At 38.2% G+C, this 116,611-nt stretch overlaps 19 protein-coding genes and 2 non-coding genes across 45 annotated transcripts; 11 read left to right on the forward strand and 10 right to left on the reverse strand.

Annotated features, from left to right (window-relative positions):
• The first annotated feature begins 23,151 nt into the window (after positions 1 to 23,151).
• LOC119985222 (leucine-rich repeat receptor protein kinase EMS1-like) lies at positions 23,152 to 27,615 on the forward strand. The gene has a single exon (XM_038829450.1). It carries the CDS (start codon positions 23,583 to 23,585, stop codon positions 27,480 to 27,482), a length of 3,900 nt encoding a protein of 1,299 aa, XP_038685378.1. The 5' UTR covers positions 23,152 to 23,582; the 3' UTR covers positions 27,483 to 27,615.
• Positions 27,616 to 29,931: 2,316 nt separating this feature from the next.
• Positions 29,932 to 31,285, reverse strand: LOC119986024. Its single transcript, XM_038830553.1, has 3 exons — positions 30,898 to 31,285; positions 30,487 to 30,590; positions 29,932 to 30,265 (listed from the first exon to the last, which is right to left on the reverse strand). Exons 1-3 carry the CDS (start codon positions 31,220 to 31,222, stop codon positions 30,224 to 30,226), a joined length of 471 nt encoding a protein of 156 aa, XP_038686481.1. The 5' UTR covers positions 31,223 to 31,285; the 3' UTR covers positions 29,932 to 30,223.
• Positions 31,286 to 32,182: 897 nt separating this feature from the next.
• Positions 32,183 to 36,707, forward strand: LOC119986280. Of its 4 annotated transcripts, none has more exons than XM_038830857.1 (4): positions 32,183 to 32,314; positions 32,419 to 32,643; positions 33,333 to 33,414; positions 36,331 to 36,625. In XM_038830857.1, the coding sequence occupies exons 2-4, from the start codon at positions 32,462 to 32,464 to the stop codon at positions 36,427 to 36,429; spliced, it is 363 nt and encodes a 120-aa protein (XP_038686785.1). In that variant the 5' UTR covers positions 32,183 to 32,314; positions 32,419 to 32,461; the 3' UTR covers positions 36,430 to 36,625. The 4 variants fall into 4 exon arrangements, 2 of the variants coding, with proteins under 2 accessions (XP_038686785.1, XP_038686784.1); XR_005465223.1 differs by adding an exon at positions 33,113 to 33,223 and having other exon boundaries at positions 32,208 to 32,643; positions 36,331 to 36,707; XM_038830856.1 differs by having other exon boundaries at positions 32,208 to 32,643; positions 36,331 to 36,619.
• A 998-nt stretch (positions 36,708 to 37,705) lies between these two features.
• Positions 37,706 to 42,342, reverse strand: LOC119985798 (3-hexulose-6-phosphate isomerase). 4 transcript variants are annotated; one of them, XM_038830189.1, is made up of 4 exons: positions 40,963 to 42,342; positions 40,818 to 40,887; positions 38,487 to 38,888; positions 37,706 to 38,270 (listed from the first exon to the last, which is right to left on the reverse strand). In XM_038830189.1, exon 1 carries the CDS (start codon positions 42,316 to 42,318, stop codon positions 41,476 to 41,478), a length of 843 nt encoding a protein of 280 aa, XP_038686117.1. In that variant the 5' UTR covers positions 42,319 to 42,342; the 3' UTR covers positions 37,706 to 38,270; positions 38,487 to 38,888; positions 40,818 to 40,887; positions 40,963 to 41,475. The 4 variants fall into 4 exon arrangements, with proteins under 4 accessions (XP_038686117.1, XP_038686115.1, XP_038686116.1 ...); XM_038830187.1 differs by having other exon boundaries at positions 38,487 to 39,907; XM_038830188.1 differs by having other exon boundaries at positions 39,707 to 40,887.
• Positions 42,338 to 45,975, reverse strand: LOC119985800 (protein phosphatase inhibitor 2-like). 4 transcript variants are annotated; one of them, XM_038830190.1, is made up of 5 exons: positions 45,904 to 45,975; positions 44,443 to 44,511; positions 43,573 to 43,688; positions 43,212 to 43,385; positions 42,338 to 42,811 (listed from the first exon to the last, which is right to left on the reverse strand). In XM_038830190.1, exons 2-5 carry the CDS (start codon positions 44,445 to 44,447, stop codon positions 42,585 to 42,587), a joined length of 522 nt encoding a protein of 173 aa, XP_038686118.1. In that variant the 5' UTR covers positions 44,448 to 44,511; positions 45,904 to 45,975; the 3' UTR covers positions 42,338 to 42,584. The 4 variants fall into 4 exon arrangements, with proteins under 4 accessions (XP_038686118.1, XP_038686121.1, XP_038686120.1 ...); XM_038830193.1 differs by having other exon boundaries at positions 43,573 to 43,685; positions 45,904 to 45,951; XM_038830192.1 differs by lacking the exon at positions 45,904 to 45,975 and adding an exon at positions 45,777 to 45,865 and having other exon boundaries at positions 43,573 to 43,685.
• A 203-nt stretch (positions 45,976 to 46,178) lies between these two features.
• On the forward strand, positions 46,179 to 49,490 carry LOC119985743 (ADP-ribosylation factor-related protein 1-like). Of its 7 annotated transcripts, none has more exons than XM_038830116.1 (8): positions 46,179 to 46,234; positions 46,636 to 46,866; positions 47,694 to 47,894; positions 48,066 to 48,206; positions 48,438 to 48,546; positions 48,682 to 48,743; positions 48,967 to 49,070; positions 49,205 to 49,490. In XM_038830116.1, exons 3-8 carry the CDS (start codon positions 47,802 to 47,804, stop codon positions 49,311 to 49,313), a joined length of 618 nt encoding a protein of 205 aa, XP_038686044.1. In that variant the 5' UTR covers positions 46,179 to 46,234; positions 46,636 to 46,866; positions 47,694 to 47,801; the 3' UTR covers positions 49,314 to 49,490. The 7 variants fall into 7 exon arrangements, with proteins under 7 accessions (XP_038686044.1, XP_038686043.1, XP_038686048.1 ...); XM_038830115.1 differs by having other exon boundaries at positions 46,724 to 46,866; XM_038830114.1 differs by having other exon boundaries at positions 46,185 to 46,336.
• Positions 49,491 to 49,723: 233 nt separating this feature from the next.
• Positions 49,724 to 55,504, reverse strand: LOC119985741 (methyl-CpG-binding domain-containing protein 13-like). Its single transcript, XM_038830112.1, is given in 8 exon segments — positions 49,724 to 50,172; positions 50,175 to 51,248; positions 51,373 to 51,477; positions 51,731 to 51,902; positions 53,406 to 53,552; positions 53,800 to 53,895; positions 53,999 to 54,124; positions 55,291 to 55,504. Coding segments are annotated over 8 exon segments (1,977 nt in total). The 5' UTR covers positions 55,375 to 55,504; the 3' UTR covers positions 49,724 to 49,999.
• An 898-nt stretch (positions 55,505 to 56,402) lies between these two features.
• LOC119985092 (membrane steroid-binding protein 2-like) lies at positions 56,403 to 58,480 on the reverse strand. The gene is made up of 2 exons (XM_038829262.1): positions 58,071 to 58,480; positions 56,403 to 57,055 (listed from the first exon to the last, which is right to left on the reverse strand). Exons 1-2 carry the CDS (start codon positions 58,379 to 58,381, stop codon positions 56,686 to 56,688), a joined length of 681 nt encoding a protein of 226 aa, XP_038685190.1. The 5' UTR covers positions 58,382 to 58,480; the 3' UTR covers positions 56,403 to 56,685.
• Positions 58,481 to 59,198: 718 nt separating this feature from the next.
• Positions 59,199 to 64,355, forward strand: LOC119986027 (WD repeat-containing protein RUP2-like). 2 transcript variants are annotated; one of them, XM_038830558.1, is made up of 2 exons: positions 59,199 to 59,704; positions 63,346 to 64,355. In XM_038830558.1, the coding sequence occupies exons 1-2, from the start codon at positions 59,341 to 59,343 to the stop codon at positions 64,260 to 64,262; spliced, it is 1,281 nt and encodes a 426-aa protein (XP_038686486.1). In that variant the 5' UTR covers positions 59,199 to 59,340; the 3' UTR covers positions 64,263 to 64,355. The 2 variants fall into 2 exon arrangements, with proteins under 2 accessions (XP_038686486.1, XP_038686485.1); XM_038830557.1 differs by having other exon boundaries at positions 59,199 to 59,674; positions 63,334 to 64,355.
• Positions 64,356 to 64,475: 120 nt separating this feature from the next.
• LOC119986028 (pre-mRNA cleavage factor Im 25 kDa subunit 2-like) lies at positions 64,476 to 68,401 on the reverse strand. The gene is made up of 7 exons (XM_038830560.1): positions 67,961 to 68,401; positions 67,752 to 67,797; positions 66,386 to 66,479; positions 66,183 to 66,256; positions 65,708 to 65,794; positions 65,462 to 65,572; positions 64,476 to 65,136 (listed from the first exon to the last, which is right to left on the reverse strand). The coding sequence occupies exons 1-7, from the start codon at positions 68,077 to 68,079 to the stop codon at positions 65,065 to 65,067; spliced, it is 603 nt and encodes a 200-aa protein (XP_038686488.1). The 5' UTR covers positions 68,080 to 68,401; the 3' UTR covers positions 64,476 to 65,064.
• A 5,901-nt stretch (positions 68,402 to 74,302) lies between these two features.
• On the forward strand, positions 74,303 to 76,083 carry LOC119985038 (transcription factor LAF1-like). 2 transcript variants are annotated; one of them, XM_038829197.1, is made up of 3 exons: positions 74,303 to 74,575; positions 75,093 to 75,214; positions 75,429 to 76,083. In XM_038829197.1, exons 1-3 carry the CDS (start codon positions 74,318 to 74,320, stop codon positions 76,030 to 76,032), a joined length of 984 nt encoding a protein of 327 aa, XP_038685125.1. In that variant the 5' UTR covers positions 74,303 to 74,317; the 3' UTR covers positions 76,033 to 76,083. The 2 variants fall into 2 exon arrangements, with proteins under 2 accessions (XP_038685125.1, XP_038685126.1); XM_038829198.1 differs by having other exon boundaries at positions 74,321 to 74,575; positions 75,085 to 75,214.
• Positions 76,084 to 80,025: 3,942 nt separating this feature from the next.
• Positions 80,026 to 82,403, forward strand: LOC119985039 (transcription factor MYB17-like). Its single transcript, XM_038829199.1, has 3 exons — positions 80,026 to 80,529; positions 80,634 to 80,763; positions 81,479 to 82,403. Exons 1-3 carry the CDS (start codon positions 80,397 to 80,399, stop codon positions 82,128 to 82,130), a joined length of 915 nt encoding a protein of 304 aa, XP_038685127.1. The 5' UTR covers positions 80,026 to 80,396; the 3' UTR covers positions 82,131 to 82,403.
• Positions 82,404 to 82,687: 284 nt separating this feature from the next.
• On the reverse strand, positions 82,688 to 84,894 carry LOC119985040 (remorin-like). Its single transcript, XM_038829200.1, has 5 exons — positions 84,491 to 84,894; positions 83,848 to 83,898; positions 83,677 to 83,764; positions 83,283 to 83,364; positions 82,688 to 83,175 (listed from the first exon to the last, which is right to left on the reverse strand). Exons 1-5 carry the CDS (start codon positions 84,726 to 84,728, stop codon positions 82,978 to 82,980), a joined length of 657 nt encoding a protein of 218 aa, XP_038685128.1. The 5' UTR covers positions 84,729 to 84,894; the 3' UTR covers positions 82,688 to 82,977.
• A 2,470-nt stretch (positions 84,895 to 87,364) lies between these two features.
• On the reverse strand, positions 87,365 to 92,852 carry LOC119986275. Of its 5 annotated transcripts, XR_005465217.1 has the most exons (6): positions 92,164 to 92,852; positions 91,162 to 91,507; positions 89,554 to 91,065; positions 89,233 to 89,370; positions 89,054 to 89,169; positions 87,365 to 88,379 (listed from the first exon to the last, which is right to left on the reverse strand). XR_005465217.1 is itself a non-coding variant. In XM_038830850.1 (2 exons), the coding sequence occupies exons 1-2, from the start codon at positions 92,485 to 92,487 to the stop codon at positions 91,327 to 91,329; spliced, it is 417 nt and encodes a 138-aa protein (XP_038686778.1). In that variant the 5' UTR covers positions 92,488 to 92,852; the 3' UTR covers positions 90,547 to 91,326. The 5 variants fall into 5 exon arrangements, 1 of the variants encoding a protein (XP_038686778.1); XR_005465220.1 differs by having other exon boundaries at positions 89,301 to 89,370; positions 89,554 to 91,507; XR_005465216.1 differs by having other exon boundaries at positions 89,554 to 91,507.
• Positions 92,853 to 93,090: 238 nt separating this feature from the next.
• On the forward strand, positions 93,091 to 97,683 carry LOC119986210 (rRNA 2'-O-methyltransferase fibrillarin 1). Of its 3 annotated transcripts, none has more exons than XM_038830773.1 (8): positions 93,092 to 93,226; positions 93,743 to 93,784; positions 93,815 to 94,068; positions 94,516 to 94,611; positions 94,694 to 94,771; positions 94,856 to 95,032; positions 96,896 to 96,964; positions 97,183 to 97,668. In XM_038830773.1, the coding sequence occupies exons 1-8, from the start codon at positions 93,211 to 93,213 to the stop codon at positions 97,357 to 97,359; spliced, it is 909 nt and encodes a 302-aa protein (XP_038686701.1). In that variant the 5' UTR covers positions 93,092 to 93,210; the 3' UTR covers positions 97,360 to 97,668. The 3 variants fall into 3 exon arrangements, with proteins under 3 accessions (XP_038686700.1, XP_038686701.1, XP_038686702.1); XM_038830774.1 differs by having other exon boundaries at positions 93,158 to 93,226; positions 93,743 to 93,754; positions 93,785 to 94,068; XM_038830772.1 differs by having other exon boundaries at positions 93,091 to 93,226; positions 93,743 to 94,068; positions 97,183 to 97,683.
• On the forward strand, positions 95,526 to 95,598 carry LOC119986366. Its single transcript, XR_005465254.1, has one exon. It is a non-coding gene; the product is annotated as a small nucleolar RNA snoR60 (small nucleolar RNA).
• Positions 95,667 to 95,737, forward strand: LOC119986365. The gene has a single exon (XR_005465253.1). It is a non-coding gene; the product is annotated as a small nucleolar RNA snoR60 (small nucleolar RNA).
• A 316-nt stretch (positions 97,684 to 97,999) lies between the features above and the next one.
• Positions 98,000 to 100,471, forward strand: LOC119985262. Its single transcript, XM_038829502.1, has 5 exons — positions 98,000 to 98,202; positions 98,951 to 99,042; positions 99,130 to 99,597; positions 99,681 to 99,742; positions 99,939 to 100,471. The coding sequence occupies exons 2-5, from the start codon at positions 98,985 to 98,987 to the stop codon at positions 100,128 to 100,130; spliced, it is 780 nt and encodes a 259-aa protein (XP_038685430.1). The 5' UTR covers positions 98,000 to 98,202; positions 98,951 to 98,984; the 3' UTR covers positions 100,131 to 100,471.
• A 254-nt stretch (positions 100,472 to 100,725) lies between these two features.
• LOC119985253 (pentatricopeptide repeat-containing protein At1g55630-like) lies at positions 100,726 to 104,703 on the forward strand. The gene is made up of 2 exons (XM_038829491.1): positions 100,726 to 102,786; positions 103,453 to 104,703. The coding sequence occupies exon 1, from the start codon at positions 101,211 to 101,213 to the stop codon at positions 102,669 to 102,671; it is 1,461 nt and encodes a 486-aa protein (XP_038685419.1). The 5' UTR covers positions 100,726 to 101,210; the 3' UTR covers positions 102,672 to 102,786; positions 103,453 to 104,703.
• Positions 104,704 to 105,095: 392 nt separating this feature from the next.
• On the reverse strand, positions 105,096 to 105,966 carry LOC119986047 (heavy metal-associated isoprenylated plant protein 39). Of its 2 annotated transcripts, none has more exons than XM_038830582.1 (3): positions 105,844 to 105,966; positions 105,649 to 105,727; positions 105,096 to 105,497 (listed from the first exon to the last, which is right to left on the reverse strand). In XM_038830582.1, exons 1-3 carry the CDS (start codon positions 105,850 to 105,852, stop codon positions 105,286 to 105,288), a joined length of 300 nt encoding a protein of 99 aa, XP_038686510.1. In that variant the 5' UTR covers positions 105,853 to 105,966; the 3' UTR covers positions 105,096 to 105,285. The 2 variants fall into 2 exon arrangements, with proteins under 2 accessions (XP_038686510.1, XP_038686508.1); XM_038830580.1 differs by having other exon boundaries at positions 105,096 to 105,515.
• A 979-nt stretch (positions 105,967 to 106,945) lies between these two features.
• Positions 106,946 to 110,508, reverse strand: LOC119985312 (receptor-like protein EIX1). Its single transcript, XM_038829572.1, is given in 2 exon segments — positions 106,946 to 109,838; positions 109,840 to 110,508. Coding segments are annotated over 2 exon segments (3,207 nt in total). The 5' UTR covers positions 110,395 to 110,508; the 3' UTR covers positions 106,946 to 107,186.
• Between the last annotated feature and the right edge of the window lie 6,103 nt (positions 110,509 to 116,611).

The following is a 116,611-nucleotide window of genomic DNA, read 5'->3' on the forward strand; positions in this document are numbered from 1 at the left end:
CTGTGTTCCCTCATGGTGCATTAGAGTTAAAACATCAAGATTCTGATCACACGTTTAAGGTTAATGGCCATCGAGTGAAGCCTTATTGGGAGAATGTACAAGTTACTGTGGATGAAGTGGTATATCTCCACTCTATTGATGTCTGACCGAATCTAAGGCTATGTCCGGCTGAAGACAATAAATTTAGCACTTCATGGGAGGTAACCCATGTGGAAGAGAAGCATATTTTTGACAACTTAAATCAGCTAAGTCTCTCTTCCTTTTCCTTCATTTATTTGTGTTCGTTGGTTTCGTCATTGCAAAATTTCTGTTTGTTTTTCTTTTTAAACATTGAGGACAATGTCAATTTCAAGTTTGGGGGAGAGGGAATTTGCTTTTGCCGAAAAGTTTTGAAAAAAAAGAAAAAAAATTAGTGTTTTTAGAAGAGAATTGGCATACTTGTGCTTAATTGTTATGAAGTGCTTTTGAGACTGATGGTGTGAGTATTTGCATGACCTTTTGCAATGAATGTCTGCTTAGTTTACACATTATTTACAGCACCAATTAGCTTGTGAGGAGCCTTCAGAAAATTTTGTGTGCTATGAATTTCATGACTTTGTATAGCTAGAACTTGCATTAGACCATCTGAAGTAAATACTATGTTTTTGTTCTTTGAAAGTGATGAAGGCATTCTTTGTTAATTTTTGGCCTACCTTGAACCCAGCTGTTGCTTCCAATCCTTTCATTGAATTTCTCTGCTCTTGTGATAAACCTTCCCATCTATGTGATGTGTTATGCCTGTGTCATAAGTCATAAAATAGTATCCATCATGAGGCTATGGTCAAGGTGTTTGGAAGGTTATGAGGAGTCTAAGTGTGGTGTTGAATGGAGAAATCTGAACAGTGGAGAGAAGTGTATAAGTAGAGTGCTGGGGACTTTGTAGCCTTTGTGCAGCCTAAGTGTGGCCTGAAGTGTATACAATTAAGCGGTGACCCATGCCAATTCAAAAAAAAAAAAAAAAAAAAAAAAAAAAAAAAAAAGAAGAAGATAAATATATATATGGAGTAGGGTTGGTGCCAGGCCCTACAGCCGCCGCAACCCCTAATTTTCTCTTCTACCTCTTGCACCTAAAGACAGGGGAGATTACCTTTCTAAAAAGAAAAAAAATTGGGTTAATTCTCTCAATTTTGGATTGTCATTGAAGTTAATAAACTCTTTGGTTTACAACCAATTTCCCTTAGTGGATTCCGAGTTTGTTCTTGAGGATTTACGCTTATATTTCAGTTGATCGTTTCTTACTGCGTCACATGGACAAGTGTGGACAACGTAAGTTGGGGAGGATAGACATTGACTGTATAAGAATTGGTGATAGAGCCAAACAAAGTCGTTTGGATATGATGAAATCGGTGAGGGAGGAGAATATTGAGTTGTAGTTAATTTGTGTGTAAACTTAACAAACTCATTCTTAATATTGTACAAAACAAGGGTCTTTTCGTATATTTATCAAAATTTTATGTGTAAACTTAGGGCTTGCCCGTTTGAGGTGTTCAGGAGTGTTGGTTGGGAGGTGTTGGGTTGGGAGGGGTTGGGATTTTTATATATAGCCTTATAGAGAGATTTTGTCTCAACAATCTCAAACGTCTGAAACAGTCAAGGGTTGAAAGGTGTTCGTCCCGAATACCTCTCAACCCAACACCCCTGAACACCTCAAACGGGCAAGCCCTTAAAATTTTTTTGTGTAAACTTATAATGTTTAAAAAGTGGAATAAATATAGTAGATTAGTGACGTGTAGATAGAATTTCTCAAACCACTCACTGGTCTGGGCCATTTAAACAAGAGGGGCATTGACTTGAACCTTTTCATATTTGGACCCAGCCAGGCTTCAAGTCCATGTTAAAAATTATCGAGAACGGGCCGTTAGTTTTGGGTGCAAGCTTTGAGCAGAATATTGGGCCGAGCCAGTTAACAAAGAAGCCCAAAGACTGGGCATCTCAGAGTCAGCGGCCCAAATTTCATACTTGGATAAAACCCAACTTCAAGCCCTCAATACAGGGAGACAATTACTATTATGAACTTAAAGATTACAGGGTTCCAGACAAAAAAATAAATAAAGATTACAGGGTTCTTTTTAACGGGAAGATGATTAAATGGTCACAATTGTACTCATATCCAAATATGATTGAAGAAATAAATTAAAAAAAACAATAATATAAATTTTCTCGCTTGACCAATCTCACAACTCTGGATAATATTTCACATCGAATTGACATCACTCAATCGAGTAATAGATAAGTGAAAGTCTTGCAACGCGTACAAAGAATCAATGACGATGGTTTATAAAGAATAAATATGTGTGAAGAGTGATTTAAAATGAATAATGTTGGGTGTAAAATACACCTACTTTTACGGGCTTAAAATTACTATTTTTCTATGTTGTTTAGTGCAAAATACTACCCACATTGGTGTTTTTATGCACAGGTACTGCGGGAGAATAAATTCATTACTGGACAGAATTTGTAACCTGTTTTGCAACTTGTCGCGGCCGCAGAACGTGGGAACCAGACTTGTGTTAATTAAGTTGCTGACGTGGCAAGGACAATTGGGCCAGTTTAGGGCTTGCTAAAGACTATATAAGGCGTGTTAAGCTGAGAAAAAAGGGAGACTTTTACCTTGCGCAGCCGAAGACCAAAGATTGAGGAAGTGGGTGTCGGCAGGAAGGAGGAGAAGCAACATCAAAGCTGGGCACATCAATTCTTCAGCAAATTTCTACTCTTCCATTGATTTGAACATTGTCTATGAGTATTTATATGGTTTTAATTTTAAGCATGTGTAGCTAAACTCTTTTCTAGCTAGGGTTTGGTAATACTTCTACCATAAACCTTGTGCACATATTTAATTGACAATCAGACTAAGTTTAATTCTTTGTTCTCTGGATTAATTGTTTATTTCCTATTGTTATGCATGCCTGATCAACATCATAATTTTAGGAATTGTTAGTTAAACATATTCGGCTGACCATGACCCGGTGTTTGACGAAGTAACAAGAACTTGCGTAAGATCCAAGTTTTGGGAACATAGGACATAATTGATTGGGTAATAGACCATTATCCTAGATTGTGCAACTGTCGATTTCCTAGTGCTTATGCTTGTCTTAGGAAACTCTTAGGATAGACCAACCAAGACTCCTTTGATAAGAAAAGATCTTGCAACTGGACCAAAGTCAGGATCGTTGTTTAGGGAAATCTAATTGACTGCAGCTGGACCAAGGCCTTTCAATTGACATTGTTAGACTTTTAAATTGTGTGATTGCATATTAATCTGTGTGCACAGGTGGAGGTAGTTGGCAAGCCAAACCCAAGCTAGTTTTTCATCCATTGATATTTATCTAAATTTTATTGCTAGTTAATATTAGAAGCATCCGAATTTAATTTGCACTATTGTTAGTAGTTATAGTTGGTAATTAATACAGTCCTCGTGGATTCGACCCCTTTCACTATTATACTGTCAGTTGGCACGTACACTTGCGATTGGGATAAACCCGTCGGTATTGAGTTGCAAGTATTTCTTGCAATAAAAAGTATCGATCAAGTTTTTGGCGCCGTTGCCGGGGACTGTTAAGTTTATTATCAGTTGTTTCTTACGGCAATAGTGTGTAGTTAAGTATTTAGTTGATTTATCCTACTGAAACTTACTTTAAAAAAAAAAAAAAAAAAAAAATTTCTTGTGCAGGTCCAGAATTGTCTCTTACATTGTATGGTCAACACTCGTTCTCAACATCAACCATTAGAAGAATTTGACCCAGAAATTGAGAGAACAACTAGAGCTTTGAGACAAAGAAACATGGCTGAAAACCCACACAATCATGAGATTCAAATTGCTGGTGGTGCTGGGAATGCAGCGGGTAATGCAAGGATACCCATGATGAACAGATACATCCCGCAGAACATTACCCAGCCATCATGTATTACATATCAACCTACGGGAGCTGCTAATGTCAGCCTGTCACCTCAATTGCTGAACTCTGTACCACATTATGAGGGGCGGTTTGATGAAGATCCACACCAACATCTGAAGGATTTTACTGATCTTTGTCGTACTCAACACATGACAGGGATATCTACTGATAATCTGAAATTGGTGCTCTTTCCATTCACTCTTAGAGGAGGAGCCAAGATGTGGTACAACTCTATTGAAGCAGGTACTATTGGCACGTGGGAGCAGATGGCAACTAAGTTTTTAAGGGAATTTTTCCCAGCCCATAGAACCAAGCAGCTGGTGCGAGAAATTCAAAATTTTCAGCAAAAAGAAGGTGATTTATTCTATGAGGCTTGGAAAGATTTCAAGAGCCGCTTAACTCGTTGCCCAACTCATAATCTGCATAAGGATGATGTTGTGCTGCACTTTTATGAAGGGTTGAATGAAATTAATAGGATGAAGGTTGACTCAGCTTGTAATGGAGTGTTGATGCGAAAAAGTAGTGAGGAAGCGATGGAGCTATTCGAAGAATTGAGTGAAGATTCTCAACAATTTTCTACACGGGGTAGAAGCTCAACAAGGAAGCAAGGCATGTACGAAGTAAGTGCTGACACTATGGTACAAGCTGAGATGGGAAATATCAATAGAAAAATTGACATGATTGTGGAAGCCATGAAGGGAATGAATATGAAAACTTCGGTGCCAGCAAAGCCAGTTATTGTGTGTGCTATTTGTTCAAATAATGACCATGTGACTGAAGCATGTCCATTGACTTCTATGACGGACCAAGAACAAGCCAATTACTTGGGGCAAGGAAATTTCAACATGAGAAATCAATCTTACCCATGGCGAAATCACCCAAATTTCTCGTGGAGGAATGAACAGAATTCTACTGAAACAACAGCTCCTGCACAGCAAACATCAAAGAGGAGTGACTTGGAGACCACAATGATGCAATTCATGCAGCAAACAACTCAAGCCATCCAAAAATTGGAGACTCAAGTGGGACAAATGGCTAAGGAGATGAGTGAACGAAAGAAGGGAGAATTACCTTCGCAGCCCTTGAATAACCCAGCTGGGCAACCAGAACAATTGAAAGCTATCACAACTCTCAGAAGTGGCAAGCAAATCAACAAGACAGAGCAGTTGAAAACAGAGTCTACAAATTGCAGTAAAGCTACAGACAGGGTACAAATGGGCCGCAAAACTGCACCAGTGGAGACACAGGAATGGGAAAGAGATCCTCCACCTTTCCCGCAAAGGTTTGCCAAAAAGAACACTGATTCTAAAGCAGTTGATATTTTTGAGAATTTGCGGAAGGTTGAAATTAATATTCCATTGCTTGATGCTATTAAACAAATTCCATCTTACGCTAAATTTCTTAAAGAATGTTGTACTAAAAAGAGAAAATTTGCTACTCATGAAAAAATTGCTTTGAAAGAAGAGGTCAGTGCTGTGTTGTTAAACAAACTCCCACCAAAACTCAAAGATCCTGGTAGTTTTACCATCCCATGTAAAGTGGGAAATCAATTTTTTGAAAAGGCATTATTAGACTTAGGAGCAAGTATTAATTTGTTACCTTACTCTGTCTATGAAAAACTTGGGTTGGGAGAGCTTCAAGAGACTTCTATAACACTGCAACTAGCTGACCGTAGTGTTAAAAGACCCAAGGGAATTTTAGAGGATGTTCTGGTGACTGTAAATGACTTGATCTTGCCTGCTGATTTTGTTGTGTTGGATATGGAGGATAGTCCTAGATCAGCATCTTTGCCTATCATACTTGGACGACCTTTTATGGTTACTGCTGACATGAATATTAATGTGAAAAAAGGGACTGTAACTATGCAAGTAAATGACAAAGAATTGGAATTTCGTGTGTTTGATGCACTTAAATCTCATGATGATCATAGTGATTGTTTTAATGTTGACACTACACATGATCTTGTGAGTGAGGTTTTTCAGGTTACTAGAGTGGATCCAATTGAAGCAGTGGTGGCGTATGGTTTGAATGAGAAGACAATTTTGGAGGGAGAGTTGGAGGATGACCGTATAGAGGAGGCCATCCAAGCATTCCAGTTGGACCGGCCTTATGGTGGTAAGAATACGCCTCCATTTGAGCAACTGACACCTACTAATGCATCTCTGGTTCCTTCCACAGTTAAAGCACCCAAGTTGGAGCTGAAGCAGCTGCCAAGTCACTTGAAATACATCTACTTGGGTGAACATAGCACTTTACCAGTGATAGTGGCTGCAAATCTAAGTTTGGGGGAGGAGGGAAAGTTGATCCGAATTTTGAGACAGCACAAAACAGCTCTTGGTTGGACCATTGCGGACATAAAAGGCATCAGCCCGTCAAGATGTATGCATCAGATTTTTCTGGAAAATAATGCAAAGCCTACCCGAGAAGCACAAAGGAGGTTGAATCCACATATGAAGGAGGTTGTCAAAGCTGAAGTTCTAAAGCTACTTGATGTGGGGGTAATTTATCCGATTTCAGATAGCAAGTGGGTCAGTCCAATTCATGTAGTACCAAAGAAAAGTGGCATTACTGTAGTGAAGAATGAAAATAATGAATTGATACCTACACGAATGACCACGGGATGGAGAGTGTGTATTGATTATAGGAAGTTGAACAACGAAACTCGAAAAGACCACTTTCCGCTACCATTCATCGATCAGATGTTGGAGAGACTAGCTGGGCATAGTCATTATTGCTTTCTTGACGGCTATAGTGGATACAATCAGATTGCCATAGCACCTGAGGACCAAGAGAAGACTACGTTCACATGTCCATATGGCACTTTTGCATACCGAAGGATGCCGTTTGGGTTGTGCAACGCACCAGCTACATTCCAAAGATGTATGATGAGTATTTTCTCTGACATGGTAGAGAAGTTTATTGAAGTTTTCATGGATGATTTCAGTGTATTTGGAGCTGATTTTGATGAATGTCTTGAGCATTTGAGGTTGGTGTTAGAGAGGTGTGAAGAAACCAACCTTGTTTTGAATTGGGAAAAATGTCACTTCATGGTGCAAGAGGGAATTGTGTTGGGTCATTTGATTTCCAGCCGTGGCATTGAAGTGGACAAGGCGAAAATCGAAGTCATTTCAAAGCTGCCCCATCCTACAACAGTAAAAGGTGTGCGGAGTTTTCTTGGTCATGCGGGATTCTACCGGAGATTTATTAAAGACTTTTCCAAGATTTCCCAACCTTTGTGTGTATTGCTGACAAAGGATGCTGATTTTGTATGGACAAATGAGTGCAGAACAGCTTTTGACAAATTAAAGGAAGCACTCACCTCAGCTCCTATTATGCAAGTACCTGATTGGGAGTTTCCATTTGAGTTAATGTGCGATGCAAGCGATTACTCCTTGGGGGCTGTTCTGGGGCAGCGGAAAAATAAGACACCATATGCCATCTATTATGCTTCTCGCACCATGAATGATGCTCAGCTGAATTACTCAACAACGGAAAAAGAATTATTGGCGGTGATTTTTGCATTGGAAAAATTCAGATCTTACCTCATTGGCTCCCGAGTTATTGTGTATACGGACCATGCTGCGTTGAGGTATTTAATGACTAAAAAGGATGCCAAGCCTAGGTTAATACGCTGGGTACTTCTTTTGCAGGAGTTCGACTTGGAGATTAAAGATAAAAAGGGAAGTGAGAATGTAGTTGCCGATCATCTTTCTCGGCTGCTACCTGACAATGAACATGAAGAACTTCCTTTGGGTGACTCTTTCCCGGATGAACAGCTCCTGTCCATAAACACACTGCCATGGTATGCCGACATTGTGAATTATCTTGTTACTAATTCTTTTCCTACTGATTTGTCTTATCAGGAAAGGAAGCGGATAATTTCACGGGCTAGTTATTATATATGGGATGATCCTTACCTTTTCAAGATATGCCCGGATCAAATTATTCGTAGATGTGTAGCACAATGTGAACAACAAGAGATCTTGACTCATTGTCATGCCTATGCATGTGGAGGCCACTTTGGGCCTAAAAAGACTGCACTTAAGGTATTCCACGCTGGATTTTATTGGCCTACTATTTTTAAAGATGCTTGGAGTTTTTGTAAGACTTGTGACAGATGCCAAAGGACCGGTAACATAGCTGCCAGAGATCAAATGCCTTTAACAAGTATTCAAGTCCTTGAACTTTTTGATGTATGGGGAATTGACTTCATGGGCCCTTTTCCTAACTCTTTTGGCTTTGAATATATTTTAGTTGGTGTTGATTATGTGTCCAAATGGGTCGAGGCTGTCCCCTCAAGAACTAATGATCATCGAGTGGTTGTGAAGTTTTTGCAGGACAATATTTTCTCTCGTTTTGGGATGCCACGAGCAATCATTAGTGATGGTGGCAGGCACTTCAATAATTATGCATGTTCGGCCCTAATGAAGAAATATGGGATCACTCACCGTGTGGGAACCCCATATCATCCTCAGACGAGTGGGCAAGTGGAGATAAGCAATAGAGAAATCAAGGCCATTCTAGAGAAGACGGTGAATCCAAATAGAAAAGATTGGTCTCTTCGTTTGACTGATGCTTTGTGGGCCTACAGGACTGCATACAAAACACCCATTGGGATGTCTCCATTCCGGTTGGTTTATGGGAAAGAGTGTCACTTGCCAGTTGAATTAGAGCATCGAGCTTATTGGGCTATTAAAAAGCTAAATTTTGACATAAAGGCAGCTGGAGACAGGCGTCGTTTGCAACTGAACGAGCTTGAAGAATTACGGCATGAAGCCTATGAGAATGCCAAATTATACAAGGAGCGCGCGAAGCAGTACCATGACAAGAAGCTTGTACGGAAAATTTTTTCTGTAGGACAGAAGGTGCTGGTGTATAACTCTCGTTTGAAATTGTTTCCGGGAAAACTCAAATCAAAGTGGCATGGCCCATATGTGATACAAGCTGTGTTCCCTCATGGTGCATTAGAGTTAAAACATCAAGATTCTGATCACACGTTTAAGGTTAATGGCCATCGAGTGAAGCCTTATTGGGAGAATGTACAAGTTACTGTGGATGAAGTGGTATATCTCCACTCTATTGATGTCTGACCGAATCTAAGGCTATGTCCGGCTGAAGACAATAAATTTAGCACTTCATGGGAGGTAACCCATGTGGAAGAGAAGCATATTTTTGACAACTTAAATCAGCTAAGTCTCTCTTCCTTTTCCTTCATTTATTTGTGTTCGTTGGTTTCGTCATTGCAAAATTTCTGTTTGTTTTTCTTTTTAAACATTGAGGACAATGTCAATTTCAAGTTTGGGGGAGAGGGAATTTGCTTTTGCCGAAAAGTTTTGAAAAAAAAGAAAAAAAATTAGTGTTTTTAGAAGAGAATTGGCATACTTGTGCTTAATTGTTATGAAGTGCTTTTGAGACTGATGGTGTGAGTATTTGCATGACCTTTTGCAATGAATGTCTGCTTAGTTTACACATTATTTACAGCACCAATTAGCTTGTGAGGAGCCTTCAGAAAATTTTGTGTGCTATGAATTTCATGACTTTGTATAGCTAGAACTTGCATTAGACCATCTGAAGTAAATACTATGTTTTTGTTCTTTGAAAGTGATGAAGGCATTCTTTGTTAATTTTTGGCCTACCTTGAACCCAGCTGTTGCTTCCAATCCTTTCATTGAATTTCTCTGCTCTTGTGATAAACCTTCCCATCTATGTGATGTGTTATGCCTGTGTCATAAGTCATAAAATAGTATCCATCATGAGGCTATGGTCAAGGTGTTTGGAAGGTTATGAGGAGTCTAAGTGTGGTGTTGAATGGAGAAATCTGAACAGTGGAGAGAAGTGTATAAGTAGAGTGCTGGGGACTTTGTAGCCTTTGTGCAGCCTAAGTGTGGCCTGAAGTGTATACAATTAAGCGGTGACCCATGCCAATTCAAAAAAAAAAAAAAAAAAAAAAAAAAAAAAAAAGAAGAAGATAAATATATATATGGAGTAGGGTTGGTGCCAGGCCCTACAGCCGCCGCAACCCCTAATTTTCTCTTCTACCTCTTGCACCTAAAGACAGGGGAGATTACCTTTCTAAAAAGAAAAAAAATTGGGTTAATTCTCTCAATTTTGGATTGTCATTGAAGTTAATAAACTCTTTGGTTTACAACCAATTTCCCTTAGTGGATTCCGAGTTTGTTCTTGAGGATTTACGCTTATATTTCAGTTGATCGTTTCTTACTGCGTCACATGGACAAGTGTGGACAACGTAAGTTGGGGAGGATAGACATTGACTGTATAAGAATTGGTGATAGAGCCAAACAAAGTCGTTTGGATATGATGAAATCGGTGAGGGAGGAGAATATTGAGTTGTAGTTAATTTGTGTGTAAACTTAACAAACTCATTCTTAATATTGTACAAAACAAGGGTCTTTTCGTATATTTATCAAAATTTTATGTGTAAACTTAGGGCTTGCCCGTTTGAGGTGTTCAGGAGTGTTGGTTGGGAGGTGTTGGGTTGGGAGGGGTTGGGATTTTTATATATAGCCTTATAGAGAGATTTTGTCTCAACAATCTCAAACGTCTGAAACAGTCAAGGGTTGAAAGGTGTTCGTCCCGAATACCTCTCAACCCAACACCCCTGAACACCTCAAACGGGCAAGCCCTTAAAATTTTTTTGTGTAAACTTATAATGTTTAAAAAGTGGAATAAATATAGTAGATTAGTGACGTGTAGATAGAATTTCTCAAACCACTCACTGGTCTGGGCCATTTAAACAAGAGGGGCATTGACTTGAACCTTTTCATATTTGGACCCAGCCAGGCTTCAAGTCCATGTTAAAAATTATCGAGAACGGGCCGTTAGTTTTGGGTGCAAGCTTTGAGCAGAATATTGGGCCGAGCCAGTTAACAAAGAAGCCCAAAGACTGGGCATCTCAGAGTCAGCGGCCCAAATTTCATACTTGGATAAAACCCAACTTCAAGCCCTCAATACAGGGAGACAATTACTATTATGAACTTAAAGATTACAGGGTTCCAGACAAAAAAATAAATAAAGATTACAGGGTTCTTTTTAACGGGAAGATGATTAAATGGTCACAATTGTACTCATATCCAAATATGATTGAAGAAATAAATTAAAAAAAACAATAATATAAATTTTCTCGCTTGACCAATCTCACAACTCTGGATAATATTTCACATCGAATTGACATCACTCAATCGAGTAATAGATAAGTGAAAGTCTTGCAACGCGTACAAAGAATCAATGACGATGGTTTATAAAGAATAAATATGTGTGAAGAGTGATTTAAAATGAATAATGTTGGGTGTAAAATACACCTACTTTTACGGGCTTAAAATTACTATTTTTCTATGTTGTTTAGTGCAAAATACTACCCACATTGGTGTTTTTATGCACAGGTACTGCGGGAGAATAAATTCATTACTGGACAGAATTTGTAACCTGTTTTGCAACTTGTCGCGGCCGCAGAACGTGGGAACCAGACTTGTGTTAATTAAGTTGCTGACGTGGCAAGGACAATTGGGCCAGTTTAGGGCTTGCTAAAGACTATATAAGGCGTGTTAAGCTGAGAAAAAAGGGAGACTTTTACCTTGCGCAGCCGAAGACCAAAGATTGAGGAAGTGGGTGTCGGCAGGAAGGAGGAGAAGCAACATCAAAGCTGGGCACATCAATTCTTCAGCAAATTTCTACTCTTCCATTGATTTGAACATTGTCTATGAGTATTTATATGGTTTTAATTTTAAGCATGTGTAGCTAAACTCTTTTCTAGCTAGGGTTTGGTAATACTTCTACCATAAACCTTGTGCACATATTTAATTGACAATCAGACTAAGTTTAATTCTTTGTTCTCTGGATTAATTGTTTATTTCCTATTGTTATGCATGCCTGATCAACATCATAATTTTAGGAATTGTTAGTTAAACATATTCGGCTGACCATGACCCGGTGTTTGACGAAGTAACAAGAACTTGCGTAAGATCCAAGTTTTGGGAACATAGGACATAATTGATTGGGTAATAGACCATTATCCTAGATTGTGCAACTGTCGATTTCCTAGTGCTTATGCTTGTCTTAGGAAACTCTTAGGATAGACCAACCAAGACTCCTTTGATAAGAAAAGATCTTGCAACTGGACCAAAGTCAGGATCGTTGTTTAGGGAAATCTAATTGACTGCAGCTGGACCAAGGCCTTTCAATTGACATTGTTAGACTTTTAAATTGTGTGATTGCATATTAATCTGTGTGCACAGGTGGAGGTAGTTGGCAAGCCAAACCCAAGCTAGTTTTTCATCCATTGATATTTATCTAAATTTTATTGCTAGTTAATATTAGAAGCATCCGAATTTAATTTGCACTATTGTTAGTAGTTATAGTTGGTAATTAATACAGTCCTCGTGGATTCGACCCCTTTCACTATTATACTGTCAGTTGGCACGTACACTTGCGATTGGGATAAACCCGTCGGTATTGAGTTGCAAGTATTTCTTGCAATAAAAAGTATCGATCAAGTTTTTGGCGCCGTTGCCGGGGACTGTTAAGTTTATTATCAGTTGTTTCTTACGGCAATAGTGTGTAGTTAAGTATTTAGTTGATTTATCCTACTGAAACTTACTTTAAAAAAAAAAAAAAAAAAAAAATTTCTTGTGCAGGTCCAGAATTGTCTCTTACATTGTATGGTCAACACTCGTTCTCAACATCAACCATTAGAAGAATTTGACCCAGAAATTGAGAGAACAACTAGAGCTTTGAGACAAAGAAACATGGCTGAAAACCCACACAATCATGAGATTCAAATTGCTGGTGGTGCTGGGAATGCAGCGGGTAATGCAAGGATACCCATGATGAACAGATACATCCCGCAGAACATTACCCAGCCATCATGTATTACATATCAACCTACGGGAGCTGCTAATGTCAGCCTGTCACCTCAATTGCTGAACTCTGTACCACATTATGAGGGGCGGTTTGATGAAGATCCACACCAACATCTGAAGGATTTTACTGATCTTTGTCGTACTCAACACATGACAGGGATATCTACTGATAATCTGAAATTGGTGCTCTTTCCATTCACTCTTAGAGGAGGAGCCAAGATGTGGTACAACTCTATTGAAGCAGGTACTATTGGCACGTGGGAGCAGATGGCAACTAAGTTTTTAAGGGAATTTTTCCCAGCCCATAGAACCAAGCAGCTGGTGCGAGAAATTCAAAATTTTCAGCAAAAAGAAGGTGATTTATTCTATGAGGCTTGGAAAGATTTCAAGAGCCGCTTAACTCGTTGCCCAACTCATAATCTGCATAAGGATGATGTTGTGCTGCACTTTTATGAAGGGTTGAATGAAATTAATAGGATGAAGGTTGACTCAGCTTGTAATGGAGTGTTGATGCGAAAAAGTAGTGAGGAAGCGATGGAGCTATTCGAAGAATTGAGTGAAGATTCTCAACAATTTTCTACACGGGGTAGAAGCTCAACAAGGAAGCAAGGCATGTACGAAGTAAGTGCTGACACTATGGTACAAGCTGAGATGGGAAATATCAATAGAAAAATTGACATGATTGTGGAAGCCATGAAGGGAATGAATATGAAAACTTCGGTGCCAGCAAAGCCAGTTATTGTGTGTGCTATTTGTTCAAATAATGACCATGTGACTGAAGCATGTCCATTGACTTCTATGACGGACCAAGAACAAGCCAATTACTTGGGGCAAGGAAATTTCAACATGAGAAATCAATCTTACCCATGGCGAAATCACCCAAATTTCTCGTGGAGGAATGAACAGAATTCTACTGAAACAACAGCTCCTGCACAGCAAACATCAAAGAGGAGTGACTTGGAGACCACAATGATGCAATTCATGCAGCAAACAACTCAAGCCATCCAAAAATTGGAGACTCAAGTGGGACAAATGGCTAAGGAGATGAGTGAACGAAAGAAGGGAGAATTACCTTCGCAGCCCTTGAATAACCCAGCTGGGCAACCAGAACAATTGAAAGCTATCACAACTCTCAGAAGTGGCAAGCAAATCAACAAGACAGAGCAGTTGAAAACAGAGTCTACAAATTGCAGTAAAGCTACAGACAGGGTACAAATGGGCCGCAAAACTGCACCAGTGGAGACACAGGAATGGGAAAGAGATCCTCCACCTTTCCCGCAAAGGTTTGCCAAAAAGAACACTGATTCTAAAGCAGTTGATATTTTTGAGAATTTGCGGAAGGTTGAAATTAATATTCCATTGCTTGATGCTATTAAACAAATTCCATCTTACGCTAAATTTCTTAAAGAATGTTGTACTAAAAAGAGAAAATTTGCTACTCATGAAAAAATTGCTTTGAAAGAAGAGGTCAGTGCTGTGTTGTTAAACAAACTCCCACCAAAACTCAAAGATCCTGGTAGTTTTACCATCCCATGTAAAGTGGGAAATCAATTTTTTGAAAAGGCATTATTAGACTTAGGAGCAAGTATTAATTTGTTACCTTACTCTGTCTATGAAAAACTTGGGTTGGGAGAGCTTCAAGAGACTTCTATAACACTGCAACTAGCTGACCGTAGTGTTAAAAGACCCAAGGGAATTTTAGAGGATGTTCTGGTGACTGTAAATGACTTGATCTTGCCTGCTGATTTTGTTGTGTTGGATATGGAGGATAGTCCTAGATCAGCATCTTTGCCTATCATACTTGGACGACCTTTTATGGTTACTGCTGACATGAATATTAATGTGAAAAAAGGGACTGTAACTATGCAAGTAAATGACAAAGAATTGGAATTTCGTGTGTTTGATGCACTTAAATCTCATGATGATCATAGTGATTGTTTTAATGTTGACACTACACATGATCTTGTGAGTGAGGTTTTTCAGGTTACTAGAGTGGATCCAATTGAAGCAGTGGTGGCGTATGGTTTGAATGAGAAGACAATTTTGGAGGGAGAGTTGGAGGATGACCGTATAGAGGAGGCCATCCAAGCATTCCAGTTGGACCGGCCTTATGGTGGTAAGAATACGCCTCCATTTGAGCAACTGACACCTACTAATGCATCTCTGGTTCCTTCCACAGTTAAAGCACCCAAGTTGGAGCTGAAGCAGCTGCCAAGTCACTTGAAATACATCTACTTGGGTGAACATAGCACTTTACCAGTGATAGTGGCTGCAAATCTAAGTTTGGGGGAGGAGGGAAAGTTGATCCGAATTTTGAGACAGCACAAAACAGCTCTTGGTTGGACCATTGCGGACATAAAAGGCATCAGCCCGTCAAGATGTATGCATCAGATTTTTCTGGAAAATAATGCAAAGCCTACCCGAGAAGCACAAAGGAGGTTGAATCCACATATGAAGGAGGTTGTCAAAGCTGAAGTTCTAAAGCTACTTGATGTGGGGGTAATTTATCCGATTTCAGATAGCAAGTGGGTCAGTCCAATTCATGTAGTACCAAAGAAAAGTGGCATTACTGTAGTGAAGAATGAAAATAATGAATTGATACCTACACGAATGACCACGGGATGGAGAGTGTGTATTGATTATAGGAAGTTGAACAACGAAACTCGAAAAGACCACTTTCCGCTACCATTCATCGATCAGATGTTGGAGAGACTAGCTGGGCATAGTCATTATTGCTTTCTTGACGGCTATAGTGGATACAATCAGATTGCCATAGCACCTGAGGACCAAGAGAAGACTACGTTCACATGTCCATATGGCACTTTTGCATACCGAAGGATGCCGTTTGGGTTGTGCAACGCACCAGCTACATTCCAAAGATGTATGATGAGTATTTTCTCTGACATGGTAGAGAAGTTTATTGAAGTTTTCATGGATGATTTCAGTGTATTTGGAGCTGATTTTGATGAATGTCTTGAGCATTTGAGGTTGGTGTTAGAGAGGTGTGAAGAAACCAACCTTGTTTTGAATTGGGAAAAATGTCACTTCATGGTGCAAGAGGGAATTGTGTTGGGTCATTTGATTTCCAGCCGTGGCATTGAAGTGGACAAGGCGAAAATCGAAGTCATTTCAAAGCTGCCCCATCCTACAACAGTAAAAGGTGTGCGGAGTTTTCTTGGTCATGCGGGATTCTACCGGAGATTTATTAAAGACTTTTCCAAGATTTCCCAACCTTTGTGTGTATTGCTGACAAAGGATGCTGATTTTGTATGGACAAATGAGTGCAGAACAGCTTTTGACAAATTAAAGGAAGCACTCACCTCAGCTCCTATTATGCAAGTACCTGATTGGGAGTTTCCATTTGAGTTAATGTGCGATGCAAGCGATTACTCCTTGGGGGCTGTTCTGGGGCAGCGGAAAAATAAGACACCATATGCCATCTATTATGCTTCTCGCACCATGAATGATGCTCAGCTGAATTACTCAACAACGGAAAAAGAATTATTGGCGGTGATTTTTGCATTGGAAAAATTCAGATCTTACCTCATTGGCTCCCGAGTTATTGTGTATACGGACCATGCTGCGTTGAGGTATTTAATGACTAAAAAGGATGCCAAGCCTAGGTTAATACGCTGGGTACTTCTTTTGCAGGAGTTCGACTTGGAGATTAAAGATAAAAAGGGAAGTGAGAATGTAGTTGCCGATCATCTTTCTCGGCTGCTACCTGACAATGAACATGAAGAACTTCCTTTGGGTGACTCTTTCCCGGATGAACAGCTCCTGTCCATAAACACACTGCCATGGTATGCCGACATTGTGAATTATCTTGTTACTAATTCTTTTCCTACTGATTTGTCTTATCAGGAAAGGAAGCGGATAATTTCACGGGCTAGTTATTATATATGGGATGATCCTTACCTTTTCAAGATATGCCCGGATCAAATTATTCGTAGATGTGTAGCACAATGTGAACAACAAGAGATCTTGACTCATTGTCATGCCTATGCATGTGGAGGCCACTTTGGGCCTAAAAAGACTGCACTTAAGGTATTCCACGCTGGATTTTATTGGCCTACTATTTTTAAAGATGCTTGGAGTTTTTGTAAGACTTGTGACAGATGCCAAAGGACCGGTAACATAGCTGCCAGAGATCAAATGCCTTTAACAAGTATTCAAGTCCTTGAACTTTTTGATGTATGGGGAATTGACTTCATGGGCCCTTTTCCTAACTCTTTTGGCTTTGAATATATTTTAGTTGGTGTTGATTATGTGTCCAAATGGGTCGAGGCTGTCCCCTCAAGAACTAATGATCATCGAGTGGTTGTGAAGTTTTTGCAGGACAATATTTTCTCTCGTTTTGGGATGCCACGAGCAATCATTAGTGATGGTGGCAGGCACTTCAATAATTATGCATGTTCGGCCCTAATGAAGAAATATGGGATCACTCACCGTGTGGGAACCCCATATCATCCTCAGACGAGTGGGCAAGTGGAGATAAGCAATAGAGAAATCAAGGCCATTCTAGAGAAGACGGTGAATCCAAATAGAAAAGATTGGTCTCTTCGTTTGACTGATGCTTTGTGGGCCTACAGGACTGCATACAAAACACCCATTGGGATGTCTCCATTCCGGTTGGTTTATGGGAAAGAGTGTCACTTGCCAGTTGAATTAGAGCATCGAGCTTATTGGGCTATTAAAAAGCTAAATTTTGACATAAAGGCAGCTGGAGACAGGCGTCGTTTGCAACTGAACGAGCTTGAAGAATTACGGCATGAAGCCTATGAGAATGCCAAATTATACAAGGAGCGCGCGAAGCAGTACCATGACAAGAAGCTTGTACGGAAAATTTTTTCTGTAGGACAGAAGGTGCTGGTGTATAACTCTCGTTTGAAATTGTTTCCGGGAAAACTCAAATCAAAGTGGCATGGCCCATATGTGATACAAGCTGTGTTCCCTCATGGTGCATTAGAGTTAAAACATCAAGATTCTGATCACACGTTTAAGGTTAATGGCCATCGAGTGAAGCCTTATTGGGAGAATGTACAAGTTACTGTGGATGAAGTGGTATATCTCCACTCTATTGATGTCTGACCGAATCTAAGGCTATGTCCGGCTGAAGACAATAAATTTAGCACTTCATGGGAGGTAACCCATGTGGAAGAGAAGCATATTTTTGACAACTTAAATCAGCTAAGTCTCTCTTCCTTTTCCTTCATTTATTTGTGTTCGTTGGTTTCGTCATTGCAAAATTTCTGTTTGTTTTTCTTTTTAAACATTGAGGACAATGTCAATTTCAAGTTTGGGGGAGAGGGAATTTGCTTTTGCCGAAAAGTTTTGAAAAAAAAGAAAAAAAATTAGTGTTTTTAGAAGAGAATTGGCATACTTGTGCTTAATTGTTATGAAGTGCTTTTGAGACTGATGGTGTGAGTATTTGCATGACCTTTTGCAATGAATGTCTGCTTAGTTTACACATTATTTACAGCACCAATTAGCTTGTGAGGAGCCTTCAGAAAATTTTGTGTGCTATGAATTTCATGACTTTGTATAGCTAGAACTTGCATTAGACCATCTGAAGTAAATACTATGTTTTTGTTCTTTGAAAGTGATGAAGGCATTCTTTGTTAATTTTTGGCCTACCTTGAACCCAGCTGTTGCTTCCAATCCTTTCATTGAATTTCTCTGCTCTTGTGATAAACCTTCCCATCTATGTGATGTGTTATGCCTGTGTCATAAGTCATAAAATAGTATCCATCATGAGGCTATGGTCAAGGTGTTTGGAAGGTTATGAGGAGTCTAAGTGTGGTGTTGAATGGAGAAATCTGAACAGTGGAGAGAAGTGTATAAGTAGAGTGCTGGGGACTTTGTAGCCTTTGTGCAGCCTAAGTGTGGCCTGAAGTGTATACAATTAAGCGGTGACCCATGCCAATTAAAAAAAAAAAAAAAAAAAAAAAAAAAAAAAAAGAAGAAGATAAATATATATATGGAGTAGGGTTGGTGCCAGGCCCTACAGCCGCCGCAACCCCTAATTTTCTCTTCTACCTCTTGCACCTAAAGACAGGGGAGATTACCTTTCTAAAAAGAAAAAAAATTGGGTTAATTCTCTCAATTTTGGATTGTCATTGAAGTTAATAAACTCTTTGGTTTACAACCAATTTCCCTTAGTGGATTCCGAGTTTGTTCTTGAGGATTTACGCTTATATTTCAGTTGATCGTTTCTTACTGCGTCACATGGACAAGTGTGGACAACGTAAGTTGGGGAGGATAGACATTGACTGTATAAGAATTGGTGATAGAGCCAAACAAAGTCGTTTGGATATGATGAAATCGGTGAGGGAGGAGAATATTGAGTTGTAGTTAATTTGTGTGTAAACTTAACAAACTCATTCTTAATATTGTACAAAACAAGGGTCTTTTCGTATATTTATCAAAATTTTATGTGTAAACTTAGGGCTTGCCCGTTTGAGGTGTTCAGGAGTGTTGGTTGGGAGGTGTTGGGTTGGGAGGGGTTGGGATTTTTATATATAGCCTTATAGAGAGATTTTGTCTCAACAATCTCAAACGTCTGAAACAGTCAAGGGTTGAAAGGTGTTCGTCCCGAATACCTCTCAACCCAACACCCCTGAACACCTCAAACGGGCAAGCCCTTAAAATTTTTTTGTGTAAACTTATAATGTTTAAAAAGTGGAATAAATATAGTAGATTAGTGACGTGTAGATAGAATTTCTCAAACCACTCACTGGTCTGGGCCATTTAAACAAGAGGGGCATTGACTTGAACCTTTTCATATTTGGACCCAGCCAGGCTTCAAGTCCATGTTAAAAATTATCGAGAACGGGCCGTTAGTTTTGGGTGCAAGCTTTGAGCAGAATATTGGGCCGAGCCAGTTAACAAAGAAGCCCAAAGACTGGGCATCTCAGAGTCAGCGGCCCAAATTTCATACTTGGATAAAACCCAACTTCAAGCCCTCAATACAGGGAGACAATTACTATTATGAACTTAAAGATTACAGGGTTCCAGACAAAAAAATAAATAAAGATTACAGGGTTCTTTTTAACGGGAAGATGATTAAATGGTCACAATTGTACTCATATCCAAATATGATTGAAGAAATAAATTAAAAAAAACAATAATATAAATTTTCTCGCTTGACCAATCTCACAACTCTGGATAATATTTCACATCGAATTGACATCACTCAATCGAGTAATAGATAAGTGAAAGTCTTGCAACGCGTACAAAGAATCAATGACGATGGTTTATAAAGAATAAATATGTGTGAAGAGTGATTTAAAATGAATAATGTTGGGTGTAAAATACACCTACTTTTACGGGCTTAAAATTACTATTTTTCTATGTTGTTTAGTGCAAAATACTACCCACATTGGTGTTTTTATGCACAGGTACTGCGGGAGAATAAATTCATTACTGGACAGAATTTGTAACCTGTTTTGCAACTTGTCGCGGCCGCAGAACGTGGGAACCAGACTTGTGTTAATTAAGTTGCTGACGTGGCAAGGACAATTGGGCCAGTTTAGGGCTTGCTAAAGACTATATAAGGCGTGTTAAGCTGAGAAAAAAGGGAGACTTTTACCTTGCGCAGCCGAAGACCAAAGATTGAGGAAGTGGGTGTCGGCAGGAAGGAGGAGAAGCAACATCAAAGCTGGGCACATCAATTCTTCAGCAAATTTCTACTCTTCCATTGATTTGAACATTGTCTATGAGTATTTATATGGTTTTAATTTTAAGCATGTGTAGCTAAACTCTTTTCTAGCTAGGGTTTGGTAATACTTCTACCATAAACCTTGTGCACATATTTAATTGACAATCAGACTAAGTTTAATTCTTTGTTCTCTGGATTAATTGTTTATTTCCTATTGTTATGCATGCCTGATCAACATCATAATTTTAGGAATTGTTAGTTAAACATATTCGGCTGACCATGACCCGGTGTTTGACGAAGTAACAAGAACTTGCGTAAGATCCAAGTTTTGGGAACATAGGACATAATTGATTGGGTAATAGACCATTATCCTAGATTGTGCAACTGTCGATTTCCTAGTGCTTATGCTTGTCTTAGGAAACTCTTAGGATAGACCAACCAAGACTCCTTTGATAAGAAAAGATCTTGCAACTGGACCAAAGTCAGGATCGTTGTTTAGGGAAATCTAATTGACTGCAGCTGGACCAAGGCCTTTCAATTGACATTGTTAGACTTTTAAATTGTGTGATTGCATATTAATCTGTGTGCACAGGTGGAGGTAGTTGGCAAGCCAAACCCAAGCTAGTTTTTCATCCATTGATATTTATCTAAATTTTATTGCTAGTTAATATTAGAAGCATCCGAATTTAATTTGCACTATTGTTAGTAGTTATAGTTGGTAATTAATACAGTCCTCGTGGATTCGACCCCTTTCACTATTATACTGTCAGTTGGCACGTACACTTGCGATTGGGATAAACCCGTCGGTATTGAGTTGCAAGTATTTCTTGCAATAAAAAGTATCGATCAAATAACATTGTTAATGTGTTTGAACTTGTAATGCAATCATTTTTTATGGTCATATCCAAATCCAAGGCAGGCACACTTATTTGGATACATCAAAATCCCATTAAGGCCCATCCCATGAACACACAGGGACAGAGTTCAGAGGAATCTCTCTCTCATTTCACTTTCAAGTAGGAATATCTCTCTCATTTCATTTTCAAGTCTCAACTGCCAGATACTTGCTACTTTAGCCACGCGGAGTCATTTCACAATCTCTCTCAATCTTCTATTTTTGGAATTTTATTCAACGTCGCCATCATAGAACATATTTATTTTCTTTTTTTTAAAAAAATTAATCTATATATGAGTATGCTGATCATCTCCGCTTGCGCTTATAGCCCGGTCTCAAACCTCAGTAAAAGAAGACCAAATGTATGAGTTTAAATGAGAATATCATTACGATACATATGATGAATTTTCGATAATGTCTCATAGACTTATGTAATTGACCTCAATTTTTTTAAGATAAACACTTCGTTGATTGATGATGATATGAGTATCCTAGTCCAATTTAGTCTTTATCTCAAAAACAGCATTTTTTAAGTCAATGATTTCTTTGCTTATTTAAGAAGCTCTCAAAGTAGAGCTTCTGCTGACCCCATTAAGAAAAGCACTTCATGCGGTTTTCATGCAAAATGACTCGCATCATTAAATTTAGAAATGTACTGGCTTGTTATATAGTAAATAAATAAAAACAAAAAAAAAGTCACATTAAGTGTGATTTTAGGGATTAATTTGCTGGCCCACACAACAGCACATGGGATGCTGATCTTCACTCTGAACTCTGTACTCTGTACTGTGGTGATAATGAGTAATCGTGTGGCAACTATTTTTTCTAAAAACCAGTGTCCTCGTAATAGAACAAGACAATTTTCGAAAGTACCCAAGACAACAAATTCAAATCAACTTTGACCTGTCCTCTGTTTAGGTTTAGGTTAATGTAATTATTATGGTTGTGATTAATTAATTAGCTGAAAATAATTAGGAAAAGGTTTAGGAGTTTTATGACAATAAAAGGAGCTTGTTTATTGACTATTGTGAATATAAATTTTTTATTAAATTTAATGCACAAAATGAAAATGAAAGGATTGGCATTAATGCTTCTGCATCTACACACAACACTACAGTACCAAAAATTCCCATTTTTGGTTTGCTTACTGCGAAGAGACGTACAGCTCTTCATCCTCTGTTGCCTTTTGGGTTGAGTAGGGCTTGAATTTGGTTATTCTCACGTCCCAGCCCAGCCTTGTCTTATCGCATCACAAGATGTTATGTTGATCTATAACACGTCAAAGGAGATTTTGAAAAGACGAAAAAACCCCTCAAGACTGCAAGAGAGACGCAGATTTGCAACTGAATGCATTCAATGGCATATGCACAGGAAATTCCACTTTTGTGTCATTGGGGTATTTTCATCAGACTTCCGGACAAAGCTTGAACAGTCTTAACCCAAATGATCCTGCTTCTCTGGGCCAGAAAAATACAGCTTTGTCATTATTATAACAAGGACACACACAGAATGTATTGAAAGTTTGAAACACTCCTCCTTGTAACCAATATCAACAAATAAGAATATAATTACAAAAAAAAAATAAAAAAAATATATATATACATATTACATATATATTAGTATAAATAGGTATGGTGTTATGAAATTTTCACATGAACTTCATTTGTTTACAACACTAGGAATGTTGATATCAATCAATGTGCAGGAAAAACTATAGCACTAGCTGATATCCATATCAAAGTTATTGCCATTCATAATGCAACTGCAACCATATGCGGTGCAAAAAATTCATTATGGAAAAGGCTTCGATGAATTCCACGAGAACAAAGATAAAAGGGTATCAAAAAGTAGAGAACGGAAGAGACAAAACCCGGATTCTCAGAAGTAGGGGTCCTTTTCCCACTTTATAGGTGCAAATTATAGATACTTGAAAAGCTAATGGGTCCTTTTATAGGGGTTTCTTTGCAAATTCCGCAATAGCTGAAACGAATCGCCGTTACAAAAAGAAGCCTTTCTAGAAAAGTCACGTGAGATACGTGCCGTTTCTCTTACATGCACTAATCTGCAACTTCTTTTCGTACACTCTCTTCCCCACAAATGGCCATGGCGTTCAAGCTTCTCTAAAATCTCCATTTCTTCGAAGCTCTCTCTTCGTCTCAAATGGGTTTTACGCTTAAGCTTCACTGAAAAAACCCACTCTATCTGTAATTTTTGTTATGGCTCTTAAGCTTCCATGTCTGTGCCTCTTCTTGTTTACCTCTCTCTGTATTTTGCTCTCCAACGTTGTTGCGGAGCAAGATGAGCAAAACCCAGATAGAGAAAGTCTCCTTTCTTTCAAAGCCGCGCTTGAAAACCCGCACATACTCTCTTCATGGAACCAGTCGACTCGTCATTGCAACTGGGTCGGGGTCTCTTGCCAACTCGGACGAGTCACGGAACTTGCTCTTCCAAATCAGCTTCTGAAAGGTCCTCTCTCGCCCTCGCTCTTCGGTATCTCCACACTCATCGTCCTTGATCTCTCGTCAAACCTCTTTAGCGGCGAAATTGCTCCTCAAATTGCCAACCTAAAGAGGTTGAGATCATTTTCTCTTGATGATAACCAGCTCTCTGGGGTGATTCCGGGTGAACTCGGTGAGTTGAACCGTCTCAAGACCCTAGAACTCGGTTCCAATCTTTTCACCGGAGAAATTCCTCCTGAACTCGGGAATTTAACCAACCTCATCACACTTGACCTATCCGGCAACTCGCTCACCGGGAACCTTCCGACCCAACTCAGCGGGTTGACCCAGATGCTGTACTTGGACTTGAGTGACAACCTTCTCTCAGGTTCTCTTCCTGAAACACTCTTCACCAATCTACAATCTCTATCATCTTTGGACATCTCGAACAACAGCTTCTCTGGTGCAATTCCACCCCAAATAGGCAACCTCAAGAACCTAACTGATCTTTATATTGGCATCAATGGTTTCTCCGGTCCGTTACCTCCTGAAATTGGAGGCCTTTTGCGACTTCAGAACTTCTTCTCTCCTTCTTGTTCCATAACTGGCCCCTTACCTGTGCAACTCTCGGACTTGCAATCACTGAACAAACTAGACCTCTCGTATAACCCGTTGAAGTGTTCGATCCCGAAATCCATAGGGAAATTGCGGAATTTGAGTATTTTGAACCTTGTTTATGCCGAGCTTAATGGGTCGATTCCAGTTGAGCTTGGAAACTGCAAGAATTTGAAAACTTTGATGCTTTCATTCAACTCGCTCTCTGGACCGTTGCCTGAGGAGCTTTCCAGGCTGCCAATGCTGACGTTTTCAGCTGAGAAGAACCAGCTCTCGGGGCCATTGCCGACCTGGATTGGGAGGTGGAGTCATGTTCAGTCAATTTTTCTCTCAAGTAACCGATTCTCAGGGAGTATTCCAGTGGAGATTGGGAATTGTAGCATGTTGGATCATATAAGTTTGAGCAATAACTTGTTGAGGGGCGTGATACCCAGAGAGTTGTGCAATGCGGTGTCACTTACTGAGATTGATCTTGATGGTAATTTCCTGTCGGGGACGATTGAGGATGTGTTCATCAAGTGCACGAATTTGACTCAGCTGACTTTGGTTAATAATCAGATAAATGGTTCCTTGCCGGGGTATCTTGCAGAGCTTCCATTGATGGTGCTTGACATTGATTCAAACAATTTTACAGGTATCATACCAATGAGTCTCTGGAATTCGGTAACTTTGATGGAGTTCTCTGCCGCAAATAATATCTTGGAAGGTACTCTTCCTGCGGAGATTGGCAATGCAATAGCTCTGGAGAGGCTAGTTCTTAGTAACAATTACTTGAAGGGGTCTATACCTAAGGAAATTGGCAATCTGACCAACCTTTGTGTGTTTAACTTGAACTCTAATCAGCTTGAAGGGAGCATACCAGATGAGCTTGGAGATTGTATTTCTCTTACCACTTTGGACCTTGGCAACAACTTTCTTATTGGCTCCATTCCTAAGCAACTCGCCGACCTAGCTGAACTACAATGCTTGGTCCTCTCTTACAATAGTTTGTCAGGGTCAATACCATGGAAGGCATCAGCCTATTTTCATCAGGCTAACATGCCTGATTTGACATTTGTGCAGCACCATGGAGTGTATGATCTGTCACATAATAATTTGTCTGGTTCGATACCTGAAGAATTGGGGAACTGTGTTGTCATTGTGGATCTTCTTCTTAGCAACAATATGCTTTCTGGTGAGATTCCGGGATCACTTTCTCGCTTGACCAATCTCACAACTCTGGATTTGTCTGGAAATGTTTTGACTGGTTCAATTCCACCTGCATTTGGTTACTCTCAAAAGCTTCAGGGCTTGTATTTAGGAAATAATCAGCTTACAGGGACCATCCCTGCAAGCTTAGGACGTTTGGGTAGTTTAGTTAAGCTGAATTTGACTGGAAATAAGCTATCTGGTTCAGTTCCCATTAGTTTTGGCTATCTGAGACAGCTTACCCACTTGGATGTGAGCAACAACAAGCTCAATGGTGTGCTTCCTTCCACTTTGACGCATGTGCTTAATCTTGTGGGACTTTATGTTCAGCAAAACAGGTTTTCTGGTTCAATCGATGAGTTTTTGTTGAATTCCTTAGCATGGAAGATTGAAACTATGAACTTGAGCAATAACTTCTTTGCGGGGGATCTGCCGCGATCATTGGGCAATCTTTCCTATGTGACATATTTGGATCTTCATGACAATAGGTTCACAGGAGAGATCCCTCCGGACCTTGGTAATTTGATGGAACTTCAATACTTTGACGTATCCGGAAACATGCTATCTGGCCTGATTCCGGAGAAACTATGCAGTCTGATTAATCTTCTTTACATTAATTTGGCTGGAAATAGATTGGAAGGGCCTGTACCCAGAAGTGGCGTTTGCTCAAACATGTCTACAATTTTTCTTGCTGGCAACAAAGATCTCTGTGGTGGAGTTGTGGGTGTAGATTGCAAGATTAAAAGATTTGCAAAGTCGGCCTTATTAAAAGCTTGGGGTTTTAGCGGGATTGCAGTTGGGATCTTGATTGTGTTTCTTGTTGTGGGCTTTGCTATTTGGAGATGTATCACTCGAGGGAGTAGTGGAGGAGATCCTGAGGCTATTGAGGAAAGCAAATTGAACAATTTTGTGGATCAGAATATGTATTTCTTAAGTAGCAGCAGGTCAAAGGAGCCTTTAAGCATTAATATAGCTATGTTTGAGCAGCCACTTTTGAAACTGTCCTTGGAAGATATTCTTGAAGCCACCAATAACTTCTGCAAGACGAACATAATTGGAGATGGAGGTTTCGGAACGGTTTATAGAGCTACTTTACCTGATGGAAGGACAGTTGCAGTCAAGAAACTTAGTGAAGCAAAGACACAAGGTAACCGAGAATTCATTGCTGAAATGGAAACTTTGGGCAAGGTAAAGCACCAAAACCTTGTTCCATTGCTTGGCTACTGCTCCTTTGGTGTGGAAAAGCTCCTTGTTTATGAGTACATGATAAATGGGAGCTTAGATCTTTGGCTGAGGAGTCGGACGGGCGCCCTTGATGTTCTGAACTGGCCCAAACGCTTCAAAATTGCTACTGGTGCTGCTAGAGGACTAGCATTCCTTCATCATGGGTTCATCCCCCACATTATCCACAGGGATATTAAAGCCAGCAATATCTTACTCAACGAAGACTTTGAGCCAAAAGTTGCAGATTTTGGGCTTGCAAGATTGATTAGTGCTTGTGAGACTCATGTTAGCACTGTCATCGCTGGAACATTTGGCTACATTCCACCTGAATATGGGCAGAGCGGGAGGTCAACTACAAGAGGAGATGTGTATAGTTTTGGTGTAATCCTGCTTCAATTGGTAACAGGGAAAGAGCCAACAGGACCTGATTTTAAAGAGGTTGAAGGGGGCAATTTGGTTGGTTGGGTGTTTCAGAAGATCAAGAAGAGGCAGGCTGCTGATGTTCTTGATCCGACTGTTCTCAACGCGGATTCGAAGCAGATGATGCTTCAAGTGCTGCAGGTTGCTGCTGTATGCTTGTCTGATAATCCAGCTAATAGGCCTACCATGCTTCAAGTGTTGAAGTTCTTGAAGAAGATCAACGATGACTAGATCTGGTTTACAAGTAGGTTATTGTCAAACTAAACCTTGTAAATTGTCTAGAAGAAGGGAGTATGAAAAAGTTTACCATTCCAGGGTAAAGGAAGGAATCGGAGTTCACGTAATGTGTCATTTTATATATGGATCATCAGAGATTTAAAATGGCTTCGCAGCTCACACTCCCCTCCTAAGGAACAAAAATTTACATGAGAGGAAAAGACGCACCGTGGACCTGATAGGGTTTCAATTGAAGCCCAACACAACTACACGGGCTTCAAAATACAAATCCAATAGTGCCACACCATATGGTAGTGGCCGATGAAGGCTCGTTAGATGGTGCCATGTCGATGTGGCAACTTTTTAAAATAAAATAAACTAAAACAAAAATAGATAAACTGACCTCTTAATTATTGTTATACCATGAAGACATGAAGGGATTGTTGCATTTTTTAAGTGGGAATGGGCACAAGAACTTGTATTGATGTAGCATATAGGTAAGGGTGTAAATTGTCCAAGTCGAGCCGAGCTTTGGCGTGCTAAAACCTCCGCACCCTTATTTTTGTCGAGTTTGAACTTTGTAGTATTTGAAAAAATTGAATTCGGTATCGACTCGTTAAAAAAAAATGTCAAAATTCGAACTCAACTCGTTAAAAACTTGTTTATGTCAAAAATTTAAACAATTTAATTAATATCAACAAGGTCAAATTCTAATTTCAAAGTATTTAAAATATTTTTAAAAGTTAATTTATATTAATATTATACATTGTATTAATATTTTATGTTAGATAAGTATTTAAGTTGACTCCTAACTAGACATTTGGTTCATAATTGCATAAGGTGAGCATGAGATGAGTGCGAAGTGAGTGTGACATGAATATGGGGTGAGCATAGTCATGTTTGGTATAAAATAAAGAGTGAGCATGAGTGAGAATATTAGTGGTACAAATTTCATATTACACTTTTTATATTTTTTGAAAATAAAATAATATTTTATAACAAGTGTAAAAGAGTCTTTTACACATCAAAAACTCATTATCCCTTGTGAAGAATAGTCATTCTCACCATTTTGGTGAGCTTGGCTATTCTCTACAAGGGAGAATAGAGGGTGAAATGAGTTTCAAATAAGAGAATATATTAATTTTACTCTCATTCTCCCTCAAAACACCAACAAAATGTCCTATAAATTTAATCCACGAGATTGAAAAAAAGCTCGAGCTCGAGCTCGAGCTCCACTCATTTATTAGGGCCAACGGGCTATCCTCGAATAGCTCGGCGCATTTACTCCGTGATGCTCTCAGTTAAGTAAGAGACCGTATCCAATTCAACAAAAGCATGTATCTACGTGACTGATTTGTTGATCTCAAGTCTTTCTTCCTACTTAATTAGTTGTTTTTTTTAAGATGAATTTAGGAACAGAAACCAATTTGTTTAGTAATAGTTAACTTAGTAATCACCAATAATGCTTTTGTAACAATGATTGATGCCGGTTCGTCATGTATGTATTTAGTCCTTGATTAAATGATTATAATATTTTTCCTAATGACAAGTGACAATGACCAAATTAATTTATTGAGCCAAATGCTAATATTAGTACCGGTAAGCTGGATATGATATTATTATTGGCCGACAGCTTTCATAATTGTGGCGGCATACAAAATTACATACAATACATTATTATTATATTATCTATGAAAAGTTTGATTAAACAACCTAGTCCATCAAACCTAGATTGCTAAAGATAAGGTTCAAGATCGAAGTCTCACGTATTATATATATTATTATCGTCCCTTGTCTAGCTGTCTCTATCCACTTTATCCCTTGCACCGATTTTTTTTAGGTAAAGTTATCATAAGAATCTAAAGGGTAGTGTGAAATGTATATCTAACAATTCATCGGACTTCATGGATAAAATATCTTTGAATTCACCTGTCAGCAACAGCATGATTGCTAGTACACAATTACCCATTGACAAACAAATCAATAGAGTTATATTCCACAACTACTTTGGATGTGATCATAATGAATAACGATACGTAACCAACCGCTTCTTCAATATAATTGTTTGATTAACCACGTCATGCTTAGAATATCTCCTGTGAGCATATTATGCTCGATAAGCCAATTAACCATGCTTAAACAAATCATATTAATCCCCATTAAACCATGATAAGTAATCAAATAACACTCATATGTATGATATTTTATAGAGATATTGAGTTCAAGCCTCCCTCCCCTTCTCCTATGCTCAAAAAAGTAGTGCCAGCTTCACACAATGATCATCACCATGACTTCTTGTTATAATATGAACAAATTGTGAAGGATGAGAAGAATTTGACGAGATTTTGACCCAATTCACTTGTAGAGACATTGTTCGTTTTGAGCTTTAAAATCCGTGTTGTTTTATCTTTTAAAAATATCATCTACGTTGGGAGGAGTTGAGCTCCTCAAATTCATAAACCACAAAGACACTCCCCTAATCAACGGGGAATATTTTTATTAACACTTCTCGCAAAACATGTACCCTAACAAACTATGAATGAAAAAAAATGGCCTAATTAAGTGAACTCATTAAATAAACCAAATTGAGTGAATTAAATAGTCTAATCTCAATATCTCATTGCAATCAACAAGACAAGGAAGTCAATCTTAGAAACGAATCCATTCTCTTTATTTTTCTTAAAAGTCAGAAGAAAAAAAAAAACTAGAAGAATCTCTCGGTTGGCAGATGACAAGAGGGCGGTAGATTAGTGGCTTTAATCTTGCTCATCCTCTCTGTTTCCAAGCTGTGGGACCACCTACAATGGCAGAGGTAAGATATAGTCAACAAACCATGACAACTATAGTAGAAGATATTTAAGAAATACCATTAATATTTTATTCAGTAATGGTAAAATATACCATTTATAGTCAAATACAATTAAGAACTTAACCACACTAGACATTTTACTCCACACAAGCGATCATGATTAGGGAAAAAAAAAATGTTGTTTTTAAAAGATCGGTTGTTAGCAACAACCTGATCTTGTGCTGAATTGCACGGCTGCGATCGTGATGATGGTCTCCTTGTTCTCTTGTCAACCTTACCACCAATTTTGGTTTTCGACCCAACAGCATGATCAACTGCCACCCAAACCAACAATAATACATAAAAGCGTCAAAAAGAGAACCGAGAAAACAAAAGGATCCATAAAGCGAAAACGACTAAGCCCCAAACAAATATCTCCAAAAGCATATTCGGCATTGTACGTATTATTAGGGCTGTGTTTGGACAAACGCACTTTCAACATTGACCATTAATCAGTCGTCACCTCAACAAATTTTAAGAAATTAAATTAACAGCTAAAGCAACATATGATCTCCATCGGATCCAAAAATCCTCACCCATTAGAGCAATCTAACTAAGAAAAGAAAGACACCATAAAATTACCTGAGAAAGCATGTTTTTTTCTTCTGTGGGTCTTCAAATCTAGGGTCGATTCGGAACTATCAGGCAAATAACGGTCGAGACGGAGGCGGTGAGCGTTAGTTTGGAGCATTTTGTGGACGAAAGAGGACTCCATCGCGTTCAAGAAGTGGAGGTGCTTCTCGTTGGTCCATGTCGACCCCGTTTGGGTGCTCAGCAAGTGCGAGTCCATGGCGAGGAAATACGGAGCTCGCCGGGAACTGTATAGCTTGATGGGGTTTGTGTTTCGTTGTTGTACCTGCGATATGTTTAGTGATCTTATGGTGTTTGTGAGTTGATCGATGTACATGGTTTTATACAGGATAAAACCAACCTTCAAAAGTCCTCCTGATATTTTTTTCCTTAATTAGAAGAAAGAATCCTAAACGTCATTTGACTCTTACCAATTCATACTCGCTCCTAGATTTTGACACGTATTTTCTTGTGTCTTAAGAAAAAAAAAATTGGGAAGATAAGGGAGCGAGAGTATGCCCCATTTTGTGTACTCGAGTGAGTACAATCAACTGACAAGAAAGGAAGAAAATATCTGAGGCGTTAGAAGTAAAATTGTTTATTGCAATTGAATAGAAGATATTTTGGGGATCCACAAAAAATCCTTCAGACAGTCAAAAGTAAAATAAATTATATGTGAAACCAAAAATATCTGGAGGTGCTGACTGTTTGTTTGATATTTTGTTGTGTTTGAGTACACGTCATTTCCAAAGTACTGTACTGCACAACGACAAACCGGTGCTTGCTTTTTGACCAAAAAAGGCAAGCTTCTTGAAAATCATCTTCTTTTCCCTTCTTAAGATGCTAGAAAATTATTATTATATTCAGTTGAACGATGGAAGTTTTGTACTTGGGCTCAGTCACAGCGTTTATCAATGGACAGCTTCAACGAATTGGTTCGATCGTGTTCTTGCTAATTGGTTGGAAAATCTTACGTGGAGTCATAAGAAATATGTCATGTGACTATTAAAAATACGTTTAATTGCGAAATTATGAAATACGATTCATTTTCTCCAAACAAACACTTTGTTAATGATAAAAAAGTGAATATATCTATATATGTTAACAGATTCAATAGATTACTCAATACACAGTCGAAATATAATACAACTACAAATTCTTATGGAAGAAAAACTTGTTGCCCATAAATCATAAATACAATAGTGGAACAGCGGAGCTTATTATTAAGAAAGCAAGCTGAACTATTTTCCCAGAGGGCCCATTGGCCCAAAGTCGAGAAGGGTTTGGGCTAGGCCCAGGGAAAACTGAAAAGCATTAGAAAATTTGAAAAATCGAGGGCATGTCGCGCAGCTCACCACTATGGGTGGAGCGCGTGCCTCTGCTTCAACTTCTGTATCTCCGTTCGGATGCAGAAACACGCAAATTTACGGTTTATATTCTCTCTCCCTAGCTCTGGCATATCCTTTTCTTCTCGATCTCTCGCTCTATTTATTCCGCCGATATTTCGTATCTTCTGCTCTCCCCTAATTTCAGGAGCGAAGACGACGATGCCTGAAGCACTGGAAAGTGTTATACCATGACCGCCTCTCACCTCCGTTGTAGAAATCTCCTCAAATTGTTCTATGCTTCTAGGGCCGCCGTTTTGCCAGAAGGGAGCGATTACGCTTTACGGATTTCACCACTTGAAGAATCTCCTAGGCTTTCACCACTTGGAGACACTCCTAGGGCTTTCAAGTACATCGACGACACCATTGAAAGGTACAAACAATTGTTTTACTAAGTAACTCGAAATTTAAGTTCATCTTCAACATTCGTTGATTTTATACCACTAAAGTAATTGTAATATGCTTATAATAGCCTAATCGGAATGAATTTCTGAACTCATGTTCTAATTGATGTTTTTATTTGTTTCCAATTTTCTTCATGCTTTAATCTAAAATTTGATTAGATCCGGCGGACTGGTTAATTAGATAAGTGGAACGTCTTAACGTGCTTCAGGATTATATTTGCGTTGTTCTGTTTGTAATTCTCGTTTTTCATTCGTTTTATGTTATTCCAATTTCATTAGTGACGGGATGATTGAGTATTTGTTTTGGTGGCTTGTTCTGATGTTGATTTGACGGAATTTTGTCGGCATACCTATCCAGGCAGTTTGATATTATTGTAGTAAGCTTTGAAGTTATATAGACGAAAACCTTACTTGGAACGATCTCTGTGTCATTGCTAGGTATTGTGCATGGGACTTATGTGTCTTCAAGTTTCAACTGGTGAAATAATACCTGACAAATTGAAGTTGATGTTAGGTGCTAGGTTTGCATCGACTGAATTGTAATGCGAGGTTTGTTTTTCAAGATCTAATGCATCAATAATTCAATAGTAAATGTTGTTAAACACTTTTAGTAAATGAATCAAGGAAAACTAGTATTAATGTGTGCGCTGTTTATCAGATTTTCTACACATTGGCTGACCAAACTCTTTTCGGGGAACAACTGCCCTCTCCGTGAGATCCGGTTGTGCGCTATGGTGCAGGTATGTTTGAACTGATCTTGTGGTTATAATGTGATGACAGTATGTGCATTCTTTCTTATGTAAACATGATTGTTCAGCATCATACTATTTTGATGCTACCAGGGTCAGTTTTGTCATGCACAAGAGTACATGCATAGGTTCTTCTTTTTGCATTCCTCATTGGGTTGCACTGTCTGTATGCCACTTACTAAATTCTATCTTTTGCATTAAAAACAAATTCATCTTGTTAAATTGTGTCGGACAGTTTCTTAATGACTGAAAATTAAATACCATAAATTTGGTGTCTCAATCCTTCAAATTACATTGTACACATTTTCAAATCCGTTTAAATTATCGAAAAAATAGGGTTTTAGCCCATACTACAGACAAGTCTTTTGAAACCACCCACTATTCTCTCTCGTTTTTTTTTAGTTCATAGTTTGCTGACTGTCATTGTTTATTCTGATAAAATGTTACAATCTTGCCTAGTTCTGTATAATAACCCATGTCTTTTCTTGTCTCTTCCATCCTTGTCTTTTTCGAGTCTCTTCGCTTCGTGTTTTTTCTATTTGAAAATTTTCCCCACACTGCACATTACCGTATTAATGGCATCCCATCTTAAGCCAATTTTCTCTCTTGTCTTCATGGTTCTACCCCTATGTTGGATCGAATAGTCTTGGTCTTCTTCTATCCCTCTTTGTTTTGCTGCATATGCAACTCAACATTCTAATTAATGTTGCATTCTTTGTTGAGTCATGTAACACGTTCTTCCCTAATGGCCCAACATTCTGTGTACTGCATTATTGCAAATCTTTATAATTTTCATTTTTAAGCTTGTAAGGGTATTCTTTCATCAACACCCCGATGCACTCTCACTCCATCCAACCAGTTTTATCTTATCTGTTACATCCTCTCTTTTTTTGAATATTGTTACATCCTCTTTTATCCCTCCATAATTATGATTTATAAAACCAAAATTTTTTTAATTTCCAGTTTTAGCTATTTCTTTCCCATCCACAACCTTGGTGCCTTAATAAGTTTTTTTTTTCCCAATCAGACGCTATTTCTTTCCCATCATTTTGGTTGCTACCTCATCTCTCCTACCTATACCGAACTTACGGTTCATATATTTTGTTTTAGTCCTATTTATGTTAAGATTTTTCATTCCAAAGGTTGTCTCCATGTTTTCAACTTTCAATTAATATATGCTCTCATCAACAAAGATAATGTCATCGACGAACCATATACACCAAGGAGCTTCATCTTATAGATCTTGTTAGCATTTGTAATCACTTATGTTTTCCAGAATTTACAACCACCCACTCTTTTTTTAAGAATTTGTAACCACTTTTGTTTTGGTTGAGTACTATAATGGCAAGCTTTAAGTTGAGTGGAGGGCAGGGAATTTATATTTTCATTTAAGTAGTTCGGAAAAATAAGAGGGGTATCAGGCTAGCCATGAGCCTCCTATGAGACAAAATACTGCATCCTGAGTTCATGCATTGTATGAGCTAAGTACTTTCTTGCCAACACTGGTAGACTCCCTGATGTTTTCTATGCTAGTTGTTTTGAAGTGCTTACATACCATATATGAAATTTTTAATGAGTTAATGCAAATTTCTTGTTAACATTTACTGTTCTCAAACCTTGGAACTCACACGGGTGGTTTTCTGTTGACTGACAGAATATGAATCACTAATATTTAAATGGGATAAGTATCGAGAAAGCCTTTGAACTTTTGGAAAAAGGACGAGTTGAGCCCCTATACTTTTTTTTTTTTGGGCCAAACCAGTCCCTCAACTTCGAACAATGGTACACGTTAGCCCTTGGTCCAAAAGCTTTCGTGATACTAACGTGGTCAAAGGGCTAACGTGGACCATTGTTTGAAGTTCAAGGTCTAGTTTAGACCGAAAAAAAGTATAGGGCTCAACTGACATTGTTTTTTGAAAGTTTAAGAGCTTCCTTGATACTTATCCCTATTTAAATTTACATGTCCCTATTTAAATTTACATGTCTGTTGTGGGTTTTCTGGAGGGCTCATAGTGCGAGCCTGTCATGTGCTTGAGTTATGGAAGTTACTGTTTAATTTTTCTTTAATCTCGTGGAAGTTAGTATAGCTACTTGTATGTGAAATGCTAATATGCTATTGTGAACAAATGGAAAAAGCTGTGCCAGGAGGATCGACTTTGCTAGTTATAGGAGAGTCCCCTGGAACGAAATTCTGATTGCATGAGGAGACAGAACCAACTGATTTGTTGAAGAGTCTAGTGGGGGATGGGACCAGGATGGTAAGGTATTATTTTAAGGGTGGGATAATTCCTGATATAACTAATCATTTGGATTTTTAAAGAAAGAAAACTGAACCATTTTGATGAACTTGAAGCTACTGGAAGATAAGCAAGAAACTATTTTACTCTAAGAAATGATGAAATTGGAGGTGGGAAAGTGAAAAATCAATGAGAGCTGGACTGGAAATCAAATGAAGAGTGGAGATGTGGGGTGGGTAGAGAAAAACTAAAAGATCCGAACATAATCTGTGTTTTAAAGAATGCGAATAAGGTGATGTGCACTTCATTCTCATCCAATTGCTGTCAGGAAATTAGGGTGAGCTTGTGTATTGTGAAGTATTAGCAGTGTCACTGTGTGAAAAGTTAAGATTAATACTTCTCATAATTCTTTGGGGCTTGCCTGCCTGAAATGAACATGGAATGATGTTTATAGAATTTAATTATCTTATTAATAGTTTATAAATTATCAGTAGTTTAAATGGCTTCTGATATGGGTGGGCCTGTTTTATTTTTATTTCCATTGCACTCATTGGTTTATTTAGCTAATGATTTAGGGTTCCACGTATAGCACGGGAATCAATTTTACAGATGATTTGAGTGTTTATTCTTTTGATTTTCCATTGGTGAGATAATTTCTACTTGTACCTAGACATTTGAGGGTTCATGCAATGGCAAAATTAAGTTCAAATCCCTCTTCAAGCCAGTTGGGGTTATTAGATTCATGGGATCTATAGATGAGAGATGTTGAAGCTGCTTCAGAGCTTATTATTGTTCGTCATGTTGAGTTATTTTGTTGTTTTGCATGGTTTTCTTTAGAACCCTATTGGTGAATGGTGATAGACACCGTATATCTGAATATGAGATATTTGTACCTTCGGCCTCATGTTTAATTAAATAGGGCATACTAGATGGGCCTATTAACTTGATAGGCCTGATAACTTGATGGGTCGTAGCCCAGATGATGCTAACCTCCCCTTGTTTGGTATGTAGGCTTCTAATCGTTGAGTTTTGCAGATATACATGAACTCATAAAGGCTCAAGATTTGTGGGCCTCTTGTCTAATCAAAATTTGCGTTGATAGCGCGATATTTGGGCCTTGGCCCTTATGCTCAATTAAAAAACGCTCAAACTAAGTTTGTGGAATAATATGAACAATTAAAACAGGCTCAAGCTAACTGGGCTGAACGTCTCGATGGGCCATTGGCCTAAGATTTTTGGGCCTAGGTCGTCTTGTATTAAGGACAATTACAGTAGGTCCAAACTAAGTGGGCGGAATATTTCGATGGGCTGTTGGCCCAATAGTTTCGGGCTCTAGTTTCATATTAAAGTTGCAACACTACTGCAATGCTTGGGCCTTATGTTCCATTTAGGCCCAAATTGAGTGGGTCTGTCTTATATTATGAGTTTATGACAGTTAAAATGGGTCCAAACTAAGTGACGGAATATCTCTGAGCCAACGGCGCAAGTTATTCGGGCCTCCTATTAAAGTTGCAATAATACTGTAATGCTTAGGCCTTGGGCTTTGAACCTTATGTTCATTTAGGCCCAAATTGAATGGGTCTTACATTGAAAACTAGAACAGGCCTAGACTGGGTGGGCCTTCCAGTTAAAATAAGGCCAAAAAACTTTTAACTGGCCTTTGACCTATGTCGGAGAGTTACGTTAAGAACTTCTGGAAATCGTTATATTTGTGCCTGCTCAATTATTATGGGGTAAATATAAGTGGGCCGATTATCTTTATGGGCCGCAATCCAGGTGAAGAAAGCCCAAAGAATGTTCAAACGGGGTCAGACGTGCGAGTTAACAAGTTACAATAGCAAATATGCCAATAACAATGTAATACTTGGGCCTTAGGGTTTAGGACTTATGTTCATTCAGGCCCAAATTGAACTCAGGCCTTTTATATTAAAATGAAAGCGATGCTACAGAAAAGCATGGTATTATGTATCAAGTGGACAAGTGGCTTGGCTAAAACACGCTAAAGACCAGCAATGACACAAACAAAATAGCATGAAGACGGAGAATGATAATAGTTGGACAATTGATAAAGCGCAGATGAGTAATAAATGTCTTAAAAAAGTGAACACTGCCTAGTAAATGGGACGAGAGAGATCTTCGACCAAGAGGAGTTTACACTGCACTTCATGTTTGGTGATTTCGAGGATTTTGTTTTTTGGATAAATCATATATATATTTTTAATTATTACTTGAACCTTTTTCATGATTCAAATTTCAAATCCAAAAGAGAGCTATATACTACTAAGCCAATTGGGGGGTGGAGGGATGTTAATGAGAATCTGAAACAAAGCAACAGTGAGCTACATGCACATACCGGAAGAGTAGAGCAAAAGAAAGGCTATTATAGAAGTTAGAAACATACCTATGGTGCACTGGTTTGCGAACTTCTTCAATAAAGTCCTTTACCACTTCAGCCCACATGGATTAATATGCACAATGTTTGATTTTTCTGATTTTTTGTAATGGCCCAGACTTGAAATCTTCCTTCACTTATATTATTCACGTTGTCATTGTAGTGTCAAGAAAAGCACCAAAACACTATAGCTGGACCCTCGTCCCAACATACATATACTGAAAAGAACAGAAAAAACAAAATTCTTAGTGGAAGGTACAAATAGTCAGATATCCAGAACAACCTAGGTCGAAAATTTCCTATAATCTAAAATGCATTTGTTTTCTTTAAAGGTCACACGACAAGAACTTAGAATGAGATATACCCAGGACCCAGCAAAAATAATCTTGGAAGAAATTAATGACCAGAAAAATGTAGGCAGTTCATAGCTGAACCTGAAATATACTGCCATTACATCTCCGTGTCCAAATTTAATATGCTCCATGATTGATCTGTCTTTTCTGTAAATCTCTTAAGAAGTGTTACGTAGAGGATATAGATTGAAATGATAGAAAGATGCATGCAATTTAAAGTAATCATGAGAGCTGACATAAATATTCACAATAGCTAAGCATCTGAACTCCCCTGCACGGATGTAACAAAGATAAAATGTGACCAAAACCACAGTTGCTGCGGCATATCCAAAGGGAAATAAAAATCAGCATCTATCTCTTTCTTGTACTCGATTGCTTTAATAAAGCACTCTCCTTCTAGATATAATACCTACATGGAGGGGCCAAAGCGCATAGTGAATGAAGCTCAATTCTGCGCTTCTGTAATGCACAACATACTGCGCCCTGCAAAGAAATAAAGCTCAATGGAGATCTCCTTATGAGACGAGAGTATAAAGAGCATGCAGGCTGTAACGAGTTGGTTATTTCATCCATCAAACCACGCTCTTTCAGAATGATAAGAGCGTAAAATACAAGCTGATTAAGTTCATTTGCAAGATACCAGCAATCTCAGGCCAATTTTATGCAGGTCCCCACCAAAACTTTCGTTAAAAGATGTAGGGTAAACAATATGATTGATAAACACCAAGAACTAAAATTGATTGACATCTTTTTCCCATAAGCTATCACTAAAAGAACCAAGAGGAACTATATTATCTTTAAGCATGCTAAATATCAATGTATTATATAACTTAGACAGGATATCGAAAGTAACTTTGCGGAGGCAGTTTCAAATCTGAAGTCTCAAACAGAAGGGGACTTACCACATACAGCATAGTATGCTATGCCAAATTCAGTTCTACATGTCTTTAAGCCGTGTCATCAAAATCAGGAATTACCATGTGATCCTTCTCCATGAATCAAGCATATTTTCATTACATTGTATGTAAGTACAACAATGACTTTAAAAAAAAAAGTAAGAAGAAAGTTGTTCACAGTTCATTCATCATAGTCTACGTCGACACAGCCTAATATCTGACTAAAACTTCACACTCTCTCCAGTCATATCGAGCTGTTCCCTCCAAATATCTAAAATATGCAACCAATGAATTTACTACTGCATTTGTCCTGGTCCCACAACATCTGGATTCTACGTAACAAAAACAGATCTATCTAATGAACTTCTCTATCAGCATGAAATTTGAATTATTTTGTTTCGTTACCTCAAATTTGGTCAACTTTCTCCTTGGATTGAGCCGAAGTTTCCTTGATCCATCTCCAATTTCTCTTGCACAGCATTGATTTACAATCATGAATTAATTCCTTTAGATCATTAGATGTGAGAAGATGACCTGATTCCTAGTCCAACTATCTTATTTCCTTGTACCAATGAGCATCAAGTATTATTTTGAAAATTAAAATCCCTGAAGAAAGAAAATGGTAAAAGAAGAAAAACAGTAAAAATAACTTTCAAAAACAATGATAACTCACCCCAGGCCAAGTTTGGTCTAACAAAATGTAAAACTGGAGACAGGATAAGTGAGCTTAGGGGCTGTAGAAGTTTCTTCAACTCATCATATGATTCAAATCAAGTATTTCAGATTACACTATTAGTGATTATTAGTCGGACAACTGCAGATCCAAAGACCTCAGAACATAAATTCACATAATAAGCACTGAAGCACTGCCAAAGAAGGCCACCTCGATATCATAGAAGAGGAGTCCTCCAAAAATCTTTTCCTAGAATTCCTCTTAGGGGAGAGAATAGTTACCATCAAGTAGGTGGTTATCTATCTCTTTCAGACTTTCAGTGAATATATAGGTTGTTTTAACTCTAGTCCTCTAGATGAATTCAACAAATAAAAAACTCTCCCGTGGCCGTAGGCCCCACACAATACCTCTGTTTGCAAATATATAAAATACGGACGTTCTCAGATTAGACCCCTTTTCCTGCAATTCCTTATGCCTTTCTTAAGTTACAATGCAAATCATCAGAAAAATTCAGTCAATACGAGATTCAAATGAAATATCATGAAATCAGAGTAAGACATTTCTCTCTTTCCACCGTATCAAGGCATATCAAAGTTTTTGGCTCCCTCTTATAACAATCTTGTTCACATTTAGCGTGACATAGTTGTTAGACAAATTCAAATACACTGCTCAAATGCTGGAAAATTAGAATTTCATTGCTCAATGTGTTTTCATTCCAATGACTTCAGATTCGATTAATACAATTACAGAATTCCAAAACAAGTTAACTACATAGAAAAACTTAAAAACGCAGAACAAAAAAGATAAAGAGGAATCTAAGACAGAGCAGAAGAAGGTACGTACGAGAAAGAATCGGCTGATCGAAGACGTACATATGAACCATAGATTTACAAGGCCTGGCTGATCGGAGATGCTGTTTGAACGAAAACAACTAAAACGTAAAAACACATTAACAAAAGGGATATAACACAGAGCAGAAGAGGCATACCACAGCGAATCCGGAGATCGTCGAAGATGGAGAGAGGAACTTGCGGCGTGATAATCGGAGGTAGCCACAAGGCCCTGATAATCGTTGACTCGGGGATTCTTCTTGAACCAGAGAATTATGACTCGGAGATTCTTCTTGAACCGAACCAGAGAATTATGGAGGCATTCTTTCGCGCATCGCTTACCGCATCGTTTCAGCGATTAGGGTTGACACAGTGTGTGAATCAGAGAGCATGTGGAGATCGTGAAGGATAAAAAACGGAATGCGTAGAGAAGCGAACAACGCATGGTTAGACATTGAAGGAGCGGGGACGATGAACGAGAGAATCTGTGCGTTGCTGAATGAGAGAAAGGTCGTGCGTGTTGCGTATGAGGAGGCGTACTTTTAACCGTAAGAAGCTTACAATTAATAAATATAAATATTAACTTTACATTTCGAAATTTTCAAACCCATGTCATTAATGACGAGTAATGTTACCAAATGGGACCAAACCGACAAACAAACCTAGACACATCATTCAAGATTAGTATGCCGAGATCGGACGGCCTCGGGACTCTGGCCCAATGCCTCACCAAGCTGATACACCACCATCTCAAACAGCACAAACATAGCCCCTTCATAAAGGCTCCCCATCGGCATCAACGGCCGTGATTTCTTCTCCCCAGGAGTACCCTCATCATCCGCCATGGTCTGCGCCGGCACATAGCACACCACACTCGCATGCTTCACGCATGACCCCGTCTGCGGCTGAGCTGTCAACACCAGAACTCTAGCGCCGTGGGATCTCGCCACGGAACATATTGCATCGACGGTGGAGAATCCTCCGGGCCCAGCCGAGGCGATGAGGAGGTCGGTGCTGGTAATCGGGGGCGTGGTCATGTCAAAGACGAAGTGGGTTGAGATACCCAAGTGGGCTAGACGCATACAGAGGGCCTTCAGCATCAGTCCCTCACGGCCCACTCCGTAGAGAAAGACCCGGCCGTTATGTTTTGCGACGGTGGAGAGCTCCGTCACCATGAGATCCAAGGGTGGTGGGTGGGGGTAGTTGGGTTTGGAGAAGATAGAGGCTATTTGGTTGCACATTTGCGAGGCTAAACCGGACATCGAAGTGATTTCGCTATCCATTGGAGTCTGAATTTGGTTGTCTTTGGACCATGGGATTATAGCTTGCGACTTGGTTTGGCTGTCCGGTGCAGTGGAAGTGTGGAACTGTGGAAGAGGATAAGCTATACTGTATGAATTGAAAATTGAAGTGCGGGCCCAAGCTGACGCACGTACACACAATTTGTTCTTTGTTGTTTCAAACCGACAAAGCAGATCAGTTCTAGAGCACCTATGTATAATACGTGTACCCATAATCAACTAAGCTAGCAAATAATCCACAAAAAAAGGTTACGTTTATTTCCTTTAAATCCTTGAAAAAAAAATATTTGCAAATTGATCACAACAATGTGAGACAAGTGAGGGAGTGTACACGCACAAATACTATCATTTGCAGAAGCCCAAATAGCGATCAGATAATTGTTTTATCTGCTAGAACAGCAACCAGTTTGAGAAAGAGAGTGAGAATTTCACTGTGCGTCAGAATCCCTTGGTGGCTTCTAAACACCGTTAGCTGGATGTTAAGCAGATTGTTGAGGTGAAGTTGAGTTACCTTCTTTGATGTCTATATCTCTCACTCCAGGGCTTAAGGATGAAGAAGAATCACATTTCCCCTCTTTATCTTCACCATCATTGTCTTCATCCTCGAGGAATGAACCCTTGCATCGCAGTTCTTTGACCTTCAAAAACTCATTGTAGTGTGCTCGCCTGTGCTTCCTGAAATTTGCACTTCTATCTGATTTGGAATCTGGTAACATCAGAACAAAAGAATTCAATAGCTATACCTTGAAATTAACTTTAAAAAAGACGAATCGAATTTGGTAACTTAAACTTTCATTTATTCCTGCATTAGTAATTTCACCCCAAAGAGCAGCTGCCCCTTTCATATCTCTCAAAAACTGGACTTAATCAGAATATAGAACCTCTGTAACAGCTATATGTAGTTCTTTCACCATCATCATAGCCTTTATTGCCTTTATTTTGTTTTATTACAGTATTCATCGCTGAAATTATCTCCAAAGACAAAACGCCCTTAATCGTATGCATAAAGTGAAGATGCTGAGATACAGCAGTTGCCAATAACTATCAACCAAGGTGGAGGGAAGTAGAACAACATGATTCATGCAAAAAAAATTAACTTCAGGTACCTCCATCTTGCTCCATAGGATCAGCTTCATCTTCAGATGAAGTCCAGCCACTAGGTTTCCTTGTGGAGTTTCTACTTGAGGAGGCCACATCATTCAGAGCAGTCCTTAACTCTTCGGCATGCATCACATCACCTGCACACTCGTCAAATCTGCCACGGATAGGGGACAGAGAACCTACAATTATCAACACATGTCAGGGACATGAAGCTTCTACTCCACATAGTACCATTGCCTATGTTATGCACCTTCCTTAGGCATATTTGTAACATGCAGACAATAACTAGTGTGCATGCATACCTGCACATATGTAAAGTTGACCTTCAATCTCCACAGAACACATAACAATGAAGAAATAACATACCATCATCATCTACCATGCGGTGATATGGAGTCTTTGGTTCAGTGATTTTCTGTCGTACAGGCTTATTTGCTTCATTTTCCACCAGATTTGCCTCATCCCATCTTACTCTCCCCCTGCTACCCGTACAAAATGATGAAATTACTTTAAACTTCAGTATTTAAGTATACTTGCAGTCTGCAGCAATTAAAAAAACTCGGCATGCTTCACAGCAAATGTCAATAAGAAACTGCACTAGTAAAGTAAATCTAAAAGATCATGAAGCAAAAAAGAGAAACAGAACATTTGCACACAGCACTTGTTCCCGTAACTGCGTATTATGATGAGACCATGCGATATTTATGATGAGAACATGCAATATTTATGATGGGCAGTGGAACTGTATGGTTCTTCTTGCAGAACCATAGCATGTAAGTAATGTTTATATTCTTTCTATTCAGCACAGATACATTACATCCACAAATTTGAAAGTAGCTAGACATGATACAGAAAATGATTTTGACATCATAAGGTATTATGTGTCACTGTAAATAAAAATGCCCTACATATTTTTATGCAAGATGAAAAGAAGGGGCAAGAAAAACCTAACCGAGTTTAAGACAAATTAGTCACACATGATAGTAACACACTTCGTGCTACAAAGCCCTAAAATGAGGAATACCATAAGCTCTCCGTCTCAATGATCTTTAGCAATTCACTAGTACCACAAATGAATCAATTAGAAATGGTGCGGTGCCATGAAAGTAACACAAAGCATCCAGTATCAAGTTGTTCCTTATTACATGATTTTATCTATAATGCACAACATTGAAAATAAACCAATAATCGCAAAAGATGGTGCAATAGAAAATCAGATCAGAAAGAAAATAGTACTTCATTATTGAGAACTGGTTGTCTCTTCACACCCTGGTACCAGCACTAAGCAATTGTTCACTGACCTCCCTGTAACATGGTAAAAACGAAACTTGTTAAATTATTTATATCAAGCAATATCCATTACACCACACCATAACAAGCAGTAAGAATAGATATCATGCAAGTCGTCGTTACGCCAGCCTCAACTATTAGTAAAGTTGAGCATCAAGCAACAAGAACAAATTTGCACATGAGAACGTTTATATTACCGGAAAAGGCCAAGAATAGTACAGTTTTAGTCTCCCATTTATCAAAAATTGCCAAGAATACTACAGTTTTAGCCACTACAAACAAAAGTTAGCCAAAGTTTATTATTTGTACATATCTTCACTGTAATAAAGCACATTTCTTGTATATACACAGCGATGATAAAAAAAAATGGAAAGATATTTTTCAGGCTATTGATTTGATCAAATTTAAACCTTACGGGATGCAGCTTCTCAGATATTCAATACATGGGCACTTTCAACTCTAAGATTAAATTGCATTTGGAATGCCTGAAGCCCAAAGATAGATCCAAATTGGGCCATACTTTACAAAAAAAGATGCACTTTTTGGAATGCAAGAAACAGATGTGTGAAGCTCACAGGAATTCAAAAGTCAACAGTGGATTTGCCAAACATTCTAATCCACAGCTTAAAAGACTTCCAAGCAGAATTAGTTCTATGTCATGCACCACAAAACCTTTAGAGAACTAGATTTAAGAAACCATGCACAATGGGATTTTACAAAAAAAAGAGAGAGAAGTGTTGCTCAATTTTCATGTGGTATTGTGGTTGCTTAAAATTTTCATCACATGCATCAAATAACCAATATTAATTTATTTTCATCCAAATTCAAACCATAAATCTAATTATCACACAGTCAATCGAATGGTTCAAAAAAATGGGGCAAATACAACAGGAAATGCACAAACAAAGAGCAATCACAATCGTGGAATCAAGTTACAATGCTTCAACTCAAACAAGTAAGTCCCTAATGCAATCAATACCACTCAAGAAACTGAACTATTTTGCTAGAATCTTTTGAGGGGACAAAAAGGAGACATAAAATTTTTGGTTCTTCGAAAAAAATAAAGTGAAAACCACGCAAGAGAACCGTTTTACAAATTACAATGACTCGTCAAAACCCTAATTTCACAAACTGCTACAGAATGAATCAAAAGGCTTGTTCTAGATGTAATTGAAAAATAATTCAGAAAGAAATACAAAATATCCTTAAATTTCCGTTTGACTGCCTAGAAATCGCCAGGGAATTCAAAGAATTTACATTCAACGAAGTATCTAACTCACCACAGCCATTTTTACCAGCGACCTACGCTTACTTCCGTCGTACGAAATTCCTCAGGAATAAACCAGATCGTAGACAGCGAATGAAAGAAATTCATGATAAAAACCAGAACAAGATAGAGACACGTACCCGTCAATTCGTTGTCCTCGTTCTACCATGGAATTCTCGACCTTTTCATGCTCTGAAACGTGGTTAAGGTTGGGTTATTTCAGGCCCGCTCATGTGTTTATCGAGTGGGGCTTGGCCCAGCTATTTCAGGCCCGCTTCTGTTATAGTGCCATGTCGGCGGATGACTTGAGTGACGTGTTCTTCATCGTGGCGTGATCTGGGCCGTTCACCAAGAAGGGGTAATACGGGAATAGAAGAATATAACATTAAGTATTAACAGGGGAAATTAAAGGGGGAAAAAAAAAAACTGGGGGGGCAAGTCCGCAGGAAAGCTTTTGGATATTTCACCGGAGTAAGCATCTTTGCTTTCATTTATTGGTTTTGATTTTATCGAATCATAGCCTTCTCAATAAGGCGGTAGCCATCAAGGACAGCTCTTTGATATTTCACCGGAGTAAGCATCTTTTCTTTCATATATTGGTCCTTCTCACAATCCTTGCTATTCTTCAATGATCATGTTGAGCTGCTTATATGTTATTGATCTGGGTTATCTGTTTTGGCTTTTACATAATTTATAGTTCTAATTCGCCATCTGAAATGTGGGTCAATTTTAATTTCGTAGTTTTGGGACGAGATCTCAAGTTCCTTGGTTTTTCTTGTTTGTATTGCTCTCCTTGGATCTCTCTGTTCATTTTCTTTTCTCGGAATATGATTGCGACTGTTAATTAATTGGTTTATTGTGTATGGTGTCAGTGGTTGGGTGCATGCTGTACTGGCATTAGAATCATTTCAATTCTCATAGTAGATGAGGGAATAAGAAAGACATTTTTTGGTCTGTCAGAATCTTGAGAAGGATTTGTTGCAGGACTCCTTTGAGCATTATATACAACGTGATTGAAGTGGAGAATTTTGCTTGATTTCTTAGCAAGTGCGGCCATCGTGAGTACATTGAGAATTGTTAGCTAAAAGACTTGGGAGCATGAGGTAAGGAATTTGCCAAAATAGAGATGTCATACATGAAAAGATGACTAGATGATAGTCACTTTATACACATAGCTAAGGCCATGAGCTACTCGTAAAGGGTCTGGTTGATTTATCGAGCAATGGTCTGGTTGAAATTAGTTTATTAGTGAGCCAAAATTTAGTTTGTTGGAGAAACTATATGGATGCTATATTCTATTCTGACATAATAATACAACATTGACTGAATTCAGCCAGATATTGCTGTTTTTGTATTCTCTCCAAGTATTGTAGTGTAACTATGCTGTATTTATTGTAGCTCTGTAGCATGTAGATAGTTGCTTTTATGTCTATGAGGTGTACATTTTAGAAGCCTGTGCTGTGTAAATTCCTAATTAACCAACCCCACCCAGGTCACTGTACAATCTCATGTTAGCTTTCGGTAATTTATAGAATGAAACCTTGTTTTAGACGAATCCTCAGGTTTTTAATAAGTATCTTAATTTGTGTTTTGTTAAATCTACGAATAATTTAACTATGCTACTTATATTGTTGGTTGATTATGCCATGAGGCAGTTTCCAGGATGTCCAAACTATGCATTTAGTCCTAAGTCCTAATGATAGTGTTTCATTGGAAGTGCGTAGGAATTCCTTAGCAAATCATCTGTAGTCATGTAAAAACTAAGAACCATAATTAACGCAACTCAAATGTGAAAACAGAAACAGAGATCGATCCTTTTGTATAAAATCCCGACCTTTATGTATATTGGCTCATACTTCATGTTTTTTTTTCTTTTCTTTTTAGCTGCTATAAATATACATGCAGGTTCATTGTTTCTTGTCATCTGCAGGATTGTGGACTGATCTTCTTAGAGAGATTAAGCAATACATCATGAAGTAATTTTTCCTTACATCTGAAGAACGAAACTAAGAGTACCGTTCTATAAAATACGGCAGAGATGTTCTCATTGCTTTATGGACTTTGGAAGCATCTATATAGCAAGACAGAGTTTCATGTACTCATTCTTGGAATTGACAAGGCTGGGAAAACAGTAATACTTCTTGATAGCCCCACCTCTTTTTTATGTTTGGCATATTCTATTGAAGTTCTTCTCCTCTAAATTCCATCAAAGATCTATGAGTTTTATAGGCTCTATTTTCTTTCTGCTTCCAAGGTCATCTTCTGAAAACTTGTTAACATTTGATTGTATTTGGATTTCCAGACTCTGTTGGAGAAATTGAAGTCTACATACTCAAATTCTGAAGGCCTTCCCCCTGATCGAATTGTTCCAACTGTGGGACTCAATATCGGTCGTATTGAAGCGTCCAATAACAAACTTGTTTTCTGGGACCTGGGAGGTCAGGTTTGTGAATTTCATGTATTAAATTGTCTAATAACTATAGCTCCTTCTAGCTTTGCTAGGAACTGTTATTCAAAGCAAGCCTTATTAAAAGATGAGGTTTGAGTAAGATTTAAGTTTACCAGCTCTTGGTAGCAGATATATGTGATGCACAGTGTTAAAATATTTTATGCTCGTAATCAAATTATATTATGCAAGCTGGAAGTTCAGTCGTATAAAATTGTATTCTGTCAGCCTGGTCTGCGGTCAATTTGGGAGAAATACTATGAAGAAGCGCATGCTGTGATCTATGTGATAGATGCTGCATGCCCCTCACGTTTTGAAGATGCGAAATCTGCACTGGGTAAGTAAAAAATTGTTTATGTACACTAGCAGAGCATATACTGGCTATGGTTTTAACATTACTACAAGAGAGGTGCGAGGTTATAATTAATTAGAATGATATGCTGATACTGTAATATTCACAATTGTGCATCAGAAAAGGCACTTCGGCATGAAGATTTGCAAGGAGCCCCTCTTTTGATATTGGCAAACAAGCAGGTAAGACTAACTCTTCCCTTCCTCGGGTTTTTAGGACGGCTCATTCTGGATTATGTTTTCTTAAAGTCTAATTGACATGTCATAGCATGTCGACATTTTCAGTAAATACTGAAAATGCTAGGAATAAATGGCAGTCTCTTATTATCTCTCAACAGCTTATTGAAAATTTTCCCTTCGAGTTTTTAGATGCTGTATCACTGGATATAATTTTTTTTGGTGGCAGGATCTTTCTGATTCTGTATCAGCTGAAGAACTTGCTCGATATCTAGATCTCAAGAAGTTGGATGAAAGGGTCTACATGTTTGAAGCTGTCTCAGCATATGATGGGTAAGTAAATAGATATCCATTCTATTCTTCGACTCGGTTTCTTTTTTACGTGGTTATAGCAAGAATTTCTTTAATGAATTTCTCTTTCTCCGTCTGATTTTCTCCTTTGGGGCGAAATGAAAATTCGATTGCAGGATGGGGATTAAAGAGAGTGTTGGATGGCTGGTGGAGGTAATGGAGAGAAGCAAGAGAACTGAAATGCTAAGAGTTCGAGCGGGCATAAATGGCTCGTTGTCTGCCTAGGAGAAACTATACCAAGTTGCAACTTTTTGGCCTGCTTTCATAGTTTTGCAAATACACGGGGGTTTACATCTATACATTATTCAACATTTTAAATTTATTCCATTGTCCACCCACTCCTGAATCTGATTAGGTCTTGAGTGATGAGAAATTCAAATTTTGCTTCTGTTTTCCCCCTCCTGTACTGTATTGTTTGTGGTCAGTTATGAGGCAAAAGGGGCCATCAGTATGTACTAGAAGCAGAAGCTACAGAAGTGCCAGTACACAGTTGATGGAGTTTTTTTAATAAGAACAGCATAAACACCAAACTAAATTATCTTACACAGGAAACTTAATTCACTCCTCTGAACTAATTCTCTTCATTCATCCTGCACGAGATGAAGGACAATTATGTTGGATTAACAGATTAAAAAAAGTACAAATACTCTGATGGTACATTCTTCAGCAGTAACAAGATGTTTGCTTCCAAACATGAGGCTGACTACAAGATCAAAAAGTTTGATCAGTTAGGCTCCAATACAACCGATCATAAGGTTACATGTAATTAAGCATACACTGCTGGACATGGTGCCAAACCCTAACCAGAGTACCAGACAAAGTCAAGGATGAACCCCGCAAAAGTCCAAGTTGTCCTAAACGTACATTTCAAATAGCTAAATGTGGATTTTCTACCTTTGGTATCCATTCTGTCAGTCGACAGTGAGTTGATGTTGGTTAGTTCTATCTGCATACTGGAGGTTAATGTTTCCAGTGACTGGCAACGCATGCTCTACAAGAGCTTGTTCTTCGAGTGAACATTTATCCACAGCAGCATATTGCTGGCAGAAAAGAACGGTTCGGCAAAACTCACCTACATTAGGCCGCTAGTTTCTTGGGATTGTGACGAGCCCACTTGCTGTGAAAAGCAATCCTGAGTAACCATATCACAGTCCAATGGAATAGCACCAGTGAGGGTTTTTATGGCAAAATCAATGCATGGATCTGTCCACACATCCGCAAAAGGCACAGTGAGGGGGGATCCTGGCTTCTCGTGAGTATTGTCATTGCTTTCAACCTTTCTAGCAAGTTCGTCAGGAACATGTAGGTTATCCAGAGGCAGACCTGTAGATACTCTTCCTTCCTTTTTATGAGACTCCTCATGAACATCTGAAGCCCCAACTTGACTACTGTTTGACCCCAGGGACCCTTCTGTAGTGGTGGAAGCATTGAAGGCTACGCCAGTGAGAGTTTTTATGGCAAAAGCAATACATGGGTCTGACCATAATTCTGCCAAAGGCAGGTTGAGGTTGTCCCCTGGCTTATCACTGGTATTTATTTCAGTTTCAACCTTTATAGAATGATCTTCCATAATAGCTAGATTTCTGTGCGATGAAACAGCAAAGCGTCCTTGCTTTTTATCATCCTTAACCTTTGTTTCTTCCTTTCCAGCTTGTTCAGTTGGATTAGCCAGGTTCCCAGCGAAATGCTTAGTCTTATCTGAATCCAGCGACATTCCTGTCCTCACGGAAGATGAGCACCTCACTTTTTCCCCCGACTCGAGTTGATCACATTGCAGAGATTTTTGACAAGCTACAAGCCCAGTGGAAGAATCCTGAGCTGCACCAGCTTCTGCCCCATCAGAATGTTTGACTGTAACTTGGCGAGCTTGATTAGCCATTTTTAGCACTGGCCCTGGATCAAGAGTGATTCCAGCAAGTCGCTTTGAGGCCCGGCGAGGCAATTGAGTATCTATTTTCTTCTTGGATTTGCGCTTGCCAGGATCAGTCCTTTTAGTTTCGCCACTACTCATCCTAGTTTCCAGTGATCGCACATCTGGAATAATATCAATTTCATGACCTGGAGGAGGCATATTTGTAGCGGAGTCACTTACCTGTTCTATGTGCCCCAAATCCTTGTTCTCTTGTAATTTTGATCTCTTAAGTTCTGTCCACTGACAACCTGTGCATTGAGAAAATTAGTATAAGATTCCAAATCTTACTATGATAATGAGGAATCTATCCATCAAAAAAAGTGATCGGATTCCATACATCCATAGTTTTCAAATACAAAATGCAGGCAGTACCTTCAGGGACTGCAGATGTTATAACTCTATCAGAATCACTTCCCTGCTCAATTTGCTTCAAGTCCTTGTGCTCTGGCAATTCTGAACTCCTAAGTTCCATATCCCCTGTTGCATTGAGCAAATCAATATGAGATGATGTGGAGCCCATCCATGAAAGAAAACACTCTGAGTCCATAATCGTACAAGTAATGACATATTTAAACCGCATTCAACACCCTCTCTCACCCCCACCCTTCCCACACACAAACACCCACCCTTCACAACCAACCCCAACCCAACATCCACCTACGTAAAAAATGTAGTTTCTATCAAGAGGAACATATAGATCCTAGTGTCGTGTTGAGATGAGGGCATATACCTTTACACTGATCAGAAGAATGTTCAGAGGAAGGTATGCATTCTTCCGTATGGGCAAGAGTGTCTCTCTCTTCATTCTTCACTGTCTCACACAATTTTGAAGCCTGATGTCCAGTGATTTGTCTCCTTGTTACATCAACATCCAACTTCTCCTCCTTGCCTATAGCTGGTGACTACGAGATTCGAGAAAAAAAAAAGTCAAAACTTTAATTGGAAAATTTTGAATTGAATTCTGAGCATCAAGTCCAAAAGGTACTGCATCAGACAATGGAAAGAAATCTCAAGGAAAAGGAGAAGAAATCATGAATGTTTGCCATACAAGCAAGTTCCACAGGAACAAAGTCAAGGAAGTTCTTCAAGTGCTCTCTATTTGCGTTGGCTAAGAAAGAAACTATAAAGTAATAGTCCTTCAGTTCCGCAGGTTGAAAATGACAGGATTCACCATCTCAATATTTTGATCCTTGGGTATTTGAGACACTTAGAATTACCCCAACAAAGGAAGGATTAGATACAACAGCTTTCAAAACTATAACAAATTAAACTCTAACTAAACTAAACCTGCATATGGAAAAGTTGCCATATGATGTCTAGCAAATAGTAGGGCGCAAATATAAGCATGCAACATGAGCAGCTCAACTAAACAGAGTTTTCATTATGCGCCAGGAAAGCTCATAAACATGCTAAAAATGGCTGCCACAACTTATAAATGGTGTGAGCAAAATAGCATCAATCCCTACAAGAATACCACAAATAAAGTTGATCATAAGATGAATGAATATCCAAGGACTAACCTCTTTCTCCAGGGAACGGACCCTAAACCAAGTCAAACACTTCCAATGGTAAGCCATCTCCCTATGATAACAATCTCTCATCCATCTCTCACTTCACAACGGAATATTGACCCAATATTATCTATCCCCATCATCAACGACTATCAATGGCTAATATACCTTAGCTGGAGGCCTCCCACATGTGCAAAACCGAATCTTGTTGCAGCATTTTTCCTTCCAAATAATTTTCCATTGGAATTCTTCCTTTCCCACCAAACCATTTCTTCCAAGAGAACCTCTTTAATACAGGTTTCTTCAAAGTGCCCCTTTTCAATAATATTTACTTTAGGATGCCTTCCATATTTATGTTTATGGAAGACTTATAGATTGAGGCCCAAAATAAATTTGGAAAAAGTGGCCACCTTTAAACCCATAGTATCACTGGTGAACAATACACATTCCTTAAGCATCCAGGTGCTCCCATTGATAGGTAACTTTTTCAAAGCCACGACTCCTCACATAATCACAACATGAACCCCACATTACTGAAAATGCTGTTTTAGGATTTGAACTTCTGGCCGCTAGGTTGCAGTAAAGCATCTTTATTACTAGGCTATAGATTCACCTTTATTATCTTCGTTTCTTTAAAATTTTCTCTTAAGTTAGATCAGAAACTTTAGTGTTAAATGGATTCCTTTTATAAGCTAGGAAGTCCCCATCGAAATAAACAAAGATAAAACAGCTTATGCACAAATAAATTCAATTGATCAAAATAAAAAGAACATGGAGAATCAATCACTATTATACTTAAAAACTGATGACTTGAAGATATAAGCAAATGGCAAAGGGAAAGTTACAGATGAAAACAGTATGTAGCTTAGAAAGTTGAATTGCAAGTGCACCTACACAGGAGCTATCATCTTCCAATTCAACATTGCTGCTTCCTTTGTTCTTTGGTTTGAATGCGTATGGTCCTAACACCCCAGATTCAAGATAGCGAGACACGTCTTTCATAGAGCGAAATACATATCCACTTACAGGATCAGTGTAGTACTGCCAAAAGCAAATTTAATTGAGAATGCATAACATCTTCAGTAGCAAGATGCCTGAGCAACTCATAAATCTTAAGACCACAAAAAATTGAAAAAAAACAGATGAAATAACCAAGAGAATATTGAAGTAAGCTAAGGCTTTAGAAGAGCAGAGAAGTTTTTTTTAAAAAAAAAAACATGAACTCGCCACAAAAACTATTATAATATTATAGAAGTCTTCATAAAGATACTAGAAAAGGGTAGAGTACCGGATCTCTTCTAATTTTCCGGCCCTTCTTTGTCAATTTAATTTCCTTCATCCATCCTGGAGGTAACCCTTCTGCCACAACCTTCTTGACTACGACCTACGTTTCGCCAAAGTCAGTTCTTCACAAATGTAAAAGCTGATAAAATAAAATGATAGAAATAATCAAAAGCATAAGGAACAGTGCCCCAAGTCCAACATACTTCTTTTGGGGTTTCCTTGTGAAGGCTTTTTCTCTTCTTTTCAGGCACAGGATGGCTGTTGTTAAGATAGTGAGACACTTGAACCCTGGAATTAAATTTAAGTCCACTTGAAGGAGCAAAGTAACACTGCAATAAGCACAGATAATCAACAAAATCCAACCTAAATCATCTTCGTGAAAGAGAAGTTGTAAATAATAGTTCCCATTTACCGGATTTTAAGCTTTCAACATAATAACTTTCAATAGATTACCGAGACGAGGAGAAGCAGACAAAGATTGCAAAATATATTATTGTTCGAACTCATCTGTGAGAAAAGGCCATTTAAATGGCACAACTATACACTGAGTCCTAGCATGAGCATTTGCTAAACCTGACAAAGTTGCCCTCCATTTCACATACTAGTGCTGTGGTGCAAAGAAAAATGCAGTATAAAACCTCAGCTGAGGTGGTTAAGACATATACTCGAATTGGGTGGTACCCAAGTTCAAGCTCCACTCCCACTTAGCTACCAAAAAAAAAGCAAAGAAAAATGCAGCAAAGTCACAGTTTGTAATATATTAGGATACTTCCAATTTTTTTCTCTCTCAAAAAATCCTTTCAAACTGCAATGAACTTTAATTCCTCAATGGGGAAAAATAAAAACACTGCAGGATGATAGTTGATCTGACTGCACCAGCTCACATTTGAAAGAATACACACAAACAGAAATTCTGTTCATGCAACAAATGATTCATCGACTGCAGTTACAACAATCCTTATCCACCTGTTATTTTCTTAATTTCCCTTTGAAATTTCACAGACCACCTTCTTGGACACACAATATGCAAAGACAGTACTGGTCTTGATGCATTTCTTTTGCTCAACTAGTTTTGCCAACCTTCCATAAGCACCAGGAACCCAGTCTTTTAAGATACTATCAAACAAGCTCAAACATTGCATGCAACCCTAATTTTCCTCAAATACAGAACGACTTAACATTGACTCATTGTTTTAGGAGCTAAATCAACACTTTCCACAAAATAATGACTACATATTCTTATCTCCCAAAAGATTCAAAGCATAGATTACACTATCATAACAACAGTTACTGAAATCACCAAAATTACTTCTTATATAAAACCCAAAAATGGCAATTACAATTCTAAATATTAAATTACAAGGAAAAAAAAAAAAAAGAACTATACAAGCAGAGATCTTACTACTCTGAAGCTAAAGAAGCTTGAAAAAATACATTGAAATGGAAAGTAAATTAATTAAGAACTTCATTCAATTTAATTAAACTAATTAATTACCTTGTCTTGTCTACCATCCTTTCTCACTCGAACCTCCACAGTCCATCCCGCAGGTAGCCAGTCCTCGGTCTTCTTGTCCTCCATGCTGACCGAATCTCACGTCCACCGGCACCGGTCGTCGGACACTGACCTTCGACTTTTTTTTCTTTTAAATAAACGGAACAAAAAAGGCTTGAGTAGCGTCTTCAAGACTTCAGTAGTTGCGAGTCAACAGGCAGAGAAAGAAGTTGGGTGAGGGGTAGTACAGTTACTTTTGGTGAAACATGTGGCTTTTTAGATTTGACAGTTGGGACGGAGGCGCATTGACTGTTTTATCCTTTTTATTAAATAAAACAAAGAAATAGTGGATATGGTAACGTGCGCTAAAAATGTCAGGATCCAGTAAATGATATTTCATTATCTCAATAATTTATATTATCTCTTAATTGATATAAGTGTACGGGTTCATAAAATCTTATGATTGAACAAATGATCCAATAAATTGGATTCTGTTATATCAATAATTTATCATATCCCTTAATTAATATAAGTGTCAAAATTTATAAAATCTGATGATTAAATAGGAAAGTGGCATGTCAATCATTGAGATGACTGAAATTCTATTTACTGGAAAACGTGCACAGGCTCAAAGTAGACTTTTTAACTCATGAGTCATGACACGTGATTAGATGCCCGAATTCTGAATTTGCTGCTTTTTCTAGGTGGGCTTTAAAAAAGTCGTATTATCTGCTAACCTAAGCCATTAGGTTTCCGATATGACTATTGGGCTTACGATATAGGCCCATATGGTACAGCTGCTACTTGCTAGCAAAGCAAAACCATAAGGTACAGTTGTCAAATGATGGAAAACAATAAAAATTGAAGCAGAACAATTAGGATGGTTCAAGCATTTATTTTGCGATCAGCATCAACCCTGTCTTTGTTATATTCCTGCAAAATGCCCTATAAGAGTCGGTGAAGAATTGGCATTTCTGCCTTCGCTCTTCTGCAGCAAGCTATGAATCCGAGCGGTGCCAATCCTCTGAAAGGGAAATGATCTAAAGCACGAAATTGACATTCCACAACAACATACAAAAGAGAGGAGAAAAAAAAAGTCTTAGTAACATTTAGTGAATGCTAAATTGCTAATAAACCATCCCCATAAATTTTCAATCATTCCATAACATAAGGTAATGCAAAAGCGCATTAAGAAAACAACTCCAGCCCAACGCCAATTTATTATATAGCAAAATTAACAACAAAGGAAGCAAGTGAGCTGAGTATTCTAGGCTAGCTTACATATGGGAAACTAGATCAAGAACCCGTGACTTTACTCTTTCTTGAACGCTATCTTGGCACATATCATTCAGAAATAGTATCCCAAATAGGAAGTTATGCCACTTTGATCTAAGCGATTTACTCCTCTTTAACATCACCACCAGAAGTGGTCTCCTCAGCTCTGCTGGTTGTAGTTTCTGATGGTCCATTCTCAGATGGCTTGAGCGCATCATGTTCTGCAGGCTTAGTTGCATCATGTTCTGCAGGGGCTGAAGGTTCTTCCGTAGAGGCTCCATCAGCTACTGGAACGTCCTTCTTAATAGTTCCAACCTTAACATACTTGCTCGTGAACTTGTATTCCCAGTCCTGCAACGCATCCAATTCAAATGGACCAAGACCATAGATATCCCCAGTCAAGTCTTTGTCTTCAAAAGACATCTTAGCGAGGGCTCTGCTTGCATCCTTCCCAGCAAACAATGCATAAGGCCCACCAGGTCCATAGAACATCCTGCAAGACGGTTTATTTCGAAAATCATAACTTCAACCCAGAATGGAAACAAATGGGAAAAGTAACATACGAGAAGAAAATATTCAAGCACATTAGCTCTAAAAAAAGAAAGCACAACAGTTGCACGGACCATCATCTCAAGCAAAGCCTCAATAAAATTCTTTGTCAATGTAAGGATCACCGAGACACTCTAGTATCAAATGATTTCCAATATTGCTGACCCCCATGGTATCAACCTTTAAATTAAAGAAGAAGAGAGCTATATCTGAAATAAATAAATAAAATATATATAAGAAAAGAAAACTGTAAGTTCAACTAAGAAAAAGGAATAGAAGAACACCAGCTTCTTATGATAATGGAGTCGAATCCTATCACTGCGCTAACAATTGGCAGGCTCACAGCATCATTGCCAGAACACAAGTGAAAAGGAATAGCCATTACTACCTGAATCATAATAAGAAAAAAAAATTTGATTCAGATTTAGCAAAAACAATCTGATGAGAAATTGGGTGAGAACGATTGGAGAGACATGGAAGCAGAGTGTGATGGAGAGAGACAAGAAACGTCTCCCAATGAAATGGCTACAAAAAATGAGCCATCAGATTAAGCTTCAAGATCCACAGAGAACTAGATGCCACAACAGCATAAAATAATCAGATGCTTGAATGCTTCTCAATTAAATTAACAGGAGTGCATTCCTGCTAATACCAACATCAATATCATGTTAAGAAGAAGAGACAAAGTATCACCCATCCGTTGATTTACAACCCCAACATTAATAAATATCAGTTTTCCAACACATCTTAAAGCTTAAAAAGCAGTCTCTCATGAAGAACCAAAATCTCCTATAGACCCAATAAAACCAATTGCCAATGAAGTTTACAACTTTACGCAAATAGATAGTAAACACATCGGTGATCCGTGAACAAGAAAGCAACCATAAGCAAAATCATCCAAAGCCACAAAGTATACGCAACCATAAACAAAAAAATCCGTATCAAAATACGATGAGTACCTGCTCTGTGAAACATCAAAAATCTGGCCCTTGATAGCCATGAGCAAGGGCTTCTTAGGATCGGAGCCATCGTACTGCTTAAGCTCCACCTCGGTGACCTCTCCGAGCTGGACAGGAGGCAGCAGGGGCTGCATCTGCTCCTCGAAGTTTCTGGACCTCTCTTGATGATGTTGATCAGGCGATACAAAGAACCCGGACACCACATAGTACACGGCCCACATCAGAGCCAAAATTGTAAAGAAGGCTGCCGGAGAAAGACCCGTGTAGGCCGTAATTGACTCCTTGAGAGTCTCCCATAGTTGCAGAGCCATCACTTTGACGGTGTGTGAGAGAGAGGAGAAGGTAGAGATTTTTATGTAGTGGGAGAGATTATTGGGGTCTGGTCATACTGTCATAGACTGGTGCTTTGGATTCTTTTTTCCGTTTTTTTATTTTCTTTTGGACGCCGCAGATTCCACTCCCCCACAGTCTAGATGGATATAAATTGGGCCGAGGCCCGTGAGCCCGGCACGGTCCATGAACCAGGGATCATGGGCTGTAATAGGCCCGGCTTACATGTTAACCGGACTTGGTCTGGGAAACAGGCCCGCCTGGGCAAGCCTCCTTTGGCGGTGCGCGGAGGTGGGTAAATTGCCTTGCCCTGTATCTGTATGGTCGTCTTCTTCCACTCTTCCTTCCCGACTTTAGGTAACGATTAACGAAACAGAGGCCATATGTTTTTCCAATAAGATACTTTATTATGGACAACCACTTAGAAAATAGCTGCTTCAGCCTTCAGCTACTCTAATTTTAAAAGATCTTCTTTTGAAAATCCTACTCATACTTTTTCGTGAGACAAACAGGAGAAATATTTCAGATTTCAACCCACTCCAACCGATACATATGTCGACTTATGCCAACTTTGAGAGGGAAATGAGAAACGGTAGGAGAAGAAGGTTATTGGAGAGAAAAGATTCTGTTTAAACCACGTAAGGCATAAAGTCGACAACAGCATGTATCCACTCCAATCCATACATAAAATGAGGCACAAAAACGACCAACACTTCTTTATGCCTTCTCAGCCACTTGAAATTAATGATACTCGTTAAAGACAGATCACACCCCCCCACCCCCCTCCTAGTGTATAAATCAATATTCGATACTACATGCTTCTCTATATGGCCCCTTTGTGTCAAATGTCAATCAAACAGAAATGATGAAGACGACATTGTAGTTATTCACTAACAAATATCAATAGGACCCTTTATCCAAACCAAGTTGGTACGGTCTCATGGGAGCCTTTAATTGGTCCAGAGCCCCAAAAATCTCCAACCATACCACCATCTTCTTCAGTTCTTATGGATGGGAAATGAAGAATTTATTCTCAGAAGACTTTCATCAAACACGAGAAGTGCAAAACCAAACACAACAGGAGATAGAAAATACAGGTGTAGAGAACGAACAAGAGCGAGCGAGATGTGAATGGGATTTCAAACTCTCTGCCGCCGTATCTTCAAGCACTACAGGAGCGGTCTCCGATGTGCTTGGAGTGATCGAAGTCGACCCATCAGATAGCATCGTGGCCACCAGCGGAATCGCGAGAAAGATTAGAATTTACAGTATAAATGATGCAAGCAGAGTAGGGGTCTTCAACAGCACAAAGAAATTGGTCCAACTAACAGCAAAATTGATGCAAGCAGAGTAGGGGTCTTCAACAGCACAAAGAAATTGGTCCAACTAACAGCTGATATATATATATATATGTGGATAACAATTCCAAAGGAATTACAAGACAGATAACTCAAATACAACCAAGAACTGAGACTCTCTCTCAGGAAGATGAGATTCACTCTCATGAAAGATAGGTCGAGAATCACTCTCAGAAGGAAAGCTAAACAGTAATAAAGAGAACGAAAATTCAAGCATCATCCAAAGTGCCCTATTACCAGTCTTCAGGTTGCATATATTGCTATTAGCTTGGACTGGGCTTGGCTTCTAGAGAAGCTTCATGGGCTTCTGACTTGGACCCATGGCAACTCCTATTCCAACTCCCATCTGCATCATTCCCTCCCTCCCAATTGAATTCGACTCCGTCGAATTTGGACTGCAAACTCCGCCGGGGTCCCATTGTAGTGTTTCAGGAATGAGAAACTTTAGAGATAGAGGAAACATACCCATAATGCCATCAAACTCACTATCAAGAACTTCACATACAAGTTTCACGCCATGATGGCCAATAATCTTGATAGGTACCTCCGATTGACTCAGCATTGTTGGGAAAATGTCATTTGCAGTGATCCTCTCATACACTTTAGGAAAAGCCTCAAACTTAAAGAATGAAGCCCACAAGTGAGCGCTACTGATCAATAGTCTCGGATTCCTAACATAAAGAGTAACAACAGCGCAAGCCCTTCCACTTGGGCTTCCTATTTGCACCCTTCCCACCACCCTTGAAACATTCGTCTCCGGTGATTGATAGTCAAGATATTCACTAAGCCATACTTCGATCGGACAAATGCAAGGCCTCAACAGAACACCACCACCCAAATCAAAAAGGAATGTGTTTACAGCCGCGACTTGTTTCACCAGATTATGAGAAGCACCAACTTGAACTTGATTCACCCATTTGGGTTTTAAAACAGAGCTATGTTTCTCTCCCAGAAGGCAGACTTGAGTTCTATGATGATGCACCACCTTGCCTTCACTGTACACACAACGCCTCACTTGTGCAAACCCCAAGTACCTTTTTGGTGAAGCAACAACCATAAACATATTTTTTGTAATAGCCTCACTCCCCATAAGAAAAGTATTAACACTTTCCATTTCCCGGAAGTACATATCAAATTCAAGAATGAATTCTTCACAGCTACAAGGTAACAACAACGCACCACATTTATCAATTCTTTCAAACAAACCAACCATATGAGTGGTCCCTAGAGAAACCACAAGGAAAGTATGACCACTAACATAGCCACCAAAACATGCTTCCAGAGTTGCAAGCCTTCCACTTTTGCCTTCAAAAAGATAGTTGGACCATGGACTCACGTCCAGGACATGTAAATTCTCATAATTTGCAAGGTATGGGATTAGTTCCCCACATGTGTAATATTCATAAGTCCAAACGTTGCCTCCTGGCTCCCATTGATAGGATATCATTTCATCCAAGATGTGAAGTAGACCAACGAAACATAGATCAAACAAAGCCAAATTGACTAACAGATGGGTACCATGCATACTCATGCCATACTCAATTATACAAGGATCTTCATGCCTTATGAAAACAGCTAGAATAAGGAGTGGGTTTAGCATGTTCTCAGAGTTCAAGTCATCTCCAGAAACAACAAAGTTCCAAAGAACTAGGACTTGATAAAACACAGAGCCGGAAGTAAAGAAAACACATGGATGCAAGGCTAACTTGTCTTTCCTAAGATCACATGCAGTCCACTTCTTAATACCACTTGTAAGCAATGCTATTTTGCCTGGAGCAGGACCCACAATGCTATTACAAGCAGCTGCCAAAGATATTGGCTTAGCCGGCACAGACAAGTTAGTAATCCCAGAAGTACTTGACTCAACATAAGTAGATATCCCATTACTTTGCAACTTAAGATCACAACTTAAGTCAACAAATCCGTCACAAATAGTATTTACACCAGCAAGGATTCTTTTCTTAGGTTCCCTAGAAAGAGGATATATCACCCACAAAAAGTTGTTAAGAGAATGGCAGAGTACCGTACTGGTGCTTTGATGAATGTTTTTGCTATTGGTGACTGTAGCTTCTGTCCAAAGCAAAGCAAAAATTACACCAATCTTGTCAAGAAATAATGCGACCGCCTCCCCTATCTTCTTAGTCACAGTAACATCAACTTCATCCCCAATCTCTTCAAAGCACAAATCATAAGAGAATGCGAAAGTCCCACTATAGGCGAAGTTTACGAATTTTCCCACAAGCAGCAATGTCATGGTAATTAATTCTCCACCAAATAGAAAATGAAAATAAGTGTCAGATTGCAGAACCTCAACCCCCAATTCACCTAAATTTACTTCCTCCCCAACAATACGGCTACCAAGAAACTGTGTTAAGTCCTTTGTCCTAAAAACTTGAAAACCTTTTGAAGAGGCAACTTCACAAACTATTAGCACTAGAACACCCTCTAGAAACTGGTTCGTAGCGTGACAGTTCTTTCGTCGAGAAATACTTTCTGCAAGATTTTCCATGGCAGTTAAAAATTCTGAAATTGGCATTATCAAGTGCAGACCTTCAACATGTATACTCATGAATTGCAGCCAACGTTTGGGGATATCGCATTTTGCTTGTGTACCAGGATCAAAAGTAGGGGGTAAGAATCCTCTTTGACCCTCATATTGCACATAATACATAAAGGAAATTGTACAAGGTTTCATACCCAGTTGAGGCCATTCGTCGAAAACCCTGTGTGCACTTGGTAGCAACTCAAAAGGTAACTTAAAACATTCAAACTTTTTACCGTGATCTATTGTTAGAGTGGTACCTCGAGTGTATGCAGCTTCCAAACGGTCCTTCTCACCATCAACAAAAGGTGTACTAAACCCCTTATTTGGAGAAGAAAGCTCATCCTCAACGCTGCCCCCTTTTAGTTGAGTGGAGGACTCCACCGCAAAATCTTCATGGAGCAATGGACCTTGAACACCAGAGGCAGAAGGAAAAGTATGCTCCCATAAAATGTCGACTTTTTCGGACAACAGGTCCAGTCGTCGGACCAGGGCTTCAAGGCGCTGCTCAATGTGCAAGTTGTTTGCGTCATATGACCAGCTGCGGCGTGTGGTACTCATGGCAAGCACACGCTAATGCTTCGATACCAAAATTGATGCAAGCAGAGTAGGGGTCTTCAACAGCACAAAGAAATTGGTCCAACTAACAGCAAAATTGATGCAAGCAGAGTAGGGGTCTTCAACAGCACAAAGAAATTGGTCCAACTAACAGCTGATATATATATATATGTGGATAACAATTCCAAAGGAATTACAAGACAGATAACTCAAATACAACCAAGAACTGAGACTCTCTCTCAGGAAGATGAGATTCACTCTCATGAAAGATAGGTCGAGAATCACTCTCAGAAGGAAAGCTAAACAGTAATAAAGAGAACGAAAATTCAAGCATCATCCAAAGTGCCCTATTACCAGTCTTCAGGTTGCATATATTGCTATTAGCTTGGACTGGGCTTGGCTTCTAGAGAAGCTTCATGGGCTTCTGACTTGGACCCATGGCAACTCCTATTCCAACTCCCATCTGCATCAATAAACTCCTTGTTAGCTAGTGAAAGTAGCGAAGAGACTCTTCTGTTAGACCATGCCACGGCATGTGACTACTACATATGTACACCAGCCAAGCTCAGTAGCCTCAGGTGGAGACCCGGGTCCGGCCAACGGGTCATAGGATCCGGAGACTACGACGGGGTGGTCACAGAGTACGATCTTGAAAGAAGAGTACCCATTTTTGAACGCGACGAGCATGGCGGGCGCCGGGTTTGGAGCATGGACTATTCCCATTGTGATCCCGTCGTTGGCGCTTCCGGGTCGGACGACGGAACCATGAAACTTTGGGACCCACGTTGCGACGACGGGAATTGTGTGGCTACGGTGCAGCCTAGCCTGTCACGTAGTCCCGTGTGTTGCGTCGAGTTTAACCCATTCGGCGGTACATTGATAGCCGTCGGATGCGCAGACAAGCGTGCATACGGATACGATTTCCGGATGACAAGGGAGCCTCTTATAGTGTTCGACGGGCACCTGAAAGCGGTGTCGTACGTCCGATTCCTTGATATGAATACAATAATTTCCGCCGGAACCGACGGTTGTTTAAAGCTATGGGATTTACAAGATTCTCACGTGATTCGCACGTATAGAGGGCACGTGAACAACCGAAGATTCGTTGGGTTATCCGTATGGAAGAGTGGTGGGCTTATCGGATGTGGGTCTGAGAGTAATCAAGTTTTTGTGTATGATAAGAGATGGGGTGAGCCCATATGGGTTCATGGGCTCGAGCCACTCGAACCAGTGATGTCTCGAGCTGGGTTGGATGAAGGTGGGTGGATTAGTAGTGTGTGCTGGAGACAAGTTGGAGAGGGGCAGTGTTCACTTATTGCAGGTAGATCAGATGGCGTTTTGCAGGTTTTTATGGGCAAAAGGAAGTCGTCTTCTTCTGATACAAATAAAGTCATTCGATTGTAAGCTTTCCATAAATGGTATACTAGCAACAATGATTTGACCATATTGATCGGACAGCTCTGCTGTACGTAATAACATCGGTTGTCTAATTTACTATAATTGTTTCAAACTATCGAGTATGGCAATTTTGCTTTGGCTTAAACCATCTCTCCGTTTGTCTTCTGAACAAAATTATGTCCGCGTCCCATTTTAAGTTCTCTACTTCAATCAGAAAACAAGAACAATCACAAGCCTGCATTTTTCAATCGATGAAGTTCAATTTACAGTGAGTTGGTGGTACAAAGATCCATTTTGTAACTTGCACAAATGGCCATTTTATACTACTAGACTATAGCCCTCAATAGGATATGCCACTCCTCAATTCAAGACCCGCCAAAGAATAGGCCAGTTACCAAATGCCAAAGGCCCAACTTCGGCCACTAAGAAGCTGCAAAATTCTGGTCAAGTTCTCTCAGGAAAATAGTCTGCCAGTTTTGCCTCACAGGATCTGGTCGGGACTTCTGAGAGGAAATGACTGACGATGGCATCGTAAACCACTAAATCTCACACACACACCCAGATAGCAAGATAAATGTCAACAAAAGCTCCAATGATGTTGATCACTCTCAACACTCTTAAACAAAGAATCTAGAGACACTTGAACGTCAGCAGATATGGAGCAAGTCAAAATAAGTTTCAGCTAATCAACTTCCTATCCTAGAACGCTCTGTCTAATATTAAAGAATGGAAAAAAAAGGCATGTTAGGATGCACAACATATCAGCACTACCATCCAGAAATAGGGTCTTGAAATCCACGGAGAGAAGTTATATGGTAATCATATTGAACTGAAATCTGGAAAGTTGCTGAGGAATAGTTGATATGACTGGCCCATACCGCTGCAACAAATAAGTAATGCATGTTATATACAAGTATAAAATCAAAATTACACCTTATAGCATATCTGCATATCTAGAAAAGCAAGAGGAAAAAAGGGGGATCTTATCAGCTGCTTTAAAGGGACAGTATACAAGTAAGCATATGCGCATGATCAGGAACAGAATGGGTGGAAAATTTGATGTCTTGGAGTAGGAAGCTATAATTGGACTATGGCTAATTCGAGCAGTGCATAATAAAAACAATCTGATCTTCACAAAAAATCTTGAACAGAAGCATACAAAATTGAATCCCAAATCTACTAGGAAACAAACACATATAGTGTACCTGAACATTATCATAGAGTTCAAACAACGGAACAGCCAACAGTTTCAGATTCTTGGGCACTGCAAAGTACTCTCTTTCGGACAAGTGAACAAGGAAAAGCTTCTTGCACTCCTGCATTAAGTACAACGTGATAGATGAACAGTTGAACACGCATAAGTATAAGCCACATACTAACCACATCAAAGTGAAAAATAAATAAAACTCATCCGAGTCTCAAAATAGAATACATTCTAGAAATTCAGTAACCTTGGGCTTCGTTATGTGTGGAGGGCAGTATGGATACATTATAGTTTCAAAGTTTGGTCTCCACCAAATAGCCACACACTCACCAATCTGCAATGTCATGCCAAATAACAAACTCAAACACGCAAAAAATGATTAGATTCTAGAGTAAAAGTAACCCTGCAATCTCACAGAACACCTCCAACCACAATTACACAGAAATGCATAACTTATCACAGGAAGAGCCTTTGTAAAGGGAAATATGGCAGCGAAAAATTACAAACCGCAATGTACTTGGTTCATAAACCCACAAGGTAACAGTTTTTGAGGCTTGAAATGCCTACCCAACCCATTCTTGGCTAATACCTTGACACAGATTCCCTTTCATTATTCTTTCACTGCCCAACAAACTTGCTTCTATTTCTGTTTTTGGCTGATAGTTATAAATGTCACTGCCTAAGTGTACATTTAGATACCGGAGTATAAGAAAAAACAATACCTGCCAATTTGGTACCAAAGCAGGTGAATTGGCACCTAGTTTGCTGGTCAGCTTTCTCTTCAAGCCCTCAATTTCTGCCACAAAAAGCATACATAATATAAAATATGCAATTCAAAAGGAAGAGAAATGAACAGAATCCATCTCATTCCAGAAATAATAAAGAAATAAACACATTAACATGGAAGAAAGGATAAAGATAGTACCATTTTCGCCTGGCTTCAGACGGCCACCAGGAAGCTTGCAGAATGTGTTTCCAATTTGCAGTAGAAGTATGTGTGGATGATTATGTTCCTGGACCTGCAAGGTAAACCAGCCATTTAAAAAGCAAAACTGAGGTAATTGCAAAGACACATGGACCAGAAAAAAATTAACAGAGTGAAAATTATGGTTAAATCAGTAGAAGTAGCAGGCTAGTAGTGCTTTGAGAATCAAGAAAAGCAGAAAAACATAAATAAGAGCCCTTAAAAATAACTCGATTAGCATAGTTAAATTTACAAACTATCCTAAGGTATGGAAAATAAAAAATCACATTCTCAATGGGGCAGCAGTCTCAATGCAAATCCTTTGCCTGAATAGACAATTTCTTGTCTGTAAAAAATTAGGTCCCTCTACTACCTTATGTTATGTAGAGTACCATGTGAGACTTCTTATAATTTTCTTCAAAAGAAGTACTATGTGATATTTCTTACAATTTTCTCCAAAAGTTACTGCCCTATGTTATGAAACAAAATGTGAGATTTCTTGTAATACTATAATCCGAAAGATATAGTCCTGTGTTATGTAGTACTATATAAGATTTCATCTAATTTTATTAATCACTTGTAAAATGTACTCTTAAGTCTTTAACTATGCAAATACTTCAAAAATTCAAGACCTTGAAGTACAGCTATATGTGGTTGCATGATACAATTATAGTTAGCAGACAAAATGAGGAACGGTTCATGGATAACATAGAGACATAAATACAACTCTAGTGCACAGCATTAGACCGTCAAGTTTAGATGGATTGAATGGTGAAAGATACTCCACATGGACTCCGAATAATTTTCTTATGGATTCCTTTGTTGTTCATATGAACCCAACCTATTTTTCTTCATGGAGTGATCCACTTAGATTGAGAAATACATTTTATAAGAAAAACCAGTACGAGGGATAAAAAAGAAAGAGAATTAAAAAAAAATCTTCTAAGGATCATAACAATAACATATAAATGTGCATATATGGATTAATGAGAACCGAGCAGAAACCAAACTCTTATGATACATTACCTAGATGATTCTACCAGTAAAGATTAGCCACTTCAATAATGTATGCATACATTATTGTACAACTGCTAACACTTCAACACAAGTCACAAAAGTGTGGAACTAAGGCCATCAAACACATTGTACCCAAGAAAGAGGTTCAAAAAATAAACACACAACATAAAACAGCATTGTAACCCCTCCATAGAAGCCATACCTTCTTAACCAGGGTTCACACAACACAAATTAAATAATGTTACATTTGTGAAGTTCATATATGCATTAATAGAAAAACATTGGGGCTATATGCAGGGAAATAACATACCAAGAGGATTGCTTCCACACTTGTCCTCATACCCTCTTTCATATAGCTGTCAACCAACAATAACATTCAAATCACTCAAAGGATCATTCGAATTCTTATGAATTTCCATGACCTATTCTATGGAACAAAACAGAAAGCTGAGGTGATCGGCAACGGAAACATCCGAGATATACCAAACAAAAAGTTAAGTAAAAAATACAAAGACGTACTTCACTTTCATGCGAGCGAGGCGATCGGCAACGGAAGTATCCTTCTCCATCTTCGGCTCCTTGGTTCCGAAGGTGTAGCTCGACAAAGGATAAGTGTTCACCACCGAAGACGTCACCATCTCTCTGTATCTCCGTCTCTCTTTTTCTTGTCCGACTTAATTTCAACTCGCTCGCACTTGCCACACGCAAACTGTTTAGGTGACTGTATATAATGTAAGGAGACGACGAATGACGAATCCGAATTCCTGAGCTTCCCGATTTCAATTCAAATACGGTGAGGGAGGGAATGCTAGATCCGATAAAACCGATCTACGGGTTCAGCTCGAACTCGCGAACATCATTCTTGAAGATGATTCGGAGACTCTGATTGCTGGCGTTCGCCACGCTAGCTTGGTTCAGAACCGGGAAATCGAAGCCCTAATTCGAAGCACTTAAGTTGGGCTGAGCAGTTTGCACTTTGCACTTTGCACTTTGCAGGATAACAAAGTCAGCAGAACAGGCTCTGGCAATATGCTGGTCGGCCCACGAAGTGACCGAATGGGCCGTCTCACAAAGTGGATAAACGGCCCACGAACTGACCGAAATAATCTAGTGTATGGTAATGGTATAATAACAAGAGCATTAAGCGGAATTTTGCTCTCTTTTTTAAGAATTTATAAGTAAATTTCATAAAATATATGCGTCCACAAATTATGTAAAATGAAACAAAAAAAAAGAAAACTTTATGAAATACTACATAGAGACATCGACATGCCTAGCCCCATGGGGCAAAAATGGGTTAATTAATAATTTCAGAAGCTAAATTTAAAAAATAATTGGAATCAACGAAGAACTAGGAGATTAAGCTGCCAGCTCAATCATTAGGATACGATAAATCAATTAATTAATTAAGTAATCAAGGGTATGGGCCTATTTTGGATTTGCGATTCCATTTGATAGCAATCTCCGTGAAGTATCTTGTTCATCTTCAAAGACTTTTTGTAATTAACTATGAAGGTTAATTAATATTTCAGAAGCCAAATTGGGAAAATAAATGAAAAAAACCAAGAACTAGGAAATTAAGTTGCTCAATCATTATGATACGACGAATCATTAATTAATTAACTAATCAAGGGTTTGGGAAATGAAGGTTAATTAATAATATCATAAGCCAAATTAAAAAAGAATTTTTAAAAACGTTCTTGAGATTAATTAAGCTGCTCAATTCTCATTGGGAAATGATGAATTATTTAATTAATTAAATAATCAAGGGGTTGGGCCTATTTTTGATTTGCGATTCCATTTGATAGAAACCTCCGTGCCGACAGGAAGTATATTTTTCCATTCATTCATTGTCAATGATATTTTGTATACAAGAACGTGTATATGGTATAAATATAATCTTAGTGCTGTATATACACCAGCATTGCGTACAACCGACGCTCTTTCTTATTTAATTTCTTCTTTTTTTAATATACAGGAAGGGGATGGGAGGCTCAAACTCCATATTTATATGAAATCTCATACATATAAGTAGCATATGAGATATTCGTGATTCTCCTCTTTGTTATATAGCTGTTTGTGATTGTTGGTTTAAAATAGGGCCGTTGACAATCGAAGCTCCTGTTCTGTTTTTTACTTGTGTAGCTGCTGATGGTAATGCTTATATAATTTTATCAATTTCATGGACCTCGATGTACTTATTGGATTGTTAATACCAATAAGTTATTATTTAACAAGAGTAGCATCTCATTTTGAAGTTTGATAGGTTGAAGTCATTGACCAAACATTCTATGGGATAATAATGGTGTTCATAACCAATCCCTATGCTCAGTGGTGTGTCATGTAACATAAATAAATTGTGAATTTTGATTGGTTTTACTCAATAACTAAATGATTATTGATTCTTAGTAACAATTAATACTAGTTTTATGATCAAATCCCAACATTCCAATATCATAAGAAGTTGCCTTTTTGTTTTTATCTTGGGAGGAGCTATGCATTATGCACAGGTCCTCCCATATGATCGGTGCACAAAAAAAAAAATGAATATTTTGTAAAAATCATAAATATGGAGTATTTAGATAACGAATCTAATGAGAGTTTTTGTTCGAAACAAAAAATCAAATTTATCGCGATTGAAACATCGAATATTTTGGATTTTTATCCGATGGTTTAGAATTGTCATGTTCGTTTGTGGTAACATCATTGGATTTGTTATGTTGAATATTACACATTTATGATTTATTTATTTTTTTGCGCACCAAAATGGTGGACAGATCCCCCAATCCCTTTTTTATGATAAATAATTTTGATTTCATTATTAGTTGGTTTTGGCATGTGGTGAAAACATGCATTTTGAATCCAGGGATTTTACTAATTAGTTGGATTAATTAGATAGGTTTTGATTTACGAGAGGGGTAATTAAAATTTAAGAACAAATTTACTATTTATTTAACTTGGGGTAATTGCTTTGAATAGGGACATGTATTGAAGGAAGAATATTGATGTAACAGACATAGACCATATTAGTGACATATTAAACCACACATATTTGTGACATATTAAACCACACATATCTAAGGTTAGTATATTTGGGAATATTTTTAGTAGTGATTACTATATGTATAATGTATTTAGTCCTGAAAGTCAATAAATACAATGTGTCGCATACTGTTTGTTTCATTCACCAACTGAGATGACCAAATGACATAGTTTAGCGCTAAAATCAAGCGGATCGAGCAAGCAAGAACACAAATCAAATCAGTATCCAACACATTGCAGCAGCTGATTGAGTAGGCGGCTTAACAAGGTGTCATTCAATAATTTTTAAGTTTTTAATCCCGTTGTCCTTTTCTAATCGTCTTAGAATCTTAGATCATCTCATATTATTTTATAAGTAGCACTCGGTACGAGTGGACGGAGTTATAAGCATCTATAGTAGAAGTTTGGCGGTGCTGACCATGTTGGGCGAGTTACTTAGTGGCGAACAAGTTAAATATCTTGTCTCACATCGACCCAGTGAATATGTGAAATACAATACATAATAAGTCAAACTTCTTAAGTATTAGTTAGTAACAAACATTTTTCCTAGGTTCAAACTAATATGAGTTGGTGTTGGGTCTGAAAAGACAAAGCCTTGCGAAATAGAATGAATTGATCTAAAAGAAACAAAATGTTACTAGTGCGGAAGGATGGGAGGTTACATAAGTCATTCGAAAGTACTATTTAAAAATAAACAAAGGGCTCGTAACAGCGGCATATACATATATCAGCTGGAGTGATACATATATGTAGTATTTTTGAGGGAGCATGTGAAAGGTAATTAATATTAAAGAAAAATGTAAGGACCAGCAAAATAGAATTATTGTTTCAAATATTTTTAAGAGAAAGTCCAAACTTGTTGGATTAATTATTTTATTTTGTAGAAACGCCTTATGTTTGCCTGACTTAAAATTTTGGTAATTAGAAATCAATTTTTAACTAATTTATTATTAATTAAAGCTTCTTCTCAGTTCTCTCCTATGCGACTCTCGAAATATTTCATTCACCTAATACCGATGGTAGCTTTCCATGCATACATCACCATTTAGAAAACAAAAGTGCCAACTAGCCATTGTAAAAGGACAAATCGTGATAATTTTATTGTAAATGGGATATTTTATAATCAAAATCATATCCCATATGCTCATAGGATGTGTTTGAAAATCCACCCCAAACACTACAAAAATCAATATTGTTCGTTTTGAGCCTGAATCTGTACGATTTTTTCTTCTTATGGGTTGTTGCCTATGATACTTAAACCCATAAAAGACCTTAATTGTGTGAGAGGGAGTGAATTTTTACTTATAAATCACTTGATTGGATTATGTCAATCCAATGTGAAAATTTCAATTTTAACAAGACTTACTGTAAAAAGTCTCATATCGTTTGGTTAGAGACATATCCATTATTTTATAACGGAATACTCTTGCATCCTCCAATAGGCATTTTAGTGCGAGTGTATGGGCCCTTGACATATATACCTCGTACATACTCTTGCAATGTCACACAAAATAAAATGAGCAGGTGAACCAGGAAATTAAAGAAGAAGAAGTTATCCCTGGCTTATACAAATGCTTAGTGAAGACGTATTTATATATTAACCCTAATGCAAATCCTTGAAGAAGATAAATATTGGACTGATATTGCATTAGGTGTAGGGTGGGAAATGAATCATTGTGAAAAGTCTTAACAGCAAAATTTGGTTTGTCAAGTCAAATTATTCCCATTATGGCACGTGTAATTAAAAATTGCTAATAAATAAAAATAAATAAATTATTGTTTACTTTTTGTGTATTAAAGTATTGGTTTGTTAGTTAGAGAGGAGGTTTGTTAATTATTTATTGACGAATAGGAACCTAGGTTGCGTCTTCGAATGATTAGTAAGTGATTGCATTTTAATTGTCATAATAATTAGACCACCAAATGAATTATTAAATATCAAATAATTAATATGACAACGCATTAAGCACGCGATGATTAATTATTTAATGGTGTATACATCATCTGCCCCCACAATGATTATATTAATCCAATCGGACGCTCAACATGGATCAATGTATGATTTAAGGGTTGAGATTTTGCCACTATTGGCAGCGATTGGACATTAATAATTAATGTTTTTCTTGGTTTTCTTTTGGAATTCATTCCATTCAGACAACTTGTATTTCATGTACTGTCAAGTATTTAGAATGATATATATCGATTTGTGTGTGATTGCGTCCAAATAAAATAATATATCTATGTATGTATGTATATACATAAATCCTTCTGAAAATCACATAAAAAAGGAAGAAGAAATGATCTTGTCGATTGCTATTGTCCTCAATTTCCTTTACCAACCTCTAATATTTTTATTTTGCCTTTTCCATGGACAACCGACAACGTTATGGGATTATGAAAAAATTAAAGGACTTAAAAGGTATATAATCTGAAATTGTTATTGTAATTAATGTATTGCGGAAACACATTTTCTAGTGTAATTTTTATATTGAGCATCCTACACTTCTAACGTCAGACTCAGTTGAATAGGTTTCTCATAGAGATTCACACTATTATACACTCGTTTGAATCGTGTAGATATCCCCCAGTCAAGTGTCCTCATTGTTGAATCTTTATGGAGGTTTATGCAGGTCACAACCTCGAATTATCTCCATAGGACGTCACTTGACCAACTGAACTATTACTTCTGCCAAGGGCCACCTAGGACGCCCCTAGAGATGACGCCCATCTCGATTGGGAATTTCATAATCCCTTATTATTAATTAGATCGCGATATTTATAACATTCTCTTTTTCTCTCTAATTTGTGTCAGCTTGAGTTTATGACATCATCGGAATATATTTCATAATCCAAATTCAGGATTTTTTTTCCCCACGTAAAAACTTGCATTAGTATATTGAGTTGACTGGTCAACCTATAAATTGATAGGTTAATTCACGGCAAACTGTAACAATCTTTCATGTCATGAAATGCTAGTTGACTTGTCAACGTAATAAATTGATAGGTTAGTTAACTCATAGCAAACTGTAACTATCGTTCTATGATGAGCTCATTAAATTTAACAATGCAAATCAAAAGGTGAAACACAACCCTTTTAACTAACCTATTAATTAGGTGAAATTGTAAAGACTTTGTATTCCACATCAATTGGATAAGTACCAACCGAGTGATATATATGAGTAAAGTCTATCATTAACAATTAACTAAGTTTTTCTCTAGTTTGGTAAGTTGGGTTTGACCCACTTGTTGGGCTTGGAAGGAAGGAACAAACCCATGAGAGTAATCCAATGTATTTACGGGAATCGAAACCCCAAGACGGATAATATAATTAATTGTATGGGAGTGTGGATTTCGGATAGAAATTACTATTTCAATTTATCAATTTAACAGTTATTAGTATCCATTGAATATGAGACTTAGTCTTGTGACTCACGAAGGGCATTTTATTCAAGTAGATAACAATTTAAACAAACATAATTAGCTGGGCATACTTTGTGATTTTAAAAACACTAACTAACAATTTGGGCAATCAAGTTAATTATACTTATACATAGCCTTGTGATTCATCAAGGGCATTTGGTAACCATTTATTCAAGAAGAAAACCCTTCAACACACACAATTACAATTAACTAGGCGTACTTGTGATTTTAAAACACTAATTAACTAGTTAGGCAATCACTGAAAGCTAATTAGTCTTTCGACTTGTACAACAAGCAAAGGGAAAACAAAGCATCTTTCTTTTTATGTGGACTAGTTCATGGTTCGATTAATTTAATTTAATTTCTTTTTAAAAAAAAGATTCTACCTACCCTTTATTTGCTTTATAAACTTTGATGGTCAGATATTCATTGCCACCATCACAAGGTCTCTGTCTCTCTGTGTTCCTTCATCACAACTGTTTGGGCTGTCATAAAGCTCCATTAATTCCTCTGTTTTGCGACAAAAAATGGGTTACAAGCCATCAGACAACAAGCCGAAGACAAAGCCAAAGCACAGAAAGGGGTTATGGTCACCTGAAGAAGACCAGAGGCTCAGAAACTATGTCATCAAACATGGACATGGTTGCTGGAGCTCTGTCCCTGTCAAAGCTGGTGAGTTCACAATCACTATTCACTACCACATTGTATGCTTACAATATATACATACACCATTCCATACAATATATATGTCTCTAAATCTAACACTTGGGAGAAAGTTTCTCAGGCATTAGTGCATTTACCAAAGTTGGTTTAGTGTGTAATAGGTAAATTGTTAAAATGCCTATAAAATTCGTCACGATTTTTTTTCTTGAAGTACCGTTGAGAAATATGCTTCACATTGGAATTGAACATTGGACACACGTATGTCTAATCCAATCGATTGTCAACCGAGCCACCTCTCAGTAGTAAATACGTCATGATTTGCATGCTTGAGTAGTTGGTATAATTTATGCATTATAGTCATTGTCCTAAAACATTAAAAGTCTGTTAATTAGCTGTACGCCAGCTTAATCAAGTCATTAACAAAAAGAATATGTTGAAAAAACAGAAAGAGACTGATAATGACTTCTTGTTAAATTATCAAAAATACCCCCATCAATTGACTTTCTATATCCAACCAGGGCTGCAGAGGAATGGGAAGAGCTGCAGATTAAGGTGGATTAATTACTTAAGACCAGGATTAAAGAGAGGGGTCTTTTCGTCACAAGAAGAGGAGACTATCCTCAGCCTTCATCGCATGTTGGGTAACAAGTAAGGCTTCATCTCCTTATCTGTTCATTTTATTCTTAAAAACTATATTTTTTCTAATATCTTGGAACTCACGCCGCTGTCCATTGAACAACTAACTGATAAATCCGAACCACATGGAAGACCCCGCAACCCCTTTGAAAAATTATACTTTCTGTCTTGAAACTTGAAAGAAACTGACAAAATCAATGTACGTTTTTTTTTTTAAAATGAAAAGGTGGTCACAGATTGCACAGCATTTGCCTGGAAGAACAGATAATGAGATAAAGAATTACTGGCACTCCTATCTTAAGAAGAAACTTCTCAAAGCTGAAGCTCAATGCAGCCGTCCAAGCGCAGACCATATTAACACGGACTCTGCGAACAACATTCAAGCTCTGACCTATAAATCACTTGAAAACGCAGGAAAATCGGATCAATCAGTCATGCAGCAGGGGTTTGGTACTCCCAAACCAAAGCTTTTATTCGCTGAATGGCTAACACTGGATCATGTTCATGATGGCAGCTTTTCAAATTCAAGCGAACCGCCGGTGCCAGCGGTAATTCATAGGGATTTGTTCGACAACTACTCGTGTTTCGATGATGGTATAATGCAAGACTATCTCTTCAATGAAGGAACAGGATTAGCATTGGATGGGAAGTATGATGCCAATGCTACTACTCCAAGTGATGCAGATGGTTCAAGTAGTGACATGTTTGGTTCACTGCTCAAGTTTGAGGATCAGAGTCCAGGGAGTGGGAGTGACCAGCTTATTGATTTCAACTCTGGACATGATATTTGTAGTCAATTTAACATGAACAACGATGTGATGTACATATGAGGACATCTTTCCAAAAGGAAAAGGAAGAATAATTAGATTTCTGCATGTAAATAATAAAACGAGTCTCCAAAAAAATTGTTTGAATATACATATACATATGTATGTATGTATAGGTTGCTTTCAATACCTTTTGCTGATAGAAGCCACCTGGGAGAGGCCACTAGAAAAGGCATTGGTGGAAGTTTCTATCCGGAAATAAAAAGAAAAATCTTTATTGTTTGTTTGAAATCTGAAGTTATTTGATCCAATTGATTGTGTGTTAACAAATATTAAAAAAATCAATATATATTCATCAAAAGAAAAACAAAAAAACTGGGTGTGTGTTTTGATGATGCTTCTTTCAATTGTTCACCACATCTATCAAGACTTATTATCCCCCACTGGATTGGCTTAACCCAACCGAGTGACGTATAAATAAAGGTCAAGCACTTTTGATACGACAAACGCGTTGTTTGGGATTAAATATTACGGAGACGACCCAGGAGAATAAATCCGTATTCGGCAGCGAACAATATTTGTTTGTGTTTGAGCTTGGATTATCTGAAGGACTTAGCCTCCATTGATGCAGTTTTTTGGCAGCTGTTACTGCATATGTCGGTGGTGAGGCATCTGATGCTAAATTGCTAACCTCTCTTGACCCTTTTGATTGGCATTCTTCTAACGATTAGGTAAGAAAATAAAACATCTTCCTGCTACTATGAATTACATTACATGGTCTAAATCCTTTTCACACATTAACACTCCATAAATCTTAGAATGTTCTGTCTTAGTTGACTTTCCACACACAATCATTTTCAACAAATTGAGATTTCAATACCAATCATCTTGTCGTTTATCAGACTACAAATGAAAGAGCCAAGCTGTGTCATCTAATGGCTTGCATCAGTGTCAGGCTTCTTTATGTTGACCTTGCTTGAATGACAAATATAAAACTCCAGCTAAACTATCTTGAAGAAGAATCCAATTTTACAAAGTCTGCTACATATTTTAAACCAGGCTACACCCAAATATTATAAATAATCAAATTGTAATAAAATGGTCCACAAGGAAATATTATTACTGACAGCTAATATCCATTCAGCATCCTCATATATGACTCTATTTGCCATGCAGGATTCAGCCTCTGAGTCAATACCATTCTTTAGAGCATAAAAACTGTCAAATGTAAGGAAAAACAATGGTATGATTAGTTGTAGTCTACTGATATAGATTTATTATAAACTTTTCTTAACATCAACTTGCCAAACCCTCTGTAATCACTCGTTTCAGTCTCAGTCATGTTGCTTCTTTCATTAAGTAAAGATTATACATGTCTCTGTCCAATTGGATGGGCCTGACCTCTATTTGTCCACTTGTTGGGTCTGGTATAACCCAACCCACAAGTGCGTGGGAGTGTTAGAGTACCATATTGGTTGGGTATCACCCAACCATGTGATATATAAGTTTACCCAAGTTCCTATCACATATAAGAGGCATTCTCATGAGCTTAAGTACCATTAGATGAGACGGCCTATGAAGAACAAAGCCATGCGGACCCAATGTAGGGAACTGGATAACCCAAAGCGGACAACATCTATAATGTGCTTAGGGCTCTGGATTTTCAACATTAATCAATGAGGATTAAGCTTGCTCATAATAGAATAACATATATGACAACCATGATTATGATTTGTTGAAATTTTCAGTCCAAACATATTGAAGATTTGTCTGTGTTTTCATTTGAGTTACGAGTCCGCACAGATTTTTTCTTGATGGGTCGTTGTCATTGATTCTTAGGCTTAGAAAACAAGGTCTTCAATGCTGGATTGGAGTGAGATTTTTAGTCTTCACATGATGGATGGCCATTTCATAGCAATCACCTATTAACTTAAATAATCATAGCGATTATCAATTTTATTTTGTTGCCAGGCTATGATGAACAGTAATCTTGATGGTGACTGACTACTGATTTCTTTTGCTTCATGCCTTTTCTTACTCCAGATTGGGCTTTAAGCCCAAGAGAGTAGCCCATAGTCCCATAGTCGTCAGTGTTACTGAGCTGGGCCTAAATCCCCAAAACACGAGAATAGCCCAGAACTCTTGTGTCGGTGGCCCACTTAAAGGATAGTATATTGGGCCAGAAGAGAATAACACATGCGCGCCGTATGAAATATGAATCACAATCTAAAGACAGTTGGGCTCCACCACTAAGCCATTTCAGGCCCAACAATGATCTATTTAAGATATCCAGAATCCTATGTATGTTGCCTTCGCTGTTTTGTCGGAATTGGCTTGTCTTATGCAAGGGATTGGAAATCAAACTTGCATCATATACCCTGTTGCCAAAGTTCAATTCCACCCCATAAATAGATCATCATTTATTATTTTCAATAACCTTAACCCAACCCACCAGAAGGCTTCAATTGGATAAAAAATGTCTTATTTTAGAACAGCTGTTGACAAATTTGTTATGGGCTACAAAACACCTCAAGTAGACCCAATAATATTGACTCTTTATAGGGTTGTCTAAAACAACCGTTTCAAATCGAATTGATCGTCAAGTTGATCGTTTGGTCGATTATTATCAGATGTATGTTAATAAAAATCAATCGAAAAATCGAGAAAACGATTAATAACCGTTCAAAAAGTCAACTAAATTTATGTGAAAAAACCAGTGTGAACACCCATCTAGCCTATTTATGATGATTGATAGACAGAAAAATGGGAATTTGAAAGGAAACTTGCCTAAATAGATCATCATTTATTATTTTCAATAACCATACCCTAAACCGACCCAACCCACCAGAAGGCTTCAATTGAATAAAAAAATGTCTTATTTTAGAACTGCTGATGACAAATTTGTTATGGCCCTACAAAACACCTCAAGTAGATCCAATAATATTGCCTTTTTATAGAGTTGTCCAAAACAACCGTGTCAAATCAAATTGATCGTCAAACTGATCATTTGATCGATTATTATCAGATGTATATTAGTGAAGATTGAGTGAAAAATTGATAAAACTATTAATAAGCGATCAAAGTATCAAACAAACAATTAAATTTATTTGAAAAAATCGATCATGACACCCGCCTAGCCTATTTATTATGATTGACAGACAGAAAAATGGGAATTTGAAGGGAAGTTGAGGGGCAAAATGGTAATAATGGAAGTAATAATAGAGGGGGCATTAAATGGTCCGTACAAATAGCCGACGACAAGCAGAGAGTCCAAAGGAGTCAATAAAAGCTACTGACGCAAGTAATCGTCATTTACAAATGCTCCTGAATGACATGTCTGCCGTCCACAGATGGCCTCAGAAATTCCCTTTATGATCCCAACCTTCCATCCATCCCATACTGCTTGGACCAATTCAATCCCTCTTCTGCTCTTCCACAACTCCACATTTCTTATATTCCGTCTTTCATTCATTCTCTCTTTTGCTCCTCTGCTCTTTAAGTTTCCAGTGGCTAGCTAAGAGTAACTCCAATGGAAACATTTATGGTCACATTCCAAACACCTTAATTTCTGTGCAATTGTCTATTTAACAAGTACTGCATTTCAATATATCTACAGTGGACACACTTGAACCAACACTCCTTACTTCTTTTCTCTCTTCTTTTCCATCATCTTTCTCCCACTTTCCATCACTTGGTCTCCTTGTGTGTACTTTTTGATTTTTAGAGTAAACTCCAAATAATCAATGTCTTCAAATTTTCCAACCCATTTGGAGTGTCATTTTATTCCCATGGTAGATAACTAGTGCCACATTTATTAAGAAAGATAGCTTTGGAGTGTTTTATACCAAGTCCATTGGAGTTGTTCTAATAAAGTTTATTTCCTCTGTTTCTGAAAGGGAAAAGAAAAAACTCCAATCATGTTTGGTTAATTAGGGGGATCAAATCATCAATAATACTTTATCTGCTAGTTTCTGTTGTATTTTTTCCATGTAAGAATTGTACCCTTTTGAGTCCTCTCTCTATATATTTATCTGTCCAAAGCACAGAGCTTTAACTCTTTGACAAATGACACAGTACTCTTATACACTCTCCATGGACTCAACTCTCTCTCTCTCCCTCCCTTCCAATTTTAGGTTCTGTTGACAATATCTTTCATTGTTTACATTTCGATGAAACTTGGCAGTTCTTCCAGGCTTGGAAAATTAAATGCAGGCCCTCTATTGACTGTCGTACGTACACAAGTTATGAAAATAAATACATGGTTGCTTTGTTTTGTTAGCATAGAAAGATAGCATTTAGACCTATGAATTATGATCAGATTCCAACGATAAATCCCATCAACTGATTTTTCTCTTATTAAAAGCTACCTACCTTCTTTTGTTTTCATACACTGGTTGGTTTCTCTGTTTGTTTTGGGAAAAGGAAGTATGGGAAGAGCACCATGTTGTGAGAAGGAAGGGGTGAAAAAAGGAGCATGGACTCCTGAAGAAGACCAAATCTTGGTTCAATACATCAACAAACATGGCCATGGAAGCTGGCGCACTCTCCCCAAGAACGCAGGTTCTCTTCTCTGCTCTGCTTGGTTTGGTTCCAATTGTGTGATATGTTGATTGATGTCTCTTTTTTTTTTTTTTTTTTTTTTTTTCTCTCTTTGGGGTTAATAGGTCTTCTGAGATGTGGGAAAAGTTGTAGGCTTCGGTGGGCAAACTATCTTCGTCCGGACATTAAACGTGGTCCTTTTACTTCTGAGGAAGAAGCTACCATTGTTCAGTTGCAGGGGCTGCTTGGTAACAAGTAAGGCTGCAGATTTTATGTTGATTTCATGCTCGGTTGAAAGATTAAGTCAGTCTTTACTGCTAAAAGGAAGTTTATGAGATGTAATTTCTAAGTTGGTTTGGTTGTTGAAACGGAGGAATTGATTCTATTTCTTTGCTTAGTGAACAGAGTAGCAGCAGGTAGTTTTCACTTTTCACCTTCAAAAATTTCAATACTCTTGATTAACTTAAGTTTCTCAATAACCAGTGGTTCCATGGTGTATTGTTATACACTCTTACTGGATGATGTCTGTCTATTTGCCGTCCCCGCCGAACATGTGCTTCTAAAAGATCTTTTATATTGTCCAATCTGGAGTTAGTTCAATACATGTGACTGAAAAGAATTGCAATAGCTAAATGATGGCGTGCAATATCGGTCAGCCATAAATTTTGCGTTTGGGGATGGAAACCCTCGAACCCAAAGCTAGCTGAATCTCCCCAAAATGTGTTGAGGTGCAGCAGTTGACTGAAAATCTAGGGGTAAAGCTCTGTTTCGGTGCAGGCTGCAAGAACGGTAGCAAATCGAGGCAAACTCTGAATATTATATATGACCTTAAAATAACAGGGGATTATGGTCTCTGTTTCAGAACATTTGAATCAATATGCATTATTTTTTTTTGATTGTATGTTTATTCATAGTTTCATGAGTTTTAGACCTGTGTGATTCTCTTAAGTCTTTGGCTTTGACATCTCAGGTGGGCTACCATAGCAACCCATTTACCAGGAAGAACTGATAATGAGATCAAGAACTACTGGAACACCCATGTCAAGAAGCGTATTAATCAGCAGACGCAAGCGTTCCTCTCCTCTTCTCAGCCAAGAAATGTAAACTCTGATCAGTCTCCTTCAACGCGCCACATGGTACAATGGGAGAGTGCAAGAGTTGAAGCCGAAGCTCGCCTCTCGATGGGCATATTAGTACCTAACTCATCGCCTACAGCTACAACCGAGTCTGATCACTTTCTCCGATTATGGAACTCTGATGTTGGGGAATCCTTTCGTAAGATCGCAAAAGGAGAAGATGGAGATGGAGATGGAGAGGCATGTGAAGGCTATATATCTCAGACATCATCAACGAAGTTAGAGTATGATTCAATTGGCAGAATTGACGCTAGATCCGCTAAGACCAGTACCTCCTCTGACGCCAACCATGAACAAGAAGAAAGTTACAAGCCACATGCTAATGCAATGGCCAGTTCAGATTCCATCAGCTCTAACGAGCTTGTGGAGGATTCTTCTGATACAGACTTGGAGCTATACCTGGACTTCTCACACGGCGATGACATGGAATATTTACAAGAGCAGACAGATAACATTAACAACTTCCTTGATCTTAAAAATGACTAAAAACTCTGGAGTTGAAGGAGGATGTGGTTTCTTTTCTCTGCCTATTAACATCCCGGACATGAATGAAGGCGGAAGAGGAATCAACGTAGCACAATTACGAACAAAGGCTCCGAGTCTTTGAGATTTTGATCTTGATCAAGAAAAGCAAAGATGTTTTGTGTGTTTACTGTTCTAGCATGTAGCAAAAGATGTTCTTTAACTAGTAATATCTTCTTTTTGCTCTTTCTCCAAGATAGATGATTCGAATGAATATTGTGAACGCCAATACAAACAGAGAAATTTTTTATTTTGTAAGCAAGAACAACAATAAATAAGATTGGGTTGAAAGCCATGCGAGTAAGGGTTAGGAAATGAGACTAGCTCATTGAAGGACTCTAAAAGGATATTTCTAACTGATTGATTCGAACTCCCGGCCTCGAATATCGTACTCTCTTAAGTAGGAAGAGAGAACCAACTAGTCTATCGGTAAGTGGTTTGTATGTGACATTTTTTTAGGCAGTTCTATCAATAAGAAAATTTCTATCAGCGTAAACAGAGAAGTTCTATTGTTGTCCAAATACAGATAAGTCATATCAAAAATAATTGAACCCTCAAGCTGATGTTCTTTGGTAACTACACAAATTTCATCATACAATATATACACAGAAAGTGTTCTCAAGAGTTCAACAGTGTACTTTTCTACACTTTACCTTCAAACGAGATATATACACACAGATACATAACAGGCACACCATAACAATTAAACAATCATCAACCCTCTCTGTGCAACGAAACAAACCATCCAATAACAAATAAGCATTAAACAATAAATTATGAAACTAAGGCCATCCAATCCAACCTAAAAAGTTTACCCAAAACATCCAATGATCTTCTTTGGCACGTTTCCAGTGGCTCGATGCTTTGCAGCTATCTCCTCTGCCTTAAGAAGATCCTCCCCGCGTTTAGCTTCAATTATAGCTCTCTTTTCTTCTGCTGCTTTGTGGATCAGAGCTATTTTGTTTTTCATTTTCTCCACATACTCTGCCTTTTTCTTCTCTAGATTTTCCTGATTGAATCCAATTTTACATCAGTTCCATGTAATCCTATATTATGAGTAAAAAGAAATCCCTCATTACTACCAGGAATACTTGAAACATAAAAGCAAAATTCTACCTCAATTTGTTTCAGTTCGGCCTCCACTGCTGCTTTCTTACTATTCTCCCAAGCCTCAATGGAAGATATCTTTTTATGAGCTCTGCTCAATAATTTTAGTGAAGTCCATTCAGTACACAATTCATCAAAAAATGGAAATTTCTAACCTAACCAGCACAATAATTTATCCTTCAAATTAACCTAGAAAAAATTGTAGCACACTGTTGCATATACATGTGTGCATGCAGTTGCACAAGCGCAACGTCTCCACACATCCAGCAAGCATAACCACATAAGCACCAACATAGCAACAGATTAACATAATAGATGTTCTCAAGTCAGCTGAATTGCATGTAACCTTAAAATCTTTATACAAGTATTTCTAGAGAAGTGACACAATAGATATAGGTCTTACTTGTTCTCAGCTTTGCTTTTTTCACTTTCCTCCCATGCTTTGATTAGTGATATCCTCTTCTCGGTTTCAACCCTTGCAAGCACAGCATCTAAAGAACATACAAAACAAGTTTATTAACTCAATGGACCATAAGAACTACCAATAGCTTAAATGGTAAAGGTACAAGTGTACCTCGATTCACAGAACCCTCAGCAGCTTTCTCCTTAACAGGTTCAGGAGCCTCTGCCATGTCCAGAAGAAATTTCAAGACTTCAGGTAAGTTGTAAGAAGAGAAAAATTAAAAGGTTCTACAGATTCATTTTCTATTCTCCTATATAAGATGCCAAATAGTAGATTCAGCCACGCAAATCCAATTACAAATATGGGTCAAAAAGGTAATTCTCATAGGCTTGATTTCCTCTGGATTCAATGTATTTATGTGTTTCTGTTCTGTAAATATATATAACGAAGAAACAAACATATATTATCCTGGATGAAATTGAATATACATAAGGGTAATTTATCAAATTTCAAACAAAATAAAGCAATAAAATTGGAGCTGTAAAGTTTAGAAGATCAGTTTTCAGGAAATTTTCGAAAAATGAAAGAACCAACAGTGAAGCAACAACTGCTACCACCCAAACAACGCACAAACACAATAAATCATTATTCTTCAGGAGCTCAGAAGTTGGGCAGCTTTCAAATCCTCGGCTAAAATAGTAATTAGACTACGAATATCAACATTTCGTCAACCAAACAGAGTATAAAACTACAAGAAAGGACACAAAAGCAAAAAAAGGTAAAAAGGTGAAAAGGAGAAAAAGAGAGACACTACTTTCGACTACCGCAAGTGCCTTTGACTCATCGGCCGGCTTCTCAGCTGGAGGTAGAGGAGCCGGAATTACAGATTTCTCCTCCGCCACGTCCTTCATAGCTTCAACTGGCTCTGATACCGGAGCTGGAGCAGGCGGAGGCTCAGACGGGGCCTCAGTTTCCACTTTTTTCAGCTCCTCCTCAGCGCCCTTTGTCACCTCCTTCTCCACCGCCACCTTCTTCGGCACCTCCTCTGCCATCTCTTCGCTTGAAATTGAAATCAAAAGGTGCTAATCTGAAAGATTTGAACTGAATTCACAAAAAGTAAGAGAGAATTTATTGAAAATAGAGACGAAATATGATCTTTGTGTTGGTTGGGATATTATAGTTGAGAGAGGGTGGAGCCCAGTTGGGGTGTAACTGTATCTTGAAATCGAAAGACTCAGCTGGATGGTTGGGTCGGATGCGTTGGCAGAGTGAGTGATTGATTGAGAGCGAATTTATATATTAATATATGGTGTTCCTTTGAAAGTTGGAGTATTCTTTTTTTTCATTTTGGATAAATAATTATTCACATAGAGAAAGAAATATATACTAAAATGTAGTAATTAGTATAGTCATTATGTAATTTTGTTTATAGGCTTTAATTACAAATTAATGCATATATATGGTATCATGCAATTTCTTAAAATTCGGAAAAAATGGTTTTTTTTCCTCTTCTTTATTTATTTTTAACCTGACAAACTATAGGGGTTGAATCGTTCTAGATGCATGAGTTCACACATAAATTTTTCATTGGTTTGCTTGATATGCGCAATTTGTAGAGTCCGATGGGTTTGCCTAGCACACCCAATGGGTAATGATTACGGGTTCTACATTAAAAAAATGATTCTAAACAATTGAACTTTCCCACGATGTGAGACGAACAAAATCTTAAATCTTTTCATTACGAAAGTGAAGGAGAATAAAATTAATCAGTTTTTGTTGAAATTGTCACTTTTTTTGTCCAATATCTTTTGAAAGGTTGCTCGATACATTTTTGAACAAAACACAATTATATGTTGTTGTTGTTGTAGTAATATTGTGATTTAATAAGCAACCATTTTTAAATAAGTAAAAAACGAAAACACGTCTAAGATTCCAAAGGGAACGACAGTATTATGAAAGATGTCTATTGTCCACTCGCGATCAGGGGAAAAAACCGCTTGGATTTATTGGAAATACTATCCCAAAACGGCGTCGTTGCCCGCGTTGGATTCCTTAGTTTTGACGGAATCTTTTGTGGGGCCAGGTCGTAAAGACCCCCTCCCTCCTTGTCCGTATCGCAAATTCGTAATCAGTATAAATTACCCTTTTCATCGGCTACTTTTCCAGCCTCATAAAAACCTTTAATCTACTTCTTTTTATAATTAAAAAAAGTTTTCTTGACCACTAATTTAGGACCAAAATAAGACAATTACGATAATCTTTCAATTTGCTGTCCTAATTTTCTTTTCTATATTCATATCCAAGATTTGACATGAACAAAAAGAAAAAAAAAAAAGCATTTGATGAATTCTCTTTGTATAGCAAGTTCATCCTTTTGTGACGTACATATATCTAAATAAAATCTTGTCAATGGAAGTAATGAGAACTCTTTGACTAAGTTAGTCGGGATAAATATAAATAATTACGTAAGCATTTGGGTTAGGAAATGTTGGATTAGTGTTAATCAACTTGTTTTATAAAATTGAATTCGTAGACAATCCACTTGGAAATTGAAATTTGTGTCAATCGGAATCCTACAACGCTTGTATATATGATCTCATTTCTGTTCCATTTGAAACTCAATTCGGGTTAAAATCAATTTGGTCTTGAAGACGAAATTGAACGGATATTGACATCGATAGCCACATGGGTAATGGGTTGTGGTTTTGGTCCCCACGTGATATGTTTTTGCACCGATTTTAGAGACAAGTCATGATTGAAACTAGAGAAACTTAATAATATCTCTTTTTGGGGGAAGTATGAATCTATTCCCCCCTCTTTATAGCTTCCTTTATTTTCGTAGTCCACCATGAGACACCACATTTGTCGACTCAGTACATGATGTTGTACTATGGCGTTTGATTAGTCATGAGAACGAAAACAAAAATGGAAACAGAAACAAAAATGGGAACGAAAACATGAATGAAAATTCCAATAATTTCATTGTTTGGTTGGTGAAAGAATTGTAACAGGAAGATTGTATTATTGACTTGGAAAAAGACTACTATCCCTTATTCTGTGGTAATATTTGATATTTTGATTACTATAATATATATAGACAAAATAACATAAAATAAAATATTAACAAAAAATTAGAAATAAAAATAAATATTCAAATAGCACTATATAGTTTTTTTTTTTTATAAAAAATAAAGCCTGAAACCTCCACTGAATTATCTTCTCTAAAAGATAATAAAAAATAAAAAATATCCCACAAATCTTATATTGTCTCCCAAAACCTTATATTCTCTCCAAAAGATATAATTCACTCCATCACCACCGCTGTGAAACAACCACCCGACCATGGACTTTGAGTTCATCGATCTGGCTTTAGTGGATTGAAATCTCAGCCAGGTTTTGCAATCTTAATGCAACTGGAGGAGGGGGGAGGATGCTAGAGAGAGGGGAGAGATGAGATGCAGGTTTAGAAAGGGATAAAATTGTAATTGAACCTGCAATTCTGGAGAGGGGTGGAATTGGGCGCTCCGTTTCGACTGGAATTGACCAACCAAACATGATTTTAGTCAAACATTCAAATCCTAAAACTAATATATATGTAGGACCATCAATTGCTTACTACAATTTCTATTAAGAGGTTAATTATTAATATATAAGAAAAAATAATAATGAGTGTTCTTAGAATACTAGATAAGAATGAAAAAATGTACATTGAAATTTAAAAAAAAAATACATAATTTAAGTTAAAAAAACTAGGTAAAAGAATGTTCATCACAAATGACATATTAATATATTATGATAAACTGTAATCAATTCTTAACAAATGACACCCATTATTTACACCAATGATTAAGAATAAATAACATTAATTTAGACTATCAATGATAAAGGATAAGAGCAAATTTATTCAACACTTCAAACCAACCACCAACCAACCAACCAACAATGGCAAAGCATAGCTTGTCCCACAAGCCCCCACCATACACCTAGCGTGTGGCGCTCTCACTTTATCTTATAAAAGTAAGAGTGACTAATATATCAATCTTTGTGGCTATGGCTTGCTTTTGCAATAATATCTAATTCTAACCTCAATCACCGTTGTCGATTTTAATTATCTTAACTTATAATTCACAAGTATAAAAAATAAAATAAAAGTATATTTAAAATTAAGATAGATCGTGTGTTGATTTTTTAAGCAAAACCGAAGCATTTCTTCAGAAAACAATTAGATGCTCGATATAATTTGGAGGCTTTTTCCTCTACCTTTATGTTGCTCTTCCTCTACATAATGAGTTTTAAGTTCATTGTTTCATATCTGAGTCCAATTTTGAATTCTATTTTCATCTCTTTTCACAGACAAGTGGAAACTTGCTATAAGAGGAAGGGTTGTTAGTATCCACTTTTAAACTTACCAAACTGTTGGCTGAGATGGCAGTTCTAAAGGAAAAGGACATAAGTATGGAAAATGAGTTAAAGGATATTCAAGAGAGATATTCAGAGATAAATCTATGAGTTGGACACATAAGCCTATGCATGCATCAAGCAGATGAGTTATGTGAGACCATTATATCAAAGTCCGACAGAATTGAAACATACTTATCTCTTGATATGTTATCTCCTTTATGACACTTGCCATGGCCAAACTGGTGAGCTCAAAATTGCCCAAGCAGCAGATTGAAGTTTCTCACGCCAGTCGATTTGTTCATCTGAAATGTGCGCATTGGATATACTGTTAAATGTTAACTAACATTTCCGTTTGTTTCTTTCCCCTTCTTTCATACTACTTCCTTAAATGATAAAACAAAACAACAGGCATTTCCAAGAAATCTTCTTCTGTTCTAGTCGGTTTGGATACATATAATGTCAGACTTCAACATTCAGCCTTTTTCCCTTGGGCAATAATCAATTAGACTTTCTTAAATCAATGAAATGCATAATCGTTTCAAGTGCTAAATAAGTGGAATGTGTTCAACTTAAAAGTAGTGTACCATGCACTCATGCTTAAAAGGACAGATATGTGTCTGTGACTCTCTGTGAGTGCGTACACACACGTTGAGAGAGAGAAAGAGAGAGAGACATGGATAAGGGCGGGAGAGTTTTCTTTTTTTTTTTTTGGTCTGAAGAAGGATTGGGTGGTGGGGAGTTCGGGGGGAAGGTTGGCATGTGTGGTACTCTTCATTTAAAAAGAAGGCCGTTAACTCAACATAAGAGGGTCAGTGTTGTTTCTGTCCCATAAGCCTCCATATCAAATTTATAAAAACCTCAAGCAATCTTCTTTTTATATTTTCCCCTCAAAAAAAGGCGAAAAAAATTGATTCAATGTTTTTCCATGCGTGCAGTGTAGTATAAACAAAGTAAAAGACATGTTATTCAAACTTACTTGCAGAAGCACGTTCACATGTATGCTTCAAACAAAATGTTGAAGCTACTATCAAGTTGAAACGAACTGCAGCAGTGCAGACTGGGCTTGAACATATAAACCATGTCCAACAAAATCTGCAAAAGAAACCATTACTTACTGTTCTTTAGCTTCAAAGAAGGGGAAAAATAGACATATACATGTGAATCCAATTTAAGAATCAACTTGTAGCGTCATAAAGAATGATTCTGAAATTATTTGCTCGGACCATGAGTATTGCTCTTACTCCAGACCAGTTTAGCTTGGTTTTCACTTCCATTCATGGCAAAAGATAGAGTCTGCATGGCACGTAAGTCTGTTAGATAATAAAGGTAAAGGTTAACCCCCATAGTGGAAGTGAGGATTCGGAAGGGCAAAGATATACGAAGCCTTAGAGAGGCAACCACGACCTATAACTAGGTTGAAACAAGGTTAAAAAGAAAATTCTGTGGATAAAGAGCTGATGGGACTTTATATGGTACCTGTCTAGCTCTCTTGTCAATGGATGTCCACATTGGCTAAAAGGAAGTTAAAGCACTCTTATTCTTGGACGAGCTTGATGATCGTATAGATTGTTTCTGCTTCTTTCCTCTAGGTATTTTACCATGTGAGCTGCTTCCTTGATACCTGAAAAACTCAAGGATCGATGGACTTCTTCTCTTTGTAGTTTTTGATGTATTCCGTAAATAATCAGAACCTGGTGAAGGTGCATCACATGGAAGGGAATGCTGCAGCAGTCTGCTCTTTTCCCTGATTCTGTTAAGAAACTCTAGGCATCAAGTGATCTTATCCTTGCATGATCAGAGACAATTGGTGTAGGCAATGATTTGAATATGTCATCTACCAGAGTTAACTCATTACTGACAATCAATTCATCAAAATTTTTATACCTCATGTCCCCATGTCCTTTCTGAATGCAGAGTCACCTATTTCCAGCCCATATATTCTTTCAGTGTCAAAGAATATTTCAAAAAGATGAGATGAGTTCACATCAATAATCTCAAACTCCTGACAAAATAACTGGGCTTGCTGGAAAGGAAGAGTTGCTGTCTAATGCCCATTGATGAAATGCAGTCCTTGTTCATTTTCAGAGAATCCACCGTGCTTATAATGCCTACTCTCTGAAACACATTCAGAGAGGCCAGCTCAGATTCCAGGTACTGCTTTGATGGACAATGATCCGACTGAAGCTCTAACATATCATACCCCATATAATCTAAAAAGTCCTTTCCGCTAATAGGAAGTTCATCAGTTTTAGTCCATTCATGGGGTTCAATATTTTCAAAAATGAAATAAGTTCATCCACCATAATCATGTTAAGGTAGAGCTGTGTTTTATCCATAACAGAACTAGCTTCTTCAGACACATGGGCTGTTTGTTCCACTGGGCACTTGAATGGAACATCTTCAACAAAATAAACTGATTTTTGAACCTCATTAGAATACTGTATGGTAAGCTCTGGCTTGAGCATATCATGAGAGAAAGAGCCAAGTTAGGCCAAATCTTGATTTATGATTATAGAAACACAAAGAGCAGAACGTCTGCAGAACAAACCAAAAACTAAAACATCCTGAATCCATATGAGTCTTTCCCACGTTTTGCACATTAAGACCAGTCTTCAGCCTCTCATAACATCAACAACTGGTAAAACTTTCTTAAACCTTGATGCAGGAGGACCCTCCTGCATCAAACCAACTCTATCATATATTGTAATGACTTCTATAACCACACAGTGAGGAACAACTGTAGTACAGAAAACTACCAAATTAAATGCCATTCAAGATGATGATTCCTGGTTTTGTAAAACCCCAATGTACCTTCTCCATCACGAGATATCTAAGACAGACACTAGGGACATAGAATTCAAATTTGAAATGCATTACATAAAAGACTAATAGTGAAAAGATGATTCAGGTATTTACAACATCATGCTCAATTTCTAGAACTTCAGAGATAATCAGTATCTCCTCTTTCTCAGAAAAGCAGGCACTCTCCTGCAAAATCACATGACATGCATATGTAAAGATGAATATATATATATAGATGTAGAATCAAGGAATGTCCATGTCCATATGATTTTCTGACTTTACCGAGAATACATCCAGATCTCATGTCTTGAACTAAGTTACTTCAAAATTGTTTATACGGCAAGAAGTGCCATTATTCTCCTGCATTGACATGACTCAGACTTAAGAGAAAAGGTTAAGATAACAAGCTTAAATTGGAAAAAGAAAATATAATTTAAGTAGAGACAATCATATTCCTGATAATTCAACATCCAGAGTTTCAGATCCAAAATATCCGTGTTTTTCCACTTCTCCCTCCTCAAAGAATGTCTCAGCTTTTTTTCTGCAATCAAACACAAACATAGACAATAGATGGGGTCCCGACCAGCAACAATCACCAGTTTCATAATCCTTCAACTTATTTTTAGCACTGTGAGGTCAAATGCAGAGGAAACATAAAACACTCAATTAGTGATCAATCCATGAGCTATTTAATATGCAATCTAATATTAAATTCCCGACCAGAAATAGAAAGTGATGCCAGGAATATAGAGTAAGTATGCAAAAGGAACAAAGAAAAAAGTGCCCGCACCTACAAAGGCAACAATTGAAAATTTTATGTAAGGATTTATAATTTTGCGCTTCTATATTAGTCACAAATATCGTAAAGCTTAATTGCTAGGCTTCTCCTTATGTAATTCCTCAGTAACCAGAAATAACAATCATCAGTGCTCATATGTAAACTTCAACTGTGACATGGATTAGGTCAAGTAACACTCCATGAGCATGCTGATAAATTATCAGAACGTAATTCAGATTCAGTTTTACACACAAGCAAGAAATTCCTAAATGCTCGCCGATATATATTTCACTAAACAAGTAATGAAAAACTATAGAAAAGTTATGTATTATTTAGTTTTCTTACTAATTATTTAAGCTTCAGTTATATGTAAGTACAAGGCAAAAACAAATATGATACTGATGTATGATTAATCAGAATCATGAAATTTCAAACGCAATTGAACGGACGAAATTAGGTATAAAAGTACGAATCAGAAGTTGCATAACGAATCAGAAGTTGCATACCTTATAGAATGGAGACTCAACTCTCCCTTCGTTATCAGCGGAACCTTCAATCTCTCGGAAGCGATCGGCCTCAAAATCGCCATATCCGACATCGACAGGTTGAGGAATCACTTCAGCCAAAAACTTAAAGAGAACGAGATCGATCGGTAATCTCTCGATCACGAGAGAGACGTCTAGCGGCGAATCGAAGAGGAGAATGTCTTCGTAGTTGTTAAATAGACGCAAATGAGGTAGATGAGGGACTGGGAGATTGAAGAATCTCACGGTTTCGATTGGACAGGAAGAAGAGGCGAAGCAATCGGTGGTGAGAAAACGAGTTCGCATCTCAGGTGACAGTTTGGAGTTTCAGGATTTTGAGAGGGCGAAGGAGGGAAAAGAGACCTTAGGGACTGAATTTTGGAATTGAAATTAGCTTTGGCGGTGGAGTCGTCATATAAGGGATGTATTGCTAAGTTGCGCCCTAGAAGCGCACTACGCACCATGTTTGGCTATTGCTAGACGCAGGGTTTCTACTGTAATTTGGAAAAAAAGTGAAGCGTAGTAATCTGCGCTGAGAAAACGAGATCGCTTGTTAGGTGACTGTTCAGGGTTTCAGGAGTTAAGAGGGGTCGGAGGAGGGAAAGAGACGTTAAGGGACTGAATTTGGTTTTTGCCCTTTTCCCCGTCGGAATTGGAAATTAAAATTTGGCTTTTGCCCTTTTGCCCCCAAAAAACGGTTTATAAGGGAGAGAAAATGCTAAGTTGTTCTTATGGTGGGCCTAGCGGATGATGGCATACTTGGGCCTTATATTGGAGTTGGGCCCTATTATGAGCTAGTAGTGGGCTTTAGGCTTTCAAATTGAGCTGGGCCTTCTTGAATGGCATGGAACTTCGGGTATTTTTATCAGAAAACCCAAACAACGAGACGCAGCCGACAAAAAGTTAGAAAACCCTAAACCCTAATTGTCATTTTAAAAGCACCAGCAGTGACTGAAAGTTTTGTGCGCCCCTAGCTACTATCTTCTTGTAGGCATAACCTCAACGCTCTTCGCTCATAGTATCGCAGAGATGAGACCTCCTAGAGGTAATTACTTCCCAGTTACTATTCTGTTTATTCAGTCAAAAAGTAACAGAAATTAGAGGATAAATTTTGAGTTTTGGTTGTTGTTTTGTTTCCTGCTGAATTTTTATCAGCAAGCAAAGTACTAGTCAGGTTTTTGTTTCGTGCTTTCGAATCATCTGGTTTTGAATGAACTTCAACTGTCCCTTTGTTTGAGCAATATAATCTGTATGTTTTCACTCTGTTGGGCTGAGTTAGTTCCTTGAGTAAACTGACAAGTCCAGATATGTATTTTCTTATTGTTTATGCGATATGCTGGAATATAGTTCTGCCTGCTGATTATTTTTCTCAAAAGTACAATAAATTTCTCAAAATAAAGTTTTACTTATGTTACTTAAAGTATTTTTAGCTTCAGGTTATTGCTGAATGCATCCTTGAAAAAATAGTTTTACTCTGGGTAATAGCAAGATTATTAGCAAGATTATTTGTTTGATGAACTTATAGAGGAATGATGTATGGTTCTTGAATCCTAATTTGCAGGCCGTGGTGGTGGTGGATTTAGAGGAGGTAGGGGTGATGGAGGTGGATTTAGAGGAGGTAGGAGTGATGGAGGTGGATTTAGAGGAGGTAGGAGTGATGGAGGTCGAGGCAGAGGCAGAGGTAGAGGTGGTGACAGAGGAGGAGGGCGTGGTGGAGGAAGGGGCCGTGGTGGACGTGGTGGTGGAATGAGGGGTGGGAGCAAGGTTGTGGTAGAGCCTCATAGACACGAGGGTGTGTTCATCGCCAAGGGTAAGGAGGATGCACTGGTTACTAAGAATATGATACCTGGTGAAGCTGTGTACAATGAGAAGCGAATCTCTGTGCAGGTAAGCTTTATCTTTATTTTTCATTTGTTATTTTGCTTTTATTCATTACTATTATAGTATTATGTGAAATAGAAAGAGGCAGTCTAATACTTGGTATATTTGATTTGATCTCCATGTTTACCTTTTCTTGATAAGCTGAGTGTTAGGTTTCAGTTTGATTTGGCTTTACGAAACTGCCCTTTAGTGACTGCCATCTGAGAAATTGCAAATTGCTTTTATCTTCTATTTAGATGTCTGAGAACTTGAGCTAAGAATTATCTTGTCCATCTTTGAATGTCTGTCTCCACTACTGAGCGAAGAATATTGACTGTTGCTCCATTTAGTGGCAAGCAGGGACTTTTCCATATGGATAAACCTATTTGCCCAGTGCTTTTTATTTCAGTTTTTATTTTGGAATTGCATTTTGTTTATTCACTAACTTCCAAATTTTTATTCATTCCATCCCAGAATGAAGATGGCACTAAAATTGAATACAGGGTTTGGAACCCCTTCCGATCAAAGTTGGCAGCTGCAGTTCTTGGTGGTGTAGACAATATATGGATTGTAAGGATTGGATATCTACTGCTACTTTTGCTTATACATATGCAAAATAAATTTGTTAATACCTTTTTTATTATATATTAAGAAACCTGGTGCAAAAGTTCTCTACCTTGGAGCGGCTTCTGGGACTACAGTCTCTCATGTTTCTGACATTGTTGGCCCCGTAAGTAATTATTTTCTATGTATTTTTTTCTGGTTTATTTTAACTCGAAGACGTTTCTTAAAAAACTGCTGTTTTCATCCATAGGATGGAGTGGTCTATGCTGTGGAGTTCTCCCATAGAAGCGGTAGAGACCTTGTTAACATGGCAAAGAAGCGAACCAATGTGATTCCAATCATTGAAGATGCAAGACATCCAGCCAAGTACAGGATGCTTGTTGGAATGGTGGATGTGATATTTTCTGACGTAGCTCAGCCTGATCAGGTTTGCTCGTTATGTGTTTTTTTTTGTATTGGTTGATATTCAAGTTTTTGCTGAGAATTTGATCGCGGATCTGATAGCAGGAGATAGCTCTCAAATTCTTGTACAATCAAGGAGCATTTAAGAAGTCATACACTCTATTCAGAAATACTGTTATTCATTGATCTTCTACAAAGGATTCTTTTTTTGGAAATTCTTTTTTTTCTTTACTGCTACAAATGATATTTGATGTTTTTTTTCTCCTAATTTTCTTAAGATTGTTTAATTGTTGAAGATTTCTTTGCTGGCTATTTTTTCTTCATATTTTAAAATTTTCCTTAAGGTTATTAAATTGTGCCTCCACGCTTTTTGATATGCTAGTGTGTTTGTTGAAAAACCTGTTTACCGTTCTTTTTACTTTCACAATGGTTTGTTTTTATGATTTTTGTGAACTTCTCTTGATTTTTGTCTCCCTTTCTGATGTACATTTTGTGTAGTATATTGTTGTTGTACTATAATACATATGGTGATTTTTACTCGGATTCCCCTTAAGGACTTTAGGGATGATGTGAGTTCGAGTTTCTGATGCAATGGCAATTTCCCCACCTCTTCTTGAGTTTTTTTTCCTTGGGTGACATTTTCTTTTTTCTCAATGATACAGTATATGATGAATTTCTCGGATTCCCCTTCAAGACATTATGGGTGATGCAATCCCGAGTTTCTGATGCTCATGTCAACATCAAATGTTTTATATTTTTTAAGAGCATCCAAACATATGAATTTTCTTAATGTTGTTGGTCATGTATTTTACTCCACATTCTCAAAGGTGATAATGTGAAAGTTGCAAATACTTCTACATTCTTCCTTTATGAATGAAGAGACTTTCTGTGTTTAGCTTATTGGTCTGATTTTCTTTTATGGCGTGTGTTTTTCTTTGATGAATATCAAACGGCTTATATTGTTGCTTTTCTTGTTCTTTCTATTAGTCTTCTAGTGTAAGTATCTGATGCATTGTTAAGTGCCATTTCTTTAGTTAACATGGATTTGTTGGTTGGATGTTTCTAAAGCCATTGTACTCTCTAATTTGATTCTACGGGTTATTGTCATATGCAGCTTGGCTTAGACTTTGTACCTTAGTCTATGTTTAAGTGAGGTAACTTAAATGTCTATAATTGTAAAATGCTGGAATGAACCACTTACCTCGTACCTTGTTAAATCTGAATCTTGCAGTTGAGAAAACTGTAAATTCAAGGTTTACAAACAATGCCTTTTTATGTTAAGTGACTCTATTGAAATCTGAGAGAATGCTTGAGTGGCTGATACTGAGTTTTATGCTCATTCTCATAGGCCTACCTAATATCATTCCATCTTTTCCTTCAACTCTCAACATAAGTTGTATGCTTTGGCATTCTTTACTCTATCCCCCTTATTTAGTAATGCTGGTATTCCGTTTTCAGCCATAGAAACTTCTGCTTCTTTTTTTCAAATGACTGGCAACTGAAACTAAACTTTCATTTGAGTTGTTCCTCCGTGCTTGATATCTCACCCTCTCATTTAGCTTCTTGATCTTATCATTACAAATCTTCTGCTTGCTTTGGCCATATTTTTCTTAATTTGAGTCCACATTGGAACCAAACTTCTTTTTTGAGGTGCTTTGTTGAGCTTTTACATATGTTTTAGTTGTCTTAAAGTTTGTAATGCGAGAGCTTGTTTCTTTTTTGAGCTGCTTTGTTGAGCTTTTACATACGTTTTAGTTGTCATAAAGTTTGTTAATGCAAGAGCTTGAGTCAGAAACAACCTTTATTTCCTAAAATTTTGTGGTGTTGATTTTCTTTTTGGTTCTACGCGTCTTAGTGTTGTTTGCTCCATTGCTATGTATCTTTGCAGGCCAGGATTTTAGCATTGAATGCTACCTACTTTCTGAAAAATGGAGGTCATTTTGTAATTTCAATCAAGGTCAGTTCTAAGATCTTTGATAATTTATATTTCAATTTGAGAACCGTCACAATCTAGTTGTATGCTCTGTTATGATGATGTTTGGATGTCTGGGTTTGTCCACATATTCATTTGGACCACTCTTTACATCTATGCGATAAAGATAAATTTGTATATTTTTCTTGTTCATGTCACTGTTTGTTCAACTTAAATTAATGCGTCTCTGATCCGTGTTTCAGGCAAATTGTATCGACTCCACCGTTCCTGCTGAGGCGGTATTTGAGAGTGAGGTGAAGAAGCTCCAGCAAGAAGAGTTCAAGCCTGCTGAACAGGTCACCCTTGAACCTTTTGAGCGAGACCATGCTTGTGTGATTGGTGGATACCGTATGCCCAAGAAGCAGAAAGCAAAAGCCTAAGTGATGTGGCTATGCTTTATGCCCTCTGCCGGATGCGGGTTAAATCTTGATACTGAATCTAAAAGCAGGCAACCAGATGGACTCGGGTGGCATTATTGTTAGTGTTTTTTTTCCTGTTCTCTTTTTGATTTTGACAATGAATGAATGTTAATCAAGGATGCTGTTAAGAGCATTTTAACTATTTGTAATAAGTCAGTGCGTTTGTTGTTGTACCCATGCTTACATGGGCCGTTACATGTACCGATTTGTGTAGTTTATGTGACGTGCTAAACAAATTTATAGTAAACTATCATTTTGGTTATCGAAAGATACACTTTTTTCCAATTTTGTCACCTTGAGGTTTTTTTTCCAAGTTAGTCTGTCAAAGAACAAAATTCTATAACAGAGGTCATTCATTTTCCGATGTGTACATTGGATTGAGCAAATTATCATTTTGATTACTAGAAGTTACATCTTTTTCTAATTTGGTCACTAAAAAATTACTCTTTTTTTTTTTGTAAACACTAAACAAGGAGTTACAATGGGCCTAGTAGAATGGACCAATTGCGAAGCCCATCAAGCTTACACTCTGGGACCATTCTTGTTTTTTTAATTGTTTAAACGGGGGCATTGATGTAACTTGCCTAATATTACCGTTGGTACCCCAGGACGCTTCCTTCTTTTTGGGTTTTTAGGGAAGAGCGAAGAAGCATTCCGTTTGAGAAAGCACCTACCAGAGAGAAAGCAGAGAAATTTCACAGATCTAAAGCAAGGAAATTAGACTTCTATCGCGAAGAGAAGCGAAGTACTTCGGAGGCCGCAAATACCCAGTAATCTAGAGGAACAATCCATCACTACCCACCAGTGAGTATTATATTTAATCGTCTATAGGATTTTTTTGGTTAATCTTTGGTGGGTTTCTCGAGCGGCTTGTAACTCAGGGTATGAGAACTTTTTTCAAGAGTTTGAATGTGCACTTTGTTCGGTTGTCTGTTTGATTGAGGAGAAAATCTTGGGGAATCTAAGGAATCGTTGAACCGTTTTCCAGATCCTTACTGTTTGGGATTCAAGATTGCGATGACTGTAACTCGATTAAATGCAAGAGAAATACTTGGATTTCTTTGATATCTGGGAGATTTTATTATCTTGTGTCCTTTGTGTCCTACTTTAAAGTAATTTCGAAGTTTCAATTACCTAGGGTTTTGTGAATTTTTTGAAATACGGAGAGAGAATTGCGTAGTTTCTGCTTGGTTTGAGTGGTTATAGAAGATGAAGAATGAAGAGAACATAAATTTTGGAAAATTAAATTAAATTGTTTTGGTATTGAATTATTTCTTCGAGAAAAGCATTAGGGTTTTTATTGAACATTTGATCACTTGGGATTTAACATATAATGGTTCGACAAATTGACATTGGAAGATCAGAAACCCTAATGTCATGTAACGTGGTATCCTGTGATGTATTATTTGTTTCTTCTTTCGCTTTGAATGGAATTTAAGCTTAATGTGTGTTTGTTTGAGTCCTTGATTACCTCTCAACAAGCCTATGTAATATGTATTTGCTCTTTACTGTGTTTGCTTTTGCATAAACCTTGTTGTTTTGTTATTTGCAGGGCATTGATTCGAATTCTTGCTTAAAAAGCATTAATGGCTTCACAAGTTGGCAGTGTAATTCAGGATCAGAATCTGAATACCCACTACAATGGTACTTCACTATTCGCTCTTCGTAATGCGGATATCTGTTGAAACTTTTTGAGAGTATTCTTGTCTTAATGAGTGGGTATGTTGACAGGAGCTTCTGCAGGGGGCAAGACAACTATCTCCAAAGGGGTGAAAAAAGGAGGCCTTGGTGGAAGGAAACCACTTGGTGATTTGTCAAATTCGGTCAAGCCCTTTTTAAATCCAGCTTCAAAGAAGCAGAATTCCAATATTTTCTCCTTCACCGAAGAAGAGACTGGTGTTTCTAAAATCACATTCGAAGCAAGCAACAAGAAATCAATCTCAAAAGCGGGAGATAAAGTTCAGACTGGTGGCAGAAGAAAAGTGCTTTCTGACATTTCAAATTCAGGGAAACCAAGTCTGAATGAGGCATCAAAGAAAAATCAAGGTACAAAGCTGAATGTTGTCGTTGCAGAAGACAAAATTCATCCGAGTGCAATTGCAGAGGAAGGATTTCTGCATGATCATAATGAGTGCATCAAAGCACAAACAAGAGCTATGGACATGGATGAATTTCTCAAGATACTTGGACTTAATAATGGTACTTGAAATTGCCTTTATTAGTGTTGAATATTTGTTGTTATGCTTGGATTTGACTCCTGCATTTGTTTTTTATTTGTTTAGATCTTGTTCTTTCCAAACAGCTAGAGACACCGTTGGCAACACCACATTTAAGCAATCTGAAGGTCAGTTTAATTTCTCTCTCACCTTGTGGTTAAGAAATTTTCTCTTGTTTATGATGGAGATTTTGAAGAGTTTTGTGCCGATTATCATAGCCTTCAGCAACCAATAAAACGATTTGCTGTTAGGAAAAAAAAGATGAAAGGTAACCCTTATTGTGCCTGATTACTTGAACTGTTTTTTTGCTTCCTTTTTACACAGATTGGAAGTCCCACAAGGCAAATGGAACTGGATGAGATGGATGAGCCAATCGCCGAAACTGATATTTCTTGGAAGCATGAGTCATTGAGTGATCTCAATTCACCTACTTGTCAAACTCCAAGATCACCAAATGCTCATATGAATTGGACGGAAAACAAATCCATCAACTTTAAGTTGATTGACTCTCCGTAGTTGCCTGAGCATTAATCTCTCCTACTTCAATGTTCACTTTAGGGTGTAGTCTGTGGTTCAGTACCACCACATAGTGTGTCGGTTTGTTTCTCCTGGCGCAGGTTGAAAAGAAAGACTCTCTCCTTCATCATGCCTGTTTCTTTTGAATTTGGGTAGATATAATGTAGTCAGATTGTAATGACATACTTTTATCATTTCATTAGGAACTGGAACTGGAACTAGAACTAGACAGTATTGTTGATTTTTACTCTTATTGTATTTGATCAGTTGGCGCATTTTAGATCTTCAAATGCTTGCGGGGACTCTGAATGGTGTAGCTACCTGAGTTTTGGTTCGGGTGACAAGTCATTTTCTTTTTTCCTTTTTCTTGAGCAAATTAGATTTCCATCAATGACAAAATTAGTACAAAGGATGCAAGGCAATGCAGCTCATACGAGAATTTTATCCCAGACCGTAACAATTTTATCAAAGAAACTTGAAAAGAATTGGTGTAGCCAGATTTACATGGATTTTGGCCGTGGTGTTCCTCCGCGAAAAAAACTTAAGGAAAAAGTACGAACAATATTCGTGGGAGAATATTGGAATATAAGGAAGTTATGAGGTGTAAAATTGCATTTACGAAGAATAAAAAGGGCTTTTTTAGTACCCCAGAGGAGTTACCGTTGCCACAGCAATTGCTGTTTTGTCTACTTGCTCCGAAACAGCTCCTCTTCAATTGTTCTAGCAAAACCCTGGGCGGGACTTTGAACGGATCAGAAGAGCCAATTTTTCCGCCCCCGAAGAGCTTTTTCTCGGGTAAGTTCTTGCTTTCTGTCGCGAGTGTCTTCAACCTCTTATAAGCCAGACTCTTATAGAGCGTGAGGGAAATGTCTTTTTAATGATCGTTATCTGTTCGATCAAATTCCTGGCAAGCAGTTGGGTCCTTTTAGTTGAATGGGTGTGTCTCAGGTTGGACATACGAACCTTTTGTCATCTCTCTTTGTTCGGATATCCTACTCTGTTTGTGGGTTTCGTGTATTTTCTGAGTTTTGTACGGTTACAGAGATAAGGGGATATTCTACTGTCTACTAGACATTGAGAATGAATTATATTTCCCGGTTCGGTACCAAGACAATTCATAAAGTTTCCCGTGCTTTCTTTATTTCACGAAATTTGTGTGACTATAGCTTTGATGGGGATAAGAGTGATGGTGGGTTTGGGTTCGTTGAGGAACCTTTGAAGAAGACGTGGAGAAATCGAGATTACATTGAATTGGGTGAAAATCCCGATACATGGGAGTATGAAGACCCTGCCGAACAGAGTTTCTCATTGAGGCGGAGTTTCATGGATCACGAGAGGAGTGAAGCTACGAGGGTTCTTGACATATTAAAACGAGATGGACTTGGATTTGATGCAAAATCAGAATTAAATAAGTTGCAGATAACGGTCTCGGGGCTTCTTGTGAGGCATGTTCTTGTAGGAATTTTGAGAAGCATAAATCATGAGAATAAGACTAGATGTGTGAAGTTGGGGTATAAGTTTTTTGTGTGGTCTGGTCAGCAGGAAAATTACCGACACACGGCAAATGCATACCATTTGATATTAAAGATATTTTCTAAGTGTGAAGAGTTTAAGGCAATGTGGAGGCTAGTAGATGAGATGATTGAGAGTGGTTTCCCAACAACGGCACGGACATTTAACATATTGATATGTGCTTGTGGTGAGGCAGGCTTGGCCAGGAACGTAGTGGAGACGTTCGTTAAGTCAAAGACGTTCAACTACAGACCATTTAAACACTCTTATAATGCAATTCTTCATTCACTTCTTATGATCAACCAATACCGGTTGATTGAGTGGGTTTATCAGCATATGTTAGTTGATGGTCATTCCCCAGATATTCTGACTTATAACGTTGTTATGTTTGCGAACTATCGATTAGGAAAATTGGATCAGTTTTATAAGTTGCTTGATGAAATGGATAGGAATGGATTTCCCCCTGATTTTCATACGTATAATATGCTTCTCCATGTTCTTGGTAAAGGTGACAAACCACTTGCTGCACTAAATCTTTTGAACTATATGAAGGAGGTGGGTCTTTGTCCTAATGTTCTTCATTTCACCACATTGATAGATGGACTTAGTCGAGCTGGGAATTTGGATGCGAGCAAGCACTTTTTTGATGAAATGATAAGGAACGGGTGCATGCCGGATGTGGTTTGTTATACTGTGATGATCACAGGGTACATAGTGGCAGGTGAGCTTGAGAATGCCCAAGTAATGTTTGATGAGATGATTAGCAAGGGGCAGTTACCCAATGTGTTCACGTATAATTCTATGATTCGAGGATTTTGTATGGCTGGGAAATTTGAGGAGGCATGCTCCATGCTTAAGGAGATGGAATCGAGAGGATGTAATCCTAACTTTCTTGTGTACAATACGTTAGTGAGTAATTTGCAAAATGCTGGAAAACTTTCTGAAGCACATGAGATCATAAGAGACATGGGAGAGAAGGGACAATATGTCCACCTTCTTTCAAAGATGAAGGGATACAGGAGATGCTAGCTTCTTGTATTGTTTGCTATGATACTCGATTGTACTTTGATCCAAAATACTTGTTCATTCAGTGCAGTTCATGCCGCCTGTCTTTTTCCTGTAGGAGATGCATGGAAAAAGTAAGGTACGCACATCTTATTCCCTTTGTACATTCCTATGCATGATGGTTAAAGATATCATTAAAAGCCAAGTCAGGCCTTCAAAAATCCTTAGTAATTATTTTCTTTGAAACCCGGTCATCATCGTGTAGATAGAAGAAAATGTTTTGAGTTGAGAACCCGCTTACTCTGGGGGCTGGTAACTAAATAACTAATAAAGAGAAGAAGTAAGCTTGTAAGATATGGTTCAAAAGTTGAAGTTTGGTAATGACTCTCTCTTCAGTGGTTTGTACAAAGCTCTAGGTCATGCTTAGTCCTTTAAACATGACCCATCAGTGGATTGTAAGGGTACTAGGTTTCATTGCCCTTTTGGCCTCACAAAATAATTCTTGGAATGTTCCATTCAAATTTTCTTTGGATTTGGGGAAGAATAATTTTTCAATGTGGATGCTTAATTTAGCATTCTAGTCTTATCTAATAAAAATATTAAAGTATCTTTACAAATTGGGTATGCCCAGATATTATGATCCCTGCATTATTTTATTCGAAATATATAAAGACAGCATTTTTTCCTGATTTTGTTACTTGAGTAGCTTTTGTACGCTCCATAATCTAGGCTTCATTTTCTCCGAACAATTTCTGTTCCTTACTTCAAATATTAAAGTTAGACTCTTCCTTTTGTTTCATTGCAGAATGCTGAGCTCCCCTGGGTTTAGAAGAATCCTGATGCAACTTGGGTGGCAAACTCCAACAATTTGGGTAAAACTTCATCAAGTCGAGTTTAAAAGTGTGATAACAACTTGCTCAATTATCTCATTTACTTTTTCCTTTTTTGAATGGTGAAATTCTTTGTTCTATGACGTGTGGGTCCCTTCAATTTTTTTTGGATCACTGATCCTAACATAATTTAAGGCTAAAATATTTATCAATCATCAGCATATATTGGATTACTTGTGAAATCCATTAACTTGACCAAGCTGGACTTTGAGATGTCTAAATAATTTCACTAGTTTCTGTTGTCCCTTGTGACCATAGGCACGTGGTGTTCCCAATTAGCGATGAGTAAAACTATTACAACTTAACCGTGGAAGTTTAATGTAAAACCTGCTATGCTCTTGATTTCCTATGACTTCCTGTTATTGGAGATGAAACTCGCTTGCATGGCTTGAAGTTTTCATTAGAAGCTGTAAGGTTTTCACATGGGCATGATGTTTAATTTTACAGATGCATTCTTGAGCCATATTCCTCGTGATTTGAGATATGAAGTGGTTTAGAAATAGATATGTCGACTCTTTTGAGCAGCAACTTTCCTTGTTCAGATGTCAAATAGCTTTGACATTTACGTATGCAGGACTTTATCTTTGTAGATTATTTACCGTGTCACTGGTTGCGGTGCTTTCTGATCGTCCGATTCTGTACTTTGATCAAGTATTTGAAAACAGTAGAAAACTCGTTTATAGTTGAGATATTTTTGCCGCGATAACGTTGCTGCTAATTTCCATTTATGCCTTGCTATGGTGCCGGCCATAGACATTATGAATCAATCATCCATGTTTGAAACAAAAATGAATTGATCTACTAACTTATTTAGCTTATAAATGACATCAAGAATTATTGTTATTATTGTTGTTGTTGTATTTGATTTATTATATTGAGTCGGAATGGAATATTAAAAGGAGTAGGCTTTGCTAATATTATCCAGGCTCCTTGCTGGCAATGCGCTTGAAGAGTTGAAAGCCGCGCGGCATGCTTGGTCAATGCCGTCATCTTCCACCTAAACAAGTCCACTGCGTTATATTTTATTTGTCCAAACTCTAAAGCATGGCTTTTGTCGCTGTGATGACATGAATGGCCTGACAAGACAAAAGAGATACTAGTCCATACTCCCCTTTTAAGTTTTTAACATTATCAATTCAAAATTTCCTACTAATTTTAGTGAACTGTATATGATTGTGAAGTTTTTTTTTATGTCACAGATAACTCACACACATGCAACAGTCATAAATATACACAAATATGCTGTCCGTGGGATACGAACCTGAATCGGGAATCGAAATACACGAATGGTTAGTCAATTAAACTGAGCACCGCGTGTGGAAATCGGAAGGCTTACGGAGTGAAATTGGATGATACTTGTGCATATGATTTTCATCCCCATCTAAAGGTCTTGAGTTTGGTTCGAACCAGGGCCTGACCCGACAACATGCGTTGGACACACGCAGGATGAAAGCAACATTGGTTGGGGTCAAGTATTCTCACGTCACACACCATCTCTGGATGCAAAAGCACCTAAAATGCAATGATTAATCAAAAGTGGCAATGGACAAATGACTCATAAACCAATAACAAGAGGAGGCTAATAAAAAGGTAGGTCTAAACTGTCTCTTAACAAGACAAAACCAGGCCATTTTTATCACAAAACAAGCCAAAATAAGAACATCCTTTAATTACATCTCTGGGTGAGTGAAACTTTTCTTAGAGAAAATAGAGGATTGAATGGAAACATGAAAATGGTAATTCTAGGCTTATTTCTTGTCTTCTTTCTTTTCCTCTTTCTTTTCTTCCTTCTTCTCTTCCTTCTTCTCTTCTTTCTTCTCTTCTTTCTTTTCTTCTTTCTTCTCTTCCTTGGCTGGTCCAACGGATACAATGTCCACTTTACCTACCTTCTTCAACTTTTTCACTACAGCAACTGCGTCCATGCTTCCTATCACTGTTAGCTTCTGCTCTTTCAGATCCGCTGCAATTGCATCAACTCCTGTTCATCTCAACATATACATATATAATTCATAGTTTCTTCTCGTCTTAATTCTCAGACACACAGAGACAAGAAGATGAAGATGAAAGGCATATATATATATATATATATATAATAAGTGAAAATTAAGTACCGTATATATCAGCAGCAGCCTCTATAGCTTTCTGCTTTGTCTTGTCATCAGTCATGGTCAAGACCTTCAACACTACTTTCTGCTTCCAAATCCAATCAACCAGAATCAAGAACGTTAAACTCAATATATGTATATGGCTATGAAAACTGAAACTATATATATATAACAGATCGATCATTAAAGGTGTAGGGGTACCTGTGCCATATCTTCTGATACTGAGGATTTGGAAGTGTTTTTCTTTTTAGTTTTTCCAAAGGAATGTGAGAGGTGAGGTTCTGAGTTTGGGCTGTTTTGGTGTGAATGCGTAATGTGTATTAGCTATTTGTAATAGCCATACCCAACAAGTGGACCATTATAGGACAATACAACACCACATGGCTCATGCTGTAAATAGTTGACAATACAATAAAAGTTGGTATAATAATTTTTCTTTATTTACTGGATTCGTTGAATTGTAATTTTGTGTCTTAACTGTTCCAAGTAAAAAGTGCGGTAAGGGAAAAAGAATTTCTTAAATTACTTTAATGATAACCTAGTTAGTTCAAAATGTAGAGACTCGAGAGGCTTTGAGTTTGATATAAAATAAGAACAATATATTTGTGGTCACGCGTTGGATTTTGACTCAATTTACCTTATTATCAGGTGAGAAATTTTATGTAAATGTTCAAACACTAAATTTTTATGTCATCGTTTTCAATTATTAAAAAAAGAATTTCTTAAGAAAATAAATAATTGATTCATGAGATTATTAAAGTAAAACTTGGTGGTCAAGTTGGATACGCCATATGTAATTAATGTATAGGGAATGGCAGCTTCTTTGACCTGACCATATTCATTTTTGTCTTGATCAACCAAAAAGTTGCAAGGCAAGGCAAGGCAAGGCAAGACTTTCAACGTTCCTATTCCGTTGAAGTAGCAAAGATAAAAAGCTAACCAAGATCTGCCTGCTTACTGAAGGTACACAGTCAGTCAGACCTCCGCCGAACCCCAAAATCTTGTGCATGTGAAGTGATTCAGAAATTCGAATAACCAAACCAAAAGAGATATATTTAAGTTTCTGTCTTCATTTATTTAATATTTATTTATTTCTATCGTAGCTCATGTGGATGTGCATGACGCAACTTAATGGAATTATTAGAAGGAGCATGCTTTGCTAGTATTATTCAGATCACGAAGAAAGTCACCGATAATCTACAAAAATCAGTAAGAAAGATTATGTCGTTGGCCACACTGATATGGTGTGGACCGACAAACCTCCAATGAGCAAATTAGGATCTCGATGAATGTGTTTCGGAGAGGGAAAGTAATGTCTCGATAATATTCAGTCTGCAAATACAAGAGTACATCCACAAGAGAACAACATTTCCCTTTTAGGAACAAACCGTCTACAGCAACAAGCTAGCTCACATGGCTTACCCACTAAAACATAATATTAAACAATATAAAGCATGAAATATCTTAGTCAAACACACTTATAACTAAGTAAACATCACTACCATTCAACACTATGGATGCAGAATGTTACACTACTGACCTGTTCATTTGCACAACTTACCAGAAACTGCTTGGAACATATGATCCAAGAACTGTAAATAGGCTTGTCTCCAGGAACTGATGTAAATCAATGGCCCCCAAACACCAACCAAAGTCACTACAAATCCAATCACCATGCTCAGGTACAACTCATCTAATTTAACTCCATCACTGCCATTATCATATTTGTTGAGAATATATGGTGGGGCTCTTTCCGTACTGCAATTTTCCGGGAGAGGAGGTCCACAAAGTGCATTACCAAGAAAGCTTGAAGCATCCAGGCTTTGTAGTTGAGTACTCAATGGAATTTCTCCAGACAGGTTATTATTAGACAAATTCAAATAATTCAGAAAGTGCATACTTGACATGCTTGGAGGAATTCTGCCTGCAAGATGGTTTATTGAGAGATCAGCAGATTCTAGCACTTGCATGTCTCCAATCTTGTTTGGAATTGGTCCTATCAAGCGATTTCTTGACAAGTTCAGTGATCGCAACCCCAATAAAGCTGTTACTTCCTCTGGTATTCCTCCTGATATATCATTGTTCGACATGTCAATGCTAGTGGCCAGTCTTAAAATGGTGTCATATTCTATCTCTCTTCCTTTTATCACTGCAAAGGCATTCTCCAGAAACTCTCCATAATAGAAAGAATAAGAAATAGGATGAGCTGAAATCTCTTGTGTCGTCATGGCTTTGAAATTACCGACACATTTTGGTATTTCTCCTGATAAATTGTTGTCTGCGACGTCCAGAATCTGTAGAGAAGCAAGGCTACAGAGTTCAGGAGGAATTTCGCCCTTCAACATGTTTGAACGAAGACCAAGAACCTTCAGCTCTGGAAGATTACTTCCTGTCATCCATACCGGTATGCTCCCAACAAATTTGTTGATTCCAAAATCAAGTGTTAATAACTTCGAACAGTTTTTAAGAGATTCTGGTACTCCTCCAGACAGGCTATTATTGCGCAAATGCAATGATTGTAGTTGAGGTAAATAACCTATAGAAATTGGTACTTTCCCAGTCAGGTTATTGTCACCCAACTTGATAACCCGTAAAGATTTCCACTTCATCCAACAATCTGGTATTTCACCTGACAAGCGATTTTCTCCGAGATGAAGAATCTTCAATCTATTTGGCTCATCCTTTGGATTGCAGAGGAAGCGTGAAATGGTTCCCGAAAATGAATTATTGGAAAGGTCTAACTCAGATACATTAGCAGTGATACAAGGTAATGAACCCTTAATTTTGTTGGAACCCAAATAAATCATTGTGGATTGCGCAGAAAACCTGAGATCAGCCGGAAGCTCACCACCAATTTGGTTGTGTGAAAGATTCAAATACATGGTCCTAGAAGTTATATTCCAAAACCAAGTGGGGATGCTATCTGCAATGCCAGTGCTGGATAAGTCCAGGTCCCAAAAGTAATCTTGTGATTGAAGCCATAACGGAAATTTTGTACCCAGATCCCAGTTTCTCAATTCTAATGCAGTAAGGCGGAATGGTGGAACCCAGGCGGGACTCACTGTCAACGTTAGTCTATGATTGTTGGATGCGTATAATTCCCTCAAACTCGTAAGATTTTTGAAGTGAACTTCAGTCAGAACACCTTCCAGCATGTTGTAGCCAATTTCAAGTCGTTCTAACTTTGAAAGGTTTCCAATACATTCAGGAATCATTCCAGTTAATTGATTTCCAGCAAGATCTAAGTACACCAAGGATGACAGGCTGCACAACGAACTCGGAATAGGACCGGAGATTAAGTTACCCTCGAGTTGAAGGACCCGCAGATGTTTAAATTTCCCAACTTTATCTGGAAGATGGCCGGAAAAGTTGTTGCCTCCCAGTGATAATGACTCCAAACTACTTGAAAGGCATCCAGACAAGCTCTCAAAAGCTTCTGATATAGTTCCACCAAGTTTGTTCCCTTCTACGCTGATCCGCTTTAGGTTGCAAAGATTTCCCATTTCCTTTGAAATTTTTGCTTCAAGTTCGTTGTGTGAGAAGTCAAGAGTGCTAACTGAGGTAAAATTCTTGATGGCAGCAGAAATCAAACCTTGCAAGTTATTTGAGTGAAGATCAAGATTCTGGAGTGACTCCAAATTATACAACCAATCAGGTATGGTGGAATTGAAATAATTCTCAGACAAGTCAAGATTTCTTATATGAGTCAAGTTGTGGAGACCAATTGGAATAGGGCCTTCGAAACCATTATTGCGTAGGTTGAGAGAAACAAGGCTAGTGAGGCTAAATATCCAGTCAGGTAATGAAGAATTCAGATAATTGAGAGAAACATCGAAGCTTTTGAGAGAAGTCAAGTTCCAAGAACCACCTGGAAGCGGTCCTTCAACATCAGTCGCACTTAAATCAAGGGAAATGAGGTTACGAAGGCTGAACACCCATTTGGGTATTGCGGAATGAAATATGTTCCATGAAAGATCAAGGATTGACAGAGAAGTGAAGTTAACCGAAGACAGAGAAGGGAAAACTTGGAGAGTGCATTCAGACAAATGTAGTTCTAACAAGGAAGGAAGCGAGTTTATTACTGTTAACCAATCAGATGCTACACTCAGGTTCACATGACTCATTTCTAGGTACACCAGGGAAGATAACCCGTAAAGCCAATGAAGGTTCTTAATGTACAATTTAGCTTCACCTAAAATATACTTCAGGACCTCGAATACCAAGGTTTCTCAAATTGGAAAGATTTCCTAGCTGATGGGGAACCAATCCCTCAAATCCTGTTTCGGAGAGGTTAAGGTATCTTAATTTCTTGAGGGAATCAATAAAGCTTGGAATTTGAATTCCTCCAAAGTCATTGTAACTTAAATCCAAGTAAGTCAGATGATTCAAATCCAGCAAAGAAGGATTTATCTTACCTCTCAACTTGAAGCTTGAAAATGCTTCGAACTCAGCCTGTATTTGCCAATCAGAAACAAGAGGGTTACCGAGGTGAAGTTCTTTTACATGACCGGTCATATTGTCGCAAATGACATCAACCCATTGACAACACTCCTCCTCTGCAGCAGACCAAGAAGAAAGTCTGTCAGAAGGATCTTTGATATCTTGCTTGAACCTGAGAAGAGCTTGTCTCTCACTTTCTATGCATAATAAGCTGGTTCTTCCATTGCAAGAAGGTATGCCCACTATACTTGCCAAAGTGAGCAACCCAATTAGGAGAAGTGTAGATTTTCTCTGAAAATTTTCGATCATCATTGTGCAAAATAAACAGCAAAGTTGTAGACTATTTCAAAACGGTGGGGGCTTCTTTTAAAATGATTAAAAGAAAAAGAAAGGTTGTGTGCTTGTAATGAAACAGTTAATGAATAGATGAGGATGAGGCTCATATCCCATTTTAATGAATGATCAGGTAAGAGTAGATGACTTGTACTTTTCAGTCTCCAACATCCTGGCCTTTAATTCAACATCATGCATTTTCCTCCATATGCTCTTTATCTGCTCTTTTCTGTTCCTGGATATTCCCAATGTGCCCTGTGCATGCTTAGACTTCTATGCAAACCATGACTAGGGAAGGTTGACTGACATGGACAGTTCTTCCAACTTTTGAATTATTCCTCTAACCAAGCTTATTCTTTACTCTCACAGACAACTGGAAATAGCGATGACAGGATGAAAAGGGTGTTGAGACCTAAAGTCCTGCTCTTAAGGCAGGGAAAAGAGGATCCAACCACTGGACCAGAGATGATTCTTTACTTCCATTCTCTTCATTGCAAATTAAATGGCCAAAGCTTACCCTCAAAAGCAGTAGTGCCTTATTAGTGTTTGCTGAACACATTTTAACATTTTAACATTAAATGGCCAAAGCTTACCCTCAAAAACAGTAAATGACTTTCTAGAAGAGTAAACTAGGGAGTTCATTAAACCTTATATAGAGACACTAGAGCAAAGTCATTATAGAACAAAAGAGGCTATTATTCCTAACGATTCTTTGGATGAATGTGATCTAGTGAACCATTTTGTATTTAGAATCTGATGATTAAAAATTTTAAAATCCAATTCTTTATTTGGTGTTCTTTGTATGGAAAATAAAATTCTTTTTACTGAAGTGCCGGTTGAGTTGGAGAACTCTGAGGAATGACCTCTTAATCGAATCAAGGTTTTGGAAAATGAATGTTGGGGTTCAAGAGAGTGCACATTTTTGGATTGACCATGATATGGATATCTGAATGATTGATGGGACCAATCACGAACAAGATTGGTGATATGGGACTGCTGGAATCTCTTGATCTTTCAAGCAACAAGCTTACAGTTACAGGCAGAATTCCCGCAATCATGTCGGGCTTGTATTTTCTGAACCAAAATGATATATGTCCATAATTTTTACATTCATAAACTTACATAATCTATGTGGCAATCAAAAAATGCATGCCACATAGATTAAAAAAACATAAACAAACTTAATTAAATAAGTCACATAGGCATGCCACATGTTTATGTAAGTTTATGGATACTTATTTTATGGATGTCTGATAAGAACCGATTAGTCTCCAATAGATATATTCACAAATACTAGCAGGAAAATTAACACAGCAACCAGATTTCACTGTAATACTCACTAGATCTATTACAACTTGCTAAAGAAACGACAAATCACGCTAACAAAGATAGTAGCAACTTCGAGGGTGCTAAGGCCTCCAAAACACACTTCTCCGTAATTGTCTTCCCCCTCTTCCGAATGATCCCTCCCAACATAAACCCTATCCCCCTTCATTCAGACCCTTCGATCACATAACAAAGAGTGGTTCAGATCGGTTCCCTCGAATCCAGCACTTCTCCAACTCTGGGCTTGGGCTTCTTTCTTTCATACTGAATAGATATGGACCTGCGTTTATCAATACTCCCCCCTAGAGCTTTAACCTTGTCCCCAAGGTTAAAATCTGGAAACTGTTCTTCAATATCAACCACTGCCTCCCAAGAACTCTCATAGTCTGGTAACTCATGCCAACGGATTAACACTTCCTGCTGCCCATTCATTAACTGGCGCACATCCAGCACCTTGGCAGGAGTCACCAACAGTTCCAAATCGGAATTGATACCTGCCGGTAAAGGTTGGCTATCCACAGTATCCGACAAACATAATTTCAACTGTGAGACATGAAACACTGGATGAATGAGTGATCCCGGAGGCAACTCGAAACGATAAGCAACTGCTCCAATTTTTTCAACTATTGGGTAAGGCCCATAAAATCGAGCACTCAATTTCTGGTAGGGACGCCGAGCCAAAGACTTGAACTTATATGGCTGCATTTTAAGAAAAACTCTATCACCTACTTGGAAATTCACCTCTCGCCTCTTCTTGTTGGCATGTTGCCGCATCCTAAGTTGGGCTTTGGACAAAATTTCTTTAAGATCCTCCAAAGCAGAATTTCTTGCCCTAAGGAGAACATTCAAATCCTCTATGACAGCCCCATCATCCACAAATTTCAGCAATGTTGGAGGTGGCCTCCCATATAAAGCCTGAAAAGGTGTCATGCCAATGGTGCAATGATAGGTAGTATTATACCAATACTCAGCCCATGCCAACCATTTAATCCATTGCTGCGGTCGTGCACTCACAAAGCATCGTAAATATTCTTCCAAACATCTATTCACAACTTCGGTTTGGCCATCGATCTCCGGATGATAAAAGGAAGAAAAATGCAATTGGGTGCCGGACAAGGAGAAAAGTTCCTTCCAGAAATTGCTGAGAAACACGCGATCTCGGTCTGAAACAATTGACTTGGGAAACCCATGTAAACGAACAATTTCTGTCACAAATAATTCAGCTACCTCCTTCGCCCCAAAAGGATGCCCTAGGAGAAGAAAATGAGCATATTTGGTCAAGTGATCCACCACTACCATGATCGTATCTTTTCCTTTGACGCGAGGCAAACCTCCAACAAAATCCATAGAAATATCCTCCCAAACAGCGTTGGGGATAGGTAAAGGTTGCAATAACCCTTGCGGTTGCAAGGTGGAATATTTGTGTCGCTGACATATTTCACATTTCGCGACAAAATCTTTGACAGTTGTCCGCATACCCTGCCAATAAACAATGTAAGAGAGCCTCTTAAGAGTCCGAAAATAGCCCGAATGACCTCCTTGAGGGGTGGAGTGAAATTCCCGTAGAAGAACTGGAATTCGAGGAGAGGCACGAGGTAACACCAGCCTGCCATGATGCATCAAACACCCTCCTTTGAGTAAATAAGGTGGCCTACTAGTAGGATCTAACAACAGAGATTGCACAATGTCGTTGAGCATCGGATCAGTCAACACCTCCTCATTTAAATCTTCAAAATCTGCATAAATAGGAGATGAAATTGCAGAAAAAGTCAAAGGCTGTAGCGGCTGGTTTTCCTCGCCAGAATGAATATTTTGAGACGTTGGCAGTGAACTAACGGCTGGTTGCCAAGAATCTCCTTCTGCCAAAGGCAATTTCTCCTTCCGCGACAATGCATCCGCTGCTTTGTTCTCCAAACCAGGTTTATATTGTATCTCGAAGTCAAAGCCCATGAGCTTGGTAATCCATTTGTGTTGGCCTTCTAACAACAAGCGTTGTTCCATGAGGAAACGTAGACTCCGTTGATCAGTGCGGACTATGAATTTTCTACCCAATAGATAATGCCGCCATTTGTTGGTGGCAAAAACAATAGCCATGAGTTCCCTCTCATAAACAGATTTTGCTTGAGCTCTAGTAGATAAATGCTGACTGAGAAAAGCGATGGGATGCCCCTCTTGCATTAATACTGCCCCCAAACCAATCCCACTTGCATCAGTTTCTATGATGAATTGTTTTGAAAAATCCGGAAGAGCCAAAACAGGAACAGTGACCATGGCTTCTTTCAGCTGCTCAAAAGCAGCTTGAGCTTCAGCATGCCACCTAAAGGAATTTTTCTTTAACAAGGCTGTGAGAGGGGCTGCGATTTTCCCATAGTTACGAACAAATCGGCGATAATAACCCGTCAACCCCAAGAACCCTCGCAAGGACTTCACCGATTGAGGGGGAGGCCAATCCTGCATGTGTTGGATCTTTGCAGGGTCAGCCGCAACACCTTGAGCTGAAATCACATGGCCCAAGTACTCAACATGATGTTGAAGAAATGCACACTTTTTCCTGTTCACATAGAGCTGCTGTTGAGAGAGGATGTTGAATGCTTCCGTCAAGTGTTGAAAGTGAGAGGAGAGATCCCTGCTGAAAATCAAAATGTCATCAAAAAATACTAGAATGAATTTCCGAAGAAAAGGATGAAAGATATCATTCATGAGAGCTTGGAAAGTAGATGGCGCATTTGTTAAACCGAACGGCATCACCAGGAATTCATAATGCCCTTCATGGGTCCGAAAGGCTGTTTTCTCCGTGTCTTCACTTCGAACCCGAATTTGGTGATATCCAGATTTGAGATCTAATTTGGAAAAAATAGTAGCACCATGGAGCTCGTCTAATAGCTCATCAATTACTGGAATGGGAAATTTATTTGGGATGGTAAGTTTGTTGAGAGCTCTATAGTCGATGCACATACGCCACCCACCATCCTTCTTCTTGACGAGAATTACCGGACTGGAATAAGGACTGGTGCTTGGTGTAATGATCCCCGCTGCTAACATCTCCTTCACAATCTTCTCAATCTCGTTCTTTTGATAATAAGGATATCGGTAAGGTCGAATATGAGGCGGTGATGCACCTTCTTGCAACCGAATAGCATGGTCTTGCTTGCGCTCAATAGGCAACCCTGTTGGGGCTTCAAAAACAGTCTGAAAGTTGTGCAAAATATCCTCTAAAATACGGTTGCTTGGTTCAGCCTCAACAACCAAAGAATGGACTGTCAAATGAGACAAAGAACTCAAACCAAACTCTACTAAATAACCCACATCATCCTCCTTCAACCATTTGAATAGCTGTTTGAGAGACACTATGTTTTTAGATAGAGAGGGGTCACCCACCCATGACACCTGTTGATCACCGAGAGTGAAAGACATGGTGAGATGAGAATAATTGGTGGAGACATCCCCTAACTTTTGTAACCAAGTAACTCCTAAAATAAGATCAGAACTTCCCAAGTCAAGAACATGGAAGGACTCACACATTTCCAACCCCTGGACAGAGAACTGGACGTCACGGCAGACCCTTGCCCGTCCACAAACACCCCATTACCAACTTGCACTGAAAAACGAGATGTGGAATCCACCGGTAATTTTAATAATTTCACGACATCCGCGGAGATAAAATTATGGGAAGCTCCATTATCCACCATGATAATTATCTCGACACCGTCAAGACTGCCACGAATTTTGAAAGTACTCGGCCGTGTGTAAATTCCCACTATAGATTGTAGAGAGAGTTCCATATTGGTCAATTTGCCCGAGTCCTCCTGTCCTTGGTCGTCCCCAGGGACACTCTCCGAGGCATCCACAAATTCGTCCTCATCTTCAGTCACTATTAACAAGCTAAGGTTCCGCTGGTTAGCTTGTTTGCATTGATGTCCCGGCCTATATTTTTCGTCACATCGGAAACAAAGACCTTGATCCCGGCGACGCTGGACATCTTGATCAGATAAATGACGGAAACTATCCTTTCTCAAGGTAAATTCCCCTGATCGAGAAGATGCGATACTGGATGGGGGACGAGATCCAACCGAACGGCGAATGTCCGGTGGCCTAGAGAGGCTGCTGGGAAATGGAGGAGAGGATTTGTATGCTGGTGTCAGAGAAGTGGACAACACTGGTGGTTTAGAGCTAGGATCCAACACCCACATTCGTTTCTCGATGCGCTGAGAGAGATCCATGAGGTCATATAAAGTGAGAGGTTGGCGTTCCACCAATTCAGCCCGAATAGGATCTTTCACACCATTCAAAAATAATCCATACAACATTTCATCGCTAACATCAGGTACTGTGGCTGCCTTGCGTTCAAACCGATCTCGAAAATCAGCAATGGTTGTTTCCTGGCGTAATGCAGCAAGTTCAGCATGTTTGCTGGTGACATCCGTAGAGGCATATCTGATAGCAACCTCAGATTTAAAAACCTGCCAAGTAGTGAGGGGACGACGAGCCTCCATCCATTGATACCACCCCAAAGCACGGCCCTCCAAACACACAATCGCAACCGCCAATTTGTCGTCATCAGGGACTGCGTTCACAGTGAAATAACGCTCCAAACGAAATAGCCAACCCGAAACATCATCGCCGGAAAAAATGGGAAGTTCCAGCCGGCGACGTGTAAAATCCCAATCTGAAAAAGAGGACCCAAAAGACCCTGTGGTGCGCGTACAAGTAGCAGGATCTGGGGAGGGCAAGTCGAAAACAGCACGAGAACTCATCGCTACAGACGCCGGAACCTCTGGGTCTTTACCGCGGTCAGGAAGAATGCGGGCATTCCGCGGAAGAGATAATTCACGTAGACAGGCTTGGAGCTCAGATAAACAGCCTTCGATCT

Source organism: Tripterygium wilfordii, chromosome 19 (genome assembly GCF_013401445.1).
Source record: "Tripterygium wilfordii isolate XIE 37 chromosome 19, ASM1340144v1, whole genome shotgun sequence".
Lineage (NCBI taxonomy): Eukaryota > Viridiplantae > Streptophyta > Magnoliopsida > Celastrales > Celastraceae > Tripterygium > Tripterygium wilfordii.

Excerpts from the sequence above, each read along its gene's own strand:
- LOC119986028 (XM_038830560.1), bottom strand. The coding sequence starts at position 68,079 with ATGGTGACGTCTTCGGTGGTGAACACTTATCCTTTGTCGAGCTACACC. Across the intron at positions 67,798-67,960 it reads CTCGCTCGCATGAAAGTGAA|CTATATGAAAGAGGGTATGA; the intron begins GTACGTCTTTGT and ends GTTGGTTGACAG. Across the intron at positions 65,573-65,707 it reads CACACATAACGAAGCCCAAG|GAGTGCAAGAAGCTTTTCCT; the intron begins GTTACTGAATTT and ends TACTTAATGCAG.
- LOC119985800 (XM_038830190.1), bottom strand. Across the intron at positions 43,386-43,572 it reads CCGCATGGTAGATGATGATG|GTTCTCTGTCCCCTATCCGT; the intron begins GTATGTTATTTC and ends TGATAATTGTAG. Across the intron at positions 42,812-43,211 it reads TCCTATGGAGCAAGATGGAG|ATTCCAAATCAGATAGAAGT; the intron begins GTACCTGAAGTT and ends TGATGTTACCAG.
- LOC119985798 (XM_038830189.1), bottom strand. The coding sequence starts at position 42,318 with ATGGGTACACGTATTATACATAGGTGCTCTAGAACTGATCTGCTTTGT.
- LOC119985253 (XM_038829491.1), top strand. The coding sequence starts at position 101,211 with ATGAATTATATTTCCCGGTTCGGTACCAAGACAATTCATAAAGTTTCC.
- LOC119985038 (XM_038829197.1), top strand. The coding sequence starts at position 74,318 with ATGGTCAGATATTCATTGCCACCATCACAAGGTCTCTGTCTCTCTGTG. Across the intron at positions 74,576-75,092 it reads CTCTGTCCCTGTCAAAGCTG|AGGAATGGGAAGAGCTGCAG; the intron begins GTGAGTTCACAA and ends CCAGGGCTGCAG. Across the intron at positions 75,215-75,428 it reads CATCGCATGTTGGGTAACAA|GTGGTCACAGATTGCACAGC; the intron begins GTAAGGCTTCAT and ends TAAAATGAAAAG.
- LOC119985262 (XM_038829502.1), top strand. The coding sequence starts at position 98,985 with ATGGCTTCACAAGTTGGCAGTGTAATTCAGGATCAGAATCTGAATACC. Across the intron at positions 99,043-99,129 it reads TCTGAATACCCACTACAATG|GAGCTTCTGCAGGGGGCAAG; the intron begins GTACTTCACTAT and ends GTATGTTGACAG. Across the intron at positions 99,598-99,680 it reads GATACTTGGACTTAATAATG|ATCTTGTTCTTTCCAAACAG; the intron begins GTACTTGAAATT and ends TTATTTGTTTAG.
- LOC119986024 (XM_038830553.1), bottom strand. The coding sequence starts at position 31,222 with ATGTACATCGATCAACTCACAAACACCATAAGATCACTAAACATATCG. Across the intron at positions 30,591-30,897 it reads AAAAAAACATGCTTTCTCAG|TTGATCATGCTGTTGGGTCG; the intron begins GTAATTTTATGG and ends TTTGGGTGGCAG. Across the intron at positions 30,266-30,486 it reads GCAATTCAGCACAAGATCAG|GTGGTCCCACAGCTTGGAAA; the intron begins GTTGTTGCTAAC and ends CTGCCATTGTAG.
- LOC119985092 (XM_038829262.1), bottom strand. The coding sequence starts at position 58,381 with ATGGCTCTGCAACTATGGGAGACTCTCAAGGAGTCAATTACGGCCTAC. Across the intron at positions 57,056-58,070 it reads TTTGATGTTTCACAGAGCAG|GATGTTCTATGGACCTGGTG; the intron begins GTACTCATCGTA and ends ACCGTCTTGCAG.
- LOC119985743 (XM_038830116.1), top strand. The coding sequence starts at position 47,802 with ATGTTCTCATTGCTTTATGGACTTTGGAAGCATCTATATAGCAAGACA. Across the intron at positions 47,895-48,065 it reads TTGACAAGGCTGGGAAAACA|ACTCTGTTGGAGAAATTGAA; the intron begins GTAATACTTCTT and ends TTGGATTTCCAG. Across the intron at positions 48,744-48,966 it reads TGATATTGGCAAACAAGCAG|GATCTTTCTGATTCTGTATC; the intron begins GTAAGACTAACT and ends TTTTGGTGGCAG.
- LOC119986047 (XM_038830580.1), bottom strand. Across the intron at positions 105,516-105,648 it reads GGCTGCTGCTGATATATACG|GAGTTGATGCAATTGCAGCG; the intron begins GTACTTAATTTT and ends TGAGATGAACAG.
- LOC119986027 (XM_038830558.1), top strand. The coding sequence starts at position 59,341 with ATGGGAGCCTTTAATTGGTCCAGAGCCCCAAAAATCTCCAACCATACC. Across the intron at positions 59,705-63,345 it reads CAGAGTAGGGGTCTTCAACA|CTAGTGAAAGTAGCGAAGAG; the intron begins GCACAAAGAAAT and ends ACTCCTTGTTAG.
- LOC119986275 (XM_038830850.1), bottom strand. The coding sequence starts at position 92,487 with ATGCGAACTCGTTTTCTCACCACCGATTGCTTCGCCTCTTCTTCCTGT. Across the intron at positions 91,420-92,163 it reads TTGAGTCTCCATTCTATAAG|AAAAAAGCTGAGACATTCTT; the intron begins GTATGCAACTTC and ends TTTGATTGCAGA.
- LOC119986210 (XM_038830772.1), top strand. Across the intron at positions 94,612-94,693 it reads GTGTAGACAATATATGGATT|AAACCTGGTGCAAAAGTTCT; the intron begins GTAAGGATTGGA and ends TTATATATTAAG. Across the intron at positions 95,033-96,895 it reads ACGTAGCTCAGCCTGATCAG|GCCAGGATTTTAGCATTGAA; the intron begins GTTTGCTCGTTA and ends GTATCTTTGCAG.
- LOC119985222 (XM_038829450.1), top strand. The coding sequence starts at position 23,583 with ATGGCTCTTAAGCTTCCATGTCTGTGCCTCTTCTTGTTTACCTCTCTC.
- LOC119985040 (XM_038829200.1), bottom strand. The coding sequence starts at position 84,728 with ATGGCAGAGGAGGTGCCGAAGAAGGTGGCGGTGGAGAAGGAGGTGACA. Across the intron at positions 83,365-83,676 it reads AAAAGCAAAGCTGAGAACAA|AGCTCATAAAAAGATATCTT; the intron begins GTAAGACCTATA and ends ATTATTGAGCAG. Across the intron at positions 83,176-83,282 it reads CCGAACTGAAACAAATTGAG|GAAAATCTAGAGAAGAAAAA; the intron begins GTAGAATTTTGC and ends GGATTCAATCAG.
- LOC119985039 (XM_038829199.1), top strand. The coding sequence starts at position 80,397 with ATGGGAAGAGCACCATGTTGTGAGAAGGAAGGGGTGAAAAAAGGAGCA. Across the intron at positions 80,530-80,633 it reads CACTCTCCCCAAGAACGCAG|GTCTTCTGAGATGTGGGAAA; the intron begins GTTCTCTTCTCT and ends TGGGGTTAATAG. Across the intron at positions 80,764-81,478 it reads CAGGGGCTGCTTGGTAACAA|GTGGGCTACCATAGCAACCC; the intron begins GTAAGGCTGCAG and ends TTGACATCTCAG.
- LOC119986280 (XM_038830857.1), top strand. The coding sequence starts at position 32,462 with ATGACCGCCTCTCACCTCCGTTGTAGAAATCTCCTCAAATTGTTCTAT. Across the intron at positions 32,644-33,332 it reads ATCGACGACACCATTGAAAG|ATTTTCTACACATTGGCTGA; the intron begins GTACAAACAATT and ends GCTGTTTATCAG. Across the intron at positions 33,415-36,330 it reads GGTTGTGCGCTATGGTGCAG|ACATTTGAGGGTTCATGCAA; the intron begins GTATGTTTGAAC and ends ACTTGTACCTAG.